Below are 141,125 nucleotides of genomic sequence, written 5' to 3' on the forward strand. Positions count from 1 at the left end.
GGCATATGATTACATGCAAAAAGCTCTCAGATAAGGTGTTTTCTTAGACCATTGTGTTTCAACCTTTTAGTTTTTAGAAGAGTGGTATTGAAGCTCAAGGTACATCTTCTAGAGGTTTTAGACAGTGACACTGAATTAGAAACTGATCTGGAAAGAATGGTGATTCAGAGAGACCTATTCGATGGAGTTTTCGATAATTGGTGGGAATCACTTCTGCTTCTCCACCCACCCGGCCAGATGTGTGTGTGTGTGTGTGTGTGTTCCCAAAACAGATGTGTCCAAAACAGAATAGAAAGTAGTTAAATAAACTGCATCCATAAATGGAATATTATTTAGATAATTTAAATGATGGTTACAAGTTTTATGCAAAAGAGTATTTTTTTTCTGTTTTATTGTTAACTGAGAAAAGGGGCAATCAAGATTGAATAATATTGGAATTAGACCTGGAATAAGATTGGAGATAGAGTCTGAGAGCAGCTATATATGTATATATATATTTTTTTTAACTAACTAAAGCTAAATACATTTATTATTTTTTTAATGTTTCTTCATTTATTTTTGAGAGAGAGTGTGTGTGAGTAGAGGAGAGACAGACAGAGATACACAGAATCCAAAGCAGGCCCCAGGCTCCGAGCCGTCAGCACAGAGCCTGACATGGGACTCGAACCCATGAACCGTGAGATCATGACCTGAGCCAAAGTCAGACAGACGCTTAACCAATTGAGCCACCCAGGCACCCCAAAGCTAAATACTTTAGAAAAATATGTTCAAAATATTATACCTATATTTCAAAGTCTCAACAATAGTTATTTCATGTAAAGGCTGGTTTAAAATTTTTCACCTTTTACATTTCTAAGTTTGAAATAATGAGCAGGTGTTATTTTTGTAATACAAAGTATCAAGCGCCGTGATGTTCCAAACCCCTCTGCCGGGAAATGAAACAGCTCTTCCTTTAGCAAATGCTCAGGCAGGCCAAGGACACTGGTCTCTTCTTTTGGTCACCCCGTAATTATGAGGGCAACCACCCAAGGGCATATGTGGACTCAGGCTCCTCTTACTACCTGTCACCCAGGCCAGGAAAATGCAGGTTACCACACTGACCAGTGGCCCCATCTCAGGCCCTTAATTCCCCTCTCCCCCCCCCCCCCCGAATCTGCAGGTGTGACAGCAGGCACCTAGCACACGTGAGCATTCACACATGCACAGGCAGGGCTCAGCGATCTCTCCCAGTTGGCTTCCTCTCCAGACCCAGACTGAGAAGCTGAGATGTCTCCCCCACCCTCTAACCCTGTACCCTCCCTGCTCGGCCAGGCCCCACCCATTGTACAAACAACCCTAATCTGATCACCGAGAGGAGATACAGGCAAAGGAGGAAAACAGAGTGAGGTATAATGGAAGTGACGTGGGATGTAAGATCTATACCTCCGGTTTTTTATTCCACTCCCATTACTTCCCAGTGTCGTGTCTGTGGGCTTTTCGGCTTCGGTTTTGTCACCTGCCCAAATGGGGTGATAATAACATCTGTCCTTGCTACTTAACTAAGGTGTTACATAAACCATTCAAGAGAATGGATGGGGCACCAGGGTGGCTCAGTTGGTTGTCAGGTCATGATCTCATGGTTCACGTGTTCGAGCCTCACATTGGGCTCTGTGCTGGCAGCTCAGAGCCTGGAGCCTGCTTCAGATTTTGTCTCCCTCTCTCTGCTCCTCCCCTGCTCGCGCTCTGTCTCTCTCTATTTCTCAAAAATGAATAAACATTAAAAAAATTTTTTAAGATAAATGTTACGCCCACATGTTTCTCCAGCAGCAATAATAGCAGCACCCCAACACTTACTGCCTGATTATTGTGCTCCAGAGGGTGGTAAGCGCTTTACAAAGATAATTTCATTTAAGCTTCACAGCAGAGCTCTATGGTCGATAGTACCATTATGTTCAATTTTTACAAGTAGAAACTAAGGTTCAAAAGATTAAGGGGTTTGCCAAACAATACAACTATTTAAGAGGCAAAGGCAGGATTTGACCAAGGCTGACTGATTCCAGAACTAAATATGTACATGTCAAACTGATTCAGATATTGAACTCATAAAACGCGAGGAGGCGAGGATTGGGAGCCCTGCTGGGAAGTGGTGCATTTTGACCACCAGCCCAGCCCAGGCCCACTGGACGTGAGAATTGGAAACGAGGGGGTCTGCAGTGGAGGGACCGGGTTTCCCAGGCAGAGGCAGAACATGGTTGTGCAACCCCTTCTGTTTTGTCCTCTTCCTTCATAGACAAGGCCGGGATTCTAAAGGAAGTTCTTGAGCACTCCAGGTCCATTTGACCCTGGATAGATCTCTGTGGAAGGTCATGAGCTGGAGAAAGTGCCCTCCCAGCCCTCAGGAAGTTTCTAGTCAAAAGAGTCAAAGAAAGAGCCAACTGCAGTGGGTGCCCAAACTCTCTTCTGCTCCCAGCCTCTCCCCATGCACCTTAAAGCGCCCTCCTCTGGACCTCCCAGGCTGAAATCCCATCCCTGGTCCAGCCCTTTCCCTGCGGCTACTGGCTTCGCCTCCCTTCAGACCCTGCACAGAATCCTGCATGTTCCTCATGCTCTCCTGCGATGGATATTTGGAGAAAAAGTAGATCTTCTTGGCTTTTTTTTAATTATGAAAGAAATGTATGCTTTGAGCAAAAACTCAAACAATGGGACAAAGTATAAAGTACAGAGTAAAAGTTAACCCTCTTCACACCTTTCACTCTCTCCTGTCACAGGGTCACTACTAGCCCTTAGAGCATACTATGAAAATTAGACACCCCTCCTGCCACACGGATGCAAAAATACTCAGCAATCCGGCAAACCAAATCCAGTAGTATATAAAAAAAGGCTAACATAGCATAACCAAGGGGAGTTAATTCCAGGAACACAAGCTTGGTTTAACATCTGAAAGTCAGGCACCTGGATGGCTCAGTCGGTTAAGCATCCAACTTCAGCTCAGGTCTGATCTCATGGTCTGTGGGTTCCAGCCCTGCGTCGGGCTCTGTGCTGACAGCTCAGAGCCTGGAGCCTGCTTCAGGTTCTGTCTCCCTCTCTCTGTTCCTCCCCTGCTCACACTCTCAAGAATAAATAAACATTTAAAAAAAAAACCTCTAAAAAATTAAAAAAGAAAAATCTGAAAATCAATCAGTATAATTCACCGTATGAAGAAAAAGGAAGAAAAATTATATGATCATTTGAAAAATTTCAAAAAAGCACTAGACAAAATTCAACTCTCATTCAAGATTTAAAAAAAACCCCACATTTAATATTATAGATAATGGTGAACACATAAATGCTTCCCTATAAGATTGGGAACAAGGTAAAAATGTCCACTTTGCTACTCTATTCAACATTATACTGTTGTACCGAAGGTTCCAGCCATCGCAATGAAGCAAGAAAAAGAAATAATACCAAACAGTCTGAAAAAGAGGAGACAAAAATCTTTATTCATAGACAACGTAACTGTGTACATCTAAAATCTTAAGGAATCTACAAAAAAGCCACTAGAACTAATATATGAATTTAGCAAGGTCAGGGTCAATATATTTTTTATTGTATTTCTGTATAGTAGCAACAAATAATAAATTTAAAAGTTTAAATGTTATTTGCAACAGCATAAAAACATGAAATACTTGGGGATAAATGTAACACAATATGTGTAAGACCCATACCCTGAAAACTACAAATCGTTGCTGAGGAAAATTGAAGAAGATGTATTAATCACGTGTTTTATTTTCTGTGTTGTATTATGTTTCAACATCTTCAGGCTGAGGAGAGCCTGTTTTCCTGGGCTTGGCCCAGAACAAGTCTTTCATATGCAAACCAACCAATCCTGAGTCTGTAGCCTCTACTACATCCTTATCAAACTCTCCCACCCCAGAGCCAACATTTCCTTTGCCCTAAATCATCCCAGGGCCAGATACCAGGGAGCTAGAGACCACCACTATGCCCCAAAGCCCACGGAGTCATTCAAATTAGCCAGTCCTAAACGGTTTCATCTGCCCTGCCCTGCCCTGCCTTGCCTTGCCCATGGAAACTGCGATCCCATGGCCTTGATGTTGCCCTCCTTTCTGTTTCCTGATTGACACTGTGACTTCCCCCGTGACCCTATGTGGTCTGCAGTGACCCTGCCTCTGGGACCTGGGAGTATAATAGCCCTTTGCCTTCCAAGCTCCAGTCTTATTTCCTCCCAGCCTAGTGGGAGGCCAACTCAACAGCACAGATGGGGCTCTTTTATCCTGAGCTGGAGAGATTTGCAGAGATCATCTCATTCTATCTCCTTGGAAGGAGAAATGACCAGTCTGATACAGCATAGCAATTCCCCCCAAGGTGAAGGTCAGCATTAAAGTCTCCCAACTTCTGGGGCGCCTGGGTGGCTCCGTCGGTTAAGCGTCCGACTTCGGCTCAGGTCGTGATCTCGGGGTCCGTGAGTTCGAGCCCTGCGTCGGGCTCTGTGCTGACAGCTCAGAGCCTGGAGCCTGCTTCGGATTCTGTGTCTCCCTCTCTCTCTGCCCCTCCCCCATTCATGCTCTGTCTCTCTCTGTCTCAAAAATATATAAATGTTAAAAAAAAAAAAAAAGTCTCCCAACTTCCAGTCAAAGGCCTTCCCCTCCTCACAGCAAGTAGGAGCATGAATGTCCCGCTCAAGTGGGTTTTCTGGAGGTGGTGAGCTGTCCAAGCACTGTCATTTGAGTGGACAGGGAAGGAGTGTGGTAAAGGGGTAAAAGGAGGAAAGAAGTTCATCTGAATTCATACGAGGACTCACATGTAGAGAAAAGGAGGGAACCACAGGCGGGAAGGTGTCCTAAATTGTCTGCCACATCATCAGGATGTAAATATTTAGCCCAGTTCCCTATGGAAATAGAGCTTGTAAAATCCTTCTGCCTGTGCCCATCTCCCTTTTGTAGCCCAGGACCTGATAAGTCAGCTACCAGACCCGGTGGAAGATGGGCAGAGGCCCTGGTAGGAGGGGTGTGACCCAGATTCTAGACTCTCCTAGATACTAAACTCTCCTAGATTCTCTCCTCCTGTGACACTTAGAAGGAAAGGAGAATCTGTCCCCCAAAGCTGGTCACTCATTCCATTACCTGCTTAGAGCCAGACTTTGTTCAGGCTTCAGGCCTGTGTCCCCCTGAGCTCATCTACACAGCTCATTTTGCTATTGGAGTCCAACATGAAAGTAACCTGTGTTTGCGTGGATCTGAAAAGAAGGGCTACGTCTCAGGTAGAGTAGAAGCGAGGAGAGTGAACCATAGAAGGGGCTGGAAACTCACAGCACCGATAATCTGAGCAATTAAAGTAGCTGGGAATAAAAGCTGTCGCCTTACCTGCTTCACCTTCTTTCCCCTCAGAAAGTTATCAGAACAGCTCACCATTCCCAAAGCCTTGAAACAATACAAGAACTGGGAAGCAGAGGCCAAGTTTCTATGCCCGCCCTGGACTTTATCTGTTTCCTTCCCTAAACTGACGATTCAGAATCACAGCCCTAAATGGGTGGGACACTAGACCCTGTTTAGGGCCTTGTTCATGCCTGCATAGTAAATATACCCTAAAACAGCCAGGCCCCCACATTTCTCCTTCCTAGTAGGCACCCTCACCTCCACAGACCTCTCCCACCTAACCAAGCTCCGGGAGCTCTCAGGGTCCATCTCCGAGCAGCACATCAGCCATGACTGGCCATCTTCATGTATTATCACCTTGCCCCCTTCATCCTTCAGACCTCTTCCTGTCTCGTACCCTCAAACCTGGGGCCAGCTGGTCTGGGATCAGGAAAAAACATCTATTCTCAATTAACGCCTCCCCTACGTTGTTCAAAGCCATCTCGACAGCCTCTAGGGATGCGGAAGAGTCTCACAGACTCAACCAAGGCCTCACCAAGGTTTTGGAGCTAAAGTAAAAATGAGAGAGAAAAGAATCCCCCCAGGATTTTTTTTTTTTATTTGAGTTATTTTAAGACACAACTGCTACATCTGAATACCCACACTGCTACATCTGAATACCCACACTGCTACATTTTAAGACACAACTGCTACATCTGAATACCCAGTATATCTCGACCTGACCCAATCAAAGACACCAACTCCCATTTTGGCAACTCTGACTAGTCTAATACCAACCCCAAGAGCCCAGCCCTTCCTGAGTTCCCAGGAAGCTGCAGTCAGATGACAAGGCCTTTGTGGGGAAGAGGCTGAAATCGTCTCCATGACCACAGGAGAAGGCTGCCCTGATTGGGGTGTCCAGGGGGAGGGGCTCCCAGAGGACTATTGCATGGTTGGGGGCAAGGGGGAAGGGGGGACAAAAGGGCCCATTATCTGCTGAATGCGTTGGAGAACTTCTCTGGTGGTAGTGGAGAAATGTTCTGTGAACAAAAGCAGTTTTTTGTTTTAGAGATCACTTTATAGTCCTCCAGAGACTTCCCCAGGTCCTCTCCTGCAGCCTTTGTTGAGAACTCCCACTGGGTGCTTAGGTCTGGGTACTGGGTACGTAGAGCACCCAGCGACCTAGGTTGAGCTAAGAAAATACTAATTCCGCCTTGGAAGCTTAGAGCTGCAGACAGCCTGGCTGGAACTCAGGGGGGCCAACTGATTTGTCCTGAGGAGCAGGGACATCAGCTCGGAACTCTTGTCAGAAGGTGGGGGGTGGGGGTGGCATCTGTGGGAAAATGCTTTTAAGAAGAGTGGCTTTTTCTGGGGAAGAGAATTTTCCACAAATCCCCCTGTCACCCTCCTGGCAATATCCCAGTCCCCAGATCTCACAAATACTTTTCTAAGAACATCACATCCACACCCTGACTCCAGGGCTAGCCCCTCCAGTCTCTGTTCTTCAAGACTTCCAGAAAAAAAAGAAAATACACTGCCCTTGGCTTCTCCCAGCCACACTGCCTCAGGGCCATATGTCCCTGCCCCAGGAAGCTTCGCTTTTATATATTTCCCAATCTCTCCCTTTTCTGGTGTCTTAAATTAGACAGCAATGAGTAATAACAGCTCCTGACTGCCCATTTCTGCCAAGCCTTGACATTAAACGCACATCACATGTTATAAATTGCAGATGAAGTTTATTGTGCAGACACCAAGACCACAGCACTTTAGATGCAAAGCCAACAAGGCGGGCTATATACACAAAAACATGTTTCCCTGGGGGGCAGGCCCACGAGAAAGACGCAGGCTTTGAGATGGGGCCTTCAACAGAGTAGTCCTCAGGAGGAGGACCACCAAAGGGGCAATGCAAGGAGGGGCCAGGCAAGGGGGCATGGCTGGAAGTACAAGCCTGGGCGATGCAGCTTCTTCCCCGGGGGGAAGGGGGGGGGCGGGGGGCAGAGGGTGTCACTGGCTCCAATCAACTGGTTTGGAGAGAAGATATTTCAAAAACCATATGTGAGCAACCCTTTCCCCCAAAATGTCATCAGGGGTGGAGGACAAGGTTTGATTTGCTCCCAATGGGATGTACAGAGACAGGCTTCTACATTCTAAAGCGGCAGAATCGAGAGTAGGACTCCATCTTTATCTAAAAGAGAAGGTCACGCTGGAACTGTAACCTTCACCTGAGCCAGAACCACCCTTTTCAGAGCCGGAGCCCCCTCTGGAGCCGCCTCCAGAACCATAGCCCCCTCCAGAGCTGGATCCGCCTCTGGAGCCCCCTCCAGAGCCATAGCCCCCTCCAGAGCTGGATCCGCCTCTGGAGCCCCCTCCAGAGCCATACCCCCCTCCACTGCCCCCTCGGAAGCTTGATCCTCTGCCTCCAGAGCCGTAACTGCCACTTCCAGAGCTGTATCCTCCTCCTCTAGAACCGGATCCTCTGCCTCCAGAGCCAAAGCCGGCCGTAGATGTCATGCTCGAAGACACGGTGCTGCTTGTCACAGCTGCGGGGAGAGATGGCATCCCCGTGGAGAGTCTGAGTGCCTCGGCATCCTCCCGACACACCACCCACAGGGCAGGAACACCCCCACTACTTACACACAGTCACGTTGCTACTGAGGTCTCCAGACATCCTGTCAGAAAGAGAGAAAATAGCTTATGGCAGAGCCCTTGGGTTCTGGGTGGCTCAGTCCGTGAAGCGTCCGACTTCGGCTCAGGTCATGATCTCATGGTTCGTGAGTTTGAGCCCCGTGTCGGGCTCCATGCTAACAGCTCGGAGCCTGGAGCCCGCTTCTGATTCTGTGCCTCCCTCTCTCTCTGCCTTTCCCTCACTCACGCTCTGTGTGTGTGTGTGTGTGTGTGTGTGTGTGTGTCTCAAAAATAAACAAATATTAAAAAAGAATTTTTTTAAAGAAAGCAAATTGCCTTCTGATTTGCAACCCGTGTTTGTATTTAAATCCATCTGAGGGAGACCGCTATTCAGAATCCCAACCACGCTAGAAATTTTGAAACAAGGCTGCACTGTGAACATTCAACTGGGAAAGAACTGTAACCCTGTACAGCCTCCCTATTCTCCCCTCCTGCCCCGCCCTCCTCTGCTTCGTCTGAAATCTGTCCCGCTTCTTCTTGCAGGGCATGGCCTCGAAGACAAGTCCAGAGCAACACCCTGAGCAAAGCGGCTCCTTCCCCACATACTGGCTTGCTGCTGGCCTGGGGTAGCTTGTCCCCTTCCAGCTGCTTCAGCCAAATAAAACCACTGGGGATGCTGGTGACACTGACAGAGGGCTCAGACATCGTCGTCAAACAGAGGAAGAAACGTTCCCTTTGGTGGGTTAGCAAAGGGTTCAGTCTGTCACTCCAGAAATCTGCAAAGAATCGGGTCTGGCACCTGCTGCAGGGGAGCTGTCAGCCAGTCAGCATGGTCCAACACGTGATCCCCCTGTTCTGGGTCGCAAGGTGGAGGCAGACAAGGCCATCCACCCAGCAGACCCATAAACCAATGTCTCGTACTCTCTAGGACCAACGTGATTTCACAGCATTTTAGTTTCTCTTTCAGAAAAGACCAAGATTAATGTACTGCTTAATCTACTTTGATTTAATTTCACTTAACTGGGTGTAATTTAATCTGACTTGTTAGTCATGCCATATTGATAAATCTACAACTGTACGTTAATGCTTTGGGTCCTGAATGGCTGCTTGGGGAATGTGGTGACATCAGCTCTCACCTGTCAGAGGTCCTGCCCCACCCCTGCTTTCCCTGCCTTTGCCTCCAGCCCCGGTTCTAGGAGAGAGGGGAGGGTGGACCACGTGACCCTCCTGCTTCCCAAGTGTCCCCACCTGCACTCCTCGCCCTCCAGCAGCTTGCGGTAGGTGGCGATCTCCACGTCCAGGGCCAGCTTCACGTTCATCAGCTCCTGGTAATCCTTCAGCAGCCGGGCCAGGTCCTCCTTGGCCTGCTGCAGGGCGTCCTCAAGGTCAGAGAGCTTGCCCTGAGCATCTTTGAGGGCATGCTCTCCTTTCTGCTCCGCATCCGCAATGGCTTCTTGCACACTCTTACACTGGGAGAGAAGGAGAAAAGGTTTCTGTTAGTCTGGAGAGCTGAGTCTGCCTGGCAGAGGGGGAGGGGAGCAGATGTGTTTAGGGTGTGAGAAGCCAGACTCACTGGCCCCGGAAGTGTTGGGTCCCCCTGGAGTTGACGCAAGTCGCAAACAAGGATGCTGAGACTTGCTGCCATCTCTGGGGCATCGCCTTCCAGCTGCCTCTGACTGGACCCTGATGCGTTGCCCATAATGACCCTTACTTCACAGCACAGGGCCAGAGGCACTGTCCCAGTCTATAGTCGCAAATGAAAACATCCCATGTGGACAACTTCACAGAACCCCTGCTGCCTCTGGAGTCCATTCTCTGCCCCACATTATCTCTCCCAAGCCACCATCCATCCCCCGGCCAGCTCCCTGCCGCGGCTGCTGCCCCACCACCGCACCGCCACTGGTGTTTCAGGACAGTGCCAAGCATGGAGGACAGGCTCTGTCTGCCACCCCCACCCCCCTGCCACCGGCCAGATGACTTCTTGCCTTATTTATTATCACTCCCTTCCGCTCATGGAAGCAATCCAAAAGGTAGCACAATTCTTTCCCTGCACTAATCCTCACTTTGGAATGTCTCTTATACCACCGTAAAAATTGTGATAAGCCTTAAATTTTGTTACACTCAAGGTGGTTGGGATCGACATATGCTAGATCCGAATTCCTCAGTTTCTCCTCTCTCTCACACACACGCAGTCGCACACACTCACCCATATACAACCTCCCACCCACCCGAGCCTCACTTGACCCCCAGAGCCGCACAGCCTTGGGGGTCACGCCCACCTGCTTCTTCACATGGGCGATCTCCCCTTGCAGTCTCTGGATCATGCGGTTCAGCTCACTGATCTCCATCTTGACCTCCTTCAGGCTGTCTCCGTGTTTCCCTGCAGTAATCTGGAGCTCCTCGTACTGTATGGGAAGAGGGCAGTGGCAGCGTGGAGGAAGACTGGCCCAAGCCAAGGTAAGTCTGATGCAGGCTGGGTCAACCAAGCTGCATTTGTGGGAGGTGGGGGACCGTCTCACGTCCCCTCAAGGACTTGGTGCCATTGTCAGTTGAGGGCAGTTGAGGCACTATGGACACTTGCTTGGGAATGATGCCCAACTTCCATTAGACAAAAGCACCAGTAATCTCACGGGACACGTTCCGGCCGGGGTGAAGCCCAGCTTGTTAGACAGAGCTGAGGCTCTCTGTGCTCTCCTTGCACTTGCCTTGCTGTGGTACAGGGCCTCGGCCTCTGCCTTGCTCTTCTGAGCGATCTCCTCATACTGGGCACGGACCTCGGAGATGATGCTGTCCAGGTCCAGGCTGCGGTTGTTGTCCATGGACAGGACAACGCTGGTGTCGGTGATACTCTGCTGCATCTGGGACAGCTCCTGCAACACACGGGGAGGTCTGGCCATGGCTTCCCTGCCCACAGCCAAAGGAGGTGAGGAGACATTCCCCTCCCTGGTGTTGAGGACATATGGGTTCTCAGACTAAGCTGGGTGGGATACACTGGGTGGGATTAAAGCAAACATAAACACCAATCCCAGGCTTCTGCCGAGGGTGTCCAGAGAATTATGGCAGTCGGCATTTGTGAACCTCCTAGTTTATAGCTTTCATCACTTACGCAATTTTGATAAGTTTGATGCCCCCAGAAGGAAGCCTGTGGATGACAAATGTCTTAAATTTTACTTCCTGTTTCAGAAGATATGTGTGCACCTGGGCAGGGAGGGAAAGTCTGCTGCATTTTGATCTCTGAAGTACATTAGACGTAGGGATGGGGACAGGACAGATCTCTTCCTAAGGGGAGCTGGACACTTGACGAATGGAGTGAGGGAAGTTGTCCTCTGTTTCCTGAGCCTTACTTCTTGTGACATCAGAGGAGAAAGCTCCTCTCTTCCAAGACCTCCGTCACCGAAACCCCCTTAGTGGCTTGCAATGATGGCAGGTTGAAGTCAGCCAGTCCACAGACCCCACTCATCCCACCTTTTCACAAATTGGGAAGGGCTTCCTTGGTGCGAAGGCTGGGAAGCCAGGGTGTCTCCAGGAGCAGCCTCCTTACCGCATCAAAAAGGAATTTCATGAACTCAAGCTCCTGATTCAGCACATCTGTCTTGGCCTGCAGCTCTACCTTGGTCATGTAGACATTGTCCACATCCTGCAGAAAATGTGAGGGGCCTCTGGTGAAACTCATGCACTGCTCAGTGTGCGGGCCCCAAGCCCTCTCTCTGACCCTCTCTTCCACCCAGTCCCTGCTAACTGCTCTCCCACATCCCAGGCACCTCAGATGAGTCTTGTCTCCACGGGAGCTCATTTGTTCTCCAGCCTGTCTGCTTGGACCCAGCGGGCTTCCGAAGCCCCCTCATTCCCACGCAGCCATGACATGCTCTGGCTCACCTTTTTAAGTGTCACAAAATCATTCTCAGCAGCTGTGCGCTTGTTGATTTCATCCTCGTACCTGTGGGGACCCGGGGACACGGCTGTTAGATTAGTTCCAGCTTGTTTACTTTTCTCTTTCTCTTTTCCGACTGGACCCCCCCTGAATTCTCCATTCTCTGAGAATATTAAACACTCTTTTAACGATCCAAATTGTAACTATGATGTCCCAAATAAGGGCGCTCTTCTACAAATTAACTTACAAACATGGGGGAAAAGTCACGATCTCTAAAGCCCTACATGTCTTCCTCACAAATGATCGACACACAAATCGACCCCACCGATGCAGTGGGGAGAGGCGTGGCCTCCTGGGAGATGACTGGACAGCTATGATCAATATTGATCTCCATTCGGTGTTTGCCACCTACTTCTTCTTAAAATCCTCAACAAGACCCTGCATGTTGTTCAGCTCTGAATCTTGTGATGTTCTCTCTGCAGAGAGCGTATCCACATATTTCTTCAGTTTGGCAATGTACATTTGAAAGATGGGCTCCAGGTTGGTGGTGCGGGTGCTGACATCCATTTGCTGTAGCAGCTCCCATTTGGTCTGCAGTACCTGGTTCTGCTGCTCCAGGAACCGCACCTACAGGGTGACCAGAAGGAGAGCACATGAGCTCCGGGTCACCCTTCCCCCCAGCAGGCCACACTTGCCGGAGTCCGTTCTGATCCTGCTTCGGGACTTAGAGAAGTTTCCACAGCTTTGTGCTCACTAGCCGGATGCTGGATCCGGCTTGAGCTCCCTGCCTCCACACTTGGAAGGTTCTACAGACTCCTAATGTTATAGCTGGCACTTTCCACGCAGAGAACTCTTTTTCCTACTTCACCGCCCACTGTTTTGTTTGTGGCTGCTCCCAAGACTCCAGGCCATTTCTCTCTCCCATCCTAGTTGAATTTCCGGCAAAAGTCCCATAAGGTCCTGGGCAAACCAAAAATAGGCATCCCCTGGCACTGATCCTAAAGGTGCTGAGTGTGAGAGCACCGGAGGGCAGGGCTCCTCGGTCTGATTTTTACAAGCCTCATAAATTTCTTAGGCAAGTTCATCTGCCTTGAAATAGGGCAAAACCCTGTAATGCTCAAAAGTGACACCAATAAAGACTTTCTGGGTCACAAAACTGAGAATGCTTCTCTTAAAGGCAGGAATCTCTTTCATCCCCAAACAGATGTTTCGGGTGCAGCTTCCCAGAACATAATGGACTAATAGCTTTTCGGGAAGGAAAGACTATCTCAGAAGACGTCTTACCAATTCCTTCCAAAATCGGCTGGCACGTGGCCTGAACTTCTCAGTCCATTTTACTGGCCTCTATCAGTGTTTCCACGATTTTCAGAATTTTCCATAAATATTACTTATTTGGGCTGAAGCCATAAAGCCAAGGATGTAAATAATTCCTAACTGCAGACTGTCTCAGAAGATGTGGCCCATGAAGCCCGCACGTTGCCCATTTGGGAAATACACCAGGCTATTTGACTACACCAATGGCTCCTGGAAGAAATGAATCTGTGCCGTTGGCTCGTCAGGTAGAAGTGGAAGTAGGGCATCCTGAGCATCAAGAGAGAGCCAGCTTCTCATGACTCACCTTGTCAATGAAAGAGGCAAATTTGTTGTTGAGAGTTTTGATCTGCTCCCGCTCCCGAGACTTCACATTCTGGATCTCTGGGTCAACTTTCACGTTGAGAGGCTGCAGGAGGCTCTGGTTGACAGAGACTTCGTGGATGCCTCCACCAGGGAATCCTCCAGGCCCCATGCCACCAGGACCCCCAAAACCTCCAAAGCCACCGCCACCTCCAAAGCGGCCGCCGCCGAAGCCGCCTCCACCGAAACCGCCGCCTCCAAAGCTGCTGCCTCCACCAAAGCCACTGCTGCCACCAAAGCCACCGCCACCTCCAAAGCCGCTGCCGCCTCCAAAGCCACCTCCTCTGCCACCAAATCCACCACCGGAGCCGAAGCTTCCACCTCCTCCAGCCACACTAATGGAGATGCTCTTGGTGCCTCCAAGACCAACAAGGCTCCGACTGCCAAAGCCGCCTCCACCGAAGCCCCCTCCGCCACCGCCATGGCGGCTCAAGCAGGAGAAGCTAGTGGCCGATCTCCGGCTCCCACCGGAGACCACGGCTGAGCCACTGCTGAAGCCCCGGAATCTTCCTCCACCTCCTCCTCCTCTTCGAGATTTGCACGAGATCTGACAACTCATGATGCCTTAGCCCAGTGAGGGAAAGTGAAGGTTCCCAGACGAGTTAAGGCTGGAGACTCCGCTCTGCTACTGGGAGACTGTCAGGGCCCCCTTTTATACCTGCCAATGAGGTATTGATGTGCATGGGCGTGGGCAGACTGATGCACAGGTTTGGTCTGTGGCCTGGAAGCTACGCCTGGTTACTATTATCAAGCTAATAGCCATTAAAAATCTACTAATCAGCTCCATCCCAAAACTTGCTTCGACTGCAAACTTCTCCTATTTATCTGGGCATCTGTCATGCAATTCGATTTTTGTGAAATCATCAAAAGAGGAGATCAGGATGTGGGTTTCTCAATCTGAAAAGAGACCTTCTGCAGAATGCTGTTCCCTGCTCTGGACCAACCCAAGGGAGGGCAGCTGCCACGGGGCCTGTGCAGGCTTGCCATCCAGTGAGGCTGATGAAAGAGGTGACAGATTGAGAGACTGAAGGGGCCCCTCAATAGCAGCCTTCGAGTCCTCGCTTTTCCCTCTGCTCCAGGAAGAGTTTCAACCAGTGCTTTTGTAGAGTACAAATGTAACGCGAAGAACTATACATACTCTCATAGAAAGAAGTCAGCCAAGGGTGTGTCAAAAGAGTTGTTGTTTTGACTCTTTCCCATGCCATACCAGGAATGCACAATAGCCAGTCATTGAGGAGAGGACAATTTTCTTTCCTGTAACCAGAAGTCCTCATGGCCATCAACTCTGTCATCTTTCGACATGAAAACCCAGAAGTTGAGGGGCTTACAGAAAGTGTCTCTTTTCCTGGGTCTGACTCTGGGCACCCAACAAAAGGTTGCAATCAAAAGCCTTACATAACTCCAAGGTCCAGGTGTATTTTGATTTAACCAGTCAGTGATCACATATCGTCAAGTGATTCTGCTAACCAGTCAGGAAGTCCAACTCCACAATGAGCACCAGGGACGGATGAATATCAGAAAACCCATCGAGCCACCAAATGCACAGAGCATCCACTCCTAAACTCAATCATAGTCCTTCCTTGGCGTGTGTGGCCGGACACTGTGAGTACTGGAATCGAACGTCCATCTGGGTTTGAGTCCCAGTTTGTGATTTCCTGGCTCTGTGACTTTAAATTAAATGTTGAGGTTCTGTACTCTTAGCTAGAAAATGGAAAATTCACCCCAAGTGTTTTGAAGATCATGACAGGACACAAAGGTTAGGTATCACTATTGTTTTGTATGAAGCAAAGGTATCTCCTCTTATCTTGTGCTAAGACGATGCATTCCGCATAAGCCCCATGAGTCAGAGAACTAGGATTTCCCAGGTCCGAACATAAATTTTGAGTTTAAGTCTCAGTTTCATTGTATTTTAGTTAAGTAACGCCGGATGATTCATAATCCTCAAGCCTCGGTTTCCTCATTTATAAAGAGAACTATTTGTCTGTTGTAAAAACAGAACAGGTCACATACACATGTGCTAAACACAGTTCCTAGTTAATAGCAGAAACTCCAGAAATGTTATTTCCCTTCTCACATCCCCTCCACCCAAATCTCTAATCCTGTGTCTTCACTACACGGCCGCAGTGGGAAATGAGGGTGAGGAACAGGGAACCAGCTCTTCATGATACTTGATGTGCAGTAAGAGAACGCTGAAGGAAGCAAACCCATGTGTCTCCTTGATTTTTCCCCCCAATCTGGTTTATATAATTATAATCATGCAAATAAATCATAAAGCTAAAAGCTTTGGAGAGAGCCCCAATCCAAAGTCAAATGTGTCATTATCTATGGATATCTGAGCAACGCCCTAGTTGGCCATTACTCCACCATGACCGTGCCCAGGCCACGCCAGCTTCAGGAGCAGCTTGGTCCGTCTGTGAAGGAAAGGGATGAACATTTATGGAGCATCTGTTACGCCCCAGGCTGGTGCCAGGCACACAATCTGCATGATTCACCTCTCTTTGGTTCTGCTTTCACACCGAATCTCCCTTCCGATTCTCTCCACTGGGCCCCTTCCCTTTCTAGACTCATTTTGCCAGTTTCTGAAAGGCAAGTCGAAGAAGGAGAGTCATCCTCTTCTCTTGAGATGGGGAGGGTAGAATTAATGCAACTTAGATGTTATATAACGTTTTATATCCATATCTTTACCTTTTACATAATCTCCATGTGCTTAAATATTATGTAACATTTTATTTCCATATTTTTAAACTTTACCTCAACATGCTCGTCCAGACAACATGCTCTGCATTTTTTAAGGGAATGAAATGGGACTTCAGACTAGTTCTGGCTGTGATTTTGCTGCTGACCTCCACTGTGGTCCTCAATTTCTTCACCTATAAAACGGGAACATTGGGGCACTTAGGTGGCTCATCAGTTAAGCATCTGACTCCTGATTTTGGCTCAGGTCATGATCTCGCGGTTCATGAGTTTGAGCTCCGTGATGGGCTCCACACTGTCAGTGAGTCATACCTGCTTGGGATTCTCTCTCTCTCTCTCTCTCTCTCTCTCTCTCTCTCTCCCCCCTTCCCCTGCTTGTACACACATGAGTGCTCTCTCGCCCTCTCTTTCTAAATAAATAAACATTAAAAAAATAAAATGGGAACATTTACCCTGGATCCCCACTGTCCCATCAGGATATTAACCTGTTGGTGTCATGAGTCTCTGATAACAGAACAGGGATCCTATAGGACAAAATCCTTCTTTCAACAAGCTGCTGGCAAGCCCAGACCCCTAAATGCTTTTCCTCATCAGGTTTCAAAAGCATCTAGGTTGGCCAGTGGAGAAGAAAAGCAAACCCCAGTGTTATGTGAACTGTTCAGCCAGCGAGACATACATATGGATGCTGACGTCAGATTCTCCTGGTAGAAGTGAATCCCCCAGCCCCATACTCCCTTGACAGCCTGTGTACCTCCCTCACAGCCTATTGTGGTCCTCTTGTGTTGTAATGAGCCATGTCCCTGGACTCCTGCAGGGCAGAGCCAGACTCACATACATCTTTACCCCATACCCCCAACCCATCACTCAGAGAACAAGCCTAGGACCCAAAAATCATTTTAGGGTTTGGGATGTGGAACTGCCAGTCTTCCCTGACATGGGAATGTGATGCTAGCAGTGTTGGAGCCTTCACTGCCTCCCATGCACCTGTTCCCTAAAGATCCCACCTGGACCTTGTCTCAGGTTTCTGACTCCATCAGGGAGGGGCTTCCCTCCAGAGGCCACACAGGTTAGTCTCCCCTTCCAAGGACTCAAAGCATCCCTGAACCAAGCTGCTGAAACCAAGTGTTTGGTTTTCAAAAACAAAAACAAAACAAACAAACAGCAAACCCTCCTCTTCCAGCCCCTGCCGCTGAGTTCAGGGTGCTCTAGGGGCTGATAGCCGTACAGAGACCAATAACATCGAAAAGTTCAGGAACCCCACAGGCCGGAAACAAGCCGTCTACAGGCCAGCCTGCAGCCGAGACCTCTAAGGAGTGGATGCCTCATCCTGGTCCCCTTACTGGCTAAGTCAGGCACACTCCATCAGAGTGCCTAGACGCTGCTCCAGAGAGCTCTCTGGTGGCTCCCGGGGCCAAGGGAAGGTGGGACAGGAGACTTCCAGGCTCCCAACAGGAGCCACCTGCTCAGTATCTCCCCTGGGGCACTTCATTGTCAATGATTATCTTAACACTCCTCACTCAGTCTCTAGTCCCAGGGTCGTCCATTGCAGCCCAGGAGCCCACCTTTCTTACCTGATGTGTCCTGTTTTTTGTTTTTTGACTCCTTTTTTTTTTTCACTGAGAACCCTACAGCTATTGATTGTAAGGTGTCCTGGCCAAACTGGTTGTAATTGAGAAGCAAGGCTGGTGACCATCCAGGCACTCACAACACTCTGCTGTGTGGACTCCATTTGGAATGTGGAGTCTCTGGAACATACCATGTAACCGGCATATCAGGAGATCGGGGTGTTTCCACCGCTCAGAAACAGCACAGACCCCAGAAACAGAAGAGGGACGAGGGCAGGAACACTGCCCAGGACACAGCAGGGCCTCGACACATGTTGGTTGAACCAATGAAGCAATCCAGCAATCCAGCAATGAAGCCTCCAACACCGTGCCTGACACACAGCAGACACTCAACAAGTCACTTCCTTTCTCACTGCTGCAGCCACAGATGTCACATGGAGTTCTAATTTCCTAAGTGGGAATTTTCTTTTCTTTTTTAAAATTTTTTTAATGTTTATTTATTTTTTTAGAGAGAGCGCGCAAGCAGAGGAGGGGCAGAGAGAGAGGGAGACACAGAAGCAGGCTCCAGGCCCTGAGCTGTCAGCACAGAGCCGGATGCGGGACTCAAAGTCATGAACCGTGAGATCATAACCTGAGCCGAAGTTGGACGCTCAGCCGACTGAGCCACCCAGGCACCCTGGGAATTTTCTAATTCCAGTAGATCTGCGGCAGTGGGAAGCTACACATCCCTGCTCTGTTCTCCATGGGGTCGGTCCACAGCTGAATGAACTCGGTCTGTCATGGCTCCTACAACCCACTGGGGCAGGGACCTGAGTGCTTCCATGTGGTCTAGTTAACGATATCACTCCGACATTTCTGCTTCCATGTTCTCACCTGCAACACGCCTTCACTCACACAGAGAGAGCTGAAAACGGGCCTTCGTGGAAAGTTCTTGCCCTTCCCAGCCTCATCCCTTCCTCATTCCAGTCTGTTTCCCAGACCAAGTTTTCCTCTCACACTGGCACCAATATTCTAACTCTTGCCCATTGACCATAAAGCCACCCCAACATGGAAAGACAAGACAGCCATCACAGATATTCATCCCATCTTGGTAGTGATTTTAGAAAAATGGGGGTGTCATAATTATACCACTCAAGCCTTCCTCACAGATCAAAGATGCCTCCAGGCTTCCCCAGATTTAATGCTGCCTCTTTCTTCCCCTACCCCTCACTCTTGGGGTGTCTTCCAGCTAATTCTGTATTACACTGCTGTCATTCACAGCTATCACTCACCCTCAGTGCCTCTACCCGGGCACTTGCCATTTCTTCAGTAGTGCCTCTGTGCCAAGTTTTCAGCCCACACCTTTCCTTCCACCCTCAGCACCACCCCCCACCCTTCCCCATCATTTAAATCTGCCCCCCATGTGACCTCTTTTATTTCTTTCAAGGCTTCCTGTGTTGCGCTGCCTGGGGATAATGGTGAGAGGAGGCAGGTGAAGAAACATGTCCCCCCCAAAACAGGAGAGAGACAGGAGTGCCTTGGTGGCTCAGTTGGTTAAGCATCTGACTTCAGCTAAGGTCATGATCTCATAGTCCGTGGGTTCGAGCCCCACATCGGGCTCTGTGCTATCAGTTCAGAGCCTGGAGCCTGCTTTGGATTCTGTGTCTCCCTCTCTCTCTGCCCCTCCCCCATTCATGCTCTCTGTCTCTCAAAAAAATGAATAAACATTAAAAAAAAATTTTTTTTAAGGAGAGAGAGAAAAGCATGAAAACAAATGGAATCGTAGAAGACCAAACAAATCTCCTCTCATTTCAAGAGATTCCCACTCCTTGTTGTGGCAACAAAGCTCTTTAAGATGCCTTCTGACCTGTGGCTCAGGGATGCCTCAGTTGGGAGGAATAGCCAAAGGGATTGATTCTGGATAACATGCTAGCCACAGGAATTTTTATTAAGAAAAAAGGATAATTGTTCAAAATTTTCAGGCCAGCTTTTTTTTTCCACGTCAAAAATCATGGGCCTTTCAAACTCTTCTTTATTTTTTTTAATGTTTTATTTATTTCTGAGAGAGAGAGAGAGAGAGCACGCATGCTCACATGTGCAAGTTGGTTAGGGACAGAGAGAGAGGGAGACACAGAATGCAAAGCAGGCTCCAGGCTCTGAGCTACGGGGCTCAAACCCATGAACCAGGAGATCATGACCTGAGCCAAAGTCAGATGCTTAACCGACTGAGCCACCCAGGTGTCCCTCAAACTCTTCTTTAAAAACCTTTTAAACCTAGGGGTGCCTGGGTGGTTCAGTCAGATGAGCTTCTGACTCAGTCTCAGGGTCGTGAGTTCGGGGCCCTCATTAGACTCTGCACTAGGCGTGAAGCCTACTTAAAAAAAAAAAAAACTTTTAAACTTTAAAAAAAAAGCAAATGAAATCACTGCTAATTAAACAGTGAATGTTTAATAGGACTAGTGCCATCATTCTGGATGCATTACATTCATGACATGAATTATAATTTTATGAGCTAGAGGCACTCTCCATAGTGTGTCAGATATTCAAAGCCAGTGTATTTGTTTCTATTTAGCAGTACTTTTATAAAGGAAGCTTTGTGATAAACTGAGAAAAGCATGGTTAGTTGTAAAGGTCGAGTCCCCCTGCCAGAAAGTAACTATGTGACCTTGGCTTGTCACCCCTCTTGCCAGGCTTACCTTTCCTGTGGACGAAAGTGCTTGGAAACCAACAAGAATGGGAAGAACATTGGAAGTGGAGTCAAGGGATCTACATCCTCTTTGCAGCCCTGTGACCAACTGACTCTACTAGGGGCAGCCTTCCGCCTTTCTGAGCCTTGGTTTTCTCATCTGCAAAATGGAGGCATTGAAAACCAGTCCCAGAAGAATCACTTCAGTTCAGAAGTCAGCTCATGCTTTGAGCAGACATGAAGAAGTAATGCCCTGGGAGAGGAAGCAAACCCTGGGAGAACCTGGAGAGCAAAACGTGCAGACCCAGACCCCGATTTTGTTTATTTTCTCCCTGAAAATAAAGAAATGTCAGGAGGGAAGGGGGGGGGGGAATGGCAGCAGCAAGGCAGACAGAGGGAAACCGTAGAGGAAGGAGAAGGTCAGACAGGTGTGGCTTCAGCTGAGGGAGAGCTTGGCCAGTGGGCAGGAACTGAGATGCCCCTGCAGGCTTGGGCAGCTAGGATCTGAGAGGCACGATTTCATTACATCTTGGGTACCCAGCCATAAGTTCCTCCAAAGCTTGTGTCTCTGTTTTTCAAAGATGCCTAGAAATAGAGTTGATAATAAATAGTTGTCTCCTAGAACTTTGTTATTTTTTAAGTTTATTTATTTTTGAGAAAAAGAGAGAACGAGCAGGGGAGGGGCAGAGAGAGAGAGGGAGAGAGAGAGAATCCCAAGCAGGCTCCGCACTGTCAGTGGGGAGCCCATGGCGGGGCTCAAACTCACAAACCCTGGGATCATGACCTGCGCCAAAATCAAGAGTCGGACGCTCAACACCTTGAGCCACCCAGGAACCCCAATAATTGTCTCTTTGAAATAGCATTTCTCCAGACGCTGACCACAGCAGCTAAAACCCAGGTCTGCTGCTTCTCCATTCATCTCCTTGGGCCTCACAGTTCACTAGCACCACTGGGAGCAACAGAGAACTTTGCCTCTTGCTTCTGGGGCTCCACATTAGCCAGTCAGAAACATTTTAAGTAACGCCTATCTGGCCAGGATTTGGAGCCCCTGGGATGTGAAGTCTCCAGACTCTCTCCCCTCCCTAGGGTGGAAGTAACTTTGCTGTTTCTGGCATTTGTCTAAACCCGGATTGGCTTGGGTTTGCATGTTTTTGGGCTGTGTCTCTCCCACACAGAGCAAGATCCAGAGACGGAAATGTCATGGGGCTTCTCAGTGAAATTCCTTGCAGGAGGAGGTGAAGATGGAGAGTCTGTATGGGCCCCGCCCTCCCCACCCGTTCTCCAAGTCAGCATTTCAGCCCGTAGACACCAGAGGATCATATGCTGAGAGTTTCCCGGGCATCTTTCAGGGAGGATCCCAGGCAGCCATGCCCTCTGCTCAAGGCCTGTCCTCTGGAGGCCCTTTACTATATCCATGGAGTTGGCTCCCTGTCCATAGAGTGGAAGTCCCCAGAAGACCAGGATGATGTCCATGCTTCTCTCGGTAGGCTTAGCTCCACGCCGTTCACTATTAAGCAGAAATACCGCTTCTCTGGTAAGGAGAGATGGGAATGATGGGATTTTATGATGGGGATGCTGTGGTAGAGCTCTCTAAGCAAACCCGTGACACTTCCTGTTGTCCTGTGCCATGCGGATGCTAGCCAGGCACAAGCCACCCTACCCAGAGATGGCAGAAAGGAGGGCAGCAGTCACCAAGCAGGGCTTCCACAGGGGACACAGCGGCTGGAGGCACTGACCCATGGAGGGCACAGGAGTAAGGTGTCTACCTTGTTTGGCCTCCTGGGCAGGACCTTAAATATTTCCCTTGTCTGTCCTTTCCTGTGTGTGTGTTTCCCGTTCCTCATCCTGTTCCCCAGGAGTATGGTATAAGATGAGGAAACCGAGGCATGGAAGGGTTTGCTATAGTGACACAGAACCGGCGCCCAGGACACATGTTGTCCGCTCATCACAAGGATTCCCAGAGTCTCTCCAGACACCAGGGGGCCGAGAGTCTGGAAGGGCCACCCTCCCAGCTCCTCTCCACACATCCCCCTCCCCCAAGGAGACCCTGCTCCGAATCCCCCTCTGCTAGAAAGCTTTTTCTGATTGACCCCAGGGGTGCCTGCTCCCCCTCAGCACCTGTGCACCCTCACATCTGTGCAATAAGTAGCACCCCTGCCTCAAGTGGTCAAGCCATGTTGCCCGTCTCAGCCCACAACTCCCGAGCCGGGTTCTGAAACATGAGTCTGTGGAGCTGTCCACAAAGAGGCCGTAGCTGGGCTCTGGGCAGTTCTTGCAAAACCGTGTTCTTACAAAATCTTCGTATGGGGCTGTGCAGTTTCACTGAAGAGATGGAGTAAAGCTCTCCCAGAGTCTCCCCCGGGGGCCCGTGACCCAAATATGTTGACACACCACTGTCCTGAATTGATCTCCCGCCTTTGTGTCTCCTGTTGCCTGCCCCGGGCCTTGACTCCCAGAACTGGCTTTGGCACACGATGTTGCCTCAAATGTGCCAACTGGCTCGTCTCTGTTGGGCCACTGCTTCCCAGCTGCACACGGGGGTCCGGGGAAGAGGCCTTTGCCAGGTCAGGATGGTCAGGGTTTCTGTTCACATTCAAGATGGTGGAGATTGTGGACAGGAACGAGGAGGAGGGAGTGTGGATGTGGGCTGAGGGGTGTTGCGGGGAGAGGGAGCATGATAGATTATCAGACAGTGTGAGAAAGAGGCCTGGTCTCATCCCTCCTCCCGTGTCCCAGAAAATGGGTATGTCACAAGCTAGAAAGGACAGGACAAGTCTCAGCATCCTTCTCCTCCCTTCCCAGAGTGTGAATTCAGCTCACAGCCCCTGTGGTATGTTATTGCAGGAGACAGCAGGGAAAGACCAGGGGTGTCGCTAAGAACAAGTTTCAGACGCCCTCCAGCTGCTCTCTTTGGGCACAGAGATGTCACACAGCAGCGTTCCCTGTGCACTGCTCCAGGGACGGCAGGGAATGAGGAGTAAATCAAGCTCGCATCTGGGGAAGTTGCCGCCTGCCCTGTACAGGGGCCGTCAACCACCCTGGGGGACTGGATCTTAGCACTTGTAGGGAGGCAGGGATCTACAGAGTGTCCTGGGGTGCTGGAGGGCCGGTAGGGGCAGCCGCTGGGGTGGATGTGACTCGGTGGGTAAATCCCCCCCTGAGAGGAGTAGAGTGGAGCCTCAAGAGAGCAGAGAGTGAGGAGCCTGTCCTGCTGCTAATCTCAGTGCTATTGAAAGAAGTGCCAGGCTGTCTGTCTACACAGTATTTAATAGCTCCCACACCCTTGGGGTTTATCTCTTACTCACCAACCACCCCCTCTCCGGTATTTTCCACTTCGCTTCTTCCCGACAGCAGCAGCTGGGAGATTGGGTTTAGCTTGACCCCCAGGATTACCCTGCTCCTTCCTAACCCTTGCCTTTGCAGAAAGTTCCCACAACCCCAGTCCCCCCACGGACCTTGGTGTGGGCCTGGTGTCCTGGCTCTCCTAGGGGCAACTGCTTTCCGGGCAGCAACCTGGAGGATATCGTAGTCCAGCAATCTGGGCTGCTTTGATGGTCGTGGAAAAGCAAGCTTTCCCTTTGCCCTAAACTCAGACAACCACCTGCCAGGGGGGCGCAGTCTCCACCAGCTTCTCTTGGGGGCCGGGCAATGAGCAATCCGAGGCAGCGAAGGGGAGGGATTTCGGCTATGCTACGGAGGAGGCTGGGAGCGGCCAGAGGAGGTGAACTCACTGGGCTTTAGCAGTAGAACCCGGGTCTCAAGCAGCCTCCCCCATTCCTCGGGCAGACCAGGCCCCCTTCAAAGGACTGGGAGGGCACAGCTCCTCATCAACCTTTGTGAGGCTCCTGGTGGGGAAACAGTGCGAGAGGGAGCTTCTGAGACCCGGTCCACGGCTGAGCTGCCCTGCTCTCACCGGGTGGCAGAAACACAGGCTTCCAGAACTGGGCCTTTGGGGACTCTTCCTGTCCCCTTTGGTCTTCTCCTTGCCCTCTTTTCCAGTGTCTCAGTGGAAAAAGTGACTGCAGTCTCCCAACAGAAAAAATTCTGAGGGATTCTGTGTTTAGTGGGAGAAAAGTTATGACAATAAATGGCCCTCACACTGTGCCTTGGAATACACAAAGGCCACGTGGCATGCTGGTTAAGGACATGGATTGGTGTCACAAGCCTGGGTTGAATCCCAGCCCCACCATCCGCTAGTTTCGTGACTTTAAAAGGGTTACCTACCTTTTCATGGCCTCTAGTCCCTCATCTGTAAAGGAAGCCTAATGACAGTATTTACTTCAGAGAGTTGATACAAAAATAAATGAAATAATTGAAATAAAATAAATGCAACAATATGCGTAGCACTTGGCACGATTTCCAGAAGAAAGCAAATGTTTCTATTTTTCCATTGTCTGCAGAAGTTGCAGACAATGTCTAGAAATGTCAACATGGTGGTAATAACATAGAAACAACATCACCTCCTAGGCTGCATGTTGTCACCCGACATCGCACCCCTGCCTGAGGCTCTCAAGCCCACCTCCCTGTCCCCCAGCTCCCTGGAGCTCCTGTCCCTTGCCCAGTAGGGTCCCCGCAGCAGTCAGCTCAGCCCTGCTCAGTTATTAACCAGCCTCTCAGAGCTAGAGGTAACGGTGCTAGGATATGAAACTTCCCCCCTGAATGAGTATTTCATTCTTTTTCTTTCCAAGATTTTACTTAAATCCTAGTTAGTTAACATATAGTGTAGTATTCGGTTCAAGAGTAGAATTCGCTGAGTCATCATTTACATATGACACCCCATGCTCATCCCAACAAGTGCCCTCCTTAATACCCATCACCCACCTAGCCCATTCCCCATGCACATCCCTCCATCGACCCTCAGTGTATCGTCTATCATTGATTCTACTCTGGTTTGCCTCCCTGTCTGTTTTTATCTTATTTTCTTTTTCTTTCCCTTTTCCTATGTTCATCTGTTCTGTTTCTTAAATTACACATGCGTGAAATCATATGGTATCTGTCTTTCTCTGACTGGCTTATTTCGCTTAGCATAACACACTTTTTAAAAGGAAGACTCTTGAATGCTCCAAGACCCACAAGAACGAAGCCATGGGGAGGAATGAGGGACAAGACTGCGCCCTGTTCCCCAAGGGAGGAGCCTTTCCCAGGAACCCCCAGTTATGTGGCTACGCACTGGCCCCACCCGCATTCAAGCACGTTCTCCAGGAAGAAGGACAGTGGTAATGATGTGCCTTTTGTGTAACACTTCAGATCACCCTCACAGAGGGCATTTCATTTTCACAGCCTCCTTCTGAAGGAGGTCGGGCAGGTATCATTATGCCCATTTCACACATGAGCACACTGAGCCTATGAGGTAGTAGGAGAATTACCTGAGATCACCAGGTGAGTAATGTGGCAGACCCCCCTCTGTGAGCCCCACTCCTGCTCACTCCACCTTCTTCTGCCTAGTGCCTGCTCCCCACACATATTTGAGAGGGGGTGCTCTGCCTCTCTGAAATTCTCTCCGCTGCATTCTAATATCTGGATTGGCAACTCAGAAACATGTTAGAGACCACCCCAACTGCTATTTGTAAGAAGACACAGAGTTCCATGGCTTGTCAAGGTCGCTTGACAGAGGAGGAAGGAGCCCAGCCCAGCAGCTCCGCTGGCTTTTCAAGCCAGAAAAGGTAAACCAACTGCAAGGGCTTAATAAATACCACAATCGACGCTCAATTACCCACAATTATGGAACACAGGAAGTAAACAGGAGTTGTGTCCTGTCCAGGCTGTTACATCTTTCATTGCAACACTTCCCCCAGGCTGTTAAGCCACCAGACTGATTGCTCCTTCCTATCACACCTCTGTGGATGGCCAGGGCAGAGGCTAATAGGTTGGGTCCATGGGCAGTATCATCCAATGCTCTCTCCATCAGACCTTCAATCACCACAGATTGGTGATTGTCCTGCCATGGGATGGACTGCATTTCTTGCCCTGGTCCTGCCAGGTACACACCTCTCCATGGTGACATGTGGCAGGTCACAAGTACCAGTGAGGTGGCATGAGACTCCTACCACACTGCCTTACCTCAAAGGCTGATGTCCTCACCATGGAAACCTTGTTTATGCATTGTCAAACCAAGAGAGAAGATTATTGAGGAGAAGGCAGCCCAAACTGGGGAGCATCCCCTGGAGCCTAGGGGAGTTTCTTCCATCCCAAGCTCACCCTAGCAGTGAGCACAGTGTGAGTGAAGACATTCAAATGTCAACCTGTAAAGAAGGTTGATTAAGAATGGTTTCAACTGCAGGAACATCTCAAGCTTTCTTCAGGGACACAGAGGTAGCACATTCTGATTTCCACTTGCCCAGAATGTTCTTCCACCTCCACCAGTCATAGGACAAAAGGGAATCAACTGTGCTCACAACAGGTGAAACTTAAGGCTGGTCATAAAAGGGACTAGTCAACTACCCTGTTGCATACAGAGTAGGAATGAGGAGAGTAGAAATGTGTAGGTTGCTGGATCCAGAAACCTAAGCCAGAGGCCTGCCCCTCCCCACACCCCTTCTCATCTTCCAAATAACTGAAATTAATTAAGGACTTGTATGTAGCTAGAGGAGGGGAAAGATGGTTTCACCTCAGTCCTTGCCTCATGTACACCCATCATGAACCACCGATGCGCAAGGATCGAATTTCAGCATTTTCTCAACTGAACAAACAAAAATGTTCTCCACATCACCTATCTGATCAGTTCAAACCAAGATGACACTTTTATACTTTTTAAAATAATGAGTCAAAATATCTGGAAGTTGATTCTGAGACTTGGAGAAGGAAAAGAGAGGAAGAAGAATATGGGAGATTTGGGAAGATTATGGGAGAAGGAGGTAGGAGGTCTCAAGGATGGAAGTGCGTCCATTCACAGTTGACTCTCTCCTGCAGTACCACAGCCTCAGGAAAGGCCAGTCTACTCATATGCGTCTGGTGGAGATTAACTTTACATTTCATCAGACAACTGGATGGGGGTGAAAGATCTTCAGAGAGACCCCTGTCACTGCCAAGCAAGAACAGGCCTCACCCTCTTCCTTACAACAATGATGCGGTCCATCTTCAGTGGAAGTGACCATCATGCCCACCCTTGGTCATCTTTGATCCCCTCTTAAGTCCTACTTTTGCCCCAGTTCTTGCCTTCGAGTTCACACTAGGTTTTCAGGGGGTCATTCAGACTTTCCAAATGTTCAGGATTGAGCTCAACACGCAGGGAGGGAGACCTTTTCCCACTTCCAGAGACTCTCTGCACCAAGAAGGATTTAGCTGCTTCCTTATGTCTTTACAACTAACAGAACAGAACCAAAAAAAAAAAAAAAAGTCTTTTTATCATTCTCAAGAACTTTCTGATAATACTCAAATTACATGAGCTTCACCCTCACTGTCCCCGGGAACAATTGCCTTGAGGTGACCAATACAGGTCCCACCGTCATGTGTAAAGGAGCCTTTGTACCAGCAGAGGACACTCTGTACTGCTTAGAACAGAACCTATTGACAGATTGGAAACTGGGTGTGGGCATGAGGGAGGGATGGGAATAACCCAAGGTGCACCTGGGAAGGTCATAAGTTGACTAAGACTGTTCTATTTTTCTGATAATGGATGGCAGGGAGTGCCACATTCCCTCCAGCAGATATGGGAGGGGCAACACAGTGACACAGAGCATCCCAGGGCAGCTTGGGTATCCATCCTTCCAACAAACACCAAAAATTGGTGGAGCCACCCAAATGTCTCGTGGGCATCTTTACCCTGTCTTTCATCTGGTCAGCACATTGTGGCTCCAGGAGGCAACTTTATAGACACTTCTCTGGCCTCCCACGATCACCAGCCTATTAGCTGCATCCTCTTCACAAGAGAAGGGGCTGGTAGTGCCCGCTTCACCCCTTTCACCTGACCAAATCCTGACCATATTTCTAGGCTCTTCTCAACTTGCAGCTCCTCCAGGAATCTTCTGCTCGCTCTTAGCTTCTATTCCTGGCTGTTTTTTGAAATGTGCTCCAAGAGGGACTTGGTTTCCATGACATCACGCTCCCATCCGGCTCCAGTACACTCTACTGATTTCTCTTTCTTTGTCTGGTCCTTAGGAAGAATGGCCTAGTGGGTCTGTTCTTGGTTCTCCCCTTTCTCTCCTTTTTTTTAAGGGAGTACGTTTCTTTAATTGCAAATGAAACAGAAACTAATGGAAACAGTTACACAATTCAGGGGGTCCATCTCTGAGATGGAGATAGAGACTTTCCACAACTCCTCTCCTGCAACATGCGCACCCATGCATGCACGCTTACACACACACACACACACACACACACACACACACACACACACACTTCAGTTGAATATCCATGCCTCCTATTCTCCCCTGGATGCTCTAAAAATATTCCAGCCAAAAAGTATCCTAAAGCAAGAGTACTGCCCTAGAAATCCTTTGGAAATCTGTGGAGTCATTTTTTGCTTGTCACTGTGGTTTAGGGGGCTGTCACTGACATTTCCTGAGCACAATCCAGATTATGCTAGACCTCTTGAACAACTTTCGAATGCCCCACCATTTATGTGGCTCAGCCCAGAACCCAACTCCATATCACACACACATGCCAAGTGGTTTTCCTCAGTTTTCTGTTCTCAACAACTGAGTAGTTGAGGAATGCAACAGCTGTGTAAAGAGAAGACTATATTTCCTTTTCATTAGAAAGCTTACAGGAATTTTCACCTTTTAGGAAAACTGTGTTGGTCATATGGCAAAGCTGCTCATAGTCTTTAGATTACCAGTACAGCAGACCTGCATTGACCTGCCTTTGTAGCTGGTCCAACACTTGGCAATTCCACCTGTCAGTGCAAACATCTGATGTGTCTTTGTGTTTTCTAATACAGTCCTGCCTGAGAAGTTACAAAGTGAAATACAGAGGATATTGCTACCAGTTCTTTTTTCCTTTTTGTGTTTCCTTTGTATTGCAGTCAAGTCACTGTGTTGATTTGTTTTAATTATATGTGATTGCAAGGTTTACCATCTATGTTTTCCTTTATCTTATGGCAAAAGGGTATTATTTTGATTTTTGTTATAAAACAACGGGCAATGAGACTGATATCTTTACAACAACTGACCTAAAGAAAGAATATTCTTTTTCAAAATAAACTTTTATCAGTGTCCATAAAGCACCTGTCAAGGTTTCCACACACATTTTTGATAGAACAGAGTAGTTATATGAGACTTCCTCATAGTCCCTCCAAAGGACCAACAGAAGGTCCCCATTCCAATGAACAATGTCTGGGAGGTTATGGTTCCCAAAATTCCATACAAAGCCATAGGCTGTAGCTCAAGACCATCTTTTGAATTTTCTCTCCCAAAGGCGTGTGCACAGCCCCTGAGGCTAGTGAAGACCCTCCCCCAGGGAAGGGAGTCGAGATGGCAGACTTGAGCTAAGCTCAATGAGGACCTGAGAGGTTGCAGGCAGAATTACTGGGTTCTGCTGTTTCCCCAGGGGCACTAGATGGTTGTCTGAGGACTGGAATTGTAGGAGAAGAGGCACTTAGTGTGTGGGGATGGGAGAAGGTGGGAAGGCCATTCTTCTCCAGAGTTAGATGAATCTCAGAACTCTATTAGGGACTCGGCTATGTTCAAGCCACACAGTTATGGAAAGAAACTGGCCAGTTATGGAAGGAAGACTGGCCACTGAAATGACTTCTACAACACTGTGACCATACTAGGAAGGAAAATTGCCCAAAGGGAGCCCCAAGAGTGAAGGAAAGAATTCTGTCCCTCCAGCTGAGACACTAGGGGTGAGACATATGAATCTAGACCCAGGGAGAGTAGTTGCATGCAGGCAACTTAACATAAGGGCAAAATGCTGAAATTGGCTCATATGCTGTGGTATATAGGCAGAAGTCACAGCCAGCCTCCAAAAGGCTTATATGCTGAAGAACATGCAGTTCAAATCCCAATGGAGACAATCAAGTCTACTGGGTGTTTGGAGGGAGGCCGGGGTGGCAGGACCTCTGAGAAAGAAGAATGAATATATATGCATATTTTTGCTTGCGTGTGCATACATACCTTTGGAAAGATGCCTAAGCAACTATGGTTGCCACAGAGAAAAGGAACTCAGTGGTGGGGGATGGGAGAATTTTTATCATACGGTTGTTTTTATAGATTTCCATCTTTCTGAGTATTACTAATTGCATAAGCACCAAGCATCAAATTAGCACTGGGCCTACCCAAGGATGAAATGTGGGAGTCTAAGATTTTGAGAGGTCATCACTAGATCTGGGAGACCTTGCTGTCTTGGTTAGACAGCTCCTGAAGAATTATGTCTGCTCTCGTGGACTTTACATTTTCTCCTTTTGAGCAAGCTTCTCCTGTATATATATATACACATAACCCTTTCTTCCTGAGTTCTCTCATAGTTTACTCTTTCAAATTTTGATAAAGTTCAGTTTATACCTCCAGCCCCAGTAATTACATGGAGAGAGTAGAGGCTCCTCAAAAGACCTAAGTCATCATTTCTCCACACTAGCCCTCTTGCTACATTATCTGTTATTACCCAAGCCAGAACCGTGGAGCCATCCTCAACTCTTCCCTTTGCGTCACCCATCCCCAGCCCGCATACCAATCCATCACCAAGTCCTGATGATTTGAATCCCAACTACCTGTGGAATTCAGATCTTCACCCTTATTTCTGGCCACCCACCCACCTCTAAGGACCTGAACTTAAGGTGTAAGACTTTTTTGTCTGCACCTTTGCCATCATTCCCTATCAAGTCTTCCTATTCCAGTATGGTCCCCTCCAATCTGGCCTGAGTTATTCCTTTAAAATACCCATCTGACCATGCCAGTCTCCTATTAAATCCCTTCACTGGCTCCTTCTCACCTATCGTAGCAGTTTCAGCCCCTAAATACCTGGGGGGAAAAATGGCATTTCCATGAGCAGGCCTCTCACAAGCAGAGCAGATTTCTTACGGGATGTTCAAGTACGAGACAAACTGTGGCTCATGCTCAATTCTTATTCCGCCAGCAGTAAAACGACCCCTTTGTCTCCCATTGTCCCTGTACATAATAGGCTGCAATAAGTCAATAGGTCCAAAACTCCACCTGAGAACTTCTGACTTACAAACTAGAGTCAGACTCCTTTGAATGCCTACAAGGATGGTCCTTTCTGAGTGAATCTGATGAACCTGTCACCCTCCTTTCTTGTCACCAACTTCACGTTCCTTCAGATGATCAAATACTTCATGTAATTTCATTCTTCCACACTTAACCCATATTATCTCTTCTCTCTGGAGTGTCCTTCTCTGCCTTAAATGTCTTTGTCTGTCTTGTCTGCCTGACAAACTCCTGTTTGTCCTCTAAAACCCTGCCATGCACCACTCCCATATGTACCATTTCTATACCTTTTATATTACAATGCACATGGGCTGTGTGCATTGTAATGGCACATTTGCATACATCCCATCACCCAAGTCTCTAAGCTCTATGACAGCAAGAACCGTGTCTCATTCATCATAGCCTCCCCAGTGTTTGGCCTTGTCCCTGACACATACTACAGGAACTGTTTGTTGAACCGAATGGAATCCATATTTTTCCTCTGCTGTCTCTCTAGTACTAATGAACATTGGCACTTCATACTATACAATTTATTTCCCCATTACATACTGACCTACACATGGGTTTCATTTAGTCCGGTGACCTTACAAGTTTTGATAAGTTTCACCGTAAATCGTAGGGTCTCTGTTTCATGTCTGACCTTGCCAAGAAAACTCAAGTCCAAACAAGATGAACAAGGGTGTTACCAATGTAAAATGTAACTAAATAAAGTTGTAATGTAATAAAGGAATTAGAAAATGTGTGCCAGAGTACTAGAACACTCTCACTGGTTCATTCACTCAGTGGTCTCCCAGGTGCTGCATCTGGTGGCGCCAGAAGTCTTCTTTCCTTTGGAGAAAGTAAACCATCTCCTTCAAAGCCACTGAACTCCTATTTCTCTAAATCAACAAGCACCAAGCCACTTATTATGATTAACTCAATTTCCCAGGTATCTTGGTAACAGGATGGGGAGGCTCTGGTACTTCAGTCTCTGAAAATGTAACAAGCAAATACATGGACATTATGGCTCATGCATCCATGACTTACGTGTTTGGTTCACAAATATTAGTCCTTAGGAGCAGATTCAAATTGGATACATTAACAAAATCAATTCTATGTCACTACAGAGCTGTCACTGGGCCACCGTGACCATGCCAAGGTACTTCCCTCCTTGGTGGCTTTGACTGCCTGCTATCTTCTTCTACTTCTGAGTCACTCCCTTCTAATTTCATTTAACTACCTCTGGATAACATATCCACAGTTCCCAAACATTTCACACTATTTATTTTATCCTCTTGATGTCCCCAAGCAAATATTCTCATCCCCATTTCACCTATAAGACAACTGAAGCTCCGAATGACCAAGTGATTTGTCCAAGGATCCACACATGCAGTAGGCTGTGGTTATTTTCCTTAGCTTGCCCCTTAAACACCACAGTGGCTTAAACCCAGTCTCTCTGAATTGAAGCTTGTTATTTTTATCCACCATAAGGCTTCTCTTTCACATCAGTCCAGACAGGTAGCACCTCTAGTGAAGGAGTGATTAGGGAGGAGAGATAGAGCTCATCAAGTTGTATTTACGTAGTACCCTTGTTGACTTTTATCCTCTATTCCCCTCAGTTCTGCTTGAGACTGGAGCTAGGAAGACTTTTCCTAATTGAAAGCTAAGAAAATTGAACTTCAGGAAAGTTGCCTGACTTTTTCATGGTCATAGAACCCCTGGGAATCTGATGTTCATTGGTCTTTAGAGTAAGCATCTACGGAGCTATCTAGAGACCAACAAGCAATGCTATAATAGCCAGGTCATCAACAACAGCAGCATTATTATCAAAAATGGCATCCACCAAGTTCTTACCATGTGCTAAACCATGTTCATTCATTATGTCATTCAATCCTTACATGATTCCCACAAGGAAGGCATTGTTACCCCCTTTTTAGAGATAATAAAACTGAGGTACAGAGAGACCTGTAACTTGCACATTATCACAGAGCTAGTAAATGGTGGTGGTAAGATCTAGCTCCAAGCATATCTGAGTCCAAATGCCCATGCTTCTGATCACTATTGTATCCCATTGTACAACTTTACGAGTACAAGCTATATGTGCACGAATGAACTTAGATTAAAGAGCTCTTAGATTCAGCGGCCTGACAGAGGAAAAATGGATATCTGGCTCTCCATCACCACTCTTGGTTCTTGAGCTACCTAGCCAAAGTCTGCATTCTGGCTATAGTAGCTGCTGACCCTGTGTTACCCACACCGCCCTCATCACTGTTCCACATGAAAAATTACTTTTCCATGCAATACTTTCCTCTCTTCTCCATGCCAGACTCCTCTTTCCCAAACTGCTTGCTCCCTGCCCTTTCCATGAAAGACTTCTCAAATGAACAAAAGCTTCCATTTCTCCACGACATATGTACACTCTGGGAAAGAGCGCATTGTGTTTAAATGTCAAATGCTTAAAGTTAAATGGTGCCTGACAGGCCTCCGCATCTTGCCCATCATTTGCATGTGTCCCAACTCCCCCATAGACCATGTGGCTCTAAGGTCTTCTCTCCCTCCCACAAAGCACCCATCCAGGACAGACAGTGCCATGAACAAAGGAGATTGAGACTCAGAGAGAATTTCAAATGCGGTTTATTGCAGCAATACAGGGAAACGGGGAGTTTAAGGCCTGTCCACAAAAGACAATCAACTTGCTCACACCTTATATACAAAACCAAAGCAGCACAGAGCTTGCTCCAAGAAATAGGATACTAAGGAAGTGTCCAGAGCATGTGCTCCGTGCACAGCAAAGAAGCCGTGGTTCTAACCAGCCCTCCTCTGGCCGACTTAAGGAGGTGCTTTGAAATGTAATGTGTGCAGTGGTGATTGCTGAACTGTTTCTCAGGCAAAGCACACAGCAGGGTCATAGCCAGGGGGACTGAGATTGCCACTGGTCTAAAAACTTCTTTGGGAAGCAGAGAAGAAAGGAAAGAGCCTGGGAACTAGGGTGAATCAGTGTAACTCATGATAGCTCTTTTCTCCAGTAAGGCCGGGGGCAACTGACCTTGGCCTTGCCAAGCGTGTTTGGTAGTGATGGAGAGGGAGCGTTAACAGGACAGAGGACGCCTCTTTATCTGATCACTCTGGAATAGCTGGAGGAAACAAACTTCACGCTGGAACTGCCACCGGAGGTCTTAGTACCCCCAGAGCTGGATCCCCGGCCTCCAGACGAACTGAAACTGCCTCCAGAGCTCCCGCCGGAACCCCGGCCGCCCCCTCCAGAGCCGCCTCGGTGGCCCCCACTGCTGCTACCCGAACCGAAGCCGCCGCCACCTCCAGAGCCGTAGCCGCCACCTCCAGAGCCGTAACTGCCACCTCCGGAGCCATAGCCGCCTCCAGAGCCATAGCCGCCGCCTCCGCCGCCGGAGCCGAAACCCCCGCCTCCTCGGCCGCCACCTCCACTGATGGTGGTGTGGCTGGTGTTCACCGCTGCAAAGGGACACGCGGTTATCACCACCCCAACTCCTTTTCCAACCGGGCAAAACCTGCGCGCGCCCCTAAGAAAGCAGCTTGTACTTACACACGCTCACATTCGGGGAACACTCTCCAGACATCCTGTAGGAGAAAGAAAAGAACATCCCTCAGGACCCTCTGGCCGCACAAACCCTCTCAGCCATCTTCAAGATTCTCCCCATTTGGGGCTCCTCCTACCCACCTGATCTGAAACCTGATCCAGTCCCCTTGGCCTCCCAAACCTCTGCCATTTTCCCAGCATAAACACAAACAAGGAGACATGGCCGTATAAAGTAGACAAGAGTCTTGCCGTGAACGCAGGTTAACGTTAACAGTGCCATTGACTTCTAGGCCAGATGACACCTGAGCCAGCCCAGACGGAGAATAAACTGTGCCATCTCGAAGCACTTCATAGAGATACCACAACCTTCCAAAAGAAGTTGGGCACCCTGGGTCCCAAAGCAAAGCCAAGCCTTTCCTCCTGCACCCTGTAGCGTTCCCCCTTCTCCATACCCAGGACCAGCCGCAGTCACATGGCTGCGTGTCCAACAGCAATCAGCCTACCAGGGAGGAAGCACCAAAAGAAGTGGCCAAGCCACCCAGGGTTCTGTCCTCACCTGCTTTCCTCTCCTTCCAGAAGGGTTCTGTAGGTGGCGATCTCCATATCCAGGGCCAGCTTGACATTCAGCAGCTCCTGGTAGTCACGCAGCAGCCGGGCCATGTCCTCCTTGGCCTGTTGCAGGGCATCCTCCAGCTCGGCCAGCTTGTTCTGGGCATCTTTGAGGGCGTTCTCACCACGCTGCTCGGCATCGCTGATGGATTGCTGCAGCGCAGAGATCTGAGAAAGAGAAGCTCACACATTACACACTCTGCTGTCACCTAATCCCACCCTGGCCTTCTTATCTCACATCCAACTGTCCATCTCCATGAGGCTGGTACTCTGGGTCCAAGAGAATGACAGCAAGCTCTGGATAACCCATCACTGCTTCCGGATAGCACGTCACTGTGTTGACTTCCCTGAAAGCCCTTAAAGGGGATGCAGGAACCTCTCTTGGCCCTGAGCTGAGGCTTCTCCACCCCTTACAGACCTGACATTCTCTACACTGAAACCTCCTGACTGCCTTTCCTCTCACTCACCACGTCTGTGCATCAGGGGCTAGGTTACTCATAACCATCACATCCATTTCTCTACTAGGTCGTTGTCACAAGTTTCCCTAAAGAGAACCCAGCATAGTGGCTGCATTGTGGAAACCAGAATAATCACCAGAGGAACTAGGGACAGTAATATAACCTTGGAGTGGATTGCAAGATTCAAAACGAGGAACGTGTCCTCCGGTTACCCGAGACCCTCACCCCACACCAATTCCATATAGCTGAACGGTAAGTAGAAGGAAGGAGCATGTACCTGCTTCTTGACACTATCGATCTCAGATCGCAGTCTCTGGACCATCCGATTCAGTTCAGAAATCTCCATCTTTGTACTTTTCAGGCTGTCCCCATGTTTGCCAGCAGTGATCTGGAGCTCTTCATACTGAAGATGGTGGATCAAGTCAATTAGATGTGGCAGAGCATACCGTGGTTCACGCATACACACATAAGAGAAAACACAGGACAGGAAGACAAGACATTTCAGGACAACTGGCTAGACATTCAGTTTATTCACCTTGGTCTGGTAGAGCGCCTCGGCCTCGGCCTTGCTCTTCTGGGCAATCTCCTCATACTGAGCCTTGACCTCAGAGATGATGCTGTCCAGGTCCAGGTTCCTGTTGTTGTCCATGGACAGGATGACATTGGTTTCGCTGATATGAGTCTGCATCTGGGCCAACTCCTGCAAGATATAATAGTTCAATGGCTCTTACAGTGTTAACACAAAAAACAGTTTAGACAGAGGGAGGAGTCAGGAGATGGAAGGTGTATCTTTGTTCTCCTGGTTAGTGATGGGCTCAGGCTCCAAGCTCTCCATCTGGGTAAATGTTGAAAGCAGGACTTACTGCTTCATAGAGTGCTCTGTAGAAATCAGTCTCCTGCTGCAAGTTGTCAACTTTGGCCTGAAGATCCACCTTGGCCATATAAGCAGCATCCACATCCTAGAGGAACAATGGACATCATGAAATCATGTTCTTTCCAGGGCAAGTCCCTCTCACTGGTTGTCAGGGGCTTCTCCAAGTAGGACCAGTGTTTGGAATCTCCTCCACACCTTTCTACCCAGGCAGATCACAATCTTTAAACTGCACCACCCCTCAGAATCACAATCACAAGAGAGCTTGCCTGAGTGGCTGAGAACTTGCCCCCCCCCCCTACATGAAGTGTGAGAGAGCTGGAGAAGCAAAGTGTGCCTGGGTAAGCCCAGGTCCATGATAATGTGGCCGAGAGGCTATTCATCAGGCCCATCACCTGGCTGTCCACATCATGCCTTCCCTCTGCTTAGTAATTGGAGACCTTCTTCTACTATTTATTTCAGATGTGAGGTCCTACAGCTTTGCTCACCTTCTTAATGGTCACAAATTCATTTTCTGCATTTGTCCGCTTGTTGATCTCATCCTCATACCTGCAAGGAAATCAGAGGGATTCAGATGTTTGGCGCAGGTGACACCCTAAGTTCAGCTTCCTGGACTGAAATTGGCATCGCCCATCATGGCCTCTTACTAGTAGCCTGGGACGGTGTGGCCATCCCTTTCTTCTGAGCAATAAAACTGCTAAACTATTTCCAGCTTCTGAGAAAATGAATTCTGGAAATGCCAAATTAATTGGCCTCTAACCTAAGAAAAGATATTGGCACGTACTGTTCATGTATGTAGCTTGCCACTTTCTGGAAATATCTTACAACGAAAGTCATGAATTTCCCGGCCAGTGTTCCTTACTTGTTTCGGTAGTCTTCCACCAGGTCCTGCATATTCTTCAATTCCGAATCCATCCGAGACTGGTCATTCTTCAGCTGGTCCACTCTATTTCTAAGACTGCTGATGTAGGACTCAAAGTAGGGCTCTAAGCTGTGGGTCCGCGTGGAGGTATCAACCTGCTGCAGCAGCTCCCATTTTGTTTGCAGCACCTGGTTCTGTTGCTCCAGGAACCTCACCTAAGAACACACCCCATGACCCACTGGTGCAGAAAGGGAGTCCCCTGGCCCCTGGGTGCCATGGACTACCACACAGTAAGACCTGTGCCTCATTTGGAAAAAAAAAAAAAAAAAAGAAAACTTGTTCTTTCTGTTTTCCTGGCCATGAGGGAGTGACCAAACAAATACCAAACAGCAAAGCCCGTGCAAAATTATTGCAACTACACGTTGAAATAGATACATTATACTTAAAAGATCCACCTTCCAATTTTTTTAAGGTAGATTACCATAAACATTGGTATGCAGTCCCTGAGCACACACATGTTCCAAAGGATGGTGGAGAAACCCAAACTTGAATTTGAAATCTCTTGTGGAAACTTTGAGTTGACATTATTGATGATTAAGCAGTAATTAGACATGGTTTACATGTTTTGCCAGAGCGGATACTTGGAATATAAGTATAAAAAAAAAACAAAAACCTCTACCCTGATCTGGTACCATTGTAAATTTTTCAGAAGGCAAAGCTCCCCTTCTGACAGCAAAAGATGTTTGAGGCTGGCTTATTACATCCTCTCTGCTACAACATCACAGTGCACTCTGTTCACCCTCAACTCCCTTTTTAAGGTTAGGAAGACCTTTCCGGAATTCTCATTTGCACCCTGGAAAGCTGAGTTAGCCCCATTTCTATTGTCTTTGTCCACCATACGTAAGTCTCAATTTAGCTCAAGGACTGAATAAAAAACCATTTCAAGGTGATGTCACATTGGCTCACATCTATGTAGACCACCGACCTCTTGGTCCAAGAGAGAGTGTAGTCATTTGAACCATCCACAAAAATACTTATAACATATCTCCTAGGAGACAAGTCCACAAAATACCCAAACAGCCACTTGAGGCAGAAGGCCAATCTCAAATGGACCAAGAGCAACTCTCCCAGTGCACTGAGCAGATAAACTCACCTTGTCAATGAAGGAGGCAAATTGGTTGTTGAGTGTCTTGATTTGCTCCCTTTCTCGAGACTTTACTTTTTGAATCTCAGGGTCAATCTCCACATTGAGGGGCTGCAGAAGACTCTGGTTGATGGTGACTTCCTGGATGCCACCGGGGGGGCAGACAGGCCCAAAACTCCCTCCACCAAAACCACCTCCGCCGAAACCACTGCCACCAAAACCACCTCCACCGAAACCACCTCCACCGAAACCACTGCCACCAAAACCACCTCCACCGAAACCACTGCCACCAAAACCACCTCCACCGAAACCACCTCCACTGCCAAAACCACCCCCAAAGCCACCACCACCAAAACCACCACGTCCTCCTCCAGCCACGCTTATGGAGATGCTTTTACTGCCACCAAGGTTAACAAGGCTTCGACTTCCAAAACCACCACCACCAGCACCCCCACCGCCACCACCACATCTTCCCCCTGAAAATCTCCCGCCACCTCCCCCACCATGGCGGACGGAGCTGCTAGTCATCCTGCGCCGGAAGCTGACCACTCCGGCAGAGCCAGAGCTGAAGCCCCCTCCACTCCGGAACCCAGACCTAGAGCTAAACTGTCGACTCATGTTGACTAGGAGAGAGTTGGAGCCAAGTCAGGAGAGGAAAGGAGCCCACACTCCTCTACCCCAAGCACAGAGACTGTCCCTTTTATACAGAGAGCACATTTGGGCTTGGTCCTCAAGTCAGCGGGACGCAGAGCCATGCAAGGGTTTGGCTTGCCTGCAGCCATACAAGATTTTTACGAGCCTCAACAATGCTATAAACAATACACACCTAGCTCCCAGGATGGCTCTCAAAATTGCTGTGAGTGCAAGATCACCTGTGTAGCAATCATTTTATCAGACCAAATCTCTCTTCAAGTGCTTGTGACTTTGGGAAAATAGGACCCTGCATCTGCCTCCTGGTGTTTCTTGGGAGGATTTCATCACCTCCTGTCACAAAGATATGGATGTTCCCATTCTCGCCTTGCCCATGTAAGCTGCTAAGCACACTGTCCCCTCAGGCCCGGCAAGTGCAATGCCCCACTCTTGAATCGGAGGAAGAATTCTCTGGCCTGCTTCTGAGCTTGCTCTCTAGAGCCCAGGGCTCAGCAAGTCATATCTCCGGGCACAGAACAAAAGCTTTAATAAGTGAAAAAGTAAAAGAACGTGTTTTCATTAAATGGAAGCTTTACAAACGTGTGTGTTAATATTAAAGGAAGAGACACTGGCAGAGAACAGGATGGATGGGTAGGTGTTCTGGAAGGACCAGAGGGAAAGACAGGTTCTTCTAAGTTTACCAGCTGTTCCTTTTCCTCAAAGACAGGCCAAGACAGGAGACAGAGACACCAGCAAAAGAAAACTGGTGGAAACGGAGGGCATGACTACACTCTCTCTGGACAAAGAGGTCTGTGGTCCACATAAGTGTGGGTAAAGTGATATCACCTTGAAGTATTTTTTTATTCAGCTCTTGAGCTGAATTGGGACTTACATAGGGTCAGTGAATACAATAGAAATGGGGCTAACTCAGCTTTCTAGGATATACAAATGCCAGCGGGAAAGGCCTACAGAGCAGGGGGGTAAGAGGTCCAACCTACTTTGTACATTTTGCAAAGCAAAAGGGTGAACATGAGGCTTCACAGGGGCTTCGAGCCTCACAGCAGATGGTATGGACAGATGAATATAGACTTGGCAGGGAAGACAGGATGCAAGTCTGAAAAGCCTGACCCGAGAAGATAAAATGGTTTCTGGACAATACTAGCAGTAATAGCAACAATAATAATAATAGCTAAGATGTATCGAAACCTGACATGCGCCAGACGCTCTTCTACATATTTTATATGTAGTAACCTACTTCGTTTCACAAATCTGAGATAGAGGCTATTAGGCTACCCCTTTTTAAAACAAGAAAACTGAGGCAACAAAGCTCAAGTTTACAGGGATGGTGAGTGGCATGGCTGGGATTTGAACAGAGGATGCTGAGTTATAACGTGTGAGGTCCTAACCAGGGACCTGCATGAGAGTACAGCACTGAATGCAGGGTGTGCTGCCCACGGTGTGTAAAGCCAGACGATGTAAGCAGCCAGGTGCCGCAGAGAGGTCCAAAGGCAGGAAGCTTTGAATTGTATCCCTTTGAATCCTTGGTCCCAGACATGCGCAGGTGCCCGGAAAAGGTTTCTTCAACTCACTCTGAGAAGGGGAGGTGGCAGGCACGGAGTTCAGGGGGCAGATTTTGCTTCCATCGGGTGCAATAGTGTCTAAATTGCATGGCGACTGGCCGGGAAGCCCCAGGGGCCCTTCTGGAGAGTACCGCTTGATAGATATTCATGGACAGAAGTGGCGTTGAGATCCAGAAAGACCTGAACCCCACATAGGCTTTCCTGCTGAGACTTCTTAGAAGCCGGGCCTGCTCCCCACACCTGTACATGAACACAGAACTTAAGAGTCCGTGGGAAACCAATGCTAACAGCTGGCTCTGAGCAGCTCGCCTATGTGTGGGGGTCTCCACTGGGGGATACAAGGCACACGAGAGAAGGGCGACCAGTGACGATCATCCCACCCTGTAGCCGTGTGCTCCTGAAGCATCATAGCCCTGGTCAGCCCTCCCTGGTCCAGGCCTCACCGCTGAGCCCCGCGCCTCCTCTTCTCCCAGGGTTTTTGTACACACCCTCCTCCAGAAGTGCCCCTCACCCCTCCACTGATCCCCCTCTCACCCCCTCGCCTTCATAACACAGTTGTCCAGGACCCTGTCCTAACACTAACATCTTTGGGCTGCTAAGCCAGCCATCTCTTGGGGGATGAGTAATTCAGATCTTGTTCCTAGCAAGGAATAATGGGACCTGGGACGGTCTTGGCATGGTAATGACTGTTGCCTAATCATCTTCTGACAGGCAATCAAAATGCTTTTAGTTCAGCATACTCCCTTGTGAGACCTGTCGCTCTGCACAATTGATTCCTTCTAGCAGTTTGGAGGGATGTGCATATGGGTACGCACACATGTGTGTGTACATGTGTGTTTATTATCTCACCTCTGCCAGCCAACAACAGCTCTATCAGGGATGCAGGCTTCTATCCCCAAACTGAGAAGCTGACAGAAAAAACAAAGAGGTGGACAGTCGGACAATTGGTGGACCATTTACAGAGCTGCAAAACTTACTATAGCTGCTACCATGAGGAGGGAGGGTCACCCGGAAAAGAAGAAACAAGGAAGCATAAAAATCACCTTCGGCTGACACATACGCACTTGACCTGACCGAGAGCCTACACGACACTCCCCACGCAGGACCCCTGAGAACTAAGGAATCAAACTGTTTCAACCCATTTTACAAAATGGAAAACTGAGGCCCAGGGAGATTAGGTGACTTGCTTAGAACTTCCAGCTAGGAAAACACACATCTGAAACACACATATGGTTTCAGTTCAAGTATTCTTGTAAACTGGAGAGGAGGATCAAGGACAGGCAAGTGGAACTGGTTCCAGTACATGAGAGTGCAGAGAATCACAGAATATTCCCATCTGCAGGGACTCAAAGACCACACTGTCTAACCTGCCGACCGAACCAGTGAGAAGACAGACGCAGAGAAGTAAAAAAAAAAAAAAAAAAAAAAAAAATGTGTCCAAGAATCTTCCAGTTTCTGAATCAAACTCCTATTCTGTGCTCCCTGCTCACTTTTGAGGGATCCCAGTGGGGCCAGCCATCCGAACTCACACTTCCCTGTGAGGGCCCCAGGACTGTGGTGAGGATGTGGGGTGGGGGACACAGGCATGAACCACACACCCTTCTTCCTGGCTTCCTCACATGTCCTGCATTTGTAAAGGCATCATGAAAGAGAGAGACGCTAACATCCCCAGGCACCGACTACGTGCCAGGAGCCATCTCTCATCCAAACATCTCCCGAAGTCCACACAGTGGTGAGGTCTATTTCTGTTAAAAGATGTGCTCCCAGCTGGTAACTGGCAAGCCAAGACTCTCAAACTGCAAGAATGTGCCTGCCTTCACCCCAAAGGCCTCCTCTTGTCAAGGGACTGCCCCTGTCGCCTACAGCTTTTTGCTACCCACTCATCCAGCCTGACACTTTGACCTTTCTGCTCTCATGCTTTGCCCTAACTATTCAACCCCCTTCCCTTTTCCTGTATTCCTTTCCATCTTCCCAGCCCACTCATACTCTTCTCTCCCTGACAGGCCTTCTAGTTGCCTTGGTGACTCACTTCAAACTTCTACTCCTCATCAAGCTCTGGGGCACCCAAGATCTCAATCCCTGTGCATTTGGACCTGAATCTGGATTTGGTCCCTCAGGCCTCGAGCAACCTCAGTTGCTGCCAGATTCAAGTGCATATTCACATGTGTGTGAGTGTGTGTGTGTGTGTGTGTGTGTGTGTTTTCCAGTCCCTCAATTGCTCTGTAAGCCCTTTGAAAGCAAAACTAAGTCTTCTGTGTCTTTGGGTGCTCTCCTAGTACCCTCACTTTCCACAGCCTCTCACGCAGTCCCCTGCACCTGAGGGGTACCCCCATCAATGCTCGATAGCAGACCGCCAGAGCACCTCCTGTCCCAACGACCCCCCCCACACACACTGGAACTAATCACTGAGGTGAAGCTGTCACAGGCAGGCCGTGGGCACGGGCAGGCGTGGTGAGGTTTTGAGAACTTTTTGCGGGATGGGACTGAGCAAAACAGCTGGAGAGAGACGTGCAGAGACAAGCCACCCAAGCCTGTGGGACTCCACCAGGGACATAAGAGAAGGTAATTCAAGGAGAGTGGGGAAAGCTGAAGCCTGGGGGGCATAAAAGAGAATCACCGACAATGGGGAGGCGGGTGAGATGTGGAAAGCCCGCAGCCAGCAGGGGAGGGGCCAAGGCTTTTCATGCAGGAGGGAGAGGTGCCCCACTGGGACAGCCTGTCGGAAAATAGCAGGGAAGGAAGCCCCCAGCAGCTTGCTGGCAGTGCTGGAGCAGAGTAGAGGCCAGGAAGGAGGAAGCCAAAGATGAGTGTGGAGGACAGGGGAGGTGGAGGTTGTCTGAGCCATGGAGTCATCCAGAGGCCCACTCGTGACTGCAGATGTCTAGCCGTGTGACTCTGGGAAGGTCGCTTACCCTCTCTGAGCCTGAGTTTCCTTGTCTAAAACAGGGACTGCATCTGCCTTAAAGGGAAACTGAAGTGGAGTTGATGCTATCTAGAGGGGGCAGGAGGGATTCTGTCTCACCCTTGCCTATGGAAGGACCTAGAAGATGATATAACAATCAGGAGAAGCTTGGGAACAGGCCCCTGTTTGATTGGAAACTGAAAAGACCTGGAAAGGCAGCCTAAGTTCCTGCGATGAGGTCATCTTGTGGGCGAAAGCCTTGCGGGGGAGGTGGGTGCAGTCCTTAAATCTAGAACAGGGAAGCTAGGGCCCCATCACATACAGGAGGGAGTGCTGAGTGCACCTGCAGCTGAAGGGGCTAGACTAGACTGGGGATTACTGTCATTGCAGAATACCTGCTCTGCAGGGTGGGGACAGTTCCCGAGGCTTAGCACACTGGGACAGGTGTCCCCACAAGCCCTTCAGGCCCAGCACCGGGATGTTCAGAACCAATCCTCCCATGCTCAAGCACCTCCCCACATGCCGAGTTCCCAGCTCAGCCTTCAACAGAGTGTTGATCAACCCAAAGACACACAGTTTCCTGGACTGATCAGAAAGCTGATAAAACCAGGGCAGCAAGTCCAACCCAAGAATGGGAGTTACGAGCTTAAAGAGGGACTATCGGAGCACATGGTTCAGAAGTTGAAGAAGCACCCTGGGCCAAAGGTCCAGTAATTGACGGTGAAGAAAGCTTCTCGACAGACTTCCTTACATCGAGGACTTTCCTAGCCCAGAAACGTACACCTTGTCCAAGATCAGACACGGTTAGGATTTTACTGAGCCAAAGGTTGCTCCTGCTGTCACCGTGTTCCTAGATGAAAATTGATGTAGATGAGAAGCTGGCGGAATTAAATTTAGATTCCCAGAGTGCCCTGCCCTGCCCCAGCCTCTCAGAGGGAGGAGCAGCTGGCAAATTCTCCCAGGGAGTTACCTCCAGCCCTCCTCCGTGCTCCCTCCCGCCCGCCCCTCTGTTGCTTGATGGATGGGCCTGCTTGACTCTCCCTGTGAATATCAGCCCTGTGGTAATAGCACTGACCACAAGCAGTGATGGAATGCTTCCTGGTCTCTGGAAGGACCACAGGTGTTCTCCCCACACCCTCCCCCAGGGCCAGTGAGAATCACATGTGTGCATGTATACCGCATGTGACAGCATTTTGTACATGGTAGAGGGCCATAGAATTACTCTTTGTTGTCACTGGGGTGAATTAAAGTGACAGGCATTTATTTGCTCCTGATGGGATTTCATTGTCTCGAACAGAAGTATTGTTTATACCAGGAAGCCTCTTCCAGAGGCTGGAATATCATATCCAGGCCTCTCCTTGGAGTCTGAGATCCTCCTCGGCTAACTCCGCTCTCCTTGCCCTACCTTTCTCATGCCCCTGCCCTGCAAAATCTCTGTTGCAATATTCTAGGATTTAGGCACAGGCTTCCCTCCTTCTGTTCCCCAGTTCTCCATGATTGAGAAGGTCAAGGCTTCTGAAGAGAAAAAGCAGGGCGGTGTTTTCTGGGACAATCGCGATTCCTGCCCATAAGGGGAAGGATGGGTAAGATGACTTCTGATCGGCCTTGCCCTTGTGGTTTTTTTCTCCAGAGCCAACTTGGATTCCCTAAGAACATCTTATGCATATGCACGATCCCAGGGATAATCAAATCCATACCCTGGAATAGGTCTGATGGCGTCAGAAAACTCAGGTTCATTTTACAATCCTTGGCCCTCAGACCCTCGGCCTCTCCGTGACTTTGACCCTTCCTTGGCATCTGACCCTAATTTTTCCAAATATAAAATAGAGAGTAAAATTCCTTTTTTCTCAGGCTCCATCTTGTGAACTCTTAAGACAGCAAAGAGATGAATCACTGCCCTACACATATTCCCACACACCCTACACTCCCTCCCTTTACCTCCTGCCAGGGGGTTCGCCAACCTCTGCTCGAAATGTGCCAATGCCTCACGTGTCTCCCGTCTCAGGATCAATCAAAAGCTGCTACTTATACTGACCTGAATCTGCTGTGGCTCCCATCTGCCCATCTGGGTATCAGCTGGGCAACCTTTCTTTGCCAAGGAAGCACTTCAGACCTATGCATTTAGCTGTCACAACCCCCCCAATCCAAACACTTCCAGAATGTCTCATGGTCAGATTTCTGATTGCCCCCCACCTCCATCCTGGCCACTGTCCTCTGCACGGACTCCTACTTAGTAATGTCCTCAGAGTGGTCTGCTACAGAAGAGCCAAAGCAGACTCAGTACCCTACTATCTTCCTGGTCCCCATGCCTGTCCCCAGTGGCCACCAACCGCTGTTGGCTCACGTGCTGTCACTGTCAGCTGAACACTCTAAATCATGTTTATACCCACTGCCATTTTCTGTCTTCCCATCCTTGTCCCATACTCCAGTTTTTTACTTCAAGAACGACACGGTTTCTGTGTGCACCCTCTCTCTTTGCCTTTGGGCAGCCCGTCTACCCACCTTTCCTTTCCCAGCCCCATCCCAGTCCGATCCCAGTGGCCAAGGTGAGACAGAAACTTCTCAGAGAGAAGGTAGGCGTGTGCATGGGAACAGGCTGTCTTATCAATGTGGGCTGCAATCATATGTGAATGAATCCCATATCCAATTACCATCTGTATTCCCTCAGGGAGTGAGAAAGTAGGTCACATCTTTTAGGTGACTCCTTTACACAGGCTCAGAAATATCACGTAGGATAAGATGATGGCTAACCTTGTTGTATTCTTGAATTTCTGCATCTGTGTGCCCCCAGGGGCATCGCCTAAAGACACCCTGCCAGGACCCCTACAGGGTTAATGGGCTCAGTCTCTTGTCTCCCCAGCTCATTTCTCCTGGGGGGCTGTCCCTCTCACTCACACATTCACTTCACTCTCTCTTATCTTTCCATCTCCAGCAGGCTACTTGCTTGTCTGAGTTCCAGTCCACATCTACTTCCACTCTGTTCCCCAGTCCTGTTCCTCTTGCCAGCCCTCTAGGAGGGCCAAGCTTTGGGGCCACGCTTCCCTTCCCCAGCATTGGCACCTGCTTCAGGTACCACTGTGCCTACAATGGAGGGTCTGCCTGTGTCCACAGGATAGGCCTTGTTTCCACCCCCAGGCTACAAGGTCCACAGGGACACTTCCTTTGAATTCTCCTCCCTCTGGACGTTCCCCTCCCCTATAATCTATCATTTGGGTTGTGAGTGCCTTAAGATTCAGAAATGTGTTCATTCCACATTGCATTCCCCGTGCCTAGACCACTGCCCACACACAGTAGGAGCTACATAAATGCTTGCTGAACAGATGTGTGACTGACTTTGGAATGATTGGCTGCTTTCAGGACTAATAAGATTATGTCTGCAAGGTTTTTTTAGGTCATGTATGACTCATGCAATAAAAAAGAATAAAAATAATAAACCTTACTTCCCAAATACGAATAATTTCAGAGGCCTACAGAAATTTAAAAGGAAATAACTCATCTCTGACCAAACAGCAGTTTGAGATCACAGAAAATTTTATTGTAGAAACACCAAAAATGTCAAGCCCTTCAAGGTACAAGCTTCAACCAGGAAATGATAAAGTCAGAGCACTCCCCAAGGGACCCACGCTGAGCCCATCAGATGCCCCAAGAGAATCATGGACTTGGAGGTTGTATTAGGACACTCAACAAACAAGTGCAGGTGACTTCCAGAAATAAAGCCACCTTCCCCCTCTCAAGGCCCACTAGGTGGCCGATAGTTTCCCCTTCCTGTCCCCTGCGGCACATTTCAAGCATCAGATTCTCACAAAGTGCTCAGTCACAGAGAACAGGAGGCAGAAGGGACTTTGAGACCTAGGAGAGGGCACTAAGCTTCCTTATAAATAACAGGCAGCTTCCAAACTGGTTCAGGACTGAACCCTCCCAAGACCCATGTCTGACCCTCAAACTCTCCAGGGCCTGGACACAGCCTCCTAGATAATTCTCAGGAGGGCCATTATGGAGCAGAGTTGAGGGAGGGCCAGGCTCCCAAAGGAGGAGCTTTCAGAAGGGCAAGACAGGACAGAACTGGGTTATTGTCCATCGACTCCTCCATTTAGGGATCATTAGTCCTTCCCAGGGACAAGGACGAATGCCTTCTGAAATACTCCCACCTTGGGCTGTTCACCCAGAAGATAATGCTTCTTAAGACAGAGATTCAGAATCAAGATCAGACATCATTTGCAGGCATCTGATGAGGACCACAAACCCACACTCTCCAGGGATGGAGAAAATGAAAGTATGAGGCTAACAGACCAACAGGCAGTAACAGGCCCCAGACACAGAGGTTCCCCTTGCCAAGCTACTCGCCCGGAGGCCTCATTCTGTGGGTCCCCTAAGGGGTGGATTATTGCTCACAGAGCAGCCCAGGTGCAGGAAAGGGAGCCTGGGAGTGAAGTACCCGGGGTCCTTGACATTAACTATTATCCGCTTCGTAGATACACTTCGAGGCTCTTTTTCCTCCATCTCTAAACTGGGGCCCTTGGGTGTCCCCAGGGGCAGGAGCAGGGCCAGCTGAGTGGAGTCTGAGTTGAGTGTGCCTGGCTGTGACTCTGCCGCCTGCCAGCCAGCACCCTCCGAAGATATATCTGCTATTGGGGGTGACCCACTATCCACCTGCTTCCCCAGCTAGAGTGGAACGAATGTATTGGCAAAACTGCTGCGACCCATAAGAAAAAGGTGAGAGGGGTTCAGGAAGGGCGTGGGGGGAGGGGATAGGCGAGAGCCCTGCCGCTGCGGGGCGTGTGAGCCTTCCCTCTACTCCAGGATTCGCCTGTGGGAGGTGTTGGTGGAGGTTTGGATGATCTGCACGCGGGAGGAGCCCCCGCCGCCTCTGCTTCCGTACTTGCTGCTGCCCCTGCTGCTTCCTCCATAGCTCCCGCTGCTGCCGCCCGAATAACCACCTCCACCGCCCCCTCGGGAGCCCCCGCTGTAGCCGCTGCCTCTGAGGGAGCTGCCGCCACTGTAGCCACCGCCGTAAGCTCCAGAGCCTCGGCCACCGCCGCCTCCGCCGCCGCTGACGGTAGTCTGGCTGCTCTGCACCGCTGTGGGGAGAGGGCAGCCCGAAGGAACAGGGGTCAGAAGGACTGGGGCTGGGGGTGGGGGAGGGGGTTACCTGCGGGCACCAGCCTGCACCGCCCGCACCGCCCTGGGACATCCGTAATTGCTGTCAGCATCTGACTTGCAAAACGATACATCGGATGAAAGGCTTCCCGTTTTTTCAAGTATCCCTCCCAGGACAGAGTGACGTCCGGACCCGTTTTCATCATCGCTATACCTTAAAGGGTTCCAAGAGGCTACGGATGATTGTATCATAAAAATTGAAATGAATAAGGGCTAGAACCATAACCGCTTATTTCAGCGAAGTTCCCCAGGCCCTGCAGCTTGTCTGCTCACTCCCGCGGCGCAGAACCCGAAACCACAAGGCTGAAACCTCACCAGTGCCTGCAGCTCAGCCCTCCGGGGCCCTCCCCCCACCCGGCTCCACCCGGCCCGCCGGGCCTGGGCTCTGCTACTCACAGATGCTGACGTGGCTCTGCAGCTCCCCTGACATTCTGCAAAACCAAAGCACAAACATCAGCCAGACCCCCCGAAGCCCAAGCCCGACGAAGCCCGACGGAAGGCGGGTCACAGCCCGCAGACATCAGGAGCAGAGACACCCGCGCGAAGTGACAGCTGTCTCCAGGCTTTGGGGAAAGGTGGGCGCGCAGGCCCAGGCGGTTGGGGAGTACGGGGCTAGAGTGGGGGGGGGGGGGGGGGTTAAGCAGTTTCTTGGAGGCATTTCGCATTGGCTGCAATGGCTTAGATTGGGGTAGAGGGGCATTCTGCTTGGAGGCAGGGGAATGATGGCAATGACCCTGCCGACACACATCCTCTGCTTCTGACTTGAATGTTTCTGCTCGGCCCGGGGTTCCGGTCTTCCCAGAGAAGCTGGGGTCGTCCTCCCACTGCTCCAGGGGTGCAGCCCGCACTTGTCCCCAGAAGCATGGCCCACCTGCTCTCCTCGCCCTCCAGCAGCTTCCGGTAGGTGGCGATCTCCACGTCCAGGGACAGCTTGGCCCCCAGCAGCGCCTGGTAGTCCCGTAGCAGCCGGGCCAGCTCCTCCTTGGCCTGCTGCAGGGCGGCCTCCATGCCTTGGAGCTTCTGCTGCGCGTCCTGAAGGGCCTGCTCTCCTCTCTCCTCGGCATCCGAAATCGCCACGTGCATCTGGTCGATCTGCTCAGGAGACGGTCACCAGGGCGGGGGTTGAAGTTTCAGGAGCCCCTTCTGCCAGGGCCTTGTGGGAGGCAGCAGGCACGTCCGCTCAGCCCGCCCTGAGCCTCCTTCTCACCTGCTTCTTGATGTTGCTGATCTCTGCTTGCAGCCGCTGGATGGTTCGGTTCAGCTCAGCAATCTCCATCTTGCTGCTCTTCAGCTCGTCCCCGTGCCTGCCCGCGGAGATCTGGAGCTCCTGGTACTGAGGGGCAGGGGCAGCGTCATAGCCAGGAGGCCCTCCAAGACGGTGTGAGTCTGCCTTCCCAGACCCTGCCCCAAACTACTCTCCCCAGGACAGTTCCCAGAGTACGCCCCCACCCCCGCCTGCCACCAGAGGGGTAATACCCCCATACACCCATTCCTGTGCTATAGCTCCCTCACCTGAGCTGTGACGTCTCACACACACACACACACACACACACACACACACATACACACAATCTTGTTCAAGCCGCCCTCCTTCTCACCAGTCTCTGGGCCAGACTCACATCCCGCACAGATAAATCTGCTCCCGGATACACTTTTTCACCCCCTTTTCCCTCGCTTAAGCCTTACCATTGGCCCTTCCCCACACTGGGACCCCTTCACTTTTGCCAACACATCATATTCCTCCTACCCTTTTCCAGGATGATTTCCCTAGCAGCCAGGACCCCACTTCCTCAGAGGCCCTCAGCATGTTCCTTGTTTATTCCCATTCTCCTCCCTATCTCATTTCTGTGTCTCCGTGGCCCCATCAGTAGGAACCCACAGGCAGGGCTCTGGAGGAAGCAAGGGGGGGGTAGGCCCAGGGGACTCTCTGAATTCCGATGCTGTCACTGTTGACCATCTCCCTCCCCAGTCTGGTGCTGACATGTGTGCCACTCAGAACTACTTGTCTGCAAGACGGTGGGTCACAGGCCCGCCAGGATTGGAGTCAAGAAGGCAGATCTCAAGTGCCAGGAGTTTAAAATGTAGCGAGTGGCCTTTGACCCTTAACTACAATCTTCATCCTCCAAAAAGGTCTGTATTAAAGAAGTGATCAAAGATGTGCCCAAAGACGTGGCCACAAAGATGTTTATTTGATGAGGGCATATTCTTACCACGGAATACGACGCTGCTATTAAAAATGATGTAGAATATTTAATGACACAGAACGGAATTCATAAATAATAAGTGAAAGAGAAAAGTGCAAAACTATAGGTTAGAAGATGTCATTATGGGGGCACCTGAGTGGCTCCGTTGGTTAAGCGTCCAACTCTTGATTTTGGCTCATGATCGTGAGATTGAGTCCTGCACCGGGCTCTGTGCTGAGCCTGGGAGCCTGCTTAAGATTCTCTCTCCTTTACTCTCAAAAAAAAAAAAAAAAAGAGAGGCACCTGGGTGGCTCAGTCGGTTAAGCGTCCAACTTCAGCTCAAGTCACAATCTTGTGGTCTGTGAGTTCAAGCCCCTTGTCAGGCTCTGTGTTGACAGCCCTGAGCCTGGAGCCTGCTTTGGATTCTGTGTCTCCCTCTCTCTCTGCCCCTCCCCCACTTGTGCTCCCTCTCTCTCTCTCTCTCTCTCAAAAATAAATAAATGTTAAAGAAAATCTTTTTGAAGATATCATTATGAAAAAATAAGAATAAAAACATTACAGTGCTTTAGGGCATGGGTTTGTAGACAGGACACCTACATTTATACTCTGCCTTCGCCACTTACCACCCATCAGACCCAAGGGAAAGTAGGAGATCTCAGACTAATCTTCAAACTAGGGATAATCAAATCCTTACCTCACAGGGTTGTTGTAAGGAGTAAATTGAATTGTATATATGTGTATAAAATGTATATAGATACATATACATATGCATCTATTACCTCCGAAGTAAGAGAAAGACGATACAAGTTCAGGGGGATATGTTTGGTTTGGGTTCCAAGTCTGGGGGGAGGGGAGCAGCATGCTCACCTTGGTCTGGTACAGCGCCTCGGCCTCGTCCTTGCTCTTCTGTGCGATCAGCTCATACTGGGCCCGCACTGCGTCAATGATGCTGTCCAGATCCAGGGAGCGGTTGTTGTCCATAGATAAGATGACATTGGTGTCACTGATGTGTGTCTGCATCTGGGACAGCTCCTGCGAGGCATGGACCACAGGCTGACTCTTTTCACTCTCCTCCCAGGGCCTCAGTTTCCCTCTACTGTCCCCTCAAGCCTCTCTGGGGAAGCCAGAAGCCTGGGCCAGATGGGAGTCTTGGGGAAAGCTCTGTGAATGGTTGTGCACCGAGAGGTGACTTAACTAAAGGTAATGGTCCCCAGACCTAGCCCTGGGGAAAAGAAAGGAGCCTAAACTCAGAGCCCCTGTAGGCACCGCCTGCCCATCTTCCCTCTCCTGTGCCCTCTCTCCCACCTAACTCGGCTTGACTGCCATCTTGGATTGGGCTCTCTGACGGGCAGACTTGCTCCCTAAAAACTACATGAGCTCTTAGAGGCAGTAGAAAGGACTCCACTTGTGTAACCCGCTCACTCACTTGGGAGCCTGGGCTCTACCAGCAACCAGCTGAGTCACTGAGCTAGAGATTGAGTCTCTTGGCCCCTCAGCTCTCTCATCTGCCAAATGGAGAGACCCAAGACAGGGCAGGCGCCCACAACTTAGACATGAGCCACCACTGGGCCAGAGGTGGCAGGAGCATATTATCCCTCACCCCTGCAGGTGTCGTCTTTGTTCCTTTTAGGATCCACACTGTCCTCTCCTACAGAATTCCCAGTAGCCCTGTTGGCTTCCCAGCACTGATGCTTTCTGGCCGACTTTGCCCCTGTATGTCCCAGGTATTAACCTCATTTCCGGGTAGAATCAAGGGCTGCTCCATTTCCTCTCTCGGGACTCTCCCTGCCTCCCACCTCCAGCACCGCCACCCAGGAATCTAAGCACTGGGGCTTGGGAGGCTAACTCCCATCACACAGAGTTGAGGTGACTGGGGAGAGGAATCCCTAAGTGGGTCATGTTGGATTTCAGGCCTCCCCCTCTAACAGCCCACACCCCTTGTGAGATGTGAAGAAAGAAAAGGCTTTCTCGTGAGGACTGAACTCACCATCTCAAATAAATATTTCAGGAAATTGACCTCCCCAAACAGAGCATCCGCCTTGGACTGTAGGTCCACCTTGCCCATGTAAGCAGCATCCACGTCCTGAACAGCAAGCAAAGATAGTCTGACTTTATTGCCCAGGTGTTGCCTGCCACCAGCTCACTGGGTGACCCGGACAAGTGGCAAAGCGTCTCTGGGTTCATTTCCTTGCCTGCCAATTTCCACACCTCGCTCCAGTGAGGGATCTGCAAAAACCCTGGCTTTCCTGGCCAGAAGGAAATGTGCCACCAAGGCCCTCATCCTAGTCAGTCACACACAGCACCCCAGGCCCTCCTCAGGTCCCAAGGCTGCACGTAACTGGCACTCAAAAGGGGTCAGTTGATTGAACCTCACTTTCAGGACTGTGGACAGATAAACACTAAAAGAGGCCTCAAGATTCCTACCAACATCACTTTGCAGACTTAAGCCTTTAGTGCAAAGGCTTGGCATTCAGGCCACACCCTCAACGAGCTGTCTGCAGTGGTCACCCTGTCCACCCCTTGGTCACACAGCATCCCACAAGATTTCTTCACTCTGCTCAGCCCCCGGGGCCCACAACGCCCCCCTTGGACCACTCCCATCCCTCACCTTCTTCAAGACGACAAAGTCATTCTCAGTGCTGGTCCTCCGGTTGATTTCTTCCTCATATCTGTGGGGGGAGGTAAGAACCATAGACAGGCTGCAGAGGCTGACCTTGACTCCTTGAGATTTCTCCTCACGGCAGGAGGCTTGGAATTTCCCAAACTTTTACTGTCCTGGACTTGGGCTACCCCCGCCGGGGCCTGCCACTCTCACTGGCAAGCAGCCAGAGCCAGCTCCTGGCCTTCCAGGTCGACGAAAGGAACAACAACCCAACGTGGAAAGTGCAGAGCCACACAGAACACTCCCAGAAGTTCCGTTTTTCTTTTGTAAATTTGTCACACTCACTCATTTTTTTTTGCAGTTGAGAACATAAATATGTTTACTAAATTATTTTAAAGAGAAAAACTATCACCTCCATTTTTGCCCCCCCCCCCCACACACACACCTTGAGGCTGAGTTTTATCTTTCCCTATTTGAGTCACACACTCTTGACTCTCTGATCGGCATGCCAGGATGATGTCAAGAGTAGCACCCCGCACCCCGAGCATGGGGAGGGCGAGGACACTGTGCTGTGTGCATGACACAGAAGCCGCTGATCTGGAATCAGACACGTCCCCACCGTTACGATGAATAATAGCTAGTGCTTATATGTGCAGATGCAGTCTAGGAATTTGTTAAGCATAATGTCATCTACACAAGTGGTTCTCAAAGTGTGGTCCCCAATCCACCAGCACCAGCATCACGTGGGAGCACACTAGAAACGCAAACACCCCGCCGCATTCCAGCCTCCTCAACCAGCCTGCCACACACCAGAGTCGGAGAGCCCAGACGCACCCGTCACGGCAACCCAACAGGAAGAGGGCTTACCATCCCTACTTTACGAACGCGAAAACTAAAGGCTTCGAAAGACAGGCTTGTAAGCAGCTCAGAAAGGCCAAACCCACTGGAACTTGGCTCCTCAGGGTCCAGCACCACGAGGAGAGTCTGCCCCTCCTCACCCAACACAATTGAGAGCTGCCTGGCAGGACCATCCTACCAGACCTGCCATAAGCAAGATGGTGCCCTCTGTACCTGAGGACCCCGGTCCACCCCTCACACATGAACACCAATGTTAAGAACGTCTTGCCCCTGAACCAGTTCCCTGCCATGCTTCTCCCTGACCCCCTCGGCCTGCCTGGGGTCTCACTTGCTCTTGTAGTCCTCCACGATGTCCTGCATACTCCTGATTTCTGTGTTCTGGCGCATCTGCTCCGCATTGAGAAAATCCACCTGCCTCTGTAGCTCGCCGATGTAGCCCTCCAAGACGGGCTCCAGGTTATTGGTCCGAGTAGAGGTGTTCACCTGTTGCAGCAGCTCCCATTTGGTTTGTAGCACCTGATTCTGCTGCTCCAGGAATCGCACCTAAGAGCAAGAGACGTCCAAGTTCACACCAGGCAGAAGCACCCCCACGGGTAGGAAGATGGGCAACCGCACAGCGTATCCAGGGCTCGGAGAATCAAGATGGCCCCTCTAGAGAAAGGCAAGGAGCTCACACAAGTTGTCTCAGCTGGAAACACCCCCGTGGAAATGCCAGCCGCCTGGCCAATTTGCTCCACAGCGGCTCTGCCGGGAGGCGGAGAAATCAGTGGGACACAGGGTCTCAGCCCTGTGCTCAGTATTGTGGGGACTGAAAGGAAACAGTCTCATGGGCCCATGAGGAATCTCCCCATCAAACAGAGCTGTAGCATCCTCTCCCCCCACGCACACGGTACCTCGGGAGCACACCAGCAAAAGAAACCGTGCCACCCAACCTGCACGGGCTGCAGGGAGTACCAGGCAGTTTTAATGGGATTTAATCATTTGAAAAATCACTGAGAGCTGTTGTGATTTTTTTCCCAGTATCCGCCCCCCCCCCCCGCCCCGCCTGCCACACAAACCCTCCTGGGCTGTGTCCCATCAGCACAGATGAAACTTAGCATCATGCTAAGCTGAACTTGCTGGAAAAAGCATACCCCCTTGGCCTGTCATGGCCCTCTCCCTCCTGCTCGTGACACTCCAGCCACAGGGACCTCTCACTGCCTCCGGCAGCCCAGCTCTCCCCAACTCTTTGCCTGGCTAACTCCCATGTACCCTTCTGAACTCAATGAAGGTAGCTTCTCCCTGGGGTCTCACCTTCATAGCCCACCCTTCCTTCCCCTTAGCATTCATCGTGATTTGTCATCACCTGGTGCTGTTTGAGCACATCCCTCCCCTGCTGGGGGAGCCTCGGGAAGGCAGGCCCATGTCTGCCTTATTATCCTGTGGACACAAGGCAATCAGACCCATGAATACACAGTACCCAACACAGGGAAGACAGCTCATAAGTGTCATGGGCTAATGAAATGCTAAGGAATTTGGAATTACCTCTGAGTGTGGACAGCTGTCTCTCTGAATAGAATGGAAACTCCTGGAAGGCAGGGACTTTGTTTTGTTTATAATTGAATCTCCAACACCCAGAAGAGTCCCTGGCACATGGTAAGTACTCAAAAAAATACAGGTTGAAATACAAGTCAGCCATTCAGGTGTCAGGCTTGGGCCCTCCCAGAGTGGAAATGGAGACAAAGTCTGTTGTAGAATCAATGACCAGGAAAGGGGACCTCGGGAAGGAAAGGAGTGAGGTCCATCTCTTCCCATGGGAATACCATCCTGGCTTTGTTCATCTGAGCTTGAATCCTCTATGCCAGGGTGGACAGTCTATACTCAGAGTCATGTGAACATATAGTGTGTCAAATGGCCTGAGGCGCAATGGAGAAAAGTAACACAGGGATGTTGGATAAGGATGCTAGTATGAAGGGGCTACTTCAACAAGGGAGATCAGGGGCCCCAGGTGGCTAGGTTGGTTGGGTGTCCGACTCTTGATTTCAGCTCAGGTCATGATCTCATAGTCATGAGATCAAGCCCCACACTGAATGCAGTTCTGCTTGAGATTCCCTCTCTCTCTCTCTCTCTCTCTCTCTCTGCCCCTCCGCCACTCACACTGGTGTTCTCTCTCTCCCTCTCTCTCAAAATAAATAAATAAACATTAAAAAGGGGGTGGGGGGGATCAGGGAAACCTCGCTAAGATAGTGGCATCTGAGAAAAGACCTGACAGAGATGAGGGAGGAGGCCAGACCACTCTCGGGAAGCAGGAGTTCAAAGCAGAAGGAATGGTGAGAGCAAAGGCCCTGAGGCAGGCTTGCGGTGCTGGAGGATGCAAAAATGAAATCGTGTGCTGGAAAGCAAGAGAGAACCAGGAAAGGAGGCAGGGAGAGAGCATAGGGTCACTGCAGACAATGAGTGTGTACCCTGGGGAGCAAAGCTCCGGCCCTCATTCTGTTCACTAACACTTGCAGCTCGACTCCTGTTCCACCCAGTGGTGGCAATGTTGCCTAATTCTCACAAATGCAAGCCAGGGGTTAGCAGCAGCTGTGGGTTGGAGGGCCAGGCCACATAGGGCCTTGTAGGAGCTTGGCTTTTATTCCAAATGAGACAAACATCCAGTGGAGGATTCAAACAGAGAAGCGATGTGATGGGGTTTTTTTTAATGTTTATTGTTTTTTGAGAAAGAGAGAGAAAGAGTGCGAGCAGGGGAGGGGCAGAGAGAGAGGGAGACAGAGGATCTGAAGTGGGCTCCATGCTGTCAACAGAGAGCCCGATGCGGGGCTCATACCCACGAACTGTGAGACCATGACCTGAGCTGAAGTCAGATGCTTAACCCACTGAGCCACCCAGGTGACCCATGATGTGATGTTTTTAAAAGATGGCTCTCCTGTGGCTCTGAGAATGGGCCAAATAGGATTAAGGGTGAGAGCAAAAAAGACCAGATCAGAAACTAGAGTCAGAATCCACTGCAGTAGAATCCTTCTCCCTTTCAGCCAAGCCAGAGCCCTCCTGGATGAGGGCTCTTTCCTCATGGTCGTGACAAGCCATCCCCGTAAGGAAGGACAGGTTGCCACGGTCTCCTGCAACTTGGCCTCTGCCCACAGCCCCATGCCATAAAATGAAACAAATGTCATCTTAGTGGCAGGAACCACAATTAAATGAGTCCTAGGGTATCAGTTGCCAATAGCCCATGGCCATCTCATTGACCTCCAGCCCTCTCTCTCCCTGCTCCTCCTTTGTCCTAGTCTTGATCTCCAGTGGTGTCTCCTTCACCTGTTGCTTCCTTGCTCCAGCCAAGCCCTCCCAGTCCCTGCCCATGCCTGAGGTGTGGTGATATGCAGTCAAATTTCCCGTCCAAGGTGATCAGAAGTAGCCAGAAGCACTTTGCTCTGTTGAACTCCTGTGTGGCCATCTTTGGGCCTCACCTCTCTTACCCTTCTTCCCTCAGCTCACACACTCCATCCTGTCCCCAGCATTTGCCCAGATATCAGAGGCTGGGCATACAGCACAATGGTAGACTTTGGCCATGATTACTCTACATTCAGACCACAGGTCAGGCTCTGGCCTCAACACTGAATTCCTCTGGGACTAAGGGAAAGTCACTGAGCATCCAGGGGCCTTTGTGCCCTAGGGTTCTTCCCACTACATCCCCAAGAGCAAAGAACGTTCTGAGGGAGCCTCCAGTGGCTGCTGTGCCTCCACCTGTGGACACAAGGAAATGCTGCAGGAAGATCTTCACCATAGACCTTCTACCAGCTTCTGCTTGCTGCTTTGGGTCTGGACTAGCTCTACTCTGAGGTTTAATTAGGGAACTAGGGAGAGGAACTTCAATGGCTCCATCTGGCTCATTCTTGGCCTTAGATGAGCTAAAACAAGGAACTCTGACAGAATCCTACTTAGTATGCTATCACTTTAATCCCCAGTGATACCCCTCCCCAGGGCATTCACCTAGGCTGTGAATGGCTCCTTGAGGACAGGACCCATGTCCTAGTCACCCTGTAGCACCTGGCACTGTATCTGACATATAGCAGAGGTTTAGTAAATGTTTGTGGGATGAATGGATGAATCGGTGAGTGGGTGGATGGATGGATGGATGCATGGACGGATGAGCAGGTGGATGGAAAGTGAATAATGATGAACAACATTGAAGTTACTATACCATGTATTTTGTCTGTGGGTATTTTCACACTTCTTACCTGCTTTCCCATCAAAAGGAAAAAATAAAAATAAATTGCTTCAATAAGTCAAACTGAGGCCTGGTGAGGTAAATGCTTTCCTTTCTTAAGGTCTCAGCACATATACTTCTGGAAGTGATCGTCACCACCGAAATGAGACAGCACAAGGTGGTAAGAGGCGACAGGGCACAAGGCCCTCTCAGTTACTTGATCAGGGGCCGGAGACCCGCCTGCCCCTGAGGTACTCACCTTGTCGATGAAGGAGGCAAACTTGTTGTTGAGGGCCATGATCTGCTCCCGCTCCCGGGTCTTGACTTTCTGAATTTCAGGGTCCACCTCCAAGTGAAGTGGCTGCAGGAGGCTCTGGTTAATAGTCACCTCTTGGATGCCCCCTGGGGGACAGGAAGGACCAAAGCCCCCAAGCCCAAAACTGCTACCCCCAAAAGCACCTCCTCCATAGCCGCCACCTCCAAAGCCACCACCCCCAAAGCCACCACCTCCGAAGCCACCGCCCCCAAAGCTTCTGCCCCCTCCAAGTCCCCCTCCCACTCCCCCACCCTGGCAGCAACCACTGGCATTTCTCCCCACTAGGCTAATGGAGATGCTTTTGCTGCCTCCCAGATTGTAGAGGCTCCTAGAACCAAACCCCCTGGCGTGGCCCCCATACCCACCACCACCACACCTGCCTCGGGCCTGACACACAGACCCCACAGCCCGACTCCCACCACCAGAGCCCGCGGAAGAGCCAATGTTGTAAAACCGCCTGCTCCTGGAGCTAAATGCTGACCGAGAGCTAAATTGGCGGCTCATGGTTACTAGAGCATCAAGAGAAGCAACCAGAAGAGAAGGCCCAGCTGGAAGGAGGCAGAGACCCGGGAGGGAAGGAGCTATGACCTCCTTTGACAAGCCATCTGGCTCAGTCCCTATATATATGTGCATTGGCTGGGCTGGGCACCTTGCGAGTCCTGGGAGGGGAATATTTATGTTTAGTTTGCCTGCCAACAACATCTGTTTAAAACCTCACACCTATGAGTTGCAGAAATTGCACTGTAGATAAACTTGCCTGAATTGATCATTTATCATTCGTCTCTTGCCATTTTGAGATCAGAGTGCAAAGAAATCTCTCAGGATCGAGTTGCTGGAAACTCCTATACACTTTCCCCCCAAATCAGTAGCTGCTATCTTCCTAAGAAACTCCCACCATTGAGCTGTTTGTCTTAGGGTGTGACCAGGAGATCTGGGACAAAGCAAGGGGTTGTCTAGCTGCCTCGCAACCACAGCGGGGACAAGGGTGGAGACATCTGCTCCCATAGCATTACCCTGGTTGGGATGAAAGAGTTGTTCTGACCTCCCTTCACCCTGCTTCTGCTCCCCACTGTTATCGCCACCGTGCACACCCCAAATTTTAATCACATGAAAACATGGTACTGTGGTCATTGAGTGTAAGTGAAAGACGGGGCACTCTGCCCAAGGCTGTTCACATCTTGCTGGGTGTGTCGTGTGCTGCTCTATGGGTCTCAGTCTCCTTCGCCACAAAGCAGATGAGGTCCTGTAGTGCTCAAGGTATATGTGGTTGCAGATGCTGTCAGCACCTACCAGAACCTAACCTGCTCTTCTAGACCAAAAGGCAAACCATCCTGAAATCTCTCTTTTTTTTATTTCCAACGTATTGCAGACCAATGCTTTGGTAAAATAAAATAAAAATAAATTTCCCCTCAAAAGAGATTTTTTTTGGAGCGCCTGGATGGCTCAGTCGGTTAAGCATCTGACTCTTGATTTCAGCTCAGGTCATTTCACGGTTTGTGAGATCGAGCCCCATGTCAGGCTCTGTGCTGACAGTGAGGAACCTGCTTGGGATTCTGCCTCTCCCTCTCTCTTTCCCTGCCCTTCCCCCACTCAAAATACACAAACATTTTTTTAAAAGGAGATTTTTTTTAAAGATATACAAAATACAAGCCCAATTTTTCTTTTTTGAGAGAGAGAAAGAGAGAGAGAGAGAGAGTGTGTGTGTGTGTGTGTGCAAGCAGGGGGAAGGGGCAGAAGGAGAGGGAGAGAGAGAATCCCAAGCAGGCTCCTCACCCCGCCCAGAGCCCATCAAGGGGCTTGGTCCCACAATCACAAGACCATGATGACCTGAGCTGAAATCAAGAGTCGGATGCTCAACCGACTGAACCACCCAGGCGCGCCACAAGCCCCAATTTTTATTTTTGGAATCAATAGACATAAAATTGTTCTATTGTTAAAAGGGGGGAAAAATGTACGTTCCTAAGTGGTTATTCTCAAATTCTGTATTTATCTCTTCTCAAAGCAGTAACAAAGTGCCCGTGGCCCAGCACTGGTGTATGGCCCCACATTCTGTAAAGCACTACCAGCCGACACGGAGTACAGCTCATACAACAAGCATTAGCATCAGCCGCCAAAAATGTGTACTTGCCCTCTGGACACAGATGGTGGCTTTAGTAATAATAATAATAATAATAATAATAATAATAATAAATGTGGGGAAAATAACCCAGAAAAACAGCTAACTGGTAACTTATCATCATGGACACGGTGTTGCAGATTGTTGGGAAAGCTTATGATATGATGTTAAGTGAAGAAAGCTAATACACAAGCCTGTCTGCTATGAACTCACAGAAATTAAAAATGCACAGAAGGCAGACTTAAAAAGCAGAAAAAAAAGGGAATCAATTTATTAAGGATTGTGGGAGGATTTTTCTCCCTCCTATTTCAAATGTCCTTTTCTTCTGTATTTAAGCAAAAAGTAAACATTTTTGCAAAAAAATGGGGCTGAGGGGTGCCTGGGTGGCTCAGTCTGTTAAGCGTCTGACTTCGGCTCAGGTCTTGATCTCGAGGTTCATGAGTTCAAGCCCCACGTCGGGCTCTGTGCTGACAGCTCGGAGCCTGGAGCCTACTTCGGATTCTGTGTCTCCCTCTCTCTCTGCTCTTCCCCTGTTCACACTCTGTCTCTCTCTCAAAATAAATAGATTAAAAAATATTTTTAAAGAAAAAAGCATGCACTGAAGAAGCATAGATATAGTTACTCTCAGATCCTGGTAAGATGACCAACTGCCCCGCTTTGCCTGGGCTTTCAGTGCATACACCAGGATAGTCCCAGGTAAGTCAGGACAGTTGCCACCCTAGTTCTGGCATCTCAGAACTAGGTCTGCACAGCCTTAGTCCTGGCCCTAACCCCCCCCACCTCGAGGAGCTGCTGGTAGGGAAGGGAATCCAAGGCTCAGCCCCAGGCACGGGAGATGTGGGGAGAAAACCAGCAGAGCCAGGGGAAGGACAGGAAGTGGAGCTAGGGGTTGGGATGGGTCAGTGTAGGAGAGGTACCTGAAGGCAAGGATTCTGCGTCAGGTAGAGGCAGAGAGAAGAGGCAGAGAAAACAGAGGGCGTATGAAAACAGAGGTAGATCCCAGACATGAAGCAGCCGTGGTGTGGGAAAAGATCCTTGGGTTCAGCTTTGAATCCTGGCTCCGCCCTTCCTGGCCCCAGGGCTTGGACAAGCACTTGAGCCTCTCTTTCCTGGCCCATACAACAAAGATAATAATACCAGATTCACAAGGTGATTATAATGAGTAGCTGAGATCAAACATGGAAAAGCATACTGGAAATTCCAGAGTCATACAAGGCGGGGGGCGGGGGGGGGGGTCCCTCACACAGCCTCCCCTGAAGACCCCAGAGCATGTGAGCTCACCTCTCTCTCACCTGCTACAGTGCTCTCTGGCGACACTCATTTTCGAGCCCCGTCATGAAGAATGCCATGTAGTTAACTCTTCCACGTGTGTACCAGCTAAATAAACAGGAAGCTCACCCAGGTTTATATTTAGAATTTTAGAATATATTTAGAATTTCTAAATTTAGAATTTAGAAAGCTTCTTTGTGTCTGGCTGTGACCAGCTACCAGCATCCAATGCCAACACCCCAGTCTGTCTCCGGTCTGCTGGATGGCCCCTGGTGGGCTGCTGTCACCCCCGTGAAGGCCTTGGGGAAAGACCTGAACCTTTGGTATAGGGTGACAGCTATTCTCTGCTCCCTCTCAAGATAAGAGAAACTCGGCATAAGGTGAAGCATGAGAGAGTTTTACTTGACCTCAAAGAGATACTTGTCCTCGGGTCAGTATTGGATGCTGGGTGAGGTTTCTGTAACAAGCTGCTATCCCTATAGGAAACCCCTCGACCAGTTGGTTGGTCAACAAAAGCAGTGGTTTCTAAGTTTGCTGTATGTTGGGATCCTCTGGAAAGCTTCACCAACCACTGGTGCCTGGGCCTCCCCGCACTCCCCCACCCCCAGACTGCGATTTCACTGATCTGGTGTGTTGTGATCTGGGCTCTGGAACTTTTTAAAGGTCCCAGAAGGCTTTAATGGGCAGAAAAGTTCTGAACCCACTGGCATGGAGGAAGCAGCAGAACCAATGAAATCTTGAATCTTGAGATTCTATTCAGCTCAAGGACAAAAGAATACACAATCGTGGTAACCTCTTACCAAGTGCTTTCTGTGGGCTGTGCGTGGTGCTAGGTCTAAAACATGGAGAGTCTCAATCTAGAAGCAATGTTATAAGGAAGCCATTCTTTTAAACTATCTTTTTAAATTTATTTTGAGAGGTGGAAAGAGAGAGGGTGGGGGAGGGGCAGGGAGCGAGGGAGAGAAAAAGTCCCAAGAAGGCTCCTTGCTGTCAGCACAGAGCCCGATGCAGGGCTCGATCCCATGACCCATGAGATCATGACGTGAGCTGAGGTCAAGAGCCAGATACCTAACCAACTGAGCCTCCCAGGCGCCCGTATAAGGAAGCCATTCTTATAAGTACTCTCATTTTCCAGGTGGGGAAAAGGAGACGTAGAGAGCTCAGTAACTTGCTCAAGAATACACAGATGACAACGGTGGTGTGGAGATCTGAACCCAAGCACTCCCACTCCAGAGCCCACATGTACCGCAGAAGATGTGGGGTCTCTGGAGATAGACGTGCCCTCTTCCTCCCCTCCCCGCTCTGCCCACCTGCCAGCAGGACTCTCCTTAAAGGGAAGGAGCAAGTCCGTTGAGGGCTCCAGCTTGCCCTGCTTGTCTCCCAGGTGCTGAAACCCAGGGCTGCCAAGAGGGTGAGGCCCAGGGCACTTATCAGCCACCAGATCACAGTCTCAGGCAGCAGTGGGAGGCAGGGTTCAAGAGGAGTTGCCAGAGTGACAGGCAGGGGTAGCCCCCACAAATCTGCTCCCCATCTCAGCCTGCACCTCCCAGGTCTGGAGGTGGATATCGCCGGGCAGCGCAGAAGTGTGGCAGGGGTGTGGGGACAGAGAAAGGGAGGGAGGGAGAATTTCAGTCACCTCTGCTCAGGAAGGAGGGGACAGCTATGGCCCTGGTGTAGGTATGGAGGCCTTTAATCTCCTTCAGACAGGAGTTTCTGGACCCCTGGGCAGCAGGGGAAGGCAATGATGTGACAGAGATCAGGGAGAGCAGGGTCCTGGGACTGAATCGAAGCTCCTGGCCTGGGCTTCCCATTCCCTCAGACCACTATTCTCCACCAGCCCAGAGCCTTCATATTTTACAAGAAAGAAATAGCTACAAAGAAAGGAAGGCCTTGGTCAAGGTCACTGGGAAAATTGGTGATGCAAGAGCTTGGGTACCCTCCCTCCCAACCCAGAAAGAACCAGAGCCTATGAAGAATTCCCACAGCCTCTCTGTTCCTGCAGCCTGGGCGAAATGGATATGGGAGAGCCCCACCTCCAATCTCTAACAGGCCCTGCCTGCAGAGGTGAGAAAGCAGTGCCCCACACAGAGGCACACCCCTGGGAAATCTCTCTCCTAATTTCTGGGTTGTGGTGGGTGTTTGCAGCAAGAGCGAAGCCTTCAAGCTTCTCCTCAGGCCCCAAACCAGCCAGGACCCCCACCTCTGATATCCTTTTGACTAGAATCCCAGGGCCTACCTGGAAACTAAGGATCAGGCAGTGTCTCTCTTTCTCGTAAAACCCAACAGGTGCTCTGGGGCCACAAGCCCTCACAAGGTCTCAGAGCAGCCCTTCACATTCTCATGGCCAAGGTCCAGAGATAATATTGTTCCAGACGTATCAAACCCTTCCATCCAACATGCTGGAAGCCATGACTGTTTATACAGCCATTTATAAAGCTGGCACCTCTCTCTGGTCTCTAAGGCAAAGGGAGCAGCGGGACAGGTGTGGGCCCGAAAGAAAATAAGGCTATGGGTTAGACGGGGATTGAATTCCAAGAGAGACCTCGAGGCCCTGGCAGGGGACTACTGGGGTTGTCTGGCAGAGGGTACTTCCCTACGCCGGGCCAAAGAGGAAAATGGGACTGACTCAAGGTTACAGGGCTAGTAAGTGGTGCCAGAATCACAAATCCACGGGGGGTGGGGGCAGGGAATGGGAGACCTGGGAACCTGGGAACCTGGGAACCTCCCAGATCATGTCTCCCCTTACCCATAGTGGGAGAGACACAAACATAAAGAATTAACAATGTCTTACCATTCCTTCTTTTAAAGAATAGGTGGGTTCCTGAAAGGTCGTCCATTGACAGTAATGATCATTTACTGGGCTCTCACAATGTGCCAGGGGTTAAACAGACGATATCATTCAACCTGAGCAACCTCGTTTTATTGAGGAGATTTAGCACGGAGCAGGCGGGGTGGGGGAGAGGTGGGGGGGCCCCAAGCAGCTTGTCCATGGTTTGGCAGCTTGCAAGTGGCCCCCACCACACCAGGGAAGCCTGCTGCCAAAGCCTGTGCTGGATCACGTTCTGCTTTATGAGGCAGGTTCGGAACAGCTGCTGGAGTTTGAATCCTGGCTCCACCACTTAATCTCTCTGTGCCTCAGTTGCCTCATCTGTAAAGTAGAGGCCATAACACTGCCCACCTCTGTGAAGATTAAATGAGCTCATTCATAAAAAGCCACTGGCAGAGGGGCGCCTGGGTGGCTCAGTCGGTTAAGCGCCCGACTTCAGCTCAGGTCATGATCTCGCGGTCCGTGAGTTCGAGCCCCGCATCGGGCTCCGTGCTGACAGCTCAGAGCCTGGAGCTGCTGCGGATTCTGTGTCTCCCTCTCTTTCTGCCCCTCCCCGGCTCGCTGTCTTTCTCTCTCTCAAAAATAAATACACATTAAAAAAAAAAAAAAGCTGCTAGCAGAGTGCCAGGTGAATCACAAGACAGCATCGGTTTTAACAAAGATCGTATTGCTGCACAATGTGTGCAGATTTCTATTAACCAAGCTGTTTTTTCTGTCCCGCTTCCCTTAACAAATCAGAATGTCATCGTGAGCCAGAAAACATGGCCCTGTGATATTTTGTAAACCATATGAAAGACTCAGAAAGTTTTTTCTTTAATCATCCTACTTTAAGGAATACGGCAACTTCCTGGTAAGTTTGAAACAAGCCATTAAGCTGAAGGCACTTTTCTCCACCGCCAGGCATTCACCACCAGGGATGGGATGGAGTGGAGGGGGGTGGATGGAGGGGCACCAGGTATGGCCAACAGGGGGTTTGCTTTTGAGAGGTGGGGCTGCAGCCCCTGTGGGGACCGGCTGCAATGGGACAGTCCCCAGACTTCCCTCTCTCCAGTTCTGGCTATTCCGGGTAAACTTTTCACTCTAGAGCAAGAGCATTCTCTGTCAAAGCTGCAGTTGTGTGTTGTGTTTTTCTAGCCCGGTGAGCACTTGGCTCTCTGGCAGGTGGGTGTTTACTTAGCTAAGAGTTTCTGTGATCACTCTAAGGTGTGTCTTCTCTTTCTGTTTCTCTGACATCCTTTGGCAGTCCTTTATGCTAATGAGGACCATGATTTACAAAGAAGGTATTCATGCATGGACTCATACCTTTGTTCATCTTTTGTTTTTGCTTCTCCCACCTCTCTGTCCCCGGTTGGTGAGGGTCCTCCCTGGCCCTGCACTGAACCTGTGTTCCACCCAAGTACCCCTGGATCTGCCTTGATCGAGTGCGATGTCTGAGGTGGGGAAGGGCAGTGACCTGTCATGAGGCCATTCTAAGTTCTTGTCGGTTCTCATAACTCTTCAGATCCGAAGGCTTCACCCCACATTGTATCAAACACATTCGCTTTTGCTATGAAACATTTGCATTTTTATAATTGCCTTTTGAAAATATTTGTCTACCGACAACTCATTCAATTACAACTAGCTGTAATTTGTGGACAATTTCAGACATACTTGGAATTACTGAAAAGCAAGCAAATCTAACCTATAACTTTTTTCAAATGTAATGAAATTTTTATGAGTTGAAAATCTTATCAGTTAAGGACGTGGATCCGTGTCATCCATAGTGTCTGATGGCTGAAAAGGCCTCTGCTGCCTGGAAACTAGAGCTTCCTGTCTCCCTCCAGGCTCAGGAGGAAGTCTCCGTGTGAAAGGGTCTGCCATGACCCATGGGTGGGTGTGCAGACTAGAATCGGGGACCATGGGGGGCGCATGGGTGGCTCGGTTGGTTAGACCCCCCACTTCGACTCAGGTCATGATCTCATGGTTCAAGGGTTCTAGCCCGAGTCCACCTCTGTGCTGACAGCTCAGAGCCTGGAGCCTGCGAAGGATTCAGTGTCTCCCTCTCTCCCTGCCCCTCTTCTGCTTGCACTCTGTGTGTGTCTCTCTCTCAAAAATAAACATTAAGGGGCGCCTGGGTGGCGCAGTCGGTTAAGCGTCCGACTTCAGCCAGGTCACGATCTCGCGGTCCGTGAGTTCAAGTCCCGCGTCGGGCTCTGGGCTGATGGCTCAGAGCCTGGAGCCTGCTTCTGATTCTGTGTCTCCCTCTCTCTCTGCCCCTCTCCCGTTCATGCTCTGTCTCTCTCTGTCCCAAAAATGAATAAACGTTGAAAAAAAAAATTTTTTTTAAATAAAAAAAGTAAACATTAAAAAAAAAAAAAAGAACCAGGGACCATGGAGGCCAGAATGAAACTTCCACCACCAGGTGCGAACCACAATGCAGTTTATTGAAGCTACAGGACAGAGACGTCTTTTCTTGGAGCCAAAAACGGACAAGTACCACTCATGGGAAATCAAGGCACGGATAGGTGTGTGCATCGGCTGCCTGGGGCTTTCCCTCAAGCCAGTGGGATGTGGGGCTGGAAGGGGGGCACCTGAGAGGCAGAGATGATGAAAAACCCGGCTCTTGGGCCATGCCCCTCAGCCTGGCTTTGGGGCAATAGATGGTTTTTCAACCCAATCATCCTTGGCAGCAAATTTTGGGCTAAGATGCCAGTCGTCTGGGAAGGTGGGACTCCAGGTCGCAGGTCAGAAGATGCAGTGGTAAAGGGTCCCACGGGGTTGTGGAACAGCACACAGAACTGGGGTGTGTGGGCAGACGAAGGGGGCTGGGGTCTTGAGACACCTGGGGCGCCCCCTTCAGAATTTATGGTGGGACCGCCAGCTCTGGGAGGAACTTTGCGAGACCTGGCGGGAGCTGTTGCTGCCACCCCCACTGATGGCACATGAGCCCCCTGAACTAGAGAAGCCCCCGCGTACCACCGAGCCCCCTCCAGAGCCCAGGCCCCTGTGGGCCCCAGCTCTGCCTTCCAGGGCGGCCCCTCCCTGGGCACAGCCGCTGTCGCCTCCGCTGCTGGTGTTGTGTACCATCTCTGCAAAGAGCATTTGAGGTCAGGGAGCCTATGGGGCATCCTACAGCCCCGGGGCCACCCCCTCTGCCCTCCAGCCTTCCCCGGTGTCCCACCCTCTGAAACTCCACACAGGGTGGTGAGGGCAGGTGGCTGGCAGGGGTAGGAGGGACTCAGAGCCCCTGGGTTACCCTGGCCACCACCCAAGAGCTCTTCCCAGCCTGCAGGTGAGATGATCTCACACCAACGCTGGCCCACGATTTGAGAAACCTTAATCTCAGCCGTCCAGCCCCTTCCCAGAGAAAGCACTGGGTAACTCACCAATGCTAACAGAACTCTGGCAGTCGCCAGACATCCTGTGGGAAGAGCAGAGGTCAGTGTTAGCGACCTGTGTGGCAACTCCCTCTGCTAGATGCACCTGCTTAGGTCCACAGCAATTGACATTGGCAATAAGAAATAGGATGGACTCTGGATGGGTAAGGTTGGACTTTAATTATTGCCCTTCCTACTAACATCCCAGAGTAACAGTAGAGGAACATCCCCTGGCCTACCCATCCTCTCTTTATTCAGTAAATATTATTTGAATCCATATGGGCCAAGGTCCTGTACCCAAGGGTCAGGCTACAGGAACTGACTCTTCAGACCTACAATTAAGCCAATGATAAAGAAATGGCCTAGAAATAATATTTATGCCTATGACTCCTCTTTGCAGACATGTGTTTTACAGCTAAGACATGAGACAAGAAGGGTGGGAAGTCTACCCAAGGTAAGGTTCAGGTGGTGTCACTATTGTACAGAAAACAGAGCTCTCTGGAGGTCTGGCATCATCTTGCAGCCCTGAAGAGGAGCAAGCTGGGCCCACCAAGGGCGCATCACCACCTCCAGCAGTGCGCACATGCACACACTGATGGTACCCGATACCTGGCAGCTGGCTCAGGCAGGAAAGCCACCGGGCGTCACTGCCTCTTTGGGAACCAGAGGGATTCCCACTAACCTGCATTCCTCGCCTTCCAGGAGGGTCCGGTAGATGGCAATCTCAATGTCCGGGGCCAGCTTGACATTCATCAGCTCCTGGTACTCCCAGCGCAGCCTGGCCAGGTCCTCCTTGGCCTGCAGCAGGGAAGCCTTGAGGTCTTGGAGCTTGGCATTGGCGTCCCTGAGGGCCAGCTCCCCGCCCTGCTCTGCATCAGCGATGGCCGTCTGCAGGTTGGCATTCTCGGGGGATGGGGGCAGGAGTTCGATTTAGATTCAAGTGACATACACTGAGAGCCTGCACTGTATGCTTGGTGTCTGCATGTGGGTCACCTCACACTGGGCAAATGAGGAAACTACCACCCACAGAGGTTAAAACCTGGGCCTTCGTCTAGGTCCTAGCACATCAAGGAGTGGAGTTAGTGACACCTGGCTTCAAGGACCTAGCCCAGCTCACAAGGAGTCAGACTGCATTTCTCGCCTTTCATGGTAAGAGACTGAGCATCTTCCAAAGACCTCCCACCTCCAAGAAGTCTTCCTGGATTATCAGAGAAACTTTCCTGAGCTACTCTCCCAATTCATTCTTCACCCAGTCAGCTTCTTTCCCCGACCTCCCTAACCTTGCCTGTATTCAGTATTTCTGACCCACATCAGCAACCAGACTCCAGGGACAGGACCTGGATCCACATGACAAGCTTTGCTCAGCACCCAGCCCAGAACTGCACCTGGTCAATCTTGGCATGCATGAGTCCAGGACATGGTTTCACTGTGGTAAGTGCTGAGCCCTGGGATTTATGGGGCAAGCGTAAGCCCATAGTCTCAGACACATGCTCTTCCTCCTCTTCCCACCTGCTTCTTGGTGCTCTTGATCTCAGCCCGCAGCTTCTGGATCATTCTGTTGAGCTCAGAGATCTCGCTCTTGGTGTTCTTCAGGTCATCTCCATGCCTGCCGGTCATGGTCTGCAGCTCCCCCAACTGTGTCCAGGAAAGAGTTACCCTTTCAGAAAGCCAGCAGGTGCCTTACAGATCCCCTAACCCAACCCTTCACATCACACACAAGAAAACCAAAACACAGACATGTGACTACCGCAGAGTCACCCAATTGGCGGAACTGAGTGCGCTCGCCCCTGCATCAAGGGACCTGTCTTCTAGCACAACGGCTGCTGTTTGTGGAGCAGACAGTTTGCACCAGGCCCTGTGCTTGATGTCATACTTCACAACAACCAGATGAGAAAGGCAAGGTTACCTCCATGTTATGAATGGGAAAACTGAGCACAGACTGCTTAAGTCCCATGACTAAACTCATCCAGCTATCAAGTGACAGTGCCGGAATTTGAATGCCAACATTGCAGATGCTAGAACCATCTTCTTAACCAGCAGACTGTCCCTCCTTGGGCAGAAAAGACAGAAGAGTCAGCCGTACATGGGCCAGCTGATGCCCCATTCAGATTTGGGAACAGAAGGAGGGGGACAGAACTCCTTGTGCCTGTAGCCCCTTTGCTCCACCCCCCTCTGTGTCTCCCCACTTCTTTCCAGATGCTGACTTCAACCCCTCAGTGTGATTGAATCAGAGCACACAATGACAAGGTCCTGATTGGTGGAGGAGTGATGGAAATGTCTCCAGCAATAAAGGGAATGCAGCCAGAGGGATTAAGGATTTTCTGACCTGGGCATACTGACATTTTGGGCAGCATAATTTCTTGTTGGGAGGCAGGGTCATGCATTATAGGATGTGTAGCAGGATCCCTGACCTCTGCCCACTAGACTCCAGTAGCACCCCCACTGCCACCCCAGGTGTGACAACCAAAAGTCTCTACAGACACTGTCAAACATCTCCTGGGAGAAAATCATGCCTTCCCCTCCTGTTGAGAAGCACCAAGTTAGAGCAAAGTCAGAGCTTTCCGGTTAGGAAGGGAGATGTATGTGGGTGAGATCAGACCAGTGAGGCAGTGAGGGGACTGCTATGCTGGCGATAGAGAAAAGAATGACTCAGAGGCAAGGTCTGCCCTCCTGGATGGCCTGCTCATGTAGCTTGGTGGGAGAGCAAGATCCTCCAGAGTTACATGTTGGTGTCACCCACCTTGGTCTGGTAGAGCACCTCGGCCTCTGCCTTACTCCTCTGGGCAACAGCCTCATACTGTGCACGGACCTCAGCAATGATGCTATCCAGGTCCAGGCAGCAGTTGTTGTCCATGGACAGGACCACAGACGTGTCGCTGGTGTCTGCGGAGCTCCTGCGGAGCCAGGCAGACATGCCCATTCCTGAGCAGATCCACACCAGGGCCCCGCAGAAGATGGGGAGCCACCAGCTCTGGAAGGGTCGGGGCTGACTGAGGGCCAGGTGGGAAAGTTGGGAAGGTATCACTTTTGTCAGAATCACAGACAGGACTCAAGCGCCTAATGGTGAGCTCTGAGTGCCTTCCTCTCCAGGAGGGGTCAGGCAGGTGGGGCAGAGGCTTGCACGTGAAAAGCACACTCACGGCATCATAGAAGGTCTTCAGGAAGTTGATCTCATCTGTCACCGTCTCCACCTTGGCCTCCAGTTCCACTTTGGTCATGTAGGTAACATCGACATCCTGGGGGACAGTTCAAACACTGTTCCTTCCAGCCTGTGGGCTGGCCCAGTCCTGGGCCATGAGGAAGGGGCCACAGGAGCCTCTCCCCTCCCCCCCCCCAGGAGCTCCCTCTCAGGGGAAATGAGGCAGGCGTGTCCTCACAGGACTAAACCACTGTCTGACAGGCTGGGCTGGTGCATACCCAACAGAGAGGAGCAAAGGAGCTAAGGGGCTGGGGGGGGGGGGGGGAGGAGAGCAGGGCTGGGGCCACCACAATGGGCCCAGGGCAGAGGAGGGTTTGTGACTGTGCAACCCTCAAAGTTTCTCTTTAGATGGATTATGGGGATGTACTCCTGAAAACACAAAACCCTGTTGCTTCCCTTTGTCCATTTTCTCATCAAAACTCAAGACCTAATGAGATTCATAAGCCCCACATGCCCATCAGGGAGAGGTATCGCCAAAGTCTGGCAGGCCCTTTATAACCTGCCCCTGCCTGCCCACCCTGCTCAGCAGGCTCCCTCCCTGGCCCCGGCCCTCACCCACATAGCCTAAAGGAGACCCTCAGCAGGACTAAACTCATGCTTCCCCTCAATCTTCCAGCCACTCTGCTTAGTGGGAGGTGGGGGTAGGGAGGGACCCTTCACCTTCTTCAAGACCACGAAGCCATTCTCTGCAGCCATGCACTTGTTGGTCTCCTCTTCATACCTGTGAGAAAAGAGCCCCTGTCTGATCTGCCTTCTCTGGGACGTCCCCATGGCCCCAGAGCCCTTCTCATAAGTAACATGGACTCAGGACTTCTGCCAGTTTCACTCAAGACAGGTGTCATTGCAATGCACAGCCCTTCCGAAGTCAAGGAAGAATTCGTTCAACAGACTCTCTGCTATGTGCCAGGTACCACTTAATAATAATGAATAACCACTTCATTACTGGACACTGGAGTAGAAGCCCGTTCCTATTTTGGGGTCCTATTTTGATTCATCTCCTAAGGCTTCCTGGAAATTTTTGGATTTTTGAAAACCATTTCTAAGACCAAAGGGAGATGGCTGAGCTGCCAGGTGCTTTTGGGAGGGAGGTGGGTGGTACCAACTAGCGTATAATGAGTATAGTAGCCCCATGGGCTCCCAGTAGACACATAACAAATCAGTGAAACCCAAGAATGGGTCGCTAAGAATGTGCCAGTGAATTCTGCTTGTATTAACTCATTGAATCCTCGTTACAACCAATAGGGTAAATGCTCCCACTCTTTCCATTTTACAGTGAGGAGACTGATCACAGAGCTCCTAAGTGGCAGAATGAGGCTTGGCCAAGGCACAGCAAGTTGCTATTTGCTGAGAAGCTTATTGACAGGGGAAATAAAATTCCGATTCGGAGGAGAACCTGAAGACGGTCTAGCCCAGGGAGGACAGAGGACGTTAGCCGAGTCTGTTAGCTTCGGGGTGTCTTGGAACTCCCCAGAATTCTGTGTGTATACCCTTTCACTAAATTCTCAGAAGGACTTCTGCCTCAAGCAAACCATAAGCCACTCCGTTAAAGACTGGGCTACTGAGAGTCAGAGAGGATGGGGTAAATTCTACAAGCTTACAGCCAGCTGGAACAGAGCGAAGCCAGAGCCCAGGCCTCCTGCCACCCACCCCTGCCACCTGCCAGCTCACCCGCCTCACCCAGGGACGGGGCAGTGCACACCTCTTCTTGAAGTCTTCCACTGTCTCCTCCCTGCTCCTCAGCTCACCCTCCAGCTTGTCCTTCTCTGTGTGCAGCCCATCCAGGAAGGCCTTGAGGCTACTGATGTAGTTCTCAAAAAAAGGCTCAAGGTTGTTGTCGTTGCTATTAGAACTGGAGCCCTGCTCCTGAAGGAGGGTCCACTTGGTCTCGAGGACCTTGTTCTGCTGCTCCAGGAACCACACCTTCAGCCCAATGGGAAGAGCCCCAGGGAGCTGTCTAGGGCCAGCTCCAATCATGGCGGTCCATGGCTTCCCCAATGTCCCAGGCGTCTCCTCCTCTCTCCTGCAGGGCTGCATTCTGTAACTCTGCAACAGTTTAGTCCTAAACCCATGTGGACAGCAGCATTGGGGTAATGCAGGGGAGGCAGAGCCCTACTGCACAGGTAAGGAAGCCGAAGCCCAGAGATGACCAAGGACACACAGCAAGTCAGTAACAAAACACAAGTGACGTTTCCTGATACTTAGGCTTGATGATCTTCCTGCTATATCATTCATTCATTCCTCAGTCATTCGTTCCTCAGTCATTTAGTAGTCAACAAATAGCAGGAGATCCCAACATCCAAGAGTAGATAGAGTCCCCAGGAAGAGGTTTGCAGGACCGCCAGGTACACTGCACTAATGTGGGAAATGGCAAAAGCCACAAGGAACTGGCTTTCAGGCAGCCAGTGTCCCAGGAACAGGGTCCAGACACACCTAGAGTCAGCCTCGTCTGACAAACCTGGTTAAATGTAGGGCTCAGCTGCATTTAAATTGAACCACTGGTTAAAAGTTCTAGGCCAACTGTACACACATGTAGAATAAATATTAATTGGCCATTCAACAAACATTTGCAGAGCACCAAGCTTGTTGCCAGGGCTTATGCTGGACAGTCAAGACCCTCAAGACCATGAGAGGCTCAAGACCCTCAAGGCTCATGAGAGGGAGGGGAGCAGGCACGGAGAGGGGCCCGTTGGGAAGGGAAAGCTGGAGGAGGGCCAATCCAGCCAGGAAGTGGGTGTAGACCACCTCGTCCAGACCCAAGAGACCACCAGACTTTCCTCTTCCAGGCTCACATTAGGATTCCCAAGGCCTCCTCCCCCTGGCTCACGTGAGAGACACCACCTTCCCCATCTGGTTTCCTCCCCAGGAAAATTTAAGAAGAATGAGAACTATAAAAATCACCACCGTTCTGCAGCTGGGCAGTGGCTACTTAACTTGAGCCAGATCATATGCCAGTGAAGGCTCTTTTCCACCATGAGTTTTCTGAAGTATCTTTTTAAAAAATTTTTTTAATGTTTATTTTTGAAAGAGAGAGAGAGAAAGAGAGAGAGAGCAGGGGAGGGGCAGAGAGAGAAGGAGACGCAGAATCCGAAGCAGGTTCCAGGCTCTGAGCTGTCAGCACAGAGCCCCACATGGGGCTTGACTCCCAGACCCACGAGATCATGACCTGAGCTGAAGTCGGACACCTAACGGACTGAGCCACCCAAGCGCCCCTGAAGTATCTTTTTATTTATCATCATGGTGTATATGCTACAGGGCTAGTTACATCCAACACATCATCCTGGAGGAGTAGATTTTTGTCCTCAAATTCTTTACATTGTTCTTGCTTCCATATTAGAAACAAAGTTTCAGATACCTTCAGACTCAGTGTTCCAAGTTGTTGGGACACTGTCATCTGTATTTCCCACCAGCCAGTGACATCCTTGTCTCTCATCTTGAATTCCTTTTCCAGGATGCACTGCCTAAAACCCATAAATTTTACAGAAGCCCCATTGAACCTACCAATTTCCCTTTTGTTATTTCCATTAAAGTTGAAAGAAAAAAGAAAGAAAGACGAAGGATGCCTCTTCCTCAGGTTGTTGAGAGGATCATATATGAGAAAAGTTCCCTGTCACTTGGGTGCGGTGTGAATGTAGGTCGTTTTTGTAACACTTGTCTCCTACTTCCCTTCAGCAGCAGAGACCAGTCTTGGTGCCTCTGCTGCTGACAGTGAAACCGTAGCTCCTCTGGGGGGAAAGAGCCTGCATAGAGCGTGCATTCCCACTAACATATACATCCAGATAGACTCGCAAAACCACACACACGCACACACCTGCTCTCTGATCACAGTGCCCTGCCCCGGGCTCTCTTCCCCGTGAAGCCCTTTATGTCGCAGACAGGGACTGCCCTCCTTGCCCCCTCACCCCCTACGTACCTGCCCCATGCCCTCAAGGCCCTGATTCTTGCCCAAAGCTTCTCGCTAATCTGAAAAAGCAAGACACAGCAATTCAGTCTGAATCGGGGCACAGACTGAGAGTTCACAGCCCAGGTGCTGTCTGGACACAGCCACCTCCTGAGTCTCCTTGTACTCAGCTTCCTTTTCTGCACATACAGGGCTTCAGACTCGAGTGGGCGGGGGGAGGGGAGCGGGGCTCACATTGGACCTACTGAAGTCAGGGGTTCAAAGGAGGTATGGAAATGAGAGAAAGGGCACCGGTGTCCTAGCCCCACATTCCATCCACCGCCTCGGCCTGCTGACGTCTGTGATGCTGAGGACAGAGTCAGTCTGGGGAAAGCGGAAGGAGGGTGGGTTTGCGGCTGGGAGTTGTGGGGAGGAGACATTATAACAATATTCATATCAAGTCACCCTGTTTTCGCAGACATGTGAGGCTGGTCCCGACTCCCAAATCCGAACGGTGCATTTCCAGCGTGGCCCCTGCCTTCCTCGAAAGAGACCTGGGAGCAAATGAGGAAATGTGCCACACTGTCTTCCCACCCCCTGCCTACCATTTTCTCCAATCCTTGCTATCAAGGGAAACACTTTGGAACAATTCAGTGGCTTCCACCCCTTAATGGTTGCCAGCAACCTGGCCCGGTTTGAATATGCTGAGAAATCAGGTTGCATTTTAAATATAAAGAACAAATTCCAAAGAAATTGGGGTGGAAGTTTGAGGCTCTGATGAGGGCCCATCCCAAATCCCTTCTTCCTGGCAAAGCCCACTGCTAATCCCGCATACCTGCAGACTATAAACCCAGCTGTTCTCCTCAGCTGCCTCTTAGAAAGAGGAGCAGAGCGTGTTATTACCAGCACAGCTGGGCCTTCCCAGAGGGGAGGGCATAGGGGCTCCTCGAGAGACTCGGGGCCCTGTAGCCCCTCCTCTCCATGGCCATGGCTAAGCCTCTCATGAGGGTACCATGACCAAGGCCCCCTCTGCTCTGAGGAAGCCGGGCTGTCACTGGGGGGAGTTAGGAAGGCAGAGGAGAAATCGCTCCTGGCTGCAGGGAGCCCTGGCTTCTCTGGGAAACAGGGCACTCAGATTCAGGCGCTCAGGGTTAAGGACCAGCTTGGCAACACATAGCACAGCAGATGGCAGATAATGTGGGTTGGGGACAGCGGTGGTTGGGTGGAGCTAGGAAGGAGTTGAGGAGAAAGAAGCGTGTGGGGCTGCGTCAGGATGGGGGCACTGAGTCAGGAGGCCTTGGATCGGGTGTGGGGGAGGTGAGGGACTGTGTTTTGGTGTCCAGGACAAACTGTCATCCTGTTGTCAGCAACTGGAGAGAACCCTGCTCTATAGGGAACTGTTCAACACCAAGTGAGCTCTGAGCCAAGTCATACTGGGGAGGGACCAGCCTCGCTGCATCTAGAACCCAGGAAAGGTCTTAGGCCAGCAGCTGCTGTCCTAAAGGACAGGATCCTTGACAGATGGGTGGCCTCCTCAAAGTGCCCAGACGCTGCCACCCCAGGAGGCCATCAGAGCAGTGCCATGGAAAGCACCCTGGACAGAAACAGGAAGCCCTGCTTCCAGGCTCCGGATCCCTCTGGGCTACCATTTAGCCAATCAGAATAGAGCTGATAAACTCCTGCTCCGCCTATGAAGCGGGTGGGAGTTGGGACGTGAGGTAAGTGCTTTTCAGTGTTGTATAAACCAAAGAGCAGACACGCTGTGTCTGTTTCTGTGTCTGTGTCTGTGAGGGACTATAGTAGCGGCAGGTAGGCAAGCCGTGGCGTGCTGGCCAGGGGGCGGGCTCAGTGATTGACATTCACAGACCTCTTCCCTTCTACCCTCCCTCCCAGCAACCCTGTAGGGAAGGGCACGTAGTAGTTCCATTTCACAGATGAGGAAAACTGGGACTCAGAAGTTAAATTGCCTGTCTGAGGGCCCACAGACAGTAAGTGCCAATAGCCTCCGATCCCGTTCTGTCCCAATCTGGAGCCCGTGTTTGTGGAGCAGCCAGGCAAGACTTGGGCTTCGGGCAAAGGCCTCCTGTGGGGACCCCACACAGTGCTCCGTGTCTGTTCCTACCCAGAGCTCGGCTCATGGAACAGGCCCTGACCCTGAGCAACTGACTCGGATTTGATCAAGTTTGGGAAATGGCAGATGAAAACAGAGTGCAGAACCAGGAGCCAAGGTACAAGCAGGACCCTACTCTTGTCTAAGCCCCCAGCAAGGGCACTTGGCAGTAGTTCCCCAGCAGTGGGGGTAGTTGATGGGTGCTATATCATCTTACCTTTTTCCAGTGAGTATCAGAGTCCCAGTTTTGCAAGCCAATGGGCCGCAGGCCAGGGCCATGAACCACCCTGACACTAAGCAGTTCAGAGTTAGTAGCCCCGCCTCTAAATGAGACCCTAGTGTGAGGCTCCTCTGCCCTCCCCCTCATCTGCTCCCCAGCCACCCCTTCCTGAACACTTTTCTGTGCTGGGTACTACCTTGACCTCTTCTGACTGGCTCCTCCTCTGTACCAGGGATCATGAAAAATCCTCTGGCTTCAAGCCCTTCTCCCCTTTTCTTTACACCCAAACTGACCCATAATTTAGAAACCAGCAAGCACCCCAGCCCCAATGGTGTCCTGTCTTACAGCTCCTGGGACACCATTGCCCCTAAGTAAGTCAGACGAGAATGTCTTTCCTCCCCTCAACCAGCAGGAAAGCCCGTGGAGAGCAGGACCATACTTGGGGCGGTCTCTATACCCTCAGCACCCAGCCAGCCAGCCTTGTACAACTTGAGCCATTCTTGTTTCCAAAAAGTGCCAAGCCACAGCCTCGTAAGCATACGTGCCAACACTTAATAGCATCTGACATTTGTGGAGTGTCTTCAACTTTTCAAAATCCTTTCACTTATCAGGACTGACAGACAAATGGGCAAGCATGGCACACAGAGACACACACCCTCCCGTGACTCACAGACAAAATGCTCTCAAACGACCTGCAACCCCAAATGAAAATGACCAAAGCATTAAAGCACGAACGAGGTTTGAAGACTGATAACAGTCAGAAGGTAAATGCTGTCCCAACCTACCCTCTGACTCTGCTTTCTCCCAAAAGGCATGGAAACCAGAGCTGGGAATGAGGGTCAGGCACAATGCTCAGAGAGCCCAGGCAGGGGTAGCCAACCCTTGTTTTCCCCAGGACTCCATTCCCCAGCAAGGGGTACAAGGACCACCATCCATACCATTATCTTTCCAAACGTCCATTCATTCTCTCAGCGGTCGTTCGTCAAGCACCTACTTACACCAGGCACCAGGCTACCCAATAGGAACACGATTCTGCACAAGACAAGGTCCAAGGTCTGGAGAAACTCACAGTTGTATTGAAGGAGGAGCCAGTCATGTAAACAACTCCTTATATCACATTGGGATCAGTGTTTTGGACAGTGGTACTATAGGCATAAGAGGAAGAAAGGCTATGGAAGGCATCATAGAGGAGGCAATTTTGAGTGGGGTATTGAGGGATGAGTAGGAATGGGCCCGGTGGATGGACAAAAAGAGAAAAGCATCCCCAATAGAGAGGAAAACGTTTCAGATACAGGTGAGTGGGGAGGGTTAGTGAGAGACCCCACATTCTTGCAGAATAGAGGACATGGAAGGGGGGGGACAGGTGATATGGAAGGTTGAAACTGATTATGATGGTGTCTTTGTGCTATGCTCCAGAATCAAGGCTTCACTCAGTGGGAAGTGGCCTTGGGGCTGACTGCACATCAGGACCACTGGGCAGCTTTTAAGGATCCAGATCCTCAGGCCTCACTCTTGATCTCCTGAATCAGAATCTTAGGTAATGTGGCCCAGGCACCTGTATTTTTTTTAAGTTCCAGTTTGCTTTAACTCTGATGTACTAATCCCTAAAATATAAGCAACCTTATTATAGGAGGAAAACTTCCACATCATTGTGAAGGGCTGGGGGAGCCATAAGAGAGAGTCACCCGTCCTGTCTTCAGACCAGGTATAGACTTTTATCTAGACCAAGAGGCTGGGCCAAGCAGCCAGTCTTTAGAGGCAGGTGCAAATGCTGGTGACTGAGAAGCACCACCAGAGCGCTGGAGAGCCAGCAGGGAGCTTCGAAACACATCACTGAGAAAGGGCAAAAAAAGGTGAACCACAGCCTAGGGCAAACATGTATCTGATGGGTCTCCAAAACATCATGATGAGGGAAAGAAGCTAGACACAGAAAGAATATATTCTGTATGATTTCATTTACATGAAATTCTAGAAAAGGCAAAGTAACCTGTAGTGACAGAAAGCAAGCCCCAGCATGGGCCTGAGGGCTGGAGGATGATTGACAGCAAAGTGGTGTGGGAGAAAATTTTGGAAGATGTCCTATATTTTGATTGCGGTTGTATTTACACGGGATACACCTCTCTGTGAGTCAAAACTCACTGAAATGTACTCTGAAAATGACTGCATTGTTATTGTATGCAAATTATACCTCAGTGAAATTGATTTTAAAAAGGGGACAAGAAGGGTGCCTTGGGTGGCTCAGTCAGTTGAGCATCTGACTTGATTTCAGCCCTGGTCATGATCCCAGGGTCTTGAGATCAAGCCCAGTGTTGGGTTCTGTGCTGAGCATGGAGGCTGCTTAAGATTCTCTCTCTCTCTCTTTCTCTCTCTCTCTCTCTTTCTCTCGGCATCTGGGTGGCTCAGTCAATTGAGCGTCTGACTTCAGCTCAGGTCATGATCTCGCAGTTCGTGAATTCAGGCCCCACATCAAACACTCTGCTCTCAGCACAGAGCCCATTCTGGATCCTCTGTCCCTTCTCCCCTGTCCCTGCCCTGCTTGGGTGCTCTCTCAAAAATAAAACCATTTAAAAAAATTTTTTTAAAGAGCCAAATTATGGAAAGAGCCTAGATGTCCATCAACTGATGAATAGATAAAGAAATTGTGGTTTATATACACAATGGAATATTATGCGGCAATGAGAAAGAATGAAATATGGCCTTTTGTAGCAACGTGGATGGAACTGGAGAGTGTTATGCTAAGTGAAAGAAGTCATACAGAGAAAGACAGATACCATATGTCTTCACTCTTATGTGGATCCTGAGAAACTTAACAGAAGACCATGGGGGAGGGGAAGGGGAAAAAAAGTTAGAGAGGGAGGGAGCCAAACCATAAGAGACTCTTAAAAACTGAGAATAAACTGAGGGTTGATGGGGAGTGGGAGGGAGGGGAAAGTGGGGGATGGGCACTAAGGAAGGCACCTGTTGGGATGAGCACTGGGTGTGGTATGGAAACAAATTTGACAATACATTTCATAATAAAAATAAATAAATAAATAAATAAACAAACAAACCATATTCAAATTGTAAAAAAATAAATAAAACAAAATACACACTTGTCAATAATTATAGTTTTTATGAAGGGAAATAGAAACCACGTCTACTCTGGTCACTAAACCACTTAGGATAAGAGTGACTTGAAAATGGGACCCAGAATTAAAGACAGTTATTGTGCGTGATGCCAATCCCTCACTGTAGCGAAAAGGTGGCATTATGTTCCAAAGGGCTGATGTGGTTTGTCTACCGTCAAGTCCTTATAATCTGGGAATAGCTCAATCTCCGGGGGGGGGGGGGGGGGAGATACAAAAGAGGGCAGGATTTATGCCTTTCAAAGAGTTCAGGTAGTAGTGATGGTGGACGCAAAGGGTTCATGCATGGCCCTTTCCACGGCGGAGCAGGGTCGCTCTCTCCCATCGCCCTCACCCCCTCACCTCGACTCTCTGACACAGATCGAATGACAAGGGAAGTAGAGTGTGTCATTCCAGCTCCAAGAAAGTCCTGGGAGGTCCAACGGGCACAACAGGAACTGGGCTTGCCCCCTGAGGAGCGCCATCCCACCTGGCTTCGGCCCCAGCTCCCTGCTTTCCTCTTCCTTGCCCAGCCCCACCTTCATGTGCCTTCCTGAGAAGCACAAAGCCACTCTGCTGCTGTGCACTTGTCCATCTGGCCACCATACCTGCAAGAGGAGAGAAGTCTGGGCTGGGCACAGCTGTGTCAGAGGCATGCTAGGAAGGTTCCCCTGCTGGCCCAGCTCACCCCATGTTCCAGCTTCCAGGTTCCAGCCCTGGGATTCCATGGGTGAGCCAAACAGAAAGCCAGCCTGGTCATAGAGACCCACTGAGTCCTGTGTCCTCCCAGCTCATCCCGGCTCTGGCATAAATGTTCAGGATGTTGGTAATGGACCACAGAATGGGGTAAGGGCAGTACTTCTCCAAGCCCAAACAGACCTAGATCGCACACGGCCTCCTTTCCCATTCTGCAGCCCTGCTACGCAGGTCCAATCCTCTTTTCTCCCATATTCCTCTGCTCCCCCACCCTGAGGCTTGGGGACCCCCCATGGCTCGGGAGTATCTCTCTCTTCCTAAGTCAGCACTGCAGTTAATATCCCTGCAGTCTACCACGGGGCTAGGAACTCACAGAGAGCGACCCCGGGCTTCTGTCTCTGCAGCCCCTCTCTTAATCTAATCCCTGTGCCCAGTCATGCTGAGGCCCAGCTCTGCTGCTCTGGTCCCCAGACAGAGGGCTCTGGGAATAAGGACCATGAATCAACTCCTTGGTCACAGGAGCCCCAATGCCTAGCACAGGGCCAGGCACAGATTAGGCACTCTATTTGCTTTATTATTTACATTTTAGTTACTATAATTGTAATAATAATAAAATAATAATTATTAATAATCTGGTTTCTAGACCCTTAATTAATATGAATTAATAATAACAATGTGGGGCACCTGGCTCAGTCGTTTTAAATGTCAGACTCTTGATTTCGGCTTAGGTTGTCATCTCACGGTTTCATGAATTCCATCCCCGTATCGGGCTCTGCGCTGACTTCGTGGAGCCAGCTTGGGATTCTCTCTCTCTCTCTCTCTCTCTCCCTCTCTCTATCTGCCCCTCCCCCACTCCCGCTCTCTCTCTCTCTCAAAGTAAATAAACTTTAAAAAGATAATAATAACATTGTATCACTATTTGCCAATGTTCAGTATATGTTCAATGAATTCACTCTCAGGACAAACCTCTGAGTAGATACAATTATCATCCCTATTTTACAAATTAGGAAACTGAGGCACAGAATAGTTAGGTAAATGACCTATGACTGAGCAGCTAGAAAGCCACATAGTCAAGGTTAAACCCAGGCAGTGTGGATCTAGAGTCTGTGCTCATAAACACAGTCTACACTGCAGGTCTACCAGTGAGACGCATTAAGCTTCTTCCCTATTCCTCACTTTGAAACCTGTCCAGGTGGGTCTGCAGGCAGCTGGTGTAGGACTCAAAGAAGGGCTGCAGGTCATGGGCACTGGCCCTGGAGGTGGCCAGCTGCTCCTGCAGGAGGCACCACTTGGTCTCCAGGAGCCATACCTGTGGTCAACCAGGGAGGAGAGGTCATGGCCTGCCTGGCCTCCAGCTCACGAGCAGACCCACTGCCCCAACCCAGGCCTTATGTTCCCAGGCCCCCTCCCCACCACAGGCCCTCACCTTGTCGATGAAGGAAGCAACCTTGTCATTGAACATCTTGATTTGCTGCTTCTCTCGGTCTTCACCCTCCTGATCTAGAGGGTCGATTCCCATGTTCAGGGACTGAAGGAGGCTCTGGTTGATGGTCACCTCCTGGATGCTGAGGGGAAAGCCCCCTGAACCCTCATGGCCCCCAGATCCACCAGGAATGCCTCCAAAACCACCATATCTCCATTGCCCCTTCCTCCAGCCTCACACAGGCTCCCTCCAAAGGCACCCAAACATCCCCAGCATCCCCACACTGAGCCCCCAGCCTGGGTGGCACACTAAGCAAGATTTTCTTGCTCCCCCCAAGGCTGTATAGGCTCTGGCTGCCAAAGGCACCCTGTATCATGACACAGGCTATGAAAGCAGGTTAGATAAAGGTGCCCCCTCCAAAAATGATGTAGTCCTAGGAGTGCAGAATTTCGTCATAGACAGTGGGCTGAATCTCTGTCCCCCACTCCACTCCGCTGCTTGGGCCTCAGCTAGAAGTCCTTTGTGGTAAAGCCTCATAAAGATCTGCTACAGCTCTGGTGGAAATGCGGTAAGAATGCTTGAGAAGTGGCACAATTTGTTGTAGGGAATTATCTGCTGCCTTCTAAGTCTGCACCAGCCACCAGGATTTGGCATTGACTTTGCAGTGCAGACTACTACTCAGTAATGGCATTGCGTTTCCTAAGGACAAGGTTATGTTGTATCGTGATCCAATAAGGGAGTCCGTCTCAGATCCTCTCCAATCACCAGGATTGGATAGCAGGGGGTGGTGGGGGAAGAAGACACAGAAGGCTCCTCCACTGAGAACTCCCTGGCTGACAAAGGGAATGGAGGTGCACGCAGCACATGGAGAGACACAGAGACCCTAAAGCCACAGCAGGGCCATGAGCCTCAGGACCTGATCTCGGGATAAATTTGGAGCAATTCACACACACACACACACACACACACCACACACACACACGCGCGCGCACACACACACACACACACACACACACGCCCTCCATGAGACCTGAAGGGCCAACAGGGCTTTACTAAAGACACATTATGACAGACTAGCTTTATCTCATTTTCAACAGGGGCCACTTGCCCAGTAAGCCAGAGGATACTACAGGTGTAGGGAAACAGGGTCCCAGAAAGATGCCAACTGGGTTGCTCATGAGGCAGATGGAGAAAGACCTGGAGGAAGTATAGCACCGGTAGCACATCCATGGCCAGCTGACTTCCATTCTCTGACCTGGACAGTGCCCCTTGACAGGATGCTCGATCCTCCGCCCTCATTCACTATGCACTCATCCAGTATCTGCTCTGGGCCCAGAACTGCCAGGTGCTGCAAACAATGGCTGTTGCCTGCTCTGCCTGCTCAGTCTGCCAGTTCACGGGCCAGCAAGGAAGGCAGACACGTCAATACAAAGGTACTGAGAAAGACAGGTGTGTTCAGGGCCTGCTGGTGACACGATTTAGGGGTGAGTAACTCTGCTGGTAGCTGAGGGGCAGACATGGAAATCTCTCCTCAAGAGCAGATGTCAGAGCTGAAGGAAGATGGGGTCTCAGAGAGTATGCCCACCAAAAGGGAAGCATTTGCAAAGGACCCAAGACTTGGAATAGTTCAGAGTGTTTAAGAAAATGGGAGCATTTTTGCTCACTGGTAAAGGTAATACAGAAAAGGGTGTGGTGTTCTGGGACTGCGTTGGAGAAACAGGCTGAGCCCCTTCAAGAAGGCCTGATGGGTCATATGAAGATGTCAGATTGCGTCCTCAGGCAATAGGGAGCACTGTAGGACTTAATGGGGGAATAATATGGTAAGATTTGTGCTTCAAATGCAATGCAGACACCCTCAAAGTCCTCCAACCTCCCAGATCTTGCTTCCCTTTAATAACCAACCAAATGTCCAACCCCCATTTCAATTCTGCAGGGAGTTCAGTACCTCCCTCTCCCCCACACTCCTGTGGAGCCCTGAGCCAGACCTTCCCTGGTCAGTCTACAATACATCTTCCTACCTGTTGCTCCCAGTCACCAAGACCACCGTCTGCCCCTAGCCCACCCTGGCCAATAGCTGACCCCAACCCTCTTCCTTTGCCAATGATGTACTGTAATGAGAGTACAGTACGATCCAGGAATGACCCCAGTTCCTTATCTGACATCCCTGTGATAGAAATGTCATGGGCATCCCCTGGGAAATGCTTCCTTGACCATGGCCTCCATGTGTGATCTCCTGACATGTTGTAGGAGCCACTCTTCCTCCCTCTCTCTCTGCCCCTCCCCAACTCACATGCTCTCTCTTTTGCTCTCAAAAATAATTTAAAAAAAAAACTTAAAGGAAAAAAAGAAGTAAGGATATAAACAACCCATAGTATTTCAATTCTATGGAATACTCTTGGCAATAAAAAGAAGCAAACTATTGATACACACAACAAATTGGAGGCATCTCAAAGGCATTATGCTGAGGGAAATAAGTCAGCCTCAAAAGGTTACCTACTGTGTGACTTGTTTATAGAGATTCTCTGAGAGACTAAACTATAATGACAGAACAAGTCAGTGGTTGCCCATGGTTAAAGGTGGAGGGAGTGTGTCACTATAAAAAATAACATTCAGGAGTTTTGGGGGGTGACGAAACTATTCTGGACCCTAACTGTGGCGGTGGCTTCACGAATCTATACTGCATAACTGTTCAAATTTATAGAATAGTTCACCCCCAAAAAGTCCATTTTAACATATGATAATTAAAAATACAGACAAAGGAAAAAGGAACATGTTGAACAATATCACAGCAGAGGGGTAGAGGTGGGGGAACACTAAATTAGCAGGACACTAAATCTACAAGACAAATGACCAGGTTTCTTCAAGAAATAAATTACAAGGAATAAAAAAGAGGGATATGACCCAATTGCAATGCATGAACATTTTTTAGATCCTGATTAAACAAGTGCTTTTAATGCAAACATTCACAAGACATTATAGGAAATGTGAACTCAGACTGGACTTTTTTTATTTGAATATAGTTGATAAACTGGACTGAATTTTTTTTATCAAAGAATTAATGTTTATCCTGTTAAGAGTGATAATTTTAATATGGTTATATTATTTTAAAAGTCCTTATCTTTTAGAGAAACTTAAGGACTATGCATGAATAAAATAGTATGATGTCTGGGATTTGTTTCAACATAATCTGGAGGGGTAAAAGGAGTGGGGAGAAAAGAAATGAAACAGAATAATGAGTTGATTGTTGAGTTGATCGTTGATGGGTACAGAAAGAAGCATTCATTTACTCTTCTGTCTATTTTTATATTTATTTGAAATTTTCTATAATAAAAAAGTTTTTAAAAAGCTACTTCCCTTAAGATTAAATATAACACCTTTCTCCTCTATTCCAGCTCAGGATGAGTCAGTGGCAGGAGCTGCCAAACTGCCAACTGCAAAGTTGGAGGATACATAGCGAGAAGCTCCATGCCCACTCTTTTCCTTGGGCTAGTCAGGCCACTCTTGGGAGTTTGGGTTGGGTTCCAGACATCCAGAGGATGTGATGTCTATGAAAGAGCACCCAGAATGGTAAGGGCACCCAAAGCAGAGTTGGAAATGGAATGATTCCACAAGGAGAAGGAATCCAATAAAGGGGAAAAACATCCTCGAACATTTGTAGACTGTTGTGCACAAGAGGACTTAGGATTTTCCCTATAGCCACAGAGGGGAAAAAACTTGGACCAATGAGTAGAATTTACAAGGTAAAACTCAGTTTAGTGTCCTTTATGAAAGAGAGGAGTTACTTTCCACAGGAAGCTGCTGACTATAGAATGGTGTTTTAGAGAAGACTTCAGTATCCAAATGGGGATTCCTTTTCAGGGCCTCTGAAGTCATTTCTAGCCTTGAAAGTCTGACTCCTCAGAAATTAATTAACAGTGGTAACCCTCAAAATAATAGTGGTAATATCTCCCATATATTGAGTACCTATCTTGTTCTAGGAGCTGACCTCTGTCATGCATTGTACAATTTAATCAATACATCAGTCAACAAGTACAAATTTTCTGTCTGATATCACATATGATACAAACAATATACGGCATAGTCCCTCTCTTTAAAGAGCTTATAATCTAGGGGTGCCTGGCTGGCTCAGGTGGTTAAGCGTCCAACTTCGGCTCAGGTCATGATCTCACAGTTTGTGGGTTCAAGCCCCACGTTGGGCTCTGTGCTGACAGCTCAGAGCCTGAAGCCTGCTTCAGAATCTATGTCTCCCTCTCTCTCTGCCCCTCCCCTGCTCATGCTCTGTCTCTCTCTGTCTCAAAAATAAATAAAACATTTTTTAAAACTTTAAAAAAGTAAAGAGCTTATAATCTAGTTGCTAATCAAAATTTGTATACAAGTAGTATAATATCTGTATGAATATTTTCACTTTATAAAATACTTTCATGTATATTATTTCATGTATTTTTTGAAACATCCCTGAGAGGTAGATATTGTTTTTATTATCACATTAGCGAATACTAACAGCTAATATTTTAAATTACTCTCTTCCTCTGTGAGTGTCCAGTTTCCAATTTGCTCATCATGAGCCTAGCTCTGATCAAGAGAAGAAGACTATCCTCTCAATTTTCTTTATTTTCATTTCCCTCTCATCCCAATAAGGGAGTTAAATTAAACATAATAATCCAAAAAATAATAACAGTAAAAATAGTAATAATCCATGTTTTTAAAAAGGAAGCAAGTATGCTAATCATCCAATGACAAATACTGCCCAGCAGCTGAGACAAAAAGCAAACATGCTAAATTAGGTAAGTTTTATTATCTATAAGGACTCTGACACTTGTTTGTTGTTCCTGGTTTTAAAAGAAACAAAACAAAACAGACAAAGCCTGGGTCTATTTTAAAGTTGAACTTTGAAACAAATATTAATATTAACATTACTTGATCTTAAGTGGAAAATCTGTGAGCACATGTAAATAGTCAGAACTAAAGGTGGGACTGAGAAGTCAAGTTTGGAGGGATTGAATCCCCCAGGTAGCTGGACCAGATCTCAGAACCAAGGACAGAGCCGGGCTGTGACTAACTAGTCAGCTTCTGCCTTCAAAGACCAAAGACATTCCACCCCACAAATCTATCATGAAACAAACAAAACCACACATGTGACATTGGTACACCATGCAAGTTACAAGCATGGACTCTAGGGTCCAACTACTCATGTTCAAACCCTGGCTGTACCACCTGCTAACTGCATCCTTTGGCATAGTGTGATCTTTATGTCCCTGTGCTCCTTTTTCTCATCTATAAAGTGAGGATAATCATACTTACCTCATAAGATCATTGTGAAGATTAAATTATTTATGTGTGAAATTCTCCGAACAATGTCTGAGGAGGTTAAAATTACTTAATAAAACCTTTTTTCATTTATTGACTTTCCAGAGCCTTGAGATCTCAAGATGTGGGAGGAAAAGGGAGACAGAGAGCTACAGAGCCTTACTGGGAAGAGGGGCAACTGTCATTGAATCATAAGGAATGAGGACACAAGGGCAATGTTTGACCACGTTCTCCTACCACTGTAGCCTAAAGCCCCCAAGGGAGGAGATAAAGAAAGGCTGCCCCTGGAGGTGACCCAGGCTGGGCACTGCAGTTAGTCAGTTGGCTGTCACTGAGCCATTTGGAATTCTTGGCAAGGATTACTGATGCCAGTATGAGAAGTGTGCCAGCCCCAAGGCGTGTCCTGCCCTGGGATAGATCCAAAAAGAGTGAAGCACAGCATGGCAACTGAGCAAAGTCTGACCCAGTTGGCTTAACTCCAAAGACACCCTCAGCACCCTCCTCCTCTCTTCTTCTCTCACTCCATACGTAGCTGCTAATGTAACGTCCTGCAGGCCACATTTTGAGTATGTTGCTCTCTGATTCGGCAAACATCACGGGTCCCTATTATTCTGAAAAACTCATAGAGTCAAATACACCATCACATATTATAATTTAATGAAGAAAAGGAAACAGAGACCTGAGAGGAGGCAAGGAAGAGTTTCTATGTAAGAGAACAATGGGCAGGTGATATGCTCAGGGACAAACTCCTAACCTGACAGTGTCTACCTGGGTCCCCTCTTGGCTTTGAGCCTCCAAGCGGATGAGAGTATTTTAGGAGAGAGGAGTGATTATAGAGAGGTGTGGCTAAAGGCAGGGGAAATCCTACAGTTGCACATCAAGGTCCAGTCTCAGTATTTGATGCAGGAGCTCTGGTCACTGCTGGTGGCAGTCTGCACGATCCTAGCCGAGGAAGAGGATGAACTGCTCAGTCTGGGACTCTGATCCATGGAGATGCTCGTGCTTCTGGACTGGATGCCTTTCCCACATTGGTGGACTCACTGTCCCTTTGGATGCCCTGGCCACCTCTGTTGCCCAAATGCCATTGCTGCTGCTGCTGCTGCTAGTGCTCCCAGCACTAATGTTCTTGCTGCTGGATGTTTGGCTGACCACAACTAAAAAAAAAAAAAAAAAATGGAGGGGGCTGCTCAGTGTCATCTGTCTGTCTAAATGCCCACTGTATGCATTCCTATCTTTGGAATGAGTGTCAGAGAAAATTCAAAAAAAGGTGACCACCCTCCCATGGTAGGGAGTTCTTTGTCTGAGGGGGAATCCAGGACACACACTGGATAGGACATTAGATAAGTCCTACCCAAATACGACTCTCCCTTTGCCCCTCCCTTTCTTTTACTCTTGGAATCAAACCATGGAAAAGACAATTTGCAGGTAGGCAAGCTGAAGCAAAGCCACAAGAAATCATCTCAAACAATAGAAATGGAGTGTGTAAGATACTCACAGATGCACACTGGGCTCTGACACTCCCCAGACATCTTGTTTAGGAAAACAAAATAAATATGATGGGAACCTCATGGTGGTTCCTCTCAGCATCTCTGTTCAGAATTATCCCTTGGGATGCCAAAGTACAATAATCTGAGTTTCAGCATCAGGGATTGAAATTAGACATGAGAAGGGCTTCCCTGGGATTCTAGGATGGGGATGCAGAGAACAGAGATATAATGTGTCTCTGGATACTTGGCTCTGTCATCACCTTGGCCTTGATTCCCTCACTGACAAACCTGGGATAATATACTTCTTCATCGGTTTGTTGAAGAGAGTAAATTAAGCCATGAAGAATGTCTAGTACAGTGCTTGGCCTATTCCAAAAGTGACACAGCTTTTATCTGTGCCAGAGATATAGAGTCAAAGAAGAGAGACTGATGCAGAGAGGAGTGGAAACCAGTTTGTAGAACTGGAGGAGCAGGCTACCAGGACCACCTAGTACCCATCTTGTATTGTCCACCATCCCAGGATTGACTGACACTGACCTTTGGGAAGAACCATATGCCTGTTGGAAAGCACTAAGTATTCAGCTGTAACAAATATATAAAGTTGGTGTTGTCCCCGAGCCCAAAGGGGGAGTGCTAGGCAGTATAATTCAGTTAAGCAAGCATTTGTTAAGACCCTCCTTTGTTCCCTACCACTGTGTCTAGCCAAGGACCATACAATCCTTTGAAACTTGATTCTCAAGTTGCCCTCCTTGCCTTGGCCAGAGTCCCCACACACCTGCACTCCTCACCACCCAGCATCTTCTGGTAGGTGGCAATCTCCACATCCAATGCCAATTTGACGTTCATCAGCTCCTGGTAGTCACACAGGAGATAAGGCTGGTATTCTGAAATGGGAGGAGAAAAAAGAGAAGGGCTGAATCTTTAAACCCACCTGGGCACATAGCAGGTGACCACAGGTCTCCCTCCAACTGTCTTAATGAAAACTTCTAAGCTGTGTGCTGTGTTGTTAACCATGCTAACTTCTTCTGCCCATATCATTCATATCCATGTAGCTACACTATGCTAGGAAATTCCAGTGGTTATTTGAATCCTTACTCAGAGATATTGGTCACCTGCTTCCCAATCTCTTAAATCTCATACCCCACGGTATGAGACCCCAGAAACTCAATGCCACATATTTCATGGAGTCTGGGGCCACACCCAATGAAATGAGGGAAGACCATTCTATCTTGAAGATGATGGCTGGGAGTAAAGGTAACATACATGAAGCCATAGCTCTGTATGGTGTATCTTGGGAAGCCCCCTGTAGGTTCCAGTGAGGACCTGAAAGGCTTTCCAGCCTGCTAGGTTCAGATACCCCACCAGCATCAGAGTTACAATCCTAGGCTTTGGGGAGCCACACCTGCCTGCTTCTTGGTGCCCTCAATCTTTGCCCACAGCCTCTGGACCATCCTTTTGAGCTCTGCAATCTCATTCTTGGTGCTCCTCAAGTCAACACCATACCAGCGGGCTATAGTCTGCAGCCTCCCAAGCTAGAAGGTGTGGAGCAGATAGGGAGAGATTATCTCTAACCCTCAAATACATGTGTGTTAAAAGGAGAATAGGGGGAGCCTAGGTGGCTCTGTCAGTTGAGTGTCTGACTTAATTTCAATTCAGGTCATGATTCCTGGGTCGTGGGATTAAGCTCTCCATTGGGCTCCATGCTAAGAATGGAGTCTGCTTAAGATTCTCTCTCTCTCTCTCTCTCTCTCCTTCTCTCTCTCTCCCTCTGCCCCTCTGCCCCCACCTAAAATGAAAAAATAAAATAAAATGAGAATAGAAGTGCAGTTAATCCAGAAAGTCCTAACATTACATGGAGGTCCAGCAGGCATTTAGAATGAAAAGTATTGCTTAACTAAAAATGTGCATTATCTGGGATGGGGCCAGGAGGGGCTGGAGGTGAAGGAGCAGGAGCCCTGGGTGAGTCTAGACTGATGCAGTCACCCTTATTTACCTTGACCCGGTACAGCCTCTTAGCCTCAGCCTTGCTCCCCTGGGTGATCTCCTCATACTGGGCCTTGACCTCGCTGATGATGCTGTCCAGGTCCAGATGCCAGTTGTTGTCCATGGACAGGATAACAGACATATCACTGGATTCTGACAGCACCTGGTTGTACTCCTACATGCCCTCAGGAGCACACCTTTGCACAGTGTTGCCTTCTCTCTGGGATGCCCTAAACCTTCCATGCACTGGCTCTGGAATGTTGTGAGATCTAGAAAACAAAATCTCACTGGGGGGAAAGGAACGGGACAAGACAGAGACCCAGAAACCAGGCAGCAAGAAACTTCCCAGCAGGCAGTGAGGGATTTCCCTTAACTCTCCCGAGGATTTCCATTGGGAGGCTATGTACACAGAGATTCTAAAGACATGGGCTGCAGATTCTGAAAGCTTGGAGCCAGGGGAAGGAGAACGTAAGCAATATTACCAAGGAGGTATAAAATTGAAAAAATGAAAAAGAAATAGGGATAAAGATGGGAAAGACTTTGCAAATGTTTGCTGCCAAATAGATTTCACAAAGGAAGCTGAATGCCCAGAATCAAGCAAGATCTGACACCACATGTTGTGGCTTCCACCCTTTGTGCTTACCGCTTCAAAGAGGGCTTTCAGGAAGCTGACGTCACTGGTCAGACTCTCCATTTTTATTTCCAAGTCCACTTTGGTTGTGCAGGAAGTATCCACATCCCGAAAGTAAAAAAAACAGAGAACCAGCCTTCTTAGCTTTAGTATTGCTCTCATTCATTACCATTGCATTTAAGAATATTGATACTGGGGCACCTGGGTGGCTCAGTTGGTTAAGCATCTGACTTCGACTCAGGTCATGACCTCACGGTTCGTGGGTTCCAGCCCTGCTTCAGGCTTTGTGTTGACAGCTCAGAGACTGGAGCCTTCTTTGGATTCTGTGTCTCCCTCTCTCTCTGCCCCTCCCCTGCTTGTGCTCGCTTGCTCTCTCTCTCTCTCTCAAAAATAAATAAGCATTTTTTAAAAAGATACCATGCTTATGTAGTTGTGGGAGCAAAAATCACTTAAACCAGACATTACACTTGCAGTAGAGAGTTTTGACAATTAAGCTCAGTGTTAGAAAAGATCTTTATTATCGAGTTTTGTAATTTTTAATAGTTGGAAATAAACTGTAATATGTAAGGACTGGCTTAAAGCCATTTTGCAACTGATAAACCAAACACACTTGAGAGATATCTTAGCTACAGAAAGAAAACCCTCAGGGCGTAGGTTCAGACTCAAGGCTGGCACTGTCCCGGGTTCTGGTCATTAACACTTGGAATCCTGCTTGGGACAAAGTATTCTCCAGTCTCACATCCTTGGGAAGGCACCACCATTCCCCCTTCCCTCATGCCATCTCCTCCCTGTGCTGTCTTGTTCTTCCCCACTGGCCTGCTCATCTTCTTCTGAACCGTGAACTCATTCTCAGCCTCTGAGCACTTGTTAAACTCATCCACGTACCTATGAGAAAGGAAGAAGGTCATGCTTAAGGGTGGCTGAGCCAAGGGTATGTGCACATGTGCCCAGGGAAAGGTGTTTTTTCCAGGAGCTAGTGTATAACCTGGGGCAGGGCTGCAGGTGGCTATTCTCTGGATAAAACCAGGCTAAAGCCAGTTGAGTGGCATGCTTTATTATGATGGTAGGGCCTTTAAGAGCACATTGGCACCCCGTTTCTGACACTACAGGGTATTGGAAATAAGGGGGGTGGGGAAGAGGGGAAAGTGGGTAATGGGCATTGAGGAGGGCACCTTTTAGGATGAGCACTGGGTGCTGTATGGAAACCAATTTGACAATAAATTATATTTAACACACACACAAAAAGGAAATAAAACATGTGGTGGAACTGGTACATAACCCCTGGTGTCCTTGGACACCACATTCATAGAGGTCTCTGAATTCTCCACTGCAGGAAGTCAGTCTCATCCTCATGAACAAAGACCCATGGTCACTCCCAAGGCCACCTTCCATCTGCCCCGGAAGCTCCCAGCTGTTCCGTTCTCCATCTGTGTCCTACCTCCCCTTGAATCTCCCTCATCACCCAGGACAAACACATTCTCTAACTGGTCCTCACTCTTGGTGGTACGTTGAAATCATCTGGGGCTCTATAAAAGCTACCAATGCCTGGCTCCAATGCCCAGAAAACCAATGAGTCATGAGTGCAACCTGGACATTCAGAAGTTATAAAGCTCCCAAAGTGATTCTGGTAAACAACAAAGGATGAGATCCACTGTTGTTAATGCTAGAGTGCCTGACATCTTCCTGTGTCTAAAGGAGCTCCCTAGATGCCCATGCTGTGACATACACCTCATTCTCCTTGCCACCAACACAAATATCAAAAAAGAGCAGATCCTCCTGTCATCAGACCCCCAACCTGATACCCCATCCTTTGGCCTACAGACTCAGGTCCTTGAGGACATCCACCAACAATTTCCTGGCTGGAAAGCCTCCACACCTCCTGACCTGCACCACAATCACCTAGACTTCACTCACTTCCTCTCATATTCCTCCACAAGAGTCTGCATCGTGCTCTGCATTGTGCTCCATCCAGCTGATGCCGTTCACTCAGCAGCCTGTCCAGGTGGGCTCGCAGGCAGCTGATGTAGGACTCAAAGAAGGGCTTCAGGTCACTGGTGCTGGCCTTGGAGATGGGCGACTGCTCCTGCAGGAGGCACCACTTAGTCTCCAGTACCCTGTTCTGCTGCTCCAGGAACCACACCTGTGGTCAACAAGGGAGGAAACCACATGGCCTGCCCAGCCTCCAGCTCATGAGCAGACCCACTGCCCCAACCCAGACTTCGTGTTCTCAGACCTCTTCCCCACCACGAGCCCTCACCTTGTCGGTGAATGAAGCAAACTTGTCACTGAACATCTTGATTTGCTCCTTCTCTTGGTCTTCACCCTCCTGATCTAGAGGGTCGATTCCCATGTTCAGGGGCTGAAGGAGGCTCTGGTTGATGATCACCTCCTGGATGCTGAAGGGAAAGCCCCCTGAATCCCCAAGGCCCCCTGATCCACCAGGAATACCTCCAAAACCACATCTGTCTCCATTGCCCCTTCCTCCAGCCCCACACAGGCTTCCTCTAAAGACACCTGAGCAAACCCATCAGAGCCCCCAGCCTGGACAGCACATCTGGCCACACTGAGAGAGACCTTCCTTCTCCTCCCAAGGCTGTTACATGCTCTGGCTGCCAAAGGCACCCCCTAACATGGCACAGGCTGTGGAGGCACTGCCTCCCCCAGAGCGCGAGGCTGAGTGGGACCTGGTGGGGCTGATACAGCCCTGGCTGGATGCCACGACAGCAGAGCGACCCCTTGAGCCCTTGGTGGCCTGGGACAGCCTGCTGGACTGCTGGCTCATTACTTTCTCTGGGCACAGGAAGATGTCCTGGTTCAGATGTCTCTGAGGAAAGGGCACCTTCTGACACAGGGAGATAGGTGGCCCCTTTTACAGGTCTCAGTGAACTGGTTTATTAATTGGATGATTTCCAAGGTTTCATTCTCTGGCTACAACTAATCCCCACACCAATTTCATTCGCTGTAATCCCAGAGTCTCTATTTCAAGTCTTTCCTGTAATTAGCCTTTTACAGACTTTGCGCACTACTGAACCAGGGCCCTCCCTTGATGAATGAGCTTGGCTCCTGCCAGGCATGGCTCAGTCCCAGGGCCCCAGGCACCAGCTTCTCAGGAGGCAGCAGGTTCAACTGGGTGACTCTGTGGCTTTTTCATTCCCCCAAAACTCTGGGCATCCACTGGTGTCACTGTGCTGTCTGCCTCCCAGAACGAACTCTACACAGGAGTCTGGGAAGAGTTTGGGAAGACAGAGTGGAAAGTGGGCTCCCTTCTAACTGTAGCACCTACAAATCTCACAGTGTGTCCCCATGGAATTCACCAGAGAGCCTCTGCTGGTGCATCCCTGGTTCTACAAGCAGCACCTCTGCTACCCCAGTCACAAGGGTGAGAATGTTCCAGACTGACCCAGAGGCCTGAGTAAGTGGACTCAATACCAAAGACATTCATCTGAGCATTAACAGTTTCACTATTGGGGTGACCAAGAGATCTCTACTGTCTCCTCTGTCTCCCTGTGGCTCCCTGCATGGTTTTATTGCTCCTGTTCAACTCACTGCCCTGGAAGCCTCCACATCCCCTTTTTCACTCCCATGCCAGGTTTCTTCCCTTTTCAAACGTGCCTCCTCGGTTCCCTTTCCAGAAAGCCTCCCCCTTTCAGGCTCCTGTGGGTTCTGCTACCTGCATTCCCTTTCTTCCTCTTTCCTGCATGAAGGCTGCAGCCCTGCCCCCTCAACAATAGACACCATGGGTAAGGGCGGGAGGTCTTATCTGTCTGGTGCAACAGTGCCCCCATCACCCAGCACTGCACCTGGGCCCAAGTTTTGTAGAATGAATGGCTGCCCAGCTTTTCCTGCTTCTGGTACTGCCCCTCTACATGGGTCCCTGTGTGGGTCCCACCTCCATTGTCACACTGGACAAGAAAGCCTTTTCCCTTAGGACATTCCTCCCACCCAGATTGTCTCTTACCCCAAGCTCAGGACTGAGCCTGGCACATGTGAGTTCAGGATACGGTTTTAAGACAAAAACTGGTAAATTAGCTGCCATTTGTGTGGATGGCTTCTCTCTCTGCTAAATATGCCAGCTGTGTATCAAACCCATTTTAAGCGCACAGGAAATGCAACCAGATAGCCCATGGGTGGGAGAAGGGACCCGACTCATCAGAAGGCCTTGAACCTCCCTTGAACTCTCACATTCTCTTATCTTCATAAGCCCCCTTAATCTCACCTTGGATGCTTGTTGTGGCAACGTGACCACCTTCGGAGCCTGGGAGAGAGGCTGCATTGTCCTCAAAAAAAAAAAAAAAAGTGATTTCATTAAGAACTCCACACTTGGGGTAATAGCAAAAGCCACCCTAGGTACAAGGAGAGATCAGAATCTGGTGGTTTCTGGTGAACCTGGGCCAAGGAAAAGGACCCACTACAGTGGGAGGGATGCCAGAAGACCTTCCCAACAGAGAGGTTAGGAGAGCTGGAGCACTCGGGGCTGCTGTGGTATCTCCCCTGGAAGGAAAGGAAGTCATGATTGGGTGTCAGACATGGATCCATTGCCATCTGACCCTGTGTGAGAGACCTGAGTACCTTCTAGTCACACGAGGTGGAAAGAAGGAAGGGAAAAAGTCAGGCAAGGTCAGGAGCACTAGAGTTTACAGAGTTCTTTCTGCTTCCAGTAAGAGCTTACACTGGGCTTGGAATACACATTTCCTCACACCTCAGCATCTGCATGGACCTAACACCATGCCTTGCCTCTATAGACAGCACCATGGGAATAGCTCACCAGATGGCAAGTCAGCTCTCAAAGATTTGTGGGAAATGTACTCATTGCAAGGCACACAAGACAGCACAAGAGCTAAAGTTTAGGCAAAAACAGGTCTATTCAAACATTTATTGTGCATCTTTTGGTCATAGAGCAAGGAATTCAGAGGAAAAAGGAGATGTGTTCTATATATGTAGGAAGCAAACAGTCTGACGCTCTCACCCAGGACACGAGACAAGCACAGATGGAGCCAGTAATAGCCATGTGTCTATTGCAGTTATAGGAGGGGATGGAAATGGGATCTGTGGTGGGAAGTTAGCCATGGAAGGTTTCCCAGAGGAGATATCATGAGCCAATTTGATAAAAAAGATGCACAGCATCCCATGTTGGGATGAAAAGACTTGCAGGAACCAGCCTGTGCAGCAAACATTACAGTTTTATTTGAAGCAGGATCATCAGAAGCTACTTAAGGCAACAGAGGGTAGTATGTTATATACACAGATGCGGGGGCGTGTACCAGCATGACCCATTGCGTGGGAAGAAATTATGCCAGTCATGGCAACCTGGAAAACTATGGTGGGTCATGGAATTGGACATGGTTCGCTTCTCCCCCAAAGACCCACCCAGAACCTCTAGTCTCTCCTTGCTCCCATCCACCCCTACATCGCTGCCAACATGATCTTATACAAATACCACTTTCAACCTGTCACTCTTCCACCCAGAAAATGACTAGGCCTCCTGTTCTAGAAGAATGAGCTTCTCCCTTGACCTCTAATGCCCTTCCTCCTCTGCCTCTTATTCCTTCCTCCTTCCCCAGTGCCTCCTTTTAATATTAAGGCCTTACCACTCCATCCAAGTCAATTTTCTTGCTATCGTTTGGTGGGAAGTTGGACCAAACCACTTCCGAAGTTTCTTCCACCCCCTGGGTTCTGGGATGCTATAATGCTTCCCCACCTTCCCTCGCCATCACCTTTGGAGACTTTTGCCTCTGAGAGTGTGATCCACCCTGCATCCTGACCCAGGAATTCCTTGATCTTCTCAATTACACTCATCTTCTTCCTCCTCCACCTCAGCCACCCACTCAGGGCCATGCCCTGGGTCATCACAAAGAAATGTTCCCTCTTGGAAGCTTAAATCCCAAATCCTACTCTCTGGCCATAATCTTTCATCCTTCAGTTTACTCCCACCTACCTCCCACCACACCTGCTCTTCAGTGTTATAAATACTACCATTGTCTTCATCCCTTCATTTTCTCCTAGCCTATTAGCCCTCTCACGGCCTCTTTTCCTGTTCTTCCCAACCTAAGCATTACTCATTCATTCAACAAATACCTTTTTAGTATCTATTATGTGCCATGCACTTACCAGGTGGTAGGGAGTGGTGAACAAAATTAATACTGTCTCATCCCTCATGGAACAGTCTACTGACCATCTGAACAACCTTTTCACCAGCATCCTCCATTTCCTTATTCTGCTATCTTCCACCAGTCACCTAACGAAGTCCCATGTCTAGGAGGAAGCTACAACATTCTTTTCCCCTCCTATCCCAAGAGCTGAGCCCTGCTGGGAGAATCACACAAGCATGTAATCTGGGGCACAACAGAGTCCTGATCTCCACTTCAGCTGGGGGTTCAATCCCTCTCTTGTCCTGTCATCTTCTCATTCATGCCTTTGACCTTTGTCCCAAACTTCCACCACTCTCTTCCAGCCGCTTCTTAGTCCCCACTTTCTGTTCAAAGAAGATGACCTGGCTTCCTACTTCCCTGGGAAAATTTAGGTTATCATAAGTGATCTCCTTTTGGCATCTCTTCCATGCCTTCACTCTTAGCTGCCTCCACACCCACCTTATTTTTCTTCCTCTTGTACAGGGTTACAAAACAGCCTCCCTACCCACCTCCTCTAGTTTTTTACTCAGTTACCCTCTTTCCCACCATGTCCTCAATCTCTATTCTATGCCCAAGTCTTTCCCATCTTTAAAGTCCCTATCTTGACCCCATGACACCTTCTTGCTATTATCCTGTCTGTCTCTTCCCCTTCTCAACTAAAGTTCTCCAACGGGTAATCAAAATTCACATTATCCATTCCCCTATCACTGGTCAACTCCTAAACCTATGAAATCTTCTTCTGCGTATAATCACCATATTATGGGCACCACAGTCCTGAGAGTACATTCTTTGTGGCTTCCTAAAAGCCAAATGCAGTATAAACCCTTAGGCCCTCATCTCCTCATAGATCTCTCTGCTACAGTTGAAACATGGTAGTAGCATGTTTTCATGAAAACCATTGTTTTCAGTATCACTTCACTAACTTGCACATATTTTTTTGAATCTCGCCATTCCTTAAAGGGCTATAATACACATAAATAGGTTCCAGTTTTCATTCTCATGTAACTTGGCAATTTTCTGTCGGATGTGGTGGATAAACCATGGATAGATCCAATTTATCAGGAATTTGGACAGAGCATTCCTTGCCAAAGAAAGCACATACCCATTCTTTGCAGGCTGAAGTCAATCTAAAGCCCTACGATTCTGTGGGACCCTGGGCCACAAGGGTAACTTGCTCACTTGGGTGAGCAAGTTAAAAGAAGTGGTGGTGTTATTACTGTCTCGTTCTAGAAAGACAGTGCCAACCCTGGATGAAACGGTGTAGAAGCAAGCCAACTACAGAGACTAGAGACCAATGAATCAACAAGGAATTAGAGATATTTCCCCTCCTCCCAGATCTCAGAGTTCAAACACAAAACCATCTGGGAGGCCATGTACATTTATGTGGGTTGTGTCCTTCACAAGAGTGATAAAGAGCCAAAATTTAACTTATGCTCTGGTAACCAACCTGTATGTGGTGGCATGGGCTGTGTCCATCTGGGGCACAGGCATCTTTTACTTTACACAAAGTGTTGTCCTCTGCCAAGCCTGTAGAGCTGTAGCTGCACAGAGTGGACACCTGTTTCTAATTCACAGAAAGACCAGCCAGGCCAAGAAGACCTTGGAACACCAGAGTTGGACATAATAAGCCTTGGGACAAAAAGAATCCACTACTAGAAAACATTTGCTTCTCTTGTATCCCACTGGTATTTGGGTCAGTCAAGTCATGTTGTAGTAAAACTACCTGAGTTCAAATTCTGACTCTCCAGCTCCTAATTACATGATTTTTCATAAGTTGCTTAATTAGCACGCTGTGCCTTGGCTTCCCTCAATAAGCTAAAGATAACAATATGATATACTTCATAATGTGGTTGTAAGAATTATTTTAGAACAGGCCCAGGTGTATAACAGCGCTCAGTACACATTAACTCTTAGCTAATAGTGTCATCCTATGTATGACGGAAGATCATCTCTTGCATATCAACCAAACAACATAACTGCCTATTACCAGGGTCCTTATCAGGGGTGTGTGTGTGTGTGTGCATGTGTGTGCTTGCCGGCGGGGGCGGGGGGATGGGGGGTTCCCTGTTGCTGTTTAGTGTGTTAAAAAGAAAGCCACAGTCCCTTGGGGCGCCTGGGTGGCTCAGTCAGTTGAGGGTCCGACTTCGGCCCAGGTCATGATCTTGCAGTCTGTGAGTTCGAGCCCCGCATCAGGCCCTGTGCTAACAGCTCAGAGCCTAGAGCCTGCTTCAGATTCTGTCTCTCCCTCTTTGCCCCTCCCCTACTCATGCTCGCTCGTGCTCTCCCTCTCTCTCTCTCTCTCCCTCTCTCTGTCAAAAATAAAAACAAAAAAAAATTTTTTTTTTAAAGAAAGAAAGCCACAGTCCCAAAACAGAATCATTTAGGACAAGTCAGCAAACCAAGAGTTACTACCTAAACTAACTGCACTTTTTGACACCACCCCCCCCCCCCGCCCGCAGAAACGTAACCTTTAACTAGCCAATGCAGAATTTTCTCATCAATACTAGGAAATTTACTGATAAACATCTTCCACTCCTCTTAAAAGGGTTACCTTGTCTGAACAATGATTCCTTGCTAATAAATTCCTTTCTCCTTTTTTTATGCCCCCTCTCTGCCTTTAAAATCCTTTTGTTCAGTTCAGTGGAGCCTCTCTATACTTGTTAGTCAGGATGCAGCCCAATTCTTGAATCATTTAATAGAGCCAAGTAGAGGGGCACCTGGGTGGCTCAGTTGGTTGAGCTTCCAACTCTTGATATCAGCTCAGGTTGTGATCTCACAGCTGTGAGACTGAGCCTCACGTTAGCTCCATGCTGAACATGGAGCTTACTCGAGATTCTGTCTCTCCCTCTCCCCCACTCCCCGGCTCACGCGCGCATGCTGGCTCTCTCTCTCTCTCAAGATAAACATTTTTCTAAAAAGCCAATTAGATCTTCACATTTACTCAATTGAATTTTGTTTTTTAACAAGTGTTTCTCTGTTTCAAAAAGGCAGGCATGTGGGTGTGGGTATGTGTATGTCTGTGTGTATATGTAGGTGTGTGATGGGTGAGGCAGGAGTTACAGTCAAAAGACTCAGATACATCAGCCATGTGCAGATGCAGAGATTGGGTAGACCCATTCAACTCTATACTAAAATTTGTATTTAATTCTAACTGAACAGGAATAATTATGCAAAGCTTAAAATAACTGTTAGAAATGCCTCAGGTCCCAGACTTTCTTTGTACTTCCATCACAAAAGATTATTGTCGGACAGCTAAGACCCTACATCTTAATTACCAGTTTCTCAGGGCAAAAGGTGCATGAAATCAATTTATGGGCATTCAAATGAGGACTGTGTAGGCATCGACTGCAAGTAACAGCATCTTTAATAAGGCAGAACCTGGCTTGAAACAACCAAAAGACTAGTCTAAGCAGTAGCATGAGAAGGAGCTCTAATGCACACTTTTGTCAATTGCTCTCCCCAGATGCCAATAAAGGGTAGACTGGGGGAGGTGATTTATCCCCAGCAGCTTGGAGGCAGGGAAAATGCTTAGGAGTTTATCTCTATCAGCCAGGGATCAGCTAAGAAGGGTCTTGACTTCTGACCTTGGCCAGAGTGGAGTCCTCAGAAATTCAACCAGGGGGATAAAAAAAAAAAAATCCAGAATGGTCAGACAAGGCAGAAGGTGGGCTGGGGAGACACATCAATCCCTGCCCCAGCCACAGCCCAGCTTTTCTGAATATTCCAGGCAAGGTTTACAACTAATCAGATGGCAGCAAGCCAGGGAAGCCAGGGAAGCCCACTCCCCTCCGAATCCCGGAAGAACTTTGTAATGACTTCTCTGGTATAAGGCGGGCTGCCCACTGCCCCTGGTTCTTCACCTCCAGGGTCTTCAAAGATCTCAGGGTATTCTCCACTCTCCCCAGGAGAACTAGCTCTTACCTGAAGAGAGGCATCCTTCAAACCCCAGTCAAGCAGCCATCTAGCTGCTCCCTCAGCCTTTGCCTCAGGTCAGATTCCCCACCAGACAGACTCTGAGATGGAGATTGCAATCAATTCTGTAAAGGAGTTATTAAAGCAGGATTGGGAGTAGAGGGCCATTCACAACAGACCCCTCATCCCTACATGACTGACCCTGCTTGTTTCTCTCTTCGCCTCCCCACCCCACTCCATAATCCCATCTGCCACAGCAGACTTGATTTGGGAAGTGACTCCTCCCCATTTGGAACTTGGCCTCACGTTCCCACAATCCTGTTAGCCCCCTCTGGCCTCCCTCTGCTTGGGCCAAGTTCTGTCTTCGTCACCACACTCCCCCCACAGGACACTCATTCTGGCCCAATTATGACTGTTGCCCAGATTTTGGCCTCCTGAGTGGCTCGAGTGCTGTTGGAATCCTTGCCTCTGACAAGTAGATAAATAAGAAAACCAAAATGACTATCCAAAGAGAAAATGGACCGCACAGAGACAATTCACAGAAAATGAAAATTAAATAGCTAATAAATGTATGCATAATGTTCAATCTCATTAGCAATCGAAGAAATGAAAATCAAACCAAGAAAATTGTCGAACACTTTAAAAAGAATACTGCAGTGTTCATGCAGCTGGAGAAACAGAAAGTCTTACGCATTACCTGTAAAAGTACCAGTTGGCATACTCTTTCTGAACAGTAGTTTGACAATATAAATCATAATTTTAAAGGGGTAATGGCGGCCTTCTGGACAACATGCGCCCAATAGGCCAGGGGAGGGTTCTGCTCCTGATGACTGGAGACCACACCCTGGAAAGACTGACTCTTTTCTGCAACTGTTTATTAATGTTAGGTATTGATGGGTTGAAAAGATAATTACCTGATGCTCCCAGGACTTCTCTTTTTCCTGAAATACTTTCTTCTATTCAATAACCCCTAGTACTCCGGCCAAAGTAGACACCTCTCTCAGGTGTTTTGGAGAGTCAGACTGCTCTGGGGCAAACACTATGTCAAGCATTTCATCTAGAAGGCTCCTTCCCCCAGAATACGTGTTCCTGTGACAACCAAGAGGAACAACACCATCGTAAACTCTCCCTGTCTGCAATACCACAGGCAGGTTTTGCATAAATCTCCCCCTGCTCACAGCTCTTTCACTTGATTGAGAGTTTCAGTCCTTCAAACCCAGGCACCCACCTGTGGAGTTTTTTACTATTTAGGAATGCTTATCTATGGTGTTAAAACAGCTGGCCCTGTCTTCAGATTTCTGAAACTCCTATTTTCAGCCCACCATCATGGGAAAATTAGAACCAGTCTTGGCTATGGGAATAAACTAAAACATGATGTCTTTTACCCAAAAGCTACATGTGAAAATCAACTCTTAGTCTTGGGTTTACAGTTATTTTATCACTATCTTCTTCTAGTCTTGATGGAGTCCTACTGTGGCAAAAGAAGCCTTTTTTAAAAAATAAGAATCATTTTTGAAAAAAACATTTTTATAGATGAATACTCACACTAATCTGGCAGATTTAATCTTAGAATTTCTTTAATTATCCAGTTAAAGATCTAAGTATTAAATGGTTGTGCTTTTTTTTTTTTAAGTTTATTTATTGATTTTGAGAGAGAAGAAGAGAGACTCGGGAGGGGCAGGGAGAGAGGGAGAGAGAGAGAATCCCAAGCAGGCTCCGCACTGCCAGCACAGAGCCTGATGTGGGGTTCAAACTCATGAACCATGAGATCATGACCTGAGCCAAAACCAAGAGCTGGATGTTCAACCAACTGAGCCACCTAGGCTCCCCTAAATATTTGTACTTTTTAGTTGTTAGCACTATGAAGGCAAAAATACTTTCTTCATTGGAGTTACTATTTTACTGAATATCAGTGAATATATACTATAGTCTGGAAACAGACTAAAGTTATCCTTTTCTTATTGCATATTAAGTATTTACGCAGATTTGCTTAAAATCCTTTCTGTATAAATTACTTTGTTAGGTTTTGGGTTGGGGTTAGAATGAGTTTGGTAAAAATGTGATTCTCCAAGCTCTGCCCTTCCAGCCCTCTTCTCCTCCCTGCCAAAGTGGTATTCATTGGTCTAACTCGGTCTGAATAGGAAGGGATAGCAAAGAGCTTTAATGGCCTCTGTCTGGCTTAGGTTAGTAAAATGTTTGGTAGAATATTAATGACCCGAGAACATGTATGTCACACCTTTAGAAAGAAGGAAAAAATAGTAATTTAATTCCCAATGTGTACCTTTGGTTCTTTTTTTTTAAAGTAAAAATAAGAAACTGCACTGAAAAAGAAAATCTCCATCTACATTGGTTGCTATGGTAAGATATTATTTGGTAAGTTTCTTCCCAGCTAGACTGTAAACTCTATGAGAGCAGAGACTGTATGTGTTCTCCACTCTATTCCTGAGCCTGGCACAGTGTCTGGAGAATAATAGGATCTCACTCTAGTGTCGACTCGCTTACTGGATAAATTCCACAATAGATGAAGTGAAAAATCAGGTTACAAAGCAATATGTATTTTAAGGCCCTATTGTGTAAAAGATGATATATTTACATGTGCCTATCCATATGTGTGTGTGTGCGTGCATGTGCGTGCATACACATAGGAAAATGGCACAGGATTGTGGAATTATAGATGATCTCTCTTTTCCTTTTTTTTTTTTTAACTTTGCTAAATTTTATGCATTTTTTGCTACAGGTATGTGCTGTTTTTGTAATCTAGAAGGAAGACCTTTAGAAGAAGAGGGAAAGAGTGGGGGATAAAGAATAAAAGATAAAAGATGGAGAATGAAGAAACAGTTGCCTCCAGGAGACAGATTGTTTAATCCTAAAGACGTAACTGGTAGGATTTCAAGCTTCAATTTGGAAAGGCTCCTGTCACCTCTCTGACCATTACATAAAGGTGAATACTACCTACTCTATATACCCTGGCTACCTTCAGAAGCAAAGAGCTGCCCCAGCTCTGTCTTCACATGGGAGATGGATTTGAGGGATTCTTCATGGCTCAGAAAGCTCAGAATTGCCAGCTTTCCATATTAGAGATATTCCATCCTCTCCGACCCTTAGCCTGGCCTCAGACATGGTGCCCTCACCTTGGAAGCTTCCCTGCTTCACTGGCACATGGTCTAGTCCCAGCCTGTGTCAAGAACATAAAACATGATGCTAGCCCTAGAATTCTCCTGGGCTTTGGTCTGGACATCTGCCCTGTAACCTTGCCCCACCTCCATGTTGCCCAGACTCTCCTTCCCAGGACTGCTCCAGGCTTCTGCTCCAACATGCCTTGATTGACCCCCCACTCCCCTGATTCCAAGTATCCTGTAGTCTTTTGCCAACTCCCTCCATAGCCCCCTTGCAAGAGCTCATAAGAAGGTGCCAGGCTCTCACTGTCAACTTTCAGCTTCATCCTGCCTTGGAGTGTGACCTATTCCAGGGTGGAGGGAAGTCCTACTATCATTACTCTCTTCATTCTTTCAATTGACCCCCAAACTTTCACTGTGTGCCCCACATACTTTGCAAGGCCCAAGACAGCATTCAGGAACAAGCTCTCCATACGTGGAATGGATGGATAAGAGACTGAGTGGCCATCCCCAAACCCTGCTGCTTCAGTCTTATGAGAGCTGGGTTAGTCCAGTGCAGTCAGCCTCTACCTGGAAAGTTAGGCAGCACAAGGAGCAGAGCATCTGGGGTGTCTTCCTAGGGATTGGTGATGCTTCTTGTAGTGTCTTTAAAAGGCCAGTAAGAGCAGCAAAACAGAATAGACTGTTCTACTTCCACAGTACCTAGAGCTATGCCAAGGGTATATGGGGAAGGAGCTACCTCCTGCCAGAGCAGGCCTTGAAAGGATAGGCAAGGATTTATTACACTCTCAAGTGTAGGAACTTTAAAATTAGATTCCTCCAAGGCTTGAGACCAGGTCTGCTATATTTTGGAGATCAGATGGGGTAGAGCGTAGAAGATCAGATCAGACACAAGAACATGGAGGCCAGGTCCTGGTACTTTTCTTGGACCATCAGATAAATGTACAGATGACCTCTCATTAGTCCAGCTCTGATCTGACTTTGGGAGGTGTGGGGAGATAATGTATGATCTACAGTGACTTACACATTTTACCATGCTCAAAGGCATGCAGATGGGATTGGATTTGGGAGTCGGGGAAGGAACAGAGACTCCACTGAAGTTCTCAGTTTCCTGGTTTCCTTCAGTGGCTGTCTCATTGCCCCTCTCCTCCCTGGGTTTACGTTTCAGCTTCCTGAGAACAGCTGGGAAATGCCAGTATAGAGCGAGTATGCATCTTCCTCAGTCCTAATTTTTCATCCATGTGGAGAGAATTCCACTAGTGGCTCTACTACTCTCCCTCTCTTGCCTGATGTGAGTTTGCAAGGAAGGAAGGGCATGCATAGCTTTGTCCCTCCACCTCTCAAGATCGGACTACCCAAAGCAAGCTTATGTTCTGCTCTCCTATGTCCCATGAGGGGTCTGAACCCATAGGAAGGCTACAATGACCCTATATTGTGTCTGCCCAGGTAGGAAATCTGGTCTAATCCTGAGGTCCTATAAAGGAACCCCATCCCACCAGAGGTATAAACAGTATTCTCCAGTATCTGCTTTGCTGATAATAAAGGCAATATTGGCTCTCCATTTGCTCATTCCTTTGTCTTATTTTTTAATTGGCTCAGAACCTAGTCTGGGAAAAGAGGCTGTCATGCATTGACCTCTTCAGACTCTAAGAGCTGTGTTTGCAGAAAGAGAATTTGCTGTGTCTGGCCAGCATGGATTTGGAGCAAAAGAGCCACAGTCCCAGGAGAATATCTTCCCTTGATGAACTGCAAAACCCTCTTTTTCCAAGACTGGATCCCAGAGGTCTGCTCAGAGGCAGGAGGATGGATGGGAAGACCTCCATGGGAGTGGAGGGGTCTTTGCTTAAGCAACATAAATACTCTTGGGCAGACCTATCACAAGAACCCAGCCAAATGGATAAAGGAGAAGCTAAGACTATTGAGCATCCCTTATACCTACCATAACTTCTGGAAGACCACCAACCACACCTAATTTCTCTCCTCTCTTGGACCTCAATTTATTCTATGACTCCCTGAATGAAAGCCAAACACCAGAATGTGAAATACAGTGCAATTTATTGAGAAAAGAAAGTGCAACATAATCATCACCAGAGGATCCACAGCTGGGGGAATTAAGGGGACAGAGGCAAGGTCAGGACATGATGCCAATGTGAAGAAGGCACCCTGAGAACCAACAGTCTAGAGAACTTGACCATTCACCCTCTAGCACCCCCGCCTCCTCAGCGGGGCTGAAACGTGCCTACTTCAGACCATCGATCGACTCCCAGTGAGAAAGGGAGATGGGCCAGGGTAGGAACAGGCCAGGCCAGAAAAGCCCACAGTGGTATGGGCTCAGGTATTGCTACCATCATCAGGAGCCATCACAGGCTCATCTGGGGGCATCATCCTCTGGGACTAGCAGCTGGACCTTCCTAGCCTAGGAGAGGTCTTGGGAATGGAGGAGCCAGGAAGAAGTTCAGCCCCTTCTCCGGGGAACTTGAGGAAAAGCGAGGCTGAGGTTGGCATTTGTTGATGCCAAGCAAAGTAGGAGGTGCTGTGGCAGGCTGAGAGGGATGCAGGTGGGCGTGGACACGTGACCCCAGAGGATCACTTGGAGCAGTGCTGGCTCGAGCTGGTGGTCTGGGAGAAGCGGATGCTGGTGCTGCCTCCACTGCCAGACTTATAGCTGCTGCCTCCCGAGGTCTGGATGCCACCAGAGGTGGAGCCAATTCCACTTCGTCTCACAGAGCTGCTGCCTCCGCTGCTGAGCCTGCCCCCGCTGCTGCCACTCTGGTAGCCGCCGCTGCTGCCACCACTGAGCCCTCCATAGCCACCACTGCTACCTCTGCTGCTGCTGCCGCCTCTGTAGCCACCGCTGCTGCTGGCACTGACCCCTCCATGGCTTCCAGCAGAGCCGCTGCTGGTGCTGGTGACATTGCTGATCACCGCTGCAGAGAACAGGCACTCAATTCAGGCAAAAGCCTGGGTCTGCATCACAACTCTACCCTGCTTGGCTTGTGAATTGGAGGAAGGTGCTTAACTTCTCTGAGGCCTCAACTTGTAAATAAATGACAAGAGTGAGCCTGGCTCTCTGGCGTCCTTCTCCAAGAACAAGAGCCAGCAGCATCCATGGAAATTTCTGGTTCTCCAACCTAGGGAATTCCCCAAGACCATGGGCATTTTAGCTTTGGCCTTAGAGTTTCCCAGCTTATGTGAGGCGGGGAGTGTGTGGCCGTGGCCCTAGCACTGTTTGGTGGCCTGGTCTCCTTGTATGGGCCAGCCTCTCCTGCTGTAGATCAGTCAGTGAGGGTGTCTCTGTGGCCACCCTTTTTGCAACCCAGGGAGAGAATTTTTGAAGGGCTACTTACAAATGCACACAGCACTCTGACACTCTCCAGACATCCTACAAAGGAAGAGAAAGAGATGTGGACTATTTCTGCAATGAGTCATTAGCCACAGAGCTGAGGGTTCATTACCTTGGGAGCCACGTTCCCCTATTTGCCCTACTAGAGGTCAAGCTCTCGGGGGAAGAAGGCTATTCCAAGTGTCTCTATGACCACATCTCCCCAGGAAAAGGAGCTTGTGGGGCCAGGGGATGGGGTTGAGGTGCTCAGAAGCTTCACCAGCCATCCTCCATTTCTCCATCTGTCTGCCCTCTTTCCCTTAGTTTCCAGAGCATCTGTTCCAGGCAAAGTGCTCAACTACCCAGCCCCCAATTGGTTAGTCCCGCCTCACCACTCTTCCCCTGCTGAGACCGTCTTTCTACCTCCCTCACCCAGCCCTGGTTTTCTTCTGATTTTCCTCTCCCAGGAAGCCTTCTCCAGTGAGCCTTCCCGGGGTGGGGGTAGGGGTGGTGGTTCAAGGTAAGGTAAAATGTGAGAGGGGCTGACACTCAACACATGAGGAGCTTGAAAATGTCCTGCCCACACAGCCCATCTTTCTGTGCCTCATTCATGTTCATGGAGCAGGCACGTCCACACATCTGAGCAGACATGGAGTGTGTCTGCACCCCTTGCCAGTGTGGGCCCCCCTGTGGTCGACCACTCTGTCCTTATCCCACAATCCCCAGTACACATAGCACCATCTTCACTCTCACACCTTTCATTGATTTATAAAAAAAAAAAAAAAAAAAAAAAAAAAAATCCATAAGCTTCCTTCTCACCCCTGAGTTCTGCTTCCTCCATCAGATTGGGAGCTGCCTGAGGACAGAGGTTCAACACAGGATGCATGGAGCAACTAGTCAGCAGAAAGATCTCTCAATTCTTGACAGTCCTTTGGCATTTGATATCCACTCCCTAAGCCCTTAACTGCTGCTTGATGCTGTGCTATTTTTCCAGAGTATGTGTGCATCGGCCACCTGCCCTGTGGACTCAGCCTCAGGGGTGGAAAGTTACAAGACCCTCTCTACTGTGCTGTCCAATATGGTAACTACTAGTGACATGAAGCTAGTCACATTTATTAAAATTAAATTAAGTATAAAACTCAGTTCCTCAGTTGCACTAACCATTAGTACTCAAGTGACTAATGGCTACGGTACTGGAGAGCACATAAAACATTTCTGTCATCTCAGGAAGTTCCAGGGGTACCTGGATGGCTCAGGTGATTAAGCGTGCAACTTTGGCTTAGGTCATGATCCCACAGTTAGTGAGTTTGGGCGTCGCATTGGGGTCTCTGCTGTCAGTATAAAGCCTGCTTCGGATCCTCTGTCCCCCTCTCTCTCTGCCCCTCCCCACCTCAAAAATAAATAAACATTTAAAAAAAAGTTCCAGTGGACGTCACTATAACTTTTGTCATAACCCCAAAGCACTTTTCCGTACTCATTGCTCATAAGAATGATCAACAGAGCTGTGTAATACATATATCCATGGTAAATAGGAGAATTGGACGATCTTGATTGACCAAAAAAAAAAAAAATGGGGGGCACTTGAATCCTAAATTCTGTTGTTCAGGAGGTTCCTTACCCCTTGTCTGAGTTGTCCTCTCCAATCATCTTGCTCTCTTTCTTCATTATCAAAGGTCACTCTAAAATCCTATCTGGAGAATGCTGGCCCCACAGCCCCTCACCTGCATTCCTCGCCCTCCAGTAGCTTGCGGTAGGTGGCGATCTCCATGTCTAGGGCCAGCTTCACATTCATCAACTCCTGGTAGTCCCGCAGCAGCCGGGCCAGGTCATCTTTGGCCTTCTGTAAGGCAGCCTGCAGCTCTTGGAGCTTTGCATTGGCGTCCTTGAGGGCCAGCTCCCCACGCTGCTCAGCTTCAGCGATGGCCACCTGCAGGTTGGCGTTCTGGGCCAGGAGGAGGTAGGAGACTAATTAGCATAGTGATCAAGAAACAGCTGATTTTTCCTGAAAGTTCTTTTCTCCATTCAGCATCCCTCCATCCCTTACCACAATGGCACATGCCCAGAAAACAGAAGTCCATTTTGCAATTGGTCTATTTATCTATGGCCCACTGAAACTAACTCCTGTCTCATCAAGAAAAGGAACACTGGGGCACCTGGGTGGCTCAGTCGGTTAAGTGTCCGACTTCAGCTCAGGTCATGATCTCACAGTTTGTGAGTTCAAGCCCCACGTCAGGGTCTGTGCTGACAACTCGGAACCAGGAGCCTACTTCAGATTCTGTGTCTCCTTCTCTCTCTCTGTCCCTCCCCCCACTTGTGTTCTGTCTCTGTCTCTCAAAAAAAAATAAATGTAAAAAAAATTTTTTTTTTAAGAAAAGGAACACTGATTCGCTGGTAAAGGCAGTAGTGGTAACTGGTAACTGGTTTTTTGCAAGACTGTTAAATACTCCCCTGCCTAATCAGTTTATTCCAGTGACACAAATCAGCCATTGAGGTAATGTGAAGTTCATGACAAATAGTTCACAGAAGGTAGATCCTACTGAGAACGGAGTGTTTAAGGCCCTCCCTACAATTGCAAGATTTGCTGGGAAAGCCAGCAGGAGCAACCATCTCTCCTTAGGGAACTTGAAAGATTTCTGAGGGAATCTCAGGGAGAATGGAGTCTCCCAGAGACTGCTATCCCACATGTGACACCATGGAAGGACAGAGAAAGCGTGTGGCAGAGGCACAATTGTTGCTCCTCTTTCTCCCCATGGCCCAGAAGACCTCCAGGATCTCTCCAATAGGACCAGACCCACCTGCTTCTTAACATTCTCGATCTCGGCCCGCAGCCTCTGGATCATCCTGTTGAGCTCCATGATCTCACTCTTAGTGTTCTTGAGGTCATCTCCATGCCTGCCGGCCGTGGTCTGCAGCTCCCCAAGCTGACAGAGGGGAAACCAATCAACATAGCTTCACAAAGTGTTAGAATATTCTTGATGAAGGTCAGCGGGACCTAAACCTAGAGTATGCAGGCAAGGAGAGGGCTCCCACCTTGGTCTGGTACAGAGCCTCAGCCTCTGCCTTGCTCCTCTGGGCAATTTCCTCATACTGGGCCTTGACCTCGGCGATGATGCTGTCCAGGTCCAGGCAGCGGTTGTTGTCCATGGACAGGACCACGGACGTGTCACTGACGTGACTCTGCATCTGAGACAGCTCCTATAGGGAACACGGATGGTCATTCTCACCATCCCTTGGCCCCAGGAGATGCTGGGAATGAATAAGGCCAAGAATCTTCTACCAGCAGAGATATCCCAAAAATGGGGCCAGGAATGGAACAGTCAGAAAAATAAGCTTGCATTTCAGGCCTGGCTACAGCCTAAAAGATGCCAGGCAACAAAGTTAAAGAAAAAAAGTAAATGTGCAAATAGAATAAGGTTGTCAGCCTGAGAGTATCAGTGAGCTCAACTGTGTGGGTTTCCAGGGGACTGGAGTAGGGAGGAGTGCTCTGAAGGAACTAGCTGTGATACTGGCATAGGAGCCAGAGGGAAGGTGTAGAACAAAAAGGGCTGAGGACAGAAGGAAAACAAAGAAGTCAGAGAGGGACCCTGGCCTTGTGGCCCAGGTCTATGCAGGCTGGGTAAGCTAAGTTAGCATTTCCCAGGTAGGGTGTAGCTGAGTTCTGAGCTCTGTTGCTGGTTTTGTGAGTGTTTTGCCCCTTAACTATCCCCTAAGGTCTTGCTTGGGAAGCATGTCAGAGAAGATGCAGACAGGAAGGCTCTGGATCTCAGCAAAGCAAGAAATCAAGGAATCACCATCTCATAGAGGGTCCTCAGGAAGTTCAGTTCATCTGTCAGGCTGTCCACCTTGGCCTGTAGCTCCACCTTGTTCATGTACGCGGCATCCACATCCTGCGAGGTGTGGAGACGGGCAGTCAGACACCCGAAAGAATGACCCGCAGCCCCCTTACCACCCACAGCTCTTTCCTAAGCCTTTGTCCCTCCTCTTGTCCCTCCCCTGTCCTCCCCCTAATTTCCACTTCTCACCTTCCCTCTTAATAGAAAATCAAAGTGGTTTTCTTCCCTTTAGTTGCTTTGACCAACCAAACCCTGATGCTTTAACAAAATATAAACCATATTAGCCAGGCATGGAGTATGGGTAGATAAATCACATTTATCTAACATGTGACTTCGGAGGTTTGGTACCAGGTAACCAGCCTTCTGAATAGAAAGGAGGATATTCTATTCTTCTCACTACTTCATCTTTACAATCAAGTCAGCTGCAAGTATTGGCTGATTGTTCTTATTAATACCATCCAGGGTACCCTGTAGGCTGCAAACCTTGATTAATGCTACACATAAATTCTTCATTATTTGTTCGCATTACTGATCAGTTCATTAGTCACAGTGACATTGTAAGGCACCTTTCCTCACCAATAACCTATTTAGAGCTGCTTCCTTCGTTTCCAAAACTGTCAGGAAAAATATAAACCCCACACCCAGCATAGGGTCACTGTGCCCCAGAGCTGCTGGCTCTGCCCTGACTCCATGGGGGTGGTGCCCAGAAATAGAGCCTTGATCTGTTCCTCCCCGCTTGCTCACCTTCTTGAGCCCCACAAACTCATTCTCAGCCGCATTGCGCTTGTTGATCTCATCTTCATATCTGGGACAGAAAGAAACACATATTTGGACAGTGACATTCCAGAAATAAAAAAAAAAAAAAATGAGGATCCCAAGCACTCATCCAGAATCTTCTCACCAGGGGACAGGACCAGCTTCATGGGCGTGTGACCTGTGCAGTTACACAAGTCCCTGGGTTCAGAAAGTCCTAACAGTTTAATGTTCTGCTGGCACCAACCCGATTTTTTAACAAGGACCCTGCATTTTCGTTGTGCACTGAGCCCCTAGAATTACATAACCCATCCTGCTTGAAGACCTTTCAAAGGTCAGGCCGCTGCCTCATCCTCCTTCCTCCAAGCCCAGGTAACAGGCTGCAGTGTGGGGAGATGGGAGAGGGAGGAGGGGAGGAGGGGAGGCGGGGAGGAGGCGCCAGGGGCGTGACTTCTTGTCTGGCTGTGACAAAGGTCACAAAGCGCAATGTGTGTACGTGAGACCCAGAGAGGTATTTGCTCAGACTGGGTGCTTCTGCCTCTGCCCTCTCTGTTTCTCTTTCCATTAAGAGTTGCTTCTTACAGGAATTTGGGTTAAGAATGAACTCATGTCTCCTGAATGCACCAGGGTTATGAGATTCCTGCTCGTTAATGACTAAAATCTCCCCCAAAGGGTCTGGATCTCATGAAGACTGAAAATGGAATGATTCCAGGAGAAAAGGTTTCTGGGCAACGTCAATCTGAGTTGCCACTGGATCCCCAGAGCTCAGCACTGAGCCCGGCACAGAGCGGTGCCTGCCAGATTTGTGCAGTTGACCCAAGATGGGGCTTCCTGGAAACGGGTGAACCCACCCCTGTGGGTCCTGACCCCATAGATATCTGGAGCTCCCTCCTCACCTCACAGACCTCAGAGGGTATCAACTACAACCCCAGACATGCAGGACAAGGTCGATTGAAGCTACAGAAACAGAGTACTAGACTGGACACATTGAAAGAGTGTTTTACAAAGTGTGGCCCTGGACCATCAGCCAGGTGGTCTCCCCCCTGGGAACCATGGGGCACTAGACTCCTGGTACCTGCCCCACACCTACTGATTCACAATATCTAGGTCTGGAGCACAGGAATATGTGTTTCTGACAAGCTTCCAAGGTGATTCCCATGTACAGTAAGTGTGGAGGGCTCTTCATCCCAAAACGTTTTTAATTCTGGGAAGATTCTCTCATCCACCTAAGTTAGTGTAGGAGGGGCCTGCCCAGAGCCTGAGAAACGTGTCAGAATCAGCCACCTAGAAGTCTCAGTTCCCACCCTCTGACCCCTTCCGCTTGGTCATGCCTCACTCAATAAGTCCATCCAAGAGTATTGACTGAAGGTGCAGTCAGGGACAGTTAAAATCTCAAACCGGGGCTACACCTCCCTGCTAATCCCCTGGAAGGCGGAACTCCCCAGTTGGGGCCCTCACTTCTTTTTGAAGTCCTCCACGAGGTCCTGCATGTTCTTCAGCTCTCCTTCCAGGTTCCCCCTCTCCCCCAGAACCAAATCCAACTGCCTGCGTAGGAAACTGATGTAGGATTCAAAGAGAGGCTCCAGGTTGTTGGGGCCTGAGCCAGTGCCTGTGGTCTGCTGCTGGAGCAGGTTCCACTTGGTCTCCAGGACCTTGTTCTGCTGCTCCAGGAACCGCACCTGCATCAGGTGAGAAAGACAAGGAGTCAGTCTCCTGAGTTGGGCAAGTGGGGCCACGCAGCCCGAAGAGTAGAAAATGAACCCAGTTCTCCAATCAGCGATAGCCTCTGTTGTGTTGTGTTTTGTTTTTAACTTGGAAGAGTGAGAATTTAGACGAGGGAGAGCTAGAATATGTTTATACCTAGTATCTTCACTTATTCTATTTCAGTTAATCCTCACAACCACCTGTAAAGGAGGTGTTACTATATCCCCTCGGTAGACAAGGAAACAGAGTCTCAAACAGTTTAACTTGCCCAAAGTGATGTGGCTACTACATGACAAAACTAAGGGTCACACCCAGCACTACCTTATTCTACTAGGATCCTTTGGAACACCTCTACAGGAGGCCAGCATAAATAAAGTTATTTATAATTGTTTTTCAAGTAACGTTTTACCTCCCTACAGGCAGTGAAAATAGTCAACAAGGTCTAACTTTTCCTAAATTGGGCCATATTGTCCCTAATTGTTTCCCCTTCCAGTTACTCAGCTTACAGCTGACTTGGGTTTAACTTCACACTCCCGGTTCATTCCCCCAGACCCAGCACACCTTTCCCTGCCCCAGCATAGACAGCTCGAATCAAGAAGGTGAGCCTGGGTGGCTCAGCTGGTTGGGCATCTGACTTCAGCTCCGGTCATGATCTTGCAGCTCATGAGTTCAAGCCCCATGTCGGGCTCTGTGCTGACAGCTCAGAGCCTGGGGCCTGCTTTGGATTCTGTGTCTCCCTCTTTCTCTGCCATGCTCCTGCTCATGCTCTGACTCTCTTTCACTCTCAAAAATAAACAAACATTTAAGAAAAAAAAATTTATTTAAAGGTGAGTCAGTTGCTGAGACCCACCACTAAGAGATAGTTCCACAGTTCTTAGTAATGCAAGTTTGAGTTCCAGCTCAATTCCAGTTCAATTATCCAGAAGTTGCTTTGCAAGAGAAATTGAATGTTAGCTATAATAAGCTCATGGCTAATACCCCAGTCTTAAAAGGGAGAATGAGCATGTTTGGACCCTCACTTCATTTTCCCTAGTCCTATCCCTAGAAGGAAATTGGGAACTGGATTCCCTTTCCTTCCCCTGTTTCACAGCTAGGAAAACAAGGTCCGAAGAGCAAAAGAGTCATGTTCGCTGTCCTAAAGGGCCCAAGGCAGAACCAGGACAAGAGGCCAATACCTCAGGGGTGCCCAGGTGGCTCGGTTGTTTAAGAGTCCGACTTCAGCTCAGGTCATGATCTCACAGTTCATGAGTTTGAGCTCCACATCGGGCTCTGTGCTGACAGCTCAGAGCCTGGAGCCTGCTTCAGATTCTGTGTCTCCCTCCCTCTGCCCCTCCCCTGCTCATTCTCTCTCTCTCTCTCTCTCTCTCTCAAAAATAAATAAAACATTTAAAAAATTAGAAAAAAAAAAAGAAGAAGCCAATACCTCGCCTATGAGCCTGGCAGATCCTACTGGCATCTTTGTATACCAATCCCCTGGCAGCCAAAACCATCCACGCCACCTTTGAGCTTTGCCCTCACCTTGTCGATGAAGGAAGCGAACTTGTTGTTGAGGGTCTTGATCTGCTCCTTCTCCTGGGTCTTTACTTGCCCAATCTGGGGGTCGATCTCCACATTGAGGGGCTGCAGGAGGCTCTGGTTCACAGTTACTTCCTGGATTCCCCCAGGGAAGCCACCAGGACCAAAGCCACCGGGCCCACCAAAGCCACCAGGCCCAAAGCCACCGGGCCCACCAAAGCCACCAGGCCCACCAAAGCCACCAGCCCCTCCAAAGCCACCAGCTCCACCAAAGCCACCAGCCCCTCCAAAGCCACCAGCCCCTCCAAAGCCACCTCCCATTCCTCTGCCACCACCAAAGCCACCACCAAAGCCACCTCCATAGCCACCCCCAAAGCCACTGCCACAGCTGCTACGCCCTCCCCCAAAGCCACCAGCCCGGGAGCCACCGGCCACGCTGATGGAGATGCTCTTGTTGCCACCCAGGCTGTAGAGGCTGCGACTGCCAAAGCCACCCGCCCCACCCCGGAACCCGCAGGCCCCTCCGCTGGCTCCCCCCGAGCGGGCCACACAGCTCATCCTGCTGCTTCCTGAGACCACGGCAGAGCGACCCGAGAAGCCCTGGCTGCCGCCACTGAAGGACTTCTTGCAGACTTGTCTGTTCATGGTAAGAGAGCTTGGAGGTCAGCTAGCAATCCCTTAGCAAGAGCCTAGAGGGATGAAGGCAGAGGATGGGGACAGAGAAGAGGCTGGCCTTTATATACTGAGGAGTTAGGCTTGGCACAAGGAAAGGCAAGCAATTAGCTGAGAGTCATCTTGGGTTTGGTTTGCCTCCCAGGCAATAAGTTGCTTCTAGATTTGCAACACACCTCAAAACTAATCCTCTGGACCAAAATGACTTTGCTTTTTTAGCTTAATCACCCAAACTTGCCACAGCTGACAAAAGACAGGAGTTCTGCTCCCTCCCTTCCTGTGATCTCCTCAGGGGGCCTAGGGAACTCAGACAGCACCTGATCCAGCAGGATGAATTGGATTTTGACACCAGGGAATTAGGAGCCACTGAGTTCCATGACACAGGGGTAAGGACCAGACAACCTCTTCCATATGGGCTGAGTCCCTCCCTGTAATGCCAGAGTGTCACAGCCCCAGTGACATGTCGTCTGTGCCCACCTCTTCGGAGAAATATCCAGAGGAGGGCTTGGGGAGGGGGGAGTGGGGAGAAGAGGTGCACTGATCCCAAAAAGTCCACTCTGGCACCACTTCAGTCAAACGCATCCATTTAAGCCAGCCTGTCATTTGAGATGAGCAGTGCTGCTCATGGCAAACAAAACAAAGATAAAATGACCCATGGGAAAAGTGAGGGTCATATTTGAAGCAAACAAGTATAAGGCTTGGGAAGAGGACAAAGACAGGCGCAGGGAGGAGCCTCAGACCAAGCCCCTCCACCACCACCCTTGACCCACAGCAGGTGATTTCCGGATCCAGAAGCAAGAGAGGACAGAATGTGGGGACCCTCCAGCTGGTGGGTGGAGTAGTTTGAAAGATCCCATTCATCTCAGGATGAGAGTGTGTGCTGCGTCGGTCCTGGTGGCCTTAGGATCTCCTACTCCTCCACCACCTGGTCTGGGTTAGATACCCCTCCCTGTGTTCCCACCATACCCTGTACTTTTCCCACCATGTCTTAAAGTAAACTTATATGTTTACTTGTCAGAACCCCTGTAGGCCCTGAGCTCATCAACGGAAGGGATTGAGTCCGACTCATTCTGAATCGCCAGCTTCTTGCATAGGGAAAGCACACCACTGACGTGTGTTGTTAACTGACCAATGACCTGTGTCTAAGAATAGAACCATCTAGACCCAGATCTCACCTCAGTCTTATGGAATGAAAATCTTCAGAGCAGAGGCTTGAGTGTCTATATTTTTAATAAGCCCTACAGGTAATCCTTATGATCAGGGGAGTTTGGGAAGCCCTGGTCTAGACTATGGGTATTCCATCTGGGCCAGGGAGTTAGGGGGAGGAAGGGTGGGGGATCCTTGGTAGCAGACTGGGTACACTGGTACACTACTGTTCTAACTTCCAACGGCTCAACTATCCCCCATCCCCATGCCAACCCATCTCCACACCCAACCACACCACCCATGGCAAGAACACGTTTTCAAGTTGTTATCCACATTGAAAACTCTACAAGGTATGACAGAGCAGGAGGGAGTGATTCTGGACTCCCCGAGAAGTAGGTGGTTGGTATTATCTCCAGAATTGCAATCAAATCAGCAGCACTCTGTCTTTCTGGAGGGGTTTCCAGACAAGGCAATCTGGGGCAAAGGATTAGCCTGAAGATCCTCGAATCCATCAATTTTAAGTACTCTGCAGCTAATTCTTAATTTTCTGTTCTGCAGTTTGGCAAGAGCCAGTCTGCCTGGTTAGAATCCCAGCTCCACCACTCACTACTAGCTCTTTGACCTTGGCCATTGCTTAACTTCTATGTGCCTTGGTTTTCTCAACGATAAAATGGGTACTTCATGGGGCTTTTGTGAGCATTAAGTTAAATAAATATAAAATGTGTAGCATGGTGTTTGACACCTAGTAAGACACTGTATACCGAGCTATTGCTAGTACTCTATTTAGGGATATGGAGAAAGGAGATAACTTAAGTTTGGACTTGGTTGTTCTCAAAACAACTTTGCACCCCTGAGCAGCTCACCAAAGGATGGTAGCAAAAGGAAGCCAAGTGAGGATGGAGAGTAAGAAACCCAAGCTGGAATAGTAGAGAGCATGACCTCTGCTGGGAGGGATTTGGGCTGGTGACCTTGGGCTGTGATTTAACACACTAAGTCTGTGTTCTCATCAGTCAAATCCCTTCCTACCTCAGTGGTTTGTAGGGAGCCTCGTAGAATATAACATAAGTGAAAGTCCCTTGAAAATCATTAAATGCCTCACAAGAGTAAGGTAGCTGTGGTCTAACAGAGAGCCTGTCATCATGAACTTCAGACCTGGTTCAAACCCCTTGTTTACCTCGCACTATGGAGTGACCTTGGACAAGGTACTTGACTTCTTTGAGCCTCTCTTTTCTTATTTGTAAAACGAGGATTCTACCCCACCTGCAGGATTGTTTTCAGATTTAAATATGGTCCACCAACAAATGTTTGGATATTGCAGTCAATATTATCCATCCATAGACAATCCATGAAGGGGGTCTGTGTTGGGCTCTTCATTGAGACATTTACTCCACCCATCAACTGATGAATGCCAGCCCCTCTTGGTGAGCTCTTTAGTCTCATTCTTTGGAATTCCCTTAAAAGCAGAAGAACAAATACCTCGCTGGGAAGAGAGTTGAGCCAGGCTCACCTGAAGCTCCAAGTGAGAGCCCAAAGCAAACAAAACCAGACATCAGTGTCTCTGTCTTCCCCTCCCTTGGCTCCAGTGCTGAGGCAGCGGGTGGCAGTCTCCTAAGTGTGGCTTATGTCAGTCACCCTAGCCCATGATGGGGAAGAGGAATAGAGAGACGCAATGGGCAGATCACAAAAGCACAGGTTTGGGTTGGGCTCCCCTAATCCACATTTCCTGAGCCTGCCAAAGCATCGCTTTCTTTAGCTGGTTGGGTTTGTTCTCTCAGCTGTTGACTGAAGCTGCTAGAAGGAGACAGAGTTAGCATCTTCGGCAATATTTCTTATTCACTGCAGGATCTTTTAGAGCAGTGGCGTCTCAACGGGCTGCCTGCTGCCAGTAGTCTGAGCTCTTCTAATCCCTGGACTGCCAGAACCTTCTTTATAAAAGTTGCCGGATGGCTGAGTCCTCTGGATCCTTATTGCCATACCTACAAATTAGGGGGGATGGTCACCAAGCAGAGTTATTCCCTCTAGCCAATCTGTTCTCTGATGTTCAACTGCGGTGAGGACACATAACAGTTGCCCATAATATAATTGTGAGCGGAAGAATGAATCATAAGACAGCAGTCACTACCTCTAGGTCAAAGCGAGAAGACATCCCTCTCCACCTGGGAGCTGATAGCTACATGCCCTTCGTACATGTGGATTCACAGATCCAATTTTCAAGATAACCATTAATTTGTTCTCCAAAAAAAAAGAAAAATGTACAGTCATTCTGGATCTGCTGTCCCTGGACTAGGAATTGTCATTTTCTATTTTCTTACCAGGTTAAAATAAAAACTTATATCGGACATTACACGGTGTACAAATGCATCGTTCAAGTAACATCTTCTCTCATAAAGATATAGGTTTTTTAATCTTTATTTATTTTTGAGAGAGAGACAGCATGTGAGCAAGGGAGGAGCAGAGAGAGAGGGAGACACAGAATCTGAAGCAGGCTCCAGGCTCTGAGCCTTCAGCACAGAGCCTGACACAGGACTCGAACTCACGAGCTGTGAGATCATGACCTGAGTCGAAGTTGGACACTCAACTGACTGAGCCACCCAGGCGCCCCAAGATATAAGTTTTTTTAAATAGGTGGTGGAAATAAGGAGGGCACTTGTGATGAGCACCAGGTGATATAGGGAAGTGTTGAATCACTATATTATGCATCTGAAACTAATATTACACTCAGTTAACCAACTGGAATTAAAATTAAAACTTTAAAAAAATAATGTAAAATACAAACTTATCACTACAGAAATAACTTTATTTAACAAATGAACAGTAAAAATATATTACTAGCTAACTCTCTTTATTGGTCCCTGAAGACCAATCTCCTGTAAACCCAGATCTCTCTTGCTGAGTCTTTCTGAAAGTCATTGATCCTCCCTCAGGAAGCACCAAGTGAAAGAGGTCTCATCCCTATTGATTGGCATACTGAATTTTCTGGAAGTCAAATGACAGCACCTCCTTTCTGTCCTTCCTTGTCTTGGAGGAGTGGAAAACATAGAGGCCTTGGAGTTAGGCATGTGTTCAAACCCCAGCCTCACTACTTTCCAGTTACAAGGCCTCCAGCGAGTCATTTTACTCTCTGCCCTCAGTCTTCTGTTCTGTAAATGGGGGTTAGCATAACCACCTCATTGGGTTTCCATGAGGACTATGGGAAGTAGTGTTAGAAGCCCCTACACAGAGCAGGTGGTCAGCATATGGCAGTCCCTTTGGTGACGATGTTGATGTACAGAGCCCTCCTAGAAGTTATCAGTTTAGAGGCTGAAAGGTGGGAAGAGTTCTAAGGGGTAGCCCAGTTTAAGGTCAATGAGGCATTGAAGTCTGATGATTTCTGCATAAAGTGACAAGGAATCACAGCATCGGTATTGCAAGTTACATAAAATCCATTCTTCCATGCCTGGCCAAGCCAGTTTCCTGCTCCGGGGGCTCATCAGTTAATGCAGTCCATAAGTCAACAATATTTACTGAGCTACTGCATACTTCCCAGGGTTGTGGGGACTATGATTTAGTGAAAATAATTTCCTCTTTCAAATCTTTGCTCCTTTCACCCATCTGTAAAAAGAATATAAAAATGGCTAACAGTGGCTGAGTGCCTGCCATAACACCAGGACTGAATTAAGCTGTTTACAAGTATCATTTCTTTTTTTCTTTTTTACCAAAAGTTTTAGATTTATTTTTTAATATAATTTATTGTCAAGTTAGCTAACATACAGTGTACACAGTGTGCTCTTGGCTTCAGGGGTAGATTCCCATGATTCATCGCTTACATACAACACCCAGGGCTCATCCCAACAAGTGCCCTCCTCAATGCCCATCACCGATTTTCCCCTCTCCCCCACCCCCACCATCAACCCTCAGTATCATTTCTAATTGTCATAAAAACACCACAAGGTCAGAATTTTCACTCACATTTTTTTTTTTACTCACATTTTTATAGATAAGGACACAAGCTTAGTGAGGTTAATTAACTTACTGACGGACCTAGGATTTTAATTAGCTTATCCAAAGCCTGTCATGAATTCACGTGAGCTTCAGCAAGTCAAATTACAGCACCCAGAGAGAAAAGTCCACTTCATCATTGAAAGAACTCACCCACATGGGGAGACTAGGTGGCCCAGTCAGTTGAGTGTCCACTTTTGGCTCAGGTCATGATCTCATAGTCTGTGGGTTCCAGCCCCACACTGGGCTCTGTGTTGACAGCTCAAAGCCTGGAGCTGCTTCGGATTCTGTGTCTCCCCCTCTCTCTGTCCCTCCCCTGTTCATGCTCTGTCTCTCTCTCTCTCTCTCTCTGAAAAATAAACATTAAAAAGAAAAAAACATTTAAAGAACCCACCCCCAGAATGTGATGTGCCTGGAAGCATCAACTAGTATTAATGAAAATAGTTTTAAACCTTACAAATTCCTCTTTGGCATCAAAGAGATTAAATAAAATTTAAAAATCAAAGAGAGAAAGAGAGATCACTTTCTCTCACTATCAAGATATTTCCCCCGATTGGCCTCTGGCTTCTCTACTGGAGAGCCGAACTCTCTAGACCTGAAGGTGGACCTGCCCCCTCACAGGGCCTCAGAACCATGGAGAAACCTCTCCTGCTGACATAGGAGCTTCGGGTTTGGTTTGGAACCAAACCAGGTTTGGAACTCCTGGCAACTCAAGACTCTGCAGAGTTGTTAGCACCACATGCCGGAGCTAGCACAAGAGAGGGCATCCCGGAGGCCGGCAGAGCACGGTGGTTACGAGTGTAGGCTTTGGATCTGAGAATGCCAGGCATGTTACTCTGCCTTGCTAAGCCCCAGTTTCCTCATCTAGAAAATGGGGATAATTGCCACCCGCCTCCTCTGGTGAGGATTAAAAGAAATGACACGTGCGAATTGCCCAGTGTGCAACTTGTACCAGGAGGTGCCGAACAAAAGCAAGCTGTTTAATCATGTTGTTTTTGTTAAATGTGTCAGAACAGCAGTCGAAGAGCCCACCCTGTCCTTTTCCAGCACATCATCAGCTTAGTAAAATTCAGTGTCTCCTGTGTGACACTGTGAGCAGCGAGAAGCGTATAGATGAGGAAGGCGTGTCCCTCCCTTCGAGTTACTTCCATTCTAGTGTGGAGAACAGACGTGAAACTAGTCATCTTAATCTAAAAGGGCAAGTGAGGAAAGGTCCAAAGGGAACACAGACAGACCCCAGACTCAGCAGTGCCCGAGTGATCTTCCACGATAACTAAGAGCTGGTCTAGTCACTGAAGGTGGAGTGAGTATTCCTGGCAAGGGGAACAGACTGTCAAAAGCACAGAGGCATGAAACAGCCAAGTTTATTCCAGAACTGCGAGACCCCCCGGGCCATTGGCACAGGTCTTGCAAGTGCCCACATAAGGTCACATTGCTTGCCTGGCTCGTTTCCTGTGCCTTTGCCCAGAATAGAAGGGCATTTCCATTTTTTTTTTCAGTTTATTTATTTTGAGAGAGAGAGAGAGAGAATAAGCAGGGGAGGGGCAGAGAGAGAGAGAGAGAGAGAGAGAGAGAGAGAGAGAAAATCCCACACAGGCTCCACACTGCCAGCACAGAGCCGAATGCAGGGCTCGAACTCACAAACCATGAGATCATGACCTGAGCGGAAATCAAGAGTCAGACGTTTAACCGCTTAACTGACTGAGCCACTCAGGGGCCCCTGGGCATTTCCATTTTAAATGAACAAACTTCTAAAAATATCTCCCTCCCTCAAATTCAGAATGGTCTCTATTCAGCTCAGCTATAACCACAACCAAGCTAGACAAGTATCCTTCCCTAAGGAGAGGGGTGAACGAGAGGACCCCTCGCGTGGGTCCAGAATTCCTCAACAGCAGCCCTATTAACACTTCAGTTTGGATAATCCTTTGTTTGGGCTCTGTCCCTGAAGTGTAGGATGTTAAGTAGCAACCAGTCCTCTCCCCTCTGGATGCCAATAGCACTGTCCCAGTTGCAAAAGCCAAAGATGTCACCCAACGTTGCCATATGTTCTCTGGTGGAGGAGGGGAGATTGCCCCCAATGAAAATCACGCCTTACTGCCATCTAGAACCATCACTTCCTGCCCCTGTCTTCTCCAGAAGTTGATGTCACCATGGATTCCAAGGCTATCAGATTGTTCCCACGTTACCTCCATCAGTTTCCTAGGAGAACCAACTAGACTTCAGTCTTCAACCTTCAGCCTGTGCCAATGGCACTGGAGGTATTGGTGGTGGTTAGCTTGATTTTAGGCACAAGAGAGATGTGTACTGTGCAGTCTGAATCCCAGAAAGGCTAGTGAGGGACATAGATAAAATAGTGAAGAAGTGTTTTCAGAACTCAAGTGGGTTTTTCTCAGGCTTCCCAAGTTTGTTGTAGGTGTCTACATTTCTGGCCTTGGAGGTGGAGGGAGAATCCACATGGGTGAAACTGTTGAGAAGAAGGGAAGGGGCCGCCCAAATCCCAATAGACGAGACCTTTGATGGTTGGCTAACCAACCCCCACCCAGCTCTGGGCAAAACAGAGAAGTCACATAGAGATTTTCCTACAAATTACCCAGAACTTTCTATGCAAATCCGGATCATCAGCAGTCTGGATTATCCAGAGGCAGATTCTTGTGGGGGAAACAATCCCCTGGTTTCTTTAACTGAGACTTTTGTGGCTGTGTTACCATCACTGTTGATACTTGCTCGGGCCCATAGCCTACATCCCAGAAGGAACAAGAATGAAATAACCTGAAATCTAAAAACCCATCTTGGTTTCCTTAACATCAAGGAATGTGTGAACCAGTGGGTCAAGAAGCTCTTAGAACAGGAAGGTGCTGTTTTGAGCATTCTTTCCAGGTGGGGGTTGGGGAGGGAGGAGGCAGAGAGGGGTGGATGGGGATGGGAGTGGGGTGAGGGATAGTAGTTGGGTCCCCGTGTCACCTCAGGAGGATGTATCATTCTGCAGCCAAGGAGGAAACGTGCAACAAAGCAGAGAGAGCAAAAGAAATGCTTGACCACTGACCAATGGCCCCAAATCCCAGTTTAGGGCATACAAGTCAGCATTGTTCAACAATCTCTGAGAGCTTCCCCGTGAGCAAACAAGCATGCCTCAGAGGACAGGAGAAGAATGGACAGCACAGCACAAATTGGCTCCTTACTCAAAGAATAAAAAAGTCTAGTCAAGGGCAAGAAACCCAACCCAAGCCCAGAGACTTAAGAGCACCTGAAAAATCACCATAGAATTTCACAAAGAAATTCTGTGAAAGCTGAAGCCAAGAAGGAAAAGAAGGAGCACTTGGGAGCAGGCAAAGTTCCCTGGAAGTGTTTTCAGGCTAGATTAGAAATGATCAGGGCTGGGCGGAGACTATCCAGCCAAGCATGGAGTTAACTCCCTCAGTCTCAGGGCTTGGCACCAAGTTCACCTGCCTAGTCGTTCCTCTGGGACAATGACATCTCCAAGAAATAGCCCTCTCTGTGGTGCCATTCTTCCTGAGCCAGACTAACCCCTGGCTACTCTCTCTTTAAGAAGCTGTATGGATCCCCCCTGCCACCTGAAGGCTACTTAGGTAGGGGAGGTCTCCTGTAAATGCCCACAGGATGCACCGGGGCCAGTGGGCATAGACCAGAATCCAGGGAGGAGCAGCAAAGGAAAGAGGCCACTGGCTGAATGTGAACTCTGAGACCAGTGGACAGTGTCCCAAAGAAGTCTGGCCCTGTTGTGGCTTTCCTTTGGAGCCCATTTAGAAACCCCTTGACTTCTCAGGGACAGGCTTCCAAGTTTCTGGAAAACTTAGACCAGGCTGTGCTGCCTAGCTGACTGTTCCCTTCTCCCTAACTCTAGATGCTTGAGCTCAGCCTGGTCCCTCTTCTCTTTCCTCTCCCTGGGAGAGCTCATCAGTTCCCATGGCTCTAGAAACTCCCCTAACTGTCCTTATGCAGACAACATCCAAATGTGAGTCTCCGGTCTTAACAGGTGTCCCTTCTGAATCTACATTCACTGCTCCAACTGTAGGCCAGATGTCTACTTCATGAGCAGCTCAAACTTGTCTAAAGTGGAGCTCCTGAAGGGCCTCGTCTGACCCATCCCACTGCTCCACCCCTCCCTTCCACTGCCCTCCCCTCCCCACCCATCTGCTCCCACCCAGCCACCCAGCTGTTCCCACTGGGTGGGAGGAAACCAGGAAGCACAGCCACACCTTCCCTCTCCTTTACCCCCACATCCAGCCTGCTCACAAGCCCTGCCTTTCTCCAGCTCGGCCCCTGGGTTCTCGTCTTCATGCACTTATTACAGCTTGAAGTTATTTTATTTGTTTGCTTACTGTGTTGATGTGCTCCCTTACCACAATGAGAGCAGGGCTCACGGCTGTATCTCCAACATTTAGTCCAGTGCCCGAGTGTTAATGAATATTGGCTGAAGGAAGGAATTCATTAATAATGACTTCATCCAAGGGGAAGCAGCTGTCCTGTCACTGGCCTGGCACCTTCCCACCGGGCCAACCCTCTGAGCTGGGGCAGGCATTGGGTCTCCCCACCTGGCTTGGTCCACAGAGGGATGCCAGCCAGAAAAGACACCTTCCTGCCCAAAGGTGAAGCAATAGCTACCAAACCCCACCTCCTCCAAACAGCCTTCCTGGGAGCTCAGCTCGAACTGGCATTGGATTGCTCTGCTAAGTGTGAACATGCGATTTCCATATGAATCCTCAAGCCCCAGTTTCTGGTTTTCTTTGTTTAATTGTCATTTCCCTTCTCTGAAAGAAATTCAGCTTTGGCCTGAGTTGGATATATTGCTTCCCTGGCCTGGCTTGGCTAAATGTTTCTACTCCATTGCCTATGTGTTCTCTGGGTACCCAGGCAGCTGGCCATGCCAGAAGGACAGCCACTGTAGTCTCAGAGACAGTGTGGGCCAGTGGAAGGAGCTCGAGACTCAGGACACCCGGCTGTACTCCCGGCTCAGACCCTCAGACGCTCTATGACCTTAAGCAAGCCTCTCCACCTCTCTAAGCCTCAGTCTCCTCCTTTGCAAATGAAGCTCCTGGACTCCTTGTGCCTGAGTTTCTTCCAGCCATGACCTTCCAGACAGCACTGCCATGGCCAGCTAACACTTTATCAGGGCTTCCTGGTGCTGGAAGTTTCCATGGCTGGCGCACCACCTGAGGACCCAGAGTGCATGCAGACAGGTGCAGGACATTTTCTGAGGGGTCAGTAGTCGTCTACCCAGAAGGGAGGCCTCTGTGGGAAATGCCCAGTTGAAGACAGCTAACAGGTATTCTTTGCTACAAAACTTCTCAGAAACTCTAATACGTACTCCCAGGAGGAAAGATGTAATGGACACAGAACCCGTTTTTTTTTTTTTTTTTTTTTTTCTTGCAGAGCTCTGTCAGCAGACTGGCGTTGTTTGGGCCCGACTTCGAGATAGGTGACTCTCAAGAAATCCCTGCAGCCCTGGAGTTCTAGCAGCTCACACTTTCCCAAGTGCACCTTGATAAGGAGAAAGCTTTCAGGATGTCAGCTGGAGTAGGGACCAGGGCCAAGGAAAGAAACCCTCTGTCCCCAAACCCCTCAGCCACTCAAGGTCCTCTTAGGTTCCCCCAAATGAGAGAAGGCCAGGAGGGAATCGATGTGTGCATGGAGGCCACAACGCCTCCTGGAATGTCCTCCCACCAGGCCCCCAGCGCTCAAAGAACAAATGAACCACCAGCTCTTGCCCGTTTTGATACCATACAGTGGACAGGACAGTCGGGAGTAACTGCCTTAGTCGCGGAGGAAGAGCACTCAGGCCGTTCTGTGAACAGCACAGCCCACTGGCACAGAGCGAGAGGAGTCAGTCCAATGGGGAGAAAGGCGGCCAGGGAGGCCCCGAGGCCTGATGTGAAATACAAAGCACTTTATTGGCGACAGAACGGTTGGCAGAGGGGTCCCTGCGTTATATACATCAGCAGTGGTGACCATTCCACCAGGGGCGGGGGGGACCCCAAGGGCAGGAGAAGGCGGTGGCTGAGGCCACACGTGGACAATCACAGGCACAGACCGGAGCCCGAGAGGGCGCCTGAAATTCTCACGGCAGTGCTCGGCCAGGAGTCTGGATGGAGGATCCAGTGCCCCGGGTCTTCCAGCCCCCAGAGAGCGGGCCCCGGGAGGGTGGGCTGGAGTCGGGAGTGGGGGGTGGCACTGAGGATGTCGCTGACATGGGCGGGGAGCAGGGGCTGGGGGCGCGAGGCGCTGCGGCGCCCGGTGTTTATCTGGAGAAGCGCTGCGAAGACTGGGAGAACTTGACGCTGCCGCCCCGGCTGCTGCCCGAGCTGAAGCCTCCGCCACTGACCCCGCAGCGAGCTCCGGAGCCGAAGCCGCCGCTGCCGCCTCCGAAGCCGAAGCCGCTGCCGCCGATGCCGCTGCCGCCGCCGAAGCCGAAACCGCTGCCGCCGATGCCGCTGCCGCTGCCGATGCCGATGCCGCTGCCGCTGCCGCTGCCGCCGCCGAAGCTGAAGCCGCTGCCGCTGCCGCTGCCGCCGCCTCCGCCGCCTGCCCGGCCGAAGCCGCCGCCGAAGCCGCCGCCGTAGCCGCCGCCGTAACCACCTGCAGCGCCGCCGCCGCTGACCACCGCTGCCGGGGAGAGGACAGAACCACGATCAGCGCCCCTCGCCCTCCTAGCTGTATCATAATTAATGACCCACGGGGCCCGGGATGACGGGGAGGCGACCAAGGCAGCTTTGCACCGGTTGATCATTGTGACACGTTCTAATGGCATAGGGTGCTCATCCCATAGTGCTAAGTGGTTATGAATTCTCCCAATAGTTCCTTCTACTCGTGGTCAACTCTTGATGCCCCGCCCCCCACGCTGGAGAAGATCCAGAATTTCTCCTCCCATGAATAGGCTCCCTACTGCATACTCCCCATCCCATAGACATCTATTAATAATGCCCTGAACCCAAAATAATTACAGACGGAGGTCTCCTGCCCCTTCTGCCCACGGAAAACCTCTCCAACTTCCATAGAAAAAAAATTTTTTATATAGTGTGATTGCAGGTATTTCAGATTCGGTTCTCATGGTCATGGTTATTCTGGCTACTTACAGATGCTCACAGCGCTCTGGCACTCTCCAGACATCCTACAGGACAAAGCCAGAGAAATAGCTCTGTCACAAAGCAAATAACCAGCAATTTTTCATGGATGAAGGTGATGAATTGCAACCTGAACTGAATTCAGAAGCCAAGCAGAGCAGTACCCTAGCCTTGTCCACAGAGGGATGCCAGCCAGAAAAGGCACCTGCCTCCCTGCCCAAAGATTCTGTTTCATTCAGAACCCCTGTGCGCCCTTGGTGGTGAGTGCACTTTGGCCATCTATGGAGAGAGTGGGCGGGTGAAGGCCTCTTCAGGGCCTACTGACAATGATGGGTCCTCTCTCTATACAAAAGGCCTCCATTCCCATTCACTTAGTCACTCATCTGACCCTCAGCATGTGCGCCAGGTCAGGAAAGGTAGGGAGGGTGAATTGGAAGCCCCACCTGCACTCCTCGCCCTCCAGCAGCTTGCGGTAGGTGGCGATCTCCACGTCCAGGGCCAGCTTCACGTTCATCAGCTCCTGGTAGTCCTTCAGCAGCCGGGCCAGGTCATCTTTGGCCTGCTGCAGGGCGGCCTGTAGCTCTTGGAGCTTGGCATTGGCATCCTTGAGGGCCAGCTCCCCACGCTGCTCAGCTTCGGTGATGGCCACCTGCAGGTTGGCGTTCTGGGGGATGGGGGCGGGGGGGAGGCAGGGGAAGAGATGAGCCTAGCAGGAGGGTCCCAGGCTCTCTGAGTCTTACCATGGCTTACCCCATAGCAAGCATCTGAAAGCCAGGCAACATCCCCCTCTCCCCAATACCTCTATCTTTTCCTCATCTATGGAGATATTTTCCCCATGGATTACCAGCCATCTGGACTGGCTCAGTCTTTGAACTTGCCGGAGGTCAATGCTGCCTGAGATGACCCCAGCAGTCCATTCCAGACTAGGAGTCCTGAGATCCCAGCCCCACTCCCCACTGGTCCATCCAGGCGCCTATATGCATTGCCCTCCCACCTGCTTCTTAACATTCTCAATCTCGGCCCGCAGCCTCTGGATCATTCTGTTGAGCTCAGAGATCTCACTCTTGGTGTTCTTCAGGTCATCTCCATGCCTGCCGGCCGTGGTCTGCAGCTCCCCAAGCTGGAGAACAGAAGGGAAGATCGGGTGTTAACGCGGCTTTGCCTGACTTGTTTCTCTATCCCTAACATCACCCACCCAACCTTGAGGTGCTTAGTAAGCATTTGTTAAAATGACATTGAATCTTATTTCAGCAGGGACACTTCTGTGGCAGCAGGGAAGAGAATATCTGGGTCACCATGGTAGGAATTCCCCTACCCTGCAGTCTCTGAACAAGCTAGAACCAGTCCCATGTGGCCTGGCAAGGGACAGTGGAATCACCTTCCTCCAGGGATAGCCAAGCAGCCATTAGAAGGATGTCTCCAGAGGGTAGAAGCGAGAGGGGTCCACCCAGTGACCACCAGGGACCCACCACCCAGCAGTCCCCACAGGCCACAGCCTCCCTGAGACCCTCAAGGGATCCTCTGAGAGGTGCCTAGCTCCCACCTTCGTCTGGTACAGGGCCTCGGCCTCCGCCTTGCTCCTCTGGGCAATGTCCTCATACTGGGCCTTGACCTCAGCGATGATGCTGTCCAGGTCCAGGCTGCGGTTGTTGTCCATGGACAGGACCACGGAGGTGTCGCTGACGTGGCTCTGCATCTGGGACAGCTCCTACCAACACAGAGGGGCCTGTTACTTCTCAAGCAGAGTCTTGCAGAGAGACTCCTGAACAATAGACCCATTCTCCAGCTCAGTTCTGAATGTGCATCTGCCCCACCCTGCCTCCCCCCAGCCCCTCAGAGAACCCGTGTCTATTGTCCATCCTGTGGAACCCCAACAAGGGGCCAGCCCTATCTCTAAGCTCAGTCTTCTTGGGCCCTAGATACCAAAGCAGCCCAGCCTCTGAGAATATCTCACCCTCCCTGGCTCCCCTCTTAGTAGGAAACGTCACCATGTCATAGAGGGTCGTCAGGAAGTTGATTTCATCCATTAAGGCATCTACTTTGGCCTGAAGCTCCACCTTGTTCATGTAGGCAGTGTCCACATCCTGAGAAAGACAGAAGCATTAAGGCCTCGTTCCCCACAAGGAACAAACAACAAACTGCACGTGTCACAGGAAAGGGTCAGGACAGGCTGGTGATTGACCGGCCCTTGTCCAAGACTGGTCTTCACGTGAAGGAGTGACTCGTGTCTCACTGGGACGGTTACTCAAAAATGAAAACCCAATGAACTGACTCTTGGGGATCTTTCCAGACTACGATGCACCTGGCTTCTGTTTTTTTGCTCCAACTGCCTGAACTCGGCAGCTCTGTGGCAGTGGAGTAGGAAGGTTCCCCCAGCTCAGCTGGAAACCCGTGCGTGTCCACAAGCCCTGGGAACCCCACACACAGCCTTACCTTCTTCAGGGTCACAAATTCATTCTCAGCAGCTGTACGTTTATTGATTTCATCCTCATATCTGTAAGGGTTAAAAAGAAATAGCTGAGTTTGGGTTTCGAGGTAGTCATAAACACTTTTGTCTGAAACTCTGAAAGTTCATCTCTCCATCCCTCTGTCCCTCTGCTGCCCCTCTTAGCTGAACACACCCTCTTTACTCGCCCCTTATTAGCTAGGAGGACCAGCCACTCCAGTCTGTCCAAGCACACTGGCCTGGTTTTAGCACTGGAAGTCCCACCTCCTGGGAAACCCCTCGGTCCCAGGGAAACCGGACCGTCTGTCAGCATGCCCTGAGTTGTCCCGGCAATCTTCAGATCCTAGAACCCGAATCTTCCCCAGCCGGGATCATGAGGAAGTGCTTCCTCAGCCCTAAACTCATCCCACTTGCCATGACTTTACTCGTCCTTGGGGAAGGAGGGTGAGTGGGGAGCCCAGCGAATCGAGCTGCCCTCTGCGAAGGTAAGGAGAGGAAGATGAGCTCATTGGCACCACTGCCAGCGGGTGGGAGGAAAGCAGTAAGGGCCGGGGCTCTGACACAGGGCTGCCGCACTCCTGTCTCTGTCACTCACTTCTTCTTAAAGTCCTCCACCAGGTCCTGCACATTCCTCAGCTCCGAGTCCAGGCGGCCCCTCTCCCCCAGGATGCTGTCCAGGTAGCTCCGCTGGTTGTTGATGTAGGTCTCAAAAAGGGGCTCCAGGTTGCTGGTGCCCGTGATGGAATTTGTGCCCTGCTGCTGGAGCAGGTTCCACTTGGTCTCCAGGACCTTGTTCTGCTGCTCCAGGAACCGCACCTGCCACGCGTCGGGGGGGGAAGCCGCATCAGGCAACACTTGTGGCAGAGGAGCGGAGGGGCCCCGGCTCAGGTGGGACTGAGCCTCTGAATCCCCCCATCCCCCGGCACAGAGGCCCAGAAGGGATGCGAAGCTAGGCTTCTGCTGTAGCTGGAGAGGCTATGGGCGGACGGCCGCTCAGGTCGGGCCACTAAAGATCCAGCACCACTTTGGAAAGTTACAGAAGGAGGAGAAATGGGTGGGGAATCTGGAAGTAGCCCCTGTCCAGAAGCAGAATGGCAAAGATGACCCCTCGGTGTTCCCCGGGGACTTCGTGACTCTATCTCAAGGTCCAAAATGACAGTACACTCTGCAGAAATGTGCTTGAGCCTCAGCGGCATTCTTCCTACCTAAAGCCTTGCTGACGCTCAGCCCTTCAAAGGATGTGAATCACTGGGAGCTGATACTGATTGAAATGCCGCAATCAGCACCACAGAAGAGAGCCCACAGCTGTGAGCTACCCTGGTCTGGGGGACACCAAGCACCCTTCTCCTTCTGACCTGGTCAGTTCGGGGTGCAGACTGGTTGCTAGCTCCTCTGCAGCCCTGTTGAGACTAAAGTTTCCAGGTAAGCCCCTCTAATCCCTTCTCCAGGGCATGTGTCTCCTTTGCCCGGCACAGCAGCGTGGAGGGAACAGGCCTCCTGGGAAGCCTCCTGTCTGATAAACGCCCACTCCTGGGTCAGACCCTTTCCTGACAGTAGCCATGGCTCTTTCCATGTGTTCCCAATGCTGCCAGCCTGGGCATAGATAAGGCAACAGGCGGGAGACTTGAGCAGGGAGCCAGACAGGTAGGACTTAGGATGTCCAGGTCCAAAGAGGAGCCCGTTGTCTTTCCTACTCAGGTGACCACGTCGGCAAATTCATCAGCCCCGAACATCTTCCCAGATCCTAGACTCTTCCTAACCATCTCCCTCCAGCCTGGCTCATCCAAGATTGATCCTAAATGTTAAACTCAAAGTCCCAGCCTGGAAATGGGGGCCCGGTCAGCGTTTCATCACCTTGTCGATGAAGGAGGCGAACTTGTTGTTGAGGGTCTTGATCTGCTCGCGCTCCTGGGTCTTTACTTGCCCAATCTGGGGGTCGATCTCCACATTGAGGGGCTGCAGGAGGCTCTGGTTCACAGTCACTTCCTGGATTCCCCCAAGGAAGCCACCAGGACCAAAGCCACCGGGCCCACCAAAGCCACCAGGTCCTCCAAAGCCACTGGGCCCTCCAAAGCCACCAGCCCCTCCAAAGCCACCAGCTCCACCAAAGCCACCAGCCCCTCCAAAGCCACCAGCTCCACCAAAGCCACCAGCCCCTCCAAAGCCACCTCCCATTCCTCTGCCACCACCAAAGCCACCTCCATAGCCACCCCCAAAGCCACTGCCACAGCTGCTACGCCCTCCCCCAAAGCCACCAGCCCGGGAGCCACTGGCCACGCTGATGGAGATGCTCTTGTTGCCACCCAGGCTGTAGAGGCTGCGACTGCCAAAGCCACCCGCCCCACCCCGGAACCCGCAGGCCCCTCCGCTGGCTCCCCCCGAGCGGGCCACACAGCTCATCCTGCTGCTTCCTGAGACCACGGCAGAGCGACCCGAGAAGCCCTGGCCGCCGCCGCCAGATGTCTTGCTGACTTGTCTGCTCATGGTGAGGGAGCTTGGTGAAGGAAAAGTACCAGAGTTAAGCAGGACACTGAGAGTCAGAGGAAGAGGGAAGGGAACTGAAGGCCTGTGCAAAATAAATCCCTTTATATACATCAAGGAGGTTGCTGGGCTCAAACGAAGGAGAGATAATTAATCCCAAATAGTCATGGGTTGGGTTTGCCTCCAAGGCAATAAGTTTGTTCCAGGCTACTAAACACACCTTGAAAATAATCTGAAATGGTAAAAATGCTAAGGTGGCAGGCTTACCTGGCAGGGGGTGGCTCCCGGCACTGCCCCATGCTTGGGCATGGCCACCTCCTTAGCTTTGTCTGACAGGACCCAAGAGGCACACTCCTCCTTGCCAGGTGCCCAACGGCCATTTGTCTGCCCTCAGCTGTGAAAAGAATGGAGTGAAAGGTGGGTGGGGGACGATCTGGTTGTCTGGGTAGTGGAAACAATGAAGCCCACCCAAGCACTCAAGGGAAGTATCTCAACAGAAGGGGTGATTCAGTTCACTCCACAGACAACACATGGTCATGGAGTGTCCCCAGCGGGCCCCACTCTGTGCTGGATTTGGGGTGAAAGGATGACCTCCCTGCCTCCCTTTCTGGAAACAAAGCTCAGATCCCTGAAAACTCTGCCTCCTGCCTCCCCGCCCCCTGCCGCCCATCCCAGGCTGTAGTTCAGGAGACAGAGGTATTGGGATTCATGACTGTTTTCTGAGAAAAGGGGCAGTAAACACCCATGCGCTTTGATGAGTCGTTAGCAACATTCAGTATGAGAAATGTTTATTGGTTTGCTCGTTTGTTTGTTTTGAAAACTTCCCAGAGGAACCATACACTATTCCACATTTTGGTGTAGCTCTAAAGCTTCCTTTCTTGCTCCCCACGTGTTGGGCACTTCTCTGGTTTCAGCCCAAGACCCAGAGGACTAGAGATTCAAACTCCAGTTCTACCACCAATTCAACAAATAGGTACAGATGGCCTACCTCGTGCCCGGCACTGTGCAAGCTACAGAGACTCATTGGTGAACAAAATACATGGATCCCCTGTGAGACCGCTCCTCGGGCTGAGGGGCTGTGCTCCTAGAAGTCTGTGGCCTCAGCATCCATACCCCACCCCCAGCCTCGGGAAAACAGACCTGGCAGGGCCCCAGCACTGCCATACGTGTCTGACTCCAAAAGCCTGAGAACTGCCAGCCTGGTGTTTTTCAGAGGCTTAGGTGCTGGGCTTGGCTTGTCCAAGAGGAAAGCCTTCCTGCCAAATTAGCCGCTTATCTCTCCAGGACAGGCCTTTTTTCGTTCAGTCTGCTGCACGTTAGGCCCTGCTAAGGGTGTAACCTATGCCGCCTTGGCAGCAGCTGTCTCAGATTAGGAAAAAGGAGGAAAGGACAGGGGATGTTTCAATGCTGGGTGGGGCTGGGAATGGCCCAAGTGCAGAGGAAATGAAATTTTCTTCAGTGACCTGGTTCTCCTATTTTGTCCTTCTCTCGCCCATTTGTTGCCCACAGGCTATGCATCCTCTTGGCCCCTTCCCCAGAATAAAGCCGTAAGCTTTCCGGGAGTTTATAGTCTTGGTAATGTACTGGATCCCTTCGTTCTTAGCACAGTGCTTTGCCAATAACAGGTGCTGATAAAAAATTGTTTGGTTGAATGAGTCAATCAATTAACTGACGAATTAATGAATAAATTAAGCCTTTCCTGGATTACAACCAAATAAAACTGGTCAAAAGTGGGTTCATGGGGTGCCTGAGTGGCTCAGTCAGTTAAGCACCTGACTCTTGATTTTGGCTCAGTTCATGATCTCACGGCTCGTGAAATCAAGCCCCGCATTGGGCTCTGTGCTGACAGCACAGAACCTGCTTGGGATTCTCTCTCCCTCTCTTTCTGCCCCTCTCCTGCTCACATACTCGCGCTCTCTCTCTCTCTCTCTCTCAAAATAAATAAACTTTCTAAAAAAGAATTCAAATCCCATTACATGAGGTACCCCAAGTTAATTGAGATCATCTCAACATGAGGAATCTGGACACCTCAAATTTGGTGTACAGCTTAAGAAAATATACATGCAAAATGAGTGTCGCCTCTTTTCCAATGGAAAAAATGTTGTAGAATCACAGTATCAAGAATCACTGATCAATCAATCAGGAACCACTCAATCAATTAAGGCACGCACTTGTCGGTATGAGCACTGGGAGAGGTATGGAATAGTTGGATCACTATATTGTACATCTGTTAACTGTATGTTAACTCTACTAGAATTAAAATAAAAACTTTTTTAAAAAGTGGTCATCCTAGGGGCACCTGGGTGGCTCAGTCAGGTCATGATCTCGCGATTTGTGGGTTCGAGCCCCACATTGGGCTCTATGCTGATAGCTCAGAGCCTGGAGCCTGCTTCCGATTCTGTGTCTCCTTCTCTCTCTGCCCCTCCCCCACTTGTGCTCTGTCTCTCTCTCTGTCTATCAAAAATAAATAAATGTAAAGAAAAAAATGTTTTTAAAAGTGGTCATCCTGAAAAAGGAAAAAAAGAACAATCACTCAATCAGAGGGGTGGGGGAATGAACAAAACAGGTGAAGGGGATTAAGAGATATGAACTTCCAGTTATCAAATAAACGAGCCTGGGGTCTGTGAAGTCAATAGTCTTGCAAGCCTTTTTACGGTGACAGGTGGTAATTACACTTATCGTGCTGAGCGTTTTGTAATGTATGTAATTTTGGAATCACTATGTTGTACACTATGTTGCACATGAATATAACACTGTATGTCAATTATACTTTAAATTTTTTAAATCTTTTAAAAATTTAAAATTTTAAAAAGAATCACAGAATCGACTTGAAGTTGACTGGGCATTTGAGGTCCTACAATCTGCCCCCTGCCCAGTACTGGGATTTCCTCTCTAGCAGGTCTGAACTAGATCCCTGACCTTCCAGAGCTGTTGCCCAAGGCTTAATGACATGTGAAGTGAGCCCACGGCCCAGAGCGTGGCCGCACACAGACGTGCTCCTCCACTTGGCTCCCTCCGAAGAACTAGACTTTAAAGAATGAACCAAACCCAGAGTTGGGCCAGCCCCACCCCATGACTAACCATGACCAAAGCTGCATATCACAAAAAATTAGGCCATATTTCTTTTTCTTAATATTAAAGAGTGTGCACTTTGAGGCCAAATAGACCCAGTTGTTTGATGTTTTCTTTTTTTTTTAATGAGGTATAACTGACGTACAATGTCATATTAGTTCAGGGGTACACAGGCCCAGTGTTTAAATCTCAGCTTTGTCATGACACATCCATGAGCAGGTTCTCTGTGCCTCAGTTTCCTTATCGAAAAAATTAAGTTTTTAATGATACCTCTCTCATAAGGTCATTGTCATGCCTGGAAAGTACCTAGCACACTACCTGAGTTCAAGCGGTGTTCACTATTATTGTTAACTGTTTGTGTTTGCAACCCACGCAGAGAATTTCAGCTTCTGCACCCGTCAAAGAACCGGCCCCATAAAATGATGCGTCCATTTGCACTTATCCATGGCGGCCCTACAGGGGATGTGAGCACAGTTTGTGGCCCGATAGATAGCTAGATAGATATCAACTCCATGACCTGGGGTGAGGGGAAGCGGACTTCAGCTGCCAGCCTACCAAAGAGAAACCAGTGAACAAATATGAGAAGTGTTTACTGAGCCTTGACTCCTCAGTCGCCATGTGATAGAGAGAATGGTTTTCAAAGAGCTCACAGTCTAGGCAAGCCAAACAAAGCAAGACCGTAAAACTACGTGCTGTGTAATGAGTGCTCTGAGGGCACGAAGAGTCAGAAAAACAGAGTCGCATGGGAAGGCTTCCTGAAGAGACATGGGCCAGAGCTTTCAAGGAAGGCAGGATTAGACAGAAGGAAAAGCATTTCATCCCAGGAGGTCATGAGCCAAGGCTCAGTGTTGAAAACAAGCACAGTTGGATTCAGAAAGTGGAAACCGTGGTGGACTTTTGCCATTTGTGACCACGCAACATCTGTGAACACCTATCCTACGTTTCAGTCATTTCCCACATTGTGATCCCCACCTTCCTAGGACAAAATCCAGAAAACACATTCCCAGATTGCTTTGCACCTGGAAGCCAGGACTGTGACCTACAATGTTCCAATGAGGTAGACCCTCATGAGATTTTGGATTCTGATATAGACAATGTAAGGAGGCAGCCATGGACAGACAGAACAGTTTAGCTTCTTGGAGGGTGCAATGATGGAGACATCTGGGCCTCCACGGGCAGAGGTGGGATGTTGTCGTTTTACCTCAGGCATCATCGGTGCAGCAACAGTGGTCACATTGTTGTCACCAGAGATGCCTCCAGGTGTGGCTGTGCATGGTTCCAAGCTACCCGGCTCCCAGAGAGCAAACGAGCAATAATGTCCTTTCATATATTATTTTCAGTTTACATAAGACAGAATGGATGCTCATATTTGCAAGCATGAGCCTTGATCAATTCAGTGATGAGATAGACCTGGAAGGCAGAACGGATGGAGGGCCTGCCTTTTGTGCCAGACAGAACAAGGCTGCTGCATGGCCAGGTGCCAGCCCTGAAGTCTAGGGAATGGATCCTTGGGATTCTGAAACTCCCATTGAATCAAGATCCCCAACTGCCCCCCACTGGGGGCAGCCATGACCAGAGCCCACTGATCCTGAGCCATACTTGCCATTCCTCCAGAGGGAATTAGCTTGGAGAAGAATCTTTGAGAAGCAAAGCCACAGCCACCACAGTCATCACCTAGTACTAGAGCTGGGACCTCCCCCAGCCAGGGGCAGAAGGAGTGAGAGGAAGGGCTTAATCTGTTCTTACTCTACAGCCAGGGTTTCAGAGCGGACATCGCTCACGAGGGAACCGGAAGTAAACCAGGGATTGGGAGGGCCTTAGTAGGACTAGAACGTCAATTCTGATTGGAGAGTCATGAGTGATACAGGTGATGCCAGGGGAGGAAGCAATCCCAAGTTGAAATTTATGATGGTCCAGCCCAGCCCTCTGGACCTGGGGACCCAAAAAATATTTGGAGAAAACACTTGTTGGTTTACGCTCACCCTGAACACCTGGATTATTTGAAGCTTAACTACATACCCTAGGTTCTTTCTCCCTAGATAAATGAGTGACTCACTGTGTTACAGTGTATAAAATCAGAGCCTCATAGGGTGCTGCACCCAGGAAGCCAGCCAGAGCACTCCTCTGCCTCCAGGTGGTCCCCTCACTTCCCTGCAGCCTCTCTTTGCTCTTCGGGATCCCCACGGAAGGCTGTTCATCAAATCTTCTGGTCTTCCCAGGCCAGCAAGCCATCACCCTGAGCTGAGGAAGTTCTTCTTGGCTCTAGCTTCAATGCCCTCTACTCCAGTAGGAGCCTACCTCTTCTTCATGGAATCAGTGAAGTTGGGGTTGGCAGGGGTCTCACCCACCTGACCACCATACCACCATGGCACCCACCCATCTCCAGATCTGAAGGCCCCTTTTGACATTAAAAATTATATTGACAGGGGCACCTGGGCGGCTCAGTTGGTTAAGCGTCCAACTTCAGCTCAGGTCATGATCTTGCGGTTCATGAGTTCAAGCCCCACGTTAGGCTCTCTGCTGACAACTCAGAGCCTGGAGCCTGCTTCGGATTCTGTGTCTCCCTCTCTCTGATCCCTCCCCACTCACGCTCTGTCTCTCTCTCTCTCTCAAGAATAAATAAACATTTTTTAAAAATTATATTGACCTTCACGTAGGTTAGACTCTATCCTTTCAGGGTCATTTGAGAACATCTATTTTTACTGTGAATTCAACTCTGCCTCTCTCCCTCAAAATAAATAAACATTAAAATTGCCTTTTATACTCGCCTACATTTCAAAAGGGTAACACACGTGTGTGAAAGACATTTGATTTATTCAGTCTACGGACACGTGTGTGCATTTGGAGGGTCAGAACCCTGGCAGTAACCCAACAACCACCTGAGATCTTTAAGCCCCAGGTCTCAAACTCCTACCGATCAGCCTCTTCCACTGTCCGTTACACA

The 141,125-nt window shown here is 49.3% G+C and overlaps 6 protein-coding genes across 6 annotated transcripts; all 6 read right to left on the bottom strand.

Annotated features, from left to right (window-relative positions):
* Positions 1-7,061: 7,061 nt before the first annotated feature.
* KRT2 (keratin 2) lies at positions 7,062-14,211 on the bottom strand. The gene is made up of 9 exons (XM_015084605.3): positions 13,445-14,211; positions 12,239-12,453; positions 11,832-11,892; positions 11,497-11,592; positions 10,661-10,825; positions 10,235-10,360; positions 9,204-9,424; positions 7,965-7,999; positions 7,062-7,870 (listed from the first exon to the last, which is right to left on the bottom strand). Exons 1-9 carry the CDS (start codon positions 14,057-14,059, stop codon positions 7,512-7,514), a joined length of 1,893 nt encoding a protein of 630 aa, XP_014940091.3. The 5' UTR covers positions 14,060-14,211; the 3' UTR covers positions 7,062-7,511.
* A 19,912-nt stretch (positions 14,212-34,123) lies between these two features.
* Positions 34,124-39,784, bottom strand: KRT1 (keratin 1). Its single transcript, XM_027036234.2, has 9 exons — positions 39,015-39,784; positions 37,862-38,076; positions 37,488-37,548; positions 36,992-37,087; positions 36,664-36,828; positions 36,406-36,531; positions 35,618-35,838; positions 35,068-35,102; positions 34,124-34,976 (listed from the first exon to the last, which is right to left on the bottom strand). Exons 1-9 carry the CDS (start codon positions 39,621-39,623, stop codon positions 34,618-34,620), a joined length of 1,887 nt encoding a protein of 628 aa, XP_026892035.2. The 5' UTR covers positions 39,624-39,784; the 3' UTR covers positions 34,124-34,617.
* Positions 39,785-47,630: 7,846 nt separating this feature from the next.
* KRT77 (keratin 77) lies at positions 47,631-60,012 on the bottom strand. Its single transcript, XM_027036236.2, has 9 exons — positions 59,363-60,012; positions 55,246-55,460; positions 54,066-54,126; positions 53,445-53,540; positions 52,325-52,489; positions 50,482-50,607; positions 50,146-50,366; positions 49,671-49,705; positions 47,631-49,195 (listed from the first exon to the last, which is right to left on the bottom strand). Exons 1-9 carry the CDS (start codon positions 59,921-59,923, stop codon positions 48,909-48,911), a joined length of 1,767 nt encoding a protein of 588 aa, XP_026892037.2. The 5' UTR covers positions 59,924-60,012; the 3' UTR covers positions 47,631-48,908.
* An 8,153-nt stretch (positions 60,013-68,165) lies between these two features.
* On the bottom strand, positions 68,166-95,817 carry LOC106986428 (keratin, type II cytoskeletal 3-like). The gene is given in 13 exon segments (XM_015084595.3): positions 68,166-68,201; positions 68,515-68,699; positions 68,997-69,031; positions 69,670-69,890; positions 70,497-70,622; positions 71,728-71,870; positions 72,109-72,223; positions 72,847-72,907; positions 73,886-74,106; positions 83,620-83,824; positions 95,430-95,547; positions 95,550-95,622; positions 95,624-95,817. Coding segments are annotated over 13 exon segments (1,722 nt in total). The 5' UTR covers positions 95,807-95,817.
* Positions 95,818-108,677: 12,860 nt separating this feature from the next.
* LOC106986430 (keratin, type II cytoskeletal 2 oral-like) lies at positions 108,678-117,952 on the bottom strand. The gene is made up of 9 exons (XM_027036238.2): positions 117,311-117,952; positions 115,547-115,767; positions 114,080-114,140; positions 113,294-113,389; positions 112,533-112,697; positions 112,298-112,423; positions 111,224-111,444; positions 109,528-109,562; positions 108,678-109,107 (listed from the first exon to the last, which is right to left on the bottom strand). Exons 1-9 carry the CDS (start codon positions 117,950-117,952, stop codon positions 108,767-108,769), a joined length of 1,908 nt encoding a protein of 635 aa, XP_026892039.1. The 3' UTR covers positions 108,678-108,766.
* An 11,041-nt stretch (positions 117,953-128,993) lies between these two features.
* KRT3 (keratin 3) lies at positions 128,994-135,112 on the bottom strand. The gene is made up of 9 exons (XM_027036235.2): positions 134,483-135,112; positions 133,224-133,444; positions 132,616-132,676; positions 132,171-132,266; positions 131,726-131,890; positions 131,177-131,302; positions 130,626-130,846; positions 130,195-130,229; positions 128,994-129,724 (listed from the first exon to the last, which is right to left on the bottom strand). The coding sequence occupies exons 1-9, from the start codon at positions 135,110-135,112 to the stop codon at positions 129,360-129,362; spliced, it is 1,920 nt and encodes a 639-aa protein (XP_026892036.1). The 3' UTR covers positions 128,994-129,359.
* Between the last annotated feature and the right edge of the window lie 6,013 nt (positions 135,113-141,125).

This window comes from Acinonyx jubatus, chromosome B4 (assembly GCF_027475565.1).
Source record: "Acinonyx jubatus isolate Ajub_Pintada_27869175 chromosome B4, VMU_Ajub_asm_v1.0, whole genome shotgun sequence".
Taxonomy (NCBI): Eukaryota; Metazoa; Chordata; class Mammalia; order Carnivora; family Felidae; genus Acinonyx; species Acinonyx jubatus.

Bases quoted from the DNA above. Each gene is read 5' to 3' on its own strand.
- KRT2 (XM_015084605.3), bottom strand. From the start codon at position 14,059: ATGAGTTGTCAGATCTCGTGCAAATCTCGAAGAGGAGGAGGAGGTGGA. The intron at 8,000-9,203 runs GTGGGGACACTT...TCTTTCTGACAG, and splicing joins CTGGAGGGCGAGGAGTGCAG to GATGTCTGGAGACCTCAGTA. The intron at 7,871-7,964 runs GTAAGTAGTGGG...CTCTCCCCGCAG, and splicing joins CAGTAGCAACGTGACTGTGT to CTGTGACAAGCAGCACCGTG.
- KRT1 (XM_027036234.2), bottom strand. From the start codon at position 39,623: ATGAGTCGACAGTTTAGCTCTAGGTCTGGGTTCCGGAGTGGAGGGGGC. The intron at 36,532-36,663 runs GTGAATAAACTG...CACCATCTTCAG, and splicing joins AGGCGCTCTACCAGACCAAG to TATGAAGAGCTCCAGATCAC. The intron at 34,977-35,067 runs GTAAGTACAAGC...GTCCCTTTGCAG, and splicing joins TTCCCCGAATGTGAGCGTGT to CGGTGAACACCAGCCACACC.
- KRT77 (XM_027036236.2), bottom strand. From the start codon at position 59,923: ATGAGCCGCCAATTTAGCTCTCGGTCAGCATTTAGCTCCAGGAGCAGG. The intron at 52,490-53,444 runs GTGAGTTCAGTC...CATGCCTCGCAG, and splicing joins TGAAATATTTATTTGAGATG to GAGCTGTCCCAGATGCAGAC. The intron at 50,367-50,481 runs GTGAGAAGGAGG...TCTCCTGAGCAG, and splicing joins TCAGCAACATCAAGAAGCAG to ATCGACCAGATGCACGTGGC.
- LOC106986430 (XM_027036238.2), bottom strand. From the start codon at position 117,952: ATGAACAGACAAGTCTGCAAGAAGTCCTTCAGTGGCGGCAGCCAGGGC. The intron at 115,768-117,310 runs GTGAGGGCAAAG...CACCTGATGCAG, and splicing joins TCGCTTCCTTCATCGACAAG to GTGCGGTTCCTGGAGCAGCA. The intron at 114,141-115,546 runs GTGAGGGCCCCA...TTTCTGTCCCAG, and splicing joins GTGGAGGACTTCAAAAAGAA to ATATGAAGATGAGATCAACA.
- KRT3 (XM_027036235.2), bottom strand. From the start codon at position 135,112: ATGAGCAGACAAGTCAGCAAGACATCTGGCGGCGGCGGCCAGGGCTTC. The intron at 132,267-132,615 runs GTAAGGCTGTGT...TGTCTTTCTCAG, and splicing joins AATTTGTGACCCTGAAGAAG to GATGTGGACACTGCCTACAT. The intron at 131,303-131,725 runs GTGGGAGCTAGG...TCTGTTCTCCAG, and splicing joins AGGCCCTGTACCAGACGAAG to CTTGGGGAGCTGCAGACCAC.